Source organism: Python bivittatus, unplaced genomic scaffold (assembly GCF_059951505.1).
Source record: "Python bivittatus isolate LINGU-HERP-01145 unplaced genomic scaffold, Pbiv_v1 ctg000020_np1212, whole genome shotgun sequence".
Taxonomy (NCBI): domain Eukaryota; kingdom Metazoa; phylum Chordata; class Lepidosauria; order Squamata; family Pythonidae; genus Python; species Python bivittatus.
In genome coordinates this window covers 43,650,301-43,794,479 of record NW_028277030.1, presented here as the reverse complement: position 1 = coordinate 43,794,479, position 144,179 = coordinate 43,650,301, and the positions used below count along the sequence as shown (strand labels likewise).

The 144,179-nt window shown below is 38.2% G+C and overlaps 2 protein-coding genes and 1 long non-coding RNA gene across 5 annotated transcripts; 1 reads left to right on the top strand and 2 right to left on the bottom strand.

Annotated features, from left to right (window-relative positions):
* Positions 1-54,189: 54,189 nt before the first annotated feature.
* CD109 (CD109 molecule) lies at positions 54,190-100,177 on the bottom strand. The gene is given in 28 exon segments (XM_088150337.1): positions 54,190-55,564; positions 55,566-55,635; positions 56,243-56,345; positions 58,612-58,674; positions 58,676-58,769; positions 60,910-61,047; positions 69,317-69,384; positions 69,477-69,632; positions 70,554-70,618; positions 70,621-70,648; positions 70,651-70,724; positions 72,355-72,491; positions 72,493-72,518; positions 73,872-73,972; positions 73,975-74,019; positions 74,022-74,093; positions 77,109-77,189; positions 81,783-82,127; positions 82,577-82,798; positions 84,499-84,554; positions 85,642-85,864; positions 90,107-90,239; positions 90,712-90,821; positions 91,406-91,529; positions 94,262-94,319; positions 94,321-94,448; positions 95,691-95,784; positions 99,590-100,177. Coding segments are annotated over 28 exon segments (3,276 nt in total). The 5' UTR covers positions 99,958-100,177; the 3' UTR covers positions 54,190-55,470.
* LOC148217048 (uncharacterized) lies at positions 65,532-68,920 on the bottom strand. Its single transcript, XR_015795639.1, has 4 exons — positions 68,870-68,920; positions 68,635-68,714; positions 66,568-66,812; positions 65,532-65,687 (listed from the first exon to the last, which is right to left on the bottom strand). It is a non-coding gene; the product is annotated as an uncharacterized LOC148217048 (long non-coding RNA).
* Positions 100,178-104,151: 3,974 nt separating the features above from the next.
* SLC17A5 (solute carrier family 17 member 5) lies at positions 104,152-143,844 on the top strand. Of its 3 annotated transcripts, XM_088137764.1 has the most exons (13): positions 104,152-104,343; positions 114,457-114,653; positions 117,997-118,230; positions 119,641-119,728; positions 119,994-120,080; positions 120,700-120,818; positions 121,263-121,421; positions 123,233-123,365; positions 125,433-125,580; positions 127,842-127,932; positions 130,866-133,769; positions 134,448-134,566; positions 143,512-143,844. In XM_088137764.1, exons 1-11 carry the CDS (start codon positions 104,256-104,258, stop codon positions 131,001-131,003), a joined length of 1,482 nt encoding a protein of 493 aa, XP_087993890.1. In that variant the 5' UTR covers positions 104,152-104,255; the 3' UTR covers positions 131,004-133,769; positions 134,448-134,566; positions 143,512-143,844. The 3 variants fall into 3 exon arrangements, with proteins under 3 accessions (XP_087993890.1, XP_007431171.1, XP_007431172.1); XM_007431109.4 differs by having other exon boundaries at positions 134,448-143,844; XM_007431110.4 differs by lacking the exon at positions 104,152-104,343 and adding an exon at positions 110,888-111,218 and having other exon boundaries at positions 134,448-143,844.
* The last annotated feature ends 335 nt before the right edge of the window (positions 143,845-144,179 follow it).

Here is a 144,179-nt window from a genome sequence, read left to right as displayed (position 1 = left end):
GTACAATGAGGAACAGAAATCAAACTGAAAGTCAGATGCAATCACAAGGCATGTAAATCAGTAGAGCTCTGTGTCAAGCCTGTTTCTTATTTTTCCAACCTTATATTCACTGGGCCTGGGGAAAGTATCAAAAGGGTTCCCTCCCAAAATCCAGTGACACCTGGGGGCAGCCCTTCTTCAAGCAACAAAGCCGCCACTGCCTCTAGAATATTGGTACGGGTGCTTCAAAGGCTCTCCCACATTATCGTATATATTTAATGTGCTGAGGAGCACCTCCCCAGGACCAACTACATTTTGCATAGCATGCTTTTGAATGCTTTACGCAGCCCCAATATTCACTCCATCTATTTTCCTCATCAGTTTGCAATGCTTTCTTTAAATCAGCATAACATCTCATGAGCATTTCTTCATATCTGCATCAGTGTCTCCATTTTTCCTAATAAGAACATTTTTCCAAGCCCATTATCCTAAAAGAAAGTGGTTTTGTTTATTAAAGTGATCTGTTTAATATAAATTATTGGAAGAATTTGTTTTTAAATATTAAAATATTTATGCAAGTGACAAAATAAAAATATACTTTCCCTATAAATCAGCATTTTGTTTCTATTTCTCATTCAGGCAACTAGATCATGAAGTTTAAGTAACTGTCACTATTACAGAATAATAGTTTCTTCGGTGCTTATAGGTTTGAGCTATACACATTTTGTACATTCAGTCTGAAACATAAAATAACAAATTTCTCATCCATTCTTAATTGTGGTTCCCTATACTGGTTCAGTTATCTTCCTATTATTCCTGGATGAAGCAATAGATGCATGTTGACAAATTAATTCAGGTCACAGAGGCAATGAGATCCACTTTGTCAGAGTGAAGAGGCTTCCCAGTTCACTGTCAACTGTGGAACAGACTGAACCCATTTGAATTGTCATGAAACAATTCAAATGGGTTCAGTCTGTTCCACATGATTGTTGCAGGAGTTGGCCCTTGTTCTATGCAGTGTTGGCCAGAGACTATGGATGCCTCCTTTTGACCATTTGCCAAAGTGGCAAGACATTGAGAAGAGGCAAGTTGTGACCCTTCCATAGTGACCACTAAAATTTTTGGCTTGGGGAAAGCTCAGCCTAGGCTATGTGAGTTAGGTGTTCACACCAAAGCTGCTCAGCTTGGAAGACTTTTGGAGTGATACAAGGAGAGTCAAGGCTGGCCACCTTCGGCACAAGCCATGGGCAATCTCACTATGTTCACAGAAGCCACCCAGCCTGCAGGTTCTTCAACACATGCTGAGGAAGCATTTGGGTTCCTTTCAGTGTTGTCCTGCAATATTAGGGCTTCAAAGCAGAAAGAGGGGAGGCAATAAAGTCACTTACGTCACTCTTAGAAGCAAGGGGACCATGTTGTTTTGCAATGCAGCTTGCTTTTTTTAAAGCTTCATCAAAGCAAAGTTCCCCTTTGACATTTTGCACAGCTCTATTTCCTGTAAGTGTAAGTAGGAAGGGTAGGTTTAATCATTTCCTACCTCACAATATAAAAGTGTTTCAATTTATTGGACCATAGGACATGAAGACTGGGTAAGTCCTCTGCAGCTGTAAGATTAATCCTACAATATAAATCATAACATATCACACTGCTCTAAATTCTGGCCCTCTGAAATCAAATATAAATTTTATCTTTCACCAATGTGGAAGATAAATGGTCAAATGCTCCCAAGGTGTGGAAAAAGTATGAACATTTATGAATGACATGCTAAAAAAGGCAAAGAAAAAACTCACAATAGCGTTGGTGCTCAGAATCAAAACCAGAAGTATTGAAGAAAAAGCAAAGAAATCCGAAAGTAGGAAACCAGAAGTAGAAAGTAAATAGACTTAGGAGAAGAAACATGAATTGGGAAGAATCAAGGAGAGAGTTGGAGAGGAAAAGAAAAGTTATATGCAAAAAAGTTTTTAAAAAAATCTATGGTGAGTATTGATTTGAAGAATGCAAATCATCTGTGCTCAATTCTGTTATGCGTGTTATGGCCTTTATCTCTCACCTAACTCTCCTAATTATCTAAAGCTGGTCTTCACTTCATGGAGAAAGGAAAAATAAGCAAGGCATGAAGAATATAATTCATACCAATTAAATTAGCTGTAGTAATGTTATTATAAACAGCAGTGCTTATTTTCTATAAAGCAAGGACAGGCTATCTGGTTTTATTTTTAATAAATTTCTCTTTCAAGCATTTTGATATCTTTTAAGATTCTTCATATGCTAAAATAATGGTACAATTGTTCTTGCTAATGTCTGTTTCAAAAGAAAGAAGCAAGACAAATACAGTATTTATTCTTGGGGACACCATTGCAAAGCATAGATCGACTGGTTGGCCAGTTCTCCAATGAAATTAGCATTGCTGTCATAATTTATTTCAAAAGAATGTTGATATTAGTCCATCAAACATAAATCTGACATAAACAATTACATCATTGATCCAAAACCCCATACATTTATATCTGGAAATTTTCCATGGCAAGAGCTTCAGAGATCTAAAAATAACAGCCAAAACGTACAATCATGCAAATATAGATTTAGATTCCTACAGTTATGCTTACTCTTTATTTCAAATAATATCTTCAAGAGTACAAGATTACTGTCAACAGTACTTACAGTATGGAGTGACTGAATGAAAGAAGAAAAGGAGGAAAGAAAGGCCTGCTCCAAAGAGTTAATTATATTTTAACAGAGGAGGACACAAATGAAAGTAAGGAGATACTGTGAAGGTTAAATGAACAAGAGATTAATATGAAGAAAAAAAGTTGCCAGTTATTTGGGTAAATATTGCATATGACTAAGTTATATCTTCACTAATGAAGTCCTAGCTCTCAGTGATTCCCACAAAAGAGATCTTGGCCAAATGATAATGATGACTGAAAATAAGTAAATTGAGGATCTTTATGAAAGTAACTGAATTGAAAATAAAATCATGCTTTTATGAAAGTAACTGTACAAGGTATTCACTGTATACTGTTCTGGTCAACACTTTTGAAAAAGGCATTGTAGTTTTTGAAAAAATATAGGAAAAGTTATCAAAGGGTAGAGCAATTACATTAAGAGGAGATTTATAAACATTTGAAACTCTTCAGCTGAAGACACAGACAAATAAGAGGGGACCGAAATTTTAGAAATACCTAAAATGATGAATGTGCAAAAAGGTGGTAGATGCACAGATGCACATGCACAGAGAGAGAGAGAGAAAAAGAGAGAGAGGGTCATCTGAAGAAGCTGAGAGAATATTTAGAGCACACAAAAAGAGTGTGCAATATGTAGAATATATGGCCTCCAACTTAGCTTTACAGGGGAATTAGGTAAATCAAAACGATGATAGTTAAGCTACCGGTGGCTACTAGTTTAATATTAGCAATTGGAGAACTGAAGTGGGAGCGTGTTATTGCCCCATGTCTCTTTATGAGCATTCCAAAGGCATGTAATTGACCACGCTGGGGAACAGGATATTGGAAAAGACACAATCATCATCATGACACAAAGACACAATCATCACACATCATCAGAAGAGTTTGTCTCATGTTCTCATAGGATTTGAAATGACCAGATTCTGGCAACCTATCAAACAATAATGTTTTCTAATATGCATTCAATCTTAGCATACTAGGATTGCAAACAATGGGGAAAAGACACATTGTGTGGTCCTTTATCCTGTGTGATTTAATTGCTCTATAACAAGATGGTTTCCATTTATATTGTACGCAGAGAAAAAGCAAGGAAAAAAAACTGGTTGCCAGGCCACAAAGATTATTTTGGTAGGACAAAATTACCTCATAATGCTTACACATAATTCTGAAGTTAATTCAAGTGAGACTTTCTTGCTCTTGTTACATTTATGGAATCTTTGCCTCATGAAGATTTGTTATTGTTCTCTGAATCCATTGTCTGATATCAGTCTGTGATGCCTTTTATTCCAAATGGAAATCAAGAAATCTTCCAATCACATTTTTTTAGAATGTTAACACTAAGGATACAAGAATGGTTAATCAAAAGTCCAAGATAAGTGAAAAATGTCCTTTAATATTTTTTCATTTTATGAGAATGTTTGGGATTCTCCCAAAGCACGAAAGCCCAGCATACTTAATTGAAATAGTTTTCCTCACCTAGGATTAAAATGAGGAGCTTCTGGAGATTTAATTAATGAATTAAACCAGGGAGACATGTAAGAGACCAAACTGATGTTCAAAAATAGGGATAATGCTTTCTGTGCAAGAGTTATTTTGAGTTACCTTTTATGATTGAGTTTACTGACTGCACACATTATAAATAACTAGTCCAGCTGCTTAATATCACTGACAACCTCCTGTTGATCCTGTGAGTTTCAGAACCCAAAAGGCTGTAGGCCATGGAATGTCATTTTCTCAAAGTTTAGCAGATTTCCGCTGTGTGCACTGAACTTTCATTATGTTCCCTCTGACCTGTTAAGAGCTCAGTGACTAAGCAAATCAACAGCAGACCATTCAATGATTCTTAAAGTCTTCCACTATCCATTTAAAAGCATTGTAGCTTTACGAGAGGAAAAAAAGGAATAATAACCAAGCGCTGTCCAAGATGTCTCCCAGCTGGGAAAGTACAACATATTGCCAGGCAACGGTTCTTTGGATGAAAGTTCATGGAATGAATTCTATTTTAATTACAGCACAGACATTCAGTGAAACACTCTTTCATTAGATCCTAACTTCAAAACATATTGTACAATTCCTACCCTAAACTTCTGTGGGCACTTCCACACAAGCTCCTGCTTTGCCCTTCATACTTCTGCATTTTACCAAATCTCATAAACATCCTCAGATCTGTCCTCATTGCTGCACTCTATCTAGCAATTAAGCCAACCCATTTTTATTACAGATGGCTGCACAAAAACAAATAATCAGCCAGCTCCTTGTCTGTTCACATTCTTCTCCAACTATGCTTGCTTTTCAAAGGCAGGGAGCAAAAGAACCACTTTGAATCATCCCCCAAGTGGCCACCGTGGGGAGAGATCAGTAAAACTGTCTTCTGAGCAACTGGAAAGAAAGAAGATGGCACCTTAATTTTAGATTAAAGGAAGGGAACCTTTGAGAAGCAGGGAAAACAGATATTCTTACCGATAGAAAACACCCAACCCATAGTTCCAGGGCAAAATAATCTTCACTGTATTTCCTCTGGAGCAACATTTGAGCTGAAAATGAGTCATCTCAGCTTGCAAAGAATCTTGAGATGTGGTAGGACATAGGGGCACAGCCCTGAGCTTGGATCAGCATAACATGCATGTGTAGAAAATGCCCTGATATAGTAGAATTTGCCTACTAATTTGTTATAGCACTATCAGGAATTCCTATCACTTCTTAACTTATGTATTGGTTTTCATATATTGGAAGTCAAACCAAGGATGCATCTTTCTGATCCTCCTCCACTCTTTGGCCCTGATTCATATTTATCACCCTAACAAGGCAACCAATAAATCCAATTCACAATAGATTCCTTCTTCCAAATGAGGCCCCTCATTGTTTGTGTCTATCTAGTTAGGTCAGTCAATATTCCAGTGCAAACGTGTATCCCTATTGGTTGCATGAATGGAAGACTGTTTCTAAGCATGAACGCAGCTTGCTGGATCAGAATGTTTATTCTGTTATGGTGCTTCTCCTTGCTTATGTAAATCTCTTTTTGACTATATTCTCTCTGGCAATTATAGATTCATCTCTCATGGAGAGCTACAGTAATACAGGAAACTACACCTCTTAAATGGTGCACAATCACAGATCAAATAAATGTTATAAGTACAGTAGGACAATTTTATCTTTCAGAAATGTAATATTTACTGCTGCATTTTCTTAATTCACAATCTGAAGAGCTCTTTTTTTAGCCTTACATTCTAACAACTTGATCTCCAATAAACAGGTTACACTGCAGCTTTTCGGAAACTGAAGAATTTATTTTTATATTGATAATTTTCTCTTACTAATACATCAGCTGCTTTTATTGTGTGCTGTAAAATGTGAACACATTCCTCTGAAGCAGCTAGAACTTTTATATATATTTCATTTGCTGTTCAGATCACCATCAGTGCTTAATCTCAATGAACCCTTGGCCAACAAACTGTTTCAAAGTTAGCCTTTAATCATGATTTGGTTGACTTAATTTGGTCTTGCAATAGTAATCGTTAACAGTAAAATCAGTTTTGACCTTGAATCAATGTGTTGCTCTCTTGATCAAACTCTATCCTTTCATAAACCTGTTCTTGGCTGCAGTAAATAATTTTGGTCCTTTGATTATTCCCCCAAGCTAAGAAAACAGCTTGAATTTCCCTTCAAAAACAAAATCAGTGCACAGAATCTATTTATCAAATGTAGATAATACGGAAATGTTAGGGTGTGCTTTTGTAACTTAAAACTACTTTTGATATAGTAACTAGTTATTGACCACTAGGATGACATCAGGGCTACAATTACAAAATGTGTTCTCTGTGTTTTATTATTACATGTTATTACATATACATAAAAAATAAATATAACAAAATGCATGGTAGGGATGTAAAATAAATGTGTCATTAGTACACATTTGCAACCTCTACCAAAGCAATTCTTCCATGGCACAGAAGGCTTCTCTAGCTTTAAAAAAAAATCGAACAAAGTAGCCATTTGTAAAGACGTATCTAAAAAACAATATACATTTCTGAAAATTGTATACTCAAAGGAATTCCTCAGTTTGTTTTCCATCTCTCTTTTTAAGAATGGAGGAATTTGTGGTTAAAACCAAGTACACTGGAGAAATTTGCACAACGGAGAGTTATATTTTTATTTACGACAAGGTTTCTTGGCAATTTTCTCTAAGGAAAGTTGCATACAAGAATTCCGTGTGGATGAGAGCCTGTGGATTTCTTCATACTACCAAATCCAGATAGACAAAATACTACCTTATTAATGCAGAAACTCAAACAGATTATATCTAGACTGACTATCTGCATCCTAGGATATCGACTCCTAAACTTCATCTAAATAATCAAAACTGTAAATATCAATCGCATTGTGATATCAGTGAATGCATACCACTCAAACAGCAGTATAAAACAATATAAATAAACTGATCTGGTGAAATGAGGGGAGAAAATGGAACTTGGCAAAGAAATAATATTGATGCAGGTCCATACAGATCTCCATCCCAGCTCTATTTACAGTTCCTTTCAAGTAGCTATAAAACAGTGTTGTCCAAACTTGGCCACTTTAAGATGAGTGGACTTCATGGCTGGCTGGGGAATTCTGGGAGTTGAAGTCCACTCATCTTAAAGTGGCCAAGTTTGCACAACACTGCTATAAAAGTACAGGGGCAGGACTGGAGCCTCATGTTCACAGAGGTGTTGCCTCTGCGCTACCCCAGCCCACAAATTGGAGAGAAAGGTGTCTATAAAAAGAAGTCTGCTTATGTGAATACTAACCCCCCTCCCCCCCCCCCGCTTCTTCTCCATGCAATTTTGCAGAGAGAATTTATCTAAATAAGGGAAGAAGGAGAAAGTCCTTCACAGAGAATCTACTCCAGTTGGTTCTCACTTGTGATGGCCTTTCTTTTTGTTCTCAGGTGGTCTCATCTCTCAGCATCCTACTCATTTCTCACTTAGAGAATTAGGTTCACTTCAACTGCCACACATGGTCCATTGTTTCCTGTTATGGGGGGGATGTTTTTCCCCCCAAACCAATCCTTCCAGTAGTCTTCACAGTAGCAGATTTTATCAAGATTTTCATTAGAAAGATGGAGCAAGGCTTAATCTTTAGTCCATTCAAATAATGTCATAGAATTTGGTTTCTTTTCATTTCTTCTTTGTCCCTTCTCACAAGAGTCTTCAAAGCTTTAACAAGCTTCTTTTGTAAATCCAATATAAAAAATTATCCAGGTCGCTCTCTTGGTATATTATTTGTATTTCCCTTTTGATTTTTTAAACATTAACCAGTTTCTTTTGTATGTCTGGTGAGACATCCTTTTCCATGTCATTCTCATAGCCTGTCATTTGTAGATCCACTTTCGATGCCATCTCTGTCTTGTCAAATAAAACTTGTTCTTCATCTGGCTTTTTTTCCATAACATCTTTTGGACACAATCTAGCCATAGAAGCAAACATTGCTATTGACATTGTTGATATTAACTTCTGATTCCATTTTTCAAAAGTGTCTTTCAGTATTTTCAGTTATAATATTTTGCATCATTTTATAAGCCCCAGTTAATTAGCTGTTAATCAGGCTTGTGTATTTTTGTCTTTTAACTAAAATCTTTAGTTCCCTCTAGTGTCCAGTTTTTAAAATTACTTATCCTTCTTGTGTCTTGCAAAAAGTCCAAACAAATCTATTTCCCATGGGAAGGATTCTTTATATTTAATTCTAAAATCTTATTCCAAATTTATTGGACCCTTAATCTGTTTATAATTTTCCAAGATCAAAGTCTTATTTAGCTTTTTGCTGTTTATTTCAAATTTTTTAAATTCTTAAAAGCTTATGATTAAAATTTTCTTTTGTTAAGGACTGAAGGCAAACTCAATCCTGCCTGGCATCTTCAGGCAGGTTGATCTGAAGGTCTCTAATAGCTTAAAAGTAGTTAACAAGCAATTTCCAGACATGATTAGAAAAGGAAGTTTGTGAACTTAGTGTCCTTTAAAAGGTGCTGACCATGGTTGCAAGCAAGATAGTTATTCCTGTTGTCTCTCAGTGCTCAAAACCCACCGGTGACTGCTGTCGTGCGGTCTCTGCACATGGAGTAACTGTTCAGAGCACATGTGGGTGATCTTACATCCTCTCCTTGTCCAGAGTGGTTCCAAAGAGCTGGTCTACTCACTGGCTCTTCATTCTTCACCACGGTCATTGCTTTTCATAGAGCTGTCTTCAGTCTACCATTTCTTCCTCCGGAATTCAACACAGCACTTTTCAGACATTTTATCATCTGTCCTATACTACCGTATTTTTCCGTCAATAAGACGCCCCCATGTACAAGACGACCTCCACTTTTCCAACCCAAAATTAAGAAATCAATATTTTAAAGATAGTGCAGAACACATTTTTATTTAGTAATTAGGTAACATTTACTTGATACACTCGGTGGGAGGAGGTCCAAACCGTCTCTCTGCAGCTCTATTTCCATGCTCTTTTGCATAACTGATTACATTCAGTCACGAGTGAAACTGCCGATAGCTTGTCTCTGCAAACAGACTTCCTCTAATTGGTTTGTTCAGTATCAGCTGACTTCAGTTACATAAGGCTCGTGATTGGAGGAAGTCTGTGTGCAGACTCAAGCTATTTCATTTGTGATTGGAGGCTAGCAATAGGAGGAAGCTTCTCTGCAGACACAAAGTATGGGCAGTTTTGCAACCGCGCGGTACTCTCCTCAGCTGACTTCCTTGAATAAGACGCCCTTCAATTTTTAGCGTAAGGATTTTAGAAAAAAGTATCGTCTTATAGTCGGAAAAATACAGTATATATCAAATTCTTTTTGATGTATTTTGCCCAGCAATTGGGGGAAAAAAGTGATGGATTCAGCAATTTTGCACCATTTTCCATAACTGGAATGGGGGGGGGCATATTTACCAGTTTGAGTTCTTCATACAACCACTCTTATATTTCACCGCATCCCCCTTTTCCTCATTGTGGTACATAACTTGTCACAGTACTTACATAATATGAGAAAGCATGACCTGAAACAAATATGTAGTTAATTACAACTAAATGAAAAGAAACTGCTGACAGATCAAGAAGTATGAATTTAAATGTTCCATTAACTGTGGAAAAAAACCCTCTGGTTCCAATGTAGGTCTGGCCACATATCATAATAACCTCCATGTAGGACTTTGTGAAATATCTTCTGCATGGAAAGTATTTCCCATGGATTGATCCAATTGCCGATGCTTTATTTACTCATTTATTTATTTATTGCAAGGAGCACAGGGTAGCCTGATTCTTCTTTCCTCCATTTTATCCTCGGGGGGAAAAAAATGACAACTAGTAACGTAGTTCAGGCTGTGAAATAATGCCTGACCAAGTTCACCCAATTCATCATGGATTATTTAAACCTGAATTTCTTTGGTCCTCATCCAACACTAGCTTCTATGTCTCTCATTGTGTCACAGACAGGCAGTCATAGAAATAGCTGTCTGGACTGTGCAAGCTCTTCCCATCACAGCAGTTTGTACAGCTAGATTGTTTCAAAAGATCCCCCCACACACACTTTTTTTTTTTTGCAATACATATATACCACACTAAACTACGGCCCAGTTGTGATGTAATGTCAAGTTATGGTTTGTTGTTATGAGAATGAACATGCATGATTAGATCTTGGTCTGGGATTCCAGTTTAACTTTCTCTAGTCTTCTGCCCAAAGAAAGAAACTGTAACTGCCTAGGAAAAAAGGGTTGTGCACCCAGGCCTCACCTTGTATGTATGTATCTATTTTGTATGCCTCCCAACTCCCAATTACTCTAGATGGGTCAAAAGCATTTTTTTTAAAGAAAATACAATAAGAAACAAAAATAAGGGAAAAAAGATAGCAAAGGTGACAGAAATTGGACTGGAAGGGAAAAAAGAAACTGACTCACACAATCCAAGGGGCTTATGGATATCCTCTTAGATTCCTATATTCAGTGGCAAGGTTGGAAGACAACAACTGGTGCTCATATGAAATTACTGAACACAGAATGAGACTTGGGTAAAAGAATAGAGGGTGTATTATAAAATATATGTGGTCACCTGATATAGAATGGAGATGTTGACTATCACACTACATATCTATATGTACATTTTGGGGAGTGGGCAGCTATAACAAATCTAGATGATGATGGTAGGAAAAAGCTGAAGTTATTGTTGTCAAATAAGAAAACATGGAGGGCATTAGAGGCAGTGTGGAGGCCTAGACTGAAAAGAGCGAACTTGTTATAAAAATTATCCAGAATTGGTGAGAGCAATGAGGTGGCTTGATTCTAAGTGTCTCAGCTGACACAGAGCTCTTTGAAGGCAATCCCATGCTTATAAGACATACTTCATAACGTACTTAATTTAGAGATCAATGTGGTATAGTAGTTCAGGTGTTGGACCAGCACTAGGATAGCCCATATTCAAGCCCACCCTCAACCAAGGAAGTTCACGGGGTGACTTTGGGCTACTTGCCTTCTCTCAGCCTAATCAATCTCAGGGTTATTGTTGGAGGGGGAGGAAATGGGAGGAGGAAGTGCTGCATACCCTGTATTGAGCTTCAGGACAAAAGGCAGAATATGGATGAAATGAATAAATGGGCATATTTTATTGTCTTGGTTAGGTCTGAACCCATGCTCCACCAGCCTTCCAGCATTGCTGAGTCACACATTATGCTTCTTTCAACAAGATCCTTTGAAGTTCTCCAACAGGTCCCAACCGTTGTCAGCAAATGAAGCAGGGAAGATAGGGCAGTAGCTACTCTGTTGTTTATGACCGAACTTACATTGCATTCCTCAGTTTTGCTTGCAGGTGCAAAGTGCAAGATGCACTGCAGTGTACCTGGGTCTGGCTGCAGAAAAAAGAACTGTGGCAGGGTACTTGGAATAAGTTCCTCATTAGAGCTGTACCACACCAGTTTCTGCCTTGCCTCCCATGACACAGTCTGATATATAGAATATACCTTAAAAGAGCAGTTTGGTGACAAGAAGCAGGAAGCTACTGTACTACATGTTACTGATTAGGGAGCAATGCCAAGAGAAGGCAGATGCCTTCTTGTTCTGCTGGTTGGCTTCCTGGAAACTTCTATTTGTCATGGTAGGAAAACAGATGGTAGACTAGGATATAAGGTAGGAAAAAGAGAGAATATACTGGGCTTAAATGTTACTTTTGTTTTAACCTATTAACCACTCTAGAACATGTTTGTTTGCTTCTTTTAATTTCCAGGGAAGCAGTGAAATAAGAATGAAGAAAAATACATCATTGTTCTGTGGCTTTGATGGCAAACATTCTAATGCCAAATGTAATTGTTATAGAGGACCGTGAAAATAATATTGCTAAAGACAGCATGTTGGAAAGGATCCATCCACAGTCTACACTCGCAGTCTCTTGGGCTGCTATCAGCTGTGGCTTATCCTAGACACTTGGAGTCTTGTCTACAAGTTTATTACAAATGCTGCACAAGGGGAGTAACAAGAGATTATTCTGACATATTCGTTACTGTAAGATGCAAATGAGGCTTGAGACCATCTCTCCAGCAACAGCATCTCACCACTGAGTAAGGCAAGACTTCTCTGTATGTTTTGGCACTGTCCCAGTTTTGCTATTGCTTAAGCAAGGGTTCTTGGAACGTCGCGCTAGGTAGCTGCGCCTGGCTGGCCTTGCCTGGACTTGGAAACTAAGGAGGCCAGGCCTCCTTAGCACTTGGACGAGAGACTGCCAGGGAAGGCCAGAGCTGTAGGCTAGACTGGGAAATAAAATGCAACAGCAAAGTACTGTAGCTTGGAAGAAGGTAATGGCAAGCCCCTTCCATACTGATACCTGGAAAGCTGCAGGGATACAATCTTGTAGTCTCCCGGAGTCTTTACCTTTGTGCTCTTGGGACAGAGCTGGTCTTTTCATTCAACTAAAATAAGAAAAATAATTCTAGGCCCAGCTTCCTGCCCAATTTTATATGGAAAGACTGATAGTATGTGCATCTGTCTAAGTCAGACAAAAATGAACCTTGAAGAAGCTATAGATATTTTTGTGCCAGGACCATCTGTCCTGACTGCTGAAAAGTGAGTCAAGAGTGACACCTCCTGGCTATTGCATACAGAATTTTGGAATGTGTCGCTCTGTCGAACTAACCTGCAGCACAGCAATAATTCATTTCTCTTTTCTCAGCACTGGGCTTGTGATTGCCCTCTTGCTTCGTACTGTTGCCAGTGCTCTGTGAGGCCACCTTTTCCCCTCCACAAACGGTCTTCTACAGTTCTAATGCACACTCTCAAGAGGTTGAATTCCTGTTACTGCAAGGTACACATGGTTGCAAGAAGCCCCCTATTATTTTTATTATTATTATTCAGATTTCAAGTTTGACACATTATAATGATCCCATCTCCTACTTCACAGAGGAGAATCTTCTCTTTGAAGGGCTGCTTAGCCCAGTTCTGGCTTAACAATCAAGAACCAGAGAAGGGAAGGGCCTTCAGTAACTAAGGGCTAGAGTGTAGCTGGATCAGGTGCACAAGTAGCCTGGCCACAGAGAACTATAGATCTGCTTTAATAACGCTTTATCTCTATGTACAGCTATCACTTTAAATTGGTATATGCAAACTTTAGATGAATCTGAACCCTCTCTGGTTCCTCTTTCTTTCTTTCTTTCTTTCTTTCTTTCTTTCTTTCTTTCTTTCTTTCTTTCTTTCTTTCTTTCTTTCTTTCTTTCTTTCCCTCCCTCCCTCCCTCCCTCCCTCCCTCTCTCTTCTCTTCTCTTCTCTTCTCTTCTCTTCTCTTCTCTTCTCTTCTCTTCTCTTCTCTTCTCTTCTCTTCTCTTCTCTTCTCTTCTCTTCTCTTCTTTTTGGCAAAACATCAGAGGCATACCTGGATCCAATAAGCACCTACAGAAGACATAAAGACATTTCAAGTCTTGTGCACCTCCACACAGGGGTAACAGCTCCAGTCTACTTCTAATAAGACAGTCTACTTCTTGATCACTTGAAATGTGTGGTGATTAGTAACCAGAGCCTGACTGTCTTTTTAGTAGGCAAATATGGAGAGTGGGTGAGAAGGAAAAAGTGCTTAATGAAATTACCTTTAAATCATGTCTATAATTCCATTTTCTGTGCCTGCAGTAGACCATTCTCACAAACATTTTCAAGTGCAGTCATGACACCTTTTTCAGAATCAGCTTTGGCTTTCTCCTGCCTCCATCTCCCAAATTCTCAATCGAAGAGCCAAGTCTGTTAAAAATGATTTAGATGGTAGCAGTGCAATCTTGGCTGGAAGTGCAGCCTCTGCACTTATGTCAGCAAAGTCTGATCCCAGAAGACTTCGCTTTCAAAACCTAGCCTGGCTGCCTAAAAGGAAACTTGCCTTCCAGATGTCATAGTAACTTCTTAGGCCAAGTTTCCACAGGGGGGGAAAAATCCGTTTTATTGAAGACCAAACCTCATAGTGTAAGTATACATATATATGATTCTCCTCTGGGCAACAGATTGTGCCACAGCTTATCACTCACTATATATGTTGCTTCTTTGTGCACAGAATATGCAAACAGATCATTCCAGTAAGGATTCATAAAAGAACATTCCTGGCAGTTTTGAGGATATGGAATCCCTTCTGAGAGCTTTCTTGAAATCTTTATGGGCTTGCTGCAAACCAGATAGGAAAAAAAATCTTATGGGCAGATGAGACAGATTTTTTTACAATTAATCTTCAAGTTAGAATAAATTAAAATGCCTTATTTACCTACCAACATTTTTTCCAACAATAAATCAGAAGAGATCAGAAAGTGTCTGCCACGTCCTATCTTCCACTAAGCCCAGAAGTGTTCAGTCTTGGTGGGAAAAGGAATCTAATTTCTCTTAAACTCCAGTTTGACATCCCTTTGCACTTGTGAGGCAGACCCTGATATGTAAAGCAACACTTGATTAAAAGAAAAAAGAAAAGGCAAACATTCCAACAAGCCATTTTTATATGCTCCCTCCTTTCATAGCATCCTGAGTTTCCATTGCTAATGATATCTTGGCAGTAGGTTGTAGCTGACATAGATATATGGTTATTATTACTATTCCTAATAGTACTTTTAGTAGTAGTAGTAGTAGCATCCCACCTAAACTCTCTGCGGTTGGATGAAAGTTGTTCCCCAAAGTCTGCATGCTAACTTTTCCAGCTCCTTGGTTAGGGGGAATAGAGGCACAATGTCTGATGATTGAAAGACCAGATGAACAAATCAGGGGGTAAAAAGGACATTTTCTACCCAAAAGGCAAGGGCTTCCTAGTGACTTATAGCATCTTCTAGAGTCACCTAACCATTTTTTTTTGCCAAAGTAACAGTAATAAGACTTGATCTTTTTTCAACAGCAATTAGTCACTGGTGAAGAAATAGTATTTCAACCCACATTGATTCCCCCCTCCTCTGTGATCAGGCTTTAAATTATCTCCCCTTGTTGTCAAAAAGGGATGCTTTTAATCTGAATGTTTCTCTCTGCTTTTGTGTGTGTGTCTGTGTGTGTGTGGGGGGGTGGTGGTGGAATATAATATAGTATCTGGTCCCTTTGTGAGAGTGTGCCTTCAAGTCAGTGATGACTTCTGGGAACTGCCTGGACTACAGTAGTCTCTCCAGTTTTCTTGGCAAGGTTTTTTGGAAGTGGTTTGCCATTGCCTGCTTCCTAAGGCTGAGAGAGAGTGACTGGCCCAAGGTGACCCAGCTGGCTTCGTGCCTAAGGCAGGACTAGAACTCAGAGTCTCCCAGTTTCTAGCCTGGTGCCTTAACCACTAGGTCAAACTGGCTCTCTAGTACCTGGTCACACATCATGCTAAACTGTCTAGGCTGCCCTCTGGGTTTTTCTTTGCTGATTTCATTTTGATTTTGGTTGGGATGTTGTTACTATTTATGGATGCCTGATTTATATTACTGTGGGCATTTGATGCTATGTATTTTGTTTGTTAGCTGCCAAGAGTCCTAGTAGATAACTTAGTGCGATATGGGAACCAAGACTGCATGTGCAAGGACACTGAAAGGACACTGCCTGTAAGTGAGATTTCCTGCTGACTGCTGGCGGGTGACCTTGGACATTCTCGTCTGAAGTCAGTTCGGTTCTTCACCAAACGAAGTTCCCCATTCTTTGTGTAAGTAAACAAATCTGTTTCTCATGGGTTCCCCCGAAGCTGCTGACAAAACGGTATCATTGCCTCCCTGTTCCTGACTTACAGGCTTCCACCAAACCCAGAGAGCACAAGCCTGTCAGAAGATGCCCACTGTGTCCGTTTTCCTAATAGCTTGTCCCATACAAGTAGCACCCCAGCCATTGCCGGACACACTGAACTAGATGGATAAATACAATCACGAAGCTGTGAAGATAAATGCTTCTCAAGATCATTATGGCATAGCTTAATTTAACTTTCTGTAATGAGACTGAAGAAGGTCAGTCTAAGGTTATTTATGGTAATGGAAAAATGCCTGGCTGGCACTTTTGATGGAAGGTATTGGCAATATTTTTGAAAATCACTAGAAATGCAACATGTATGGTTTTTATAGAAAAGAAGGAGCTATTGGCAACACCTTGAACTGAAGACAACTCAGTGGAAATTTCTCCATTCTGAAAAAAATAATGTAAAAATCTGGTCATTTGATCAGATTCTGTGACAATATACTGGCATCTAGTGGACAAGACAGAGAAACGCGAAGGCAATTCAGGCGTTGCGCTCAGGGTTTTGAGTCCATCCAGAGCAGCAAATAGTTCATGTATTTGGTTTCCTTTTGCAAGTGACTTAAGACTGAAATGTTTATCTCTATAATAACATCTGTTGCATATACATACACTTTTCTACAGGTGAAATACATATTATGGAGAGTCAGAAATACTAGTGAGATTCAAATGGCATATTGAGACCCTCAAAACAGTTTTGTGCCATAAATCTGTTTATTTAGTGATTCATTCATTCCAGCAAGGTCAAACTAGTTAGACTTCTGCTTTGCAATCATATATATGTATTAGTTTTCATGTCTCCCATGTGTATGAGATACAAAATACAGAAATGTATGAAATGATGATCTATTCATTGCCTATTACTTAGCAGTCTCTATTATTTAGACCCAGATTAAAATTTATTTAAAATGTCTGGTTCTGCTTTTAAAGAGGATGCCTTGTTAAAACACTTTATAAAACTTACTGCAGTTTAGGACTATAACATCTGGGCTGCCAAGATCTGGACTACTAGATAGCAGCCAAAGAGTTAGAGTGAAGTCTTCTTCGCTGCCATCTAATGATCATCCAGATCTTTGCAGCCCACATGAGTAGAATGCAGAGTTCACTCCCTTCACTTGGATCATACACACACACACACACACACATTAATTTTATTAAAAATTACAGTTACAACAATAAAAACAAATGCAAACTAAAAAAAATCAAAGAATAAACAGAAAAAATAGAAGGTGCAGGAAAAAAAGAAAAAACAGAAAGAAAAATAGAAAAAAAAGAAAAAAATAAGAATATAGTAAAAAAAAAAAAAAGGAAAGAAATGTATTTAAAAAATGGCTTCCCCCTTCATCACAGCAAGTATAAACAATTTTAGCAACTTATCACCTTCTCTTAAAATACAACAAATGATCTCTTCTTCCCATATCCCATCTCTTATCTATAAACAAATCCTTAAAGCCTTGTTATTTCAGTCCTGATGTCAGCAAAAGCCCATTAAGGATTACCAGAGATAGCAATAAATCTATTTTAACCTTGATCAAGTAAACCAACTTTATATTTCTTCCTAACAATCTTGATCTTTCATCTCTTCAAACAATGTCCTAGAACTTTATTTCTTTTCATTTTTTATTTCTCTCTTCTCACAGAATTCTTCAAAGCTTTAACTAGCCTCTTTTGTAAATCCAATATAGGAAAATTATCCAGGTCATTCTCTTAGTTGGTTATTTGTATATCCCTTTTAATTATTAAGACATCAGCCGGTTTCTTTTGTATGTCCAGTGTAACATCTTTTTCCATGTCATTCTGGTAGCCTGTCATTTTTAAATCCACTTTCAAATCAGTCTCAATCTTGTCAGGTAAAACTTGTTCCTCTTCTATAACATCTTTTAAACACAGTCTATCTATGGAGGCAGACACTCTTAAAATTAACTTCTGGGTCCATTGTTCAAAAATATCCTTCAGTATGTTGGATGTCAAAATATTTTGTTTCATTCTGTATTTGTAAGTCGAGTTTAAGTGTTCTTCTCCTTTAATTGTAACCTTTAGTTCCTTCTAGTTCCCTCTAGTGTCCAATTTTTAAAGTCTTTTTTTTTTTTAAGAATTCAAAACAAAAGCATTTTCCCATAGGAAAGATTCTTTATAATTAATTCCAAAATCTTACTTCACATTTATCTGGACCCTTAGTACATTTGTAACTTTCTAAAATCAAAGTTCTAATCACCCTTATGCTGTCTATTCCAAAAAAAGATTTTTTTTAAGTCCCTAAATTTGTATTTAAAACTTCTTTCACTAAGGATTGAAGGAAACATACCCAGTGCTGTAAAACGTGTTGATCCAAAGGTTCCAAATAACTGAAAAGCAGTTAACAAGCAATTTCCAAAAGTGATTAGAAAAGGAAGTATGTCCTTTCAAAGGTGCTGACTGTGGTTTAAGCAAGATGTCTTTCCCTCATCTCCCAGAGCTCTAAACCTGTCAGAGACCACTGTCTTGAGATCTCCTTACAAGGAGCAACTGTCTGGAGCACTTGTGGGTGATCTCAAGTCCTCTCCTTGTCCAGAGAGGAATTACAAAGAGCCGGTCTATTGCTTTTCATGGAGCCATCTTCAGTCCACTATTTCTCCCCCAGAAGTCACATCCACTTAGATCTCTAAAAGAAATGTGTGGGAAATAGATGTCTCTTCTCTCATTCTAATGCACATGCAAAAGCATTAAAGCATTCTGCTATGTGCAAACTACCATTTGAAGTTGGAACTACAGGGATTATAGGAGTTGTGGAACCACTGGCAACCTAGTTCAGAACAATCATGACTTTCTAGATTCGAATTTGAGGAGTTGCAGTCCTAACATTTCGGGTGTTGAAAAAGTTGGATTAGGGTGATGGTCTATGAAACTTGGAGAGACATAGGAAAAGAAAATGATGAGACAAAGAGCATAAAGAAAACATCCTGATGCAATAACAGCTTTTTATATAAAGCCTTGCCAGATTAACATAAGAAATCAAGCAATATTCAAACTGCAAGTCCTCACATGGTTTAAAATACTTTAATGTTTCATGCAGATATCCTTCAAATATTTCTTATGTCTGCGTCATACATTTTGCTGGTAAAAGTTCTTTGCCGATCCTCACACATATATGGAAATATATTTGCAGGGACATGGTGGGTTTAAAGATAAGATATTAAGAACTTGACTCATATTCTTTGAAATTTCTCCTTTCTGGAAATTCTTTGGCTTCCTCTCCTAGGCATAAGCTAAATGGGATGTTCCACTTGAATCTTCTGGCATTTTTTCTTCAGACTTAAAAACAGGCTTTCCAATATGATGTGCTCCAGGTACCTTGACATCACAGCATCCCAAATTCCCAACTAATTTGGCTGAGATCCCTATCACTGTGTTGGCTGGGAATTCTGGGTGTTGTAAGACCAGAAGGCACCAAGCTGGGAGAAGGTGATTTAAAACCAGTGCAAGGGATAACCCATCTTTCCTTCCTCCTCCTCCTCCTCCTCCTCCTCTTCTTCTTTCCCTTCTTCTGCCCTCCCTCCCTCCCTCCCTCCCTTCCTTCTTATTCCAACTACTACTTAAACTTCAAGTTACCAGTTTTTCAACCAGTTTTCATAATCAGAGCCAACACCAGTGGGAGCATCCTAACACCAGACTTATACCTAGCCTGGACTCACTCCTCATCACCATCATTGCTTTAATAGCAATGCTGCCAATGGTAGTAGAAACACCTTGTCTCCAGCCACCTGCTTGGCTTTCTGAAGTGAACTTGCCTGGTGCCCGGGGTGTTCTTTGGAAGGTTGTTGTGAACACTGGTCAGCTGCCATGTTCTATTTCCTGCAATACAATGTTCAGTGCCTAATGTAGTTACAGTATATAGGGTGCTGTACATCTAATTGTGAGAAATTAAACGTTTCATACATCTGGTGCCCTTAAAGTGGTTTCTAGGCACTATACCTCAATCCTTGTATGTGTTCCTGATTCAGCAGGAAACCTTTGCACACCCCTGATCTGAATCAGGAGCACATAGAGGGATCGAGGTGTAGTACTCACTGTATCAAAACAGAAACATTTTCTGTCCATTTGCTCCCAGTATGCTCTGTGTAATAAACAGTCATTCAGGGACAAAAACAGCAGCTGCCACAGATCTGACTGAGCCTCACAGTTGCTTTTTCTTCAAAGGAGAAGCAGCAAAGTTTTTAATGCACTTTTCAAAAAAGAAAACCACATGATGAGACTTGACAGCAGCAACAGGCAAGTGACATACTTCTCCCTATAGAGCAAAGCAACCTTCATCCTCAAAGCAGAGTTGCAAAGAGAATTCAGAGATGTTTCTGGCCTTCCTCACCCCAACAGTGGATCAGGACAGCCTGTAGATCCAGCCCCTGCCTCCCCCTTCATCACCAAGAGGACTGTCATTACCAGTGGCTGCACCCTTTTGGTAGAGAAAAATGTTAGCTTTGCTCTAACCATTGCAACATCCCACATAGGCAGGTTTTCTATTCTGATAGACTCGCCTACCTTACATCCTCTAGCTGTCCCTATTTCACTTATGTCATTCTTTAAACCCCCCCCCCCATTTTTTAATCTTTTTTGTTGTTGTTCCTACACAGCTCATTCCTAGGCATTTTATTTTTCCCTTTGAGCAGTGATTTAATATCTCTTCATAATTAAAGCCATATTTTCTCTTTGCTCCCCTCTAAGATCTACAGATTCTCATTGCTGGGTGTGACTTAATACATCTGCTGAACAAAGTGTTAGGCCCAGCTGCAACTTCCCTATCTGGACATTGGGAAACATTCACTCTATTTTTTAATGCTAGGCTTCAATCTGGTTTTCAATAATAAAGACAACAGGACTTTGGTAATTTCAGTTCCACATCATGGATAATTTATAAAGTCTGTTCTGCTTTAATGTTTTTCCTGAGAAAATTCTTTCTTGAGAAAAATAAGAAGATAGGAAACTTCCATATAAAACTATATACGGATTGGATATTCCTACATAACCAAAGTCAAGAAGCCAAACTTTATTATTATTATTTTTATTAAGACTAGGATAACAAATCAATAAAGAATATATCAGAGTATACGAATCACAGCCCCCAAAACAGTTTACAGCAAAGATGGAGAATCTGCAGTCCTCCATACATTATTCAACATCCAACATACCTAAGCCACAAAAGGAAGATGGGCTTTTAGTTAAATGACATCTGGATTACCGCAGAGACCCTGCCTCTGGCTTAGACTCTGGTCATCTAAAGATGCTTCAGTGATACTTTCTAATCTCCCAAAGAGGCTACGTGCCAATTTAGATTATATTGCTTATCTGTCATCTCCTGTAATATCTAATTCTTGTTAGATGACCATTAAAGGAATTAATCTAACTTTATCAAAATAGTTCAAGGCAATAGTTCAAGGCAATAAAGCACACTAAATAGATGAAAAATATTGAATGTGCATAGCTACTCAGTGCCTTCTCTCACTGCCTTAGTTCCCCTTTCTATGATAATCTTCCTCATCTCTCCTTGAGTGATCATATATCCTACTGGATGGGCAGCCTTTAGCCTACATGTAGTCCCAACCCCCACTGTTGCTATCTCCAAGCCCTTTGACATTCCAAGCTCCATAAAAATAACAGCAAAGTGTCTCAGTTCTGTCTCTTCAGATTACTACCATGCCTCCTGGGGTCCTGAAAAATCTCCAGCTGCAAAAAGTTTACCTACCCCTGACATTTTAAGCCAATGATCTAAAGATCCCTTGTAAAGATACATGGTAAGACTAGAAAAATGAAAGGCAATAAATGTGGATCTTATTTTTAGTGACTAACCAGACCTGCATGTGACAAAAAAAAAACACACATGCAAAGATATATACAGAGACAAGAGACATTTATTAAAATGGGTTTTTATTTACTATGCTACTCTCTTTCTTCAGAAGGTATCAACTGCCCTAGCTTGCATGTCTTCTCAAAGTCTCCTGCAAAACAAGACATGTCACAGAGAAAAGATCTGGGCAAAAATGTTCTTCAATTACTCCAGCTCCCACTTTTTCTGAAAATCGCCATGATTAGGAAAGATTTCAATACTTCAGGCCACCTCACTGCACATGGCCTTCTACACATGCTTGACTTGTCAGTAGTGGAATGCCTCTGGGGCCAGCAGAGTCAGAAGCATGATGTCTCAAGAGTCATATGATTACACAGTCTGGAATGTTTGACTGCTGCACCTACAAAGCAGAACCTCCTAAATATTTCCACAAATTATTTTTGTCTATTTTCAAATGCCTAATTAGAAACCAGCTGAGAAGAAGCAAGTTAAGTTAAGATGACCTTTTGGCTCCATTTTCTCTGCTGGCAAAGAGAAAGCTTGGATTTTTTACTGTTGGCTTGTTTCAAGCCTTCCATCCAATAGCAGAATGTATTATATTGTTGTGTTAAAAGTTTTACAAGCCGGATGACTAAAACTGTTGCCACATCAGATTATGTAACCCCAACTGGCCAGTTGTCAAAACAGCTTTCAATTATCCTCTTTACCACCCATAAATTAAAGTGGTTAAAGTATGTCTTTCTTTTCTGAAAAGTACTACAAGCTGCAAGCTGAAGTACACTTGCTGGTAAGTTTCACACTTAAGACCACTAACCCAAACTTATCAGGATGAAGGAGAATAAGGAACCACTTTTTAATTTTTTAGTCACATGGTTCAATTGTACTGTACTCATTTTAGGCCACTTGCAATAGTAATCTATTAGAATGGTGGGGCCAATACAAACACTGATGGGTCCCCTTAATTCTGTCTTTCCATCAAGCTCTTTCTCTGTGCCCCCACTCCTTTACTACATGCTGTCCTTTCTCACACAAACACATACAAAGAGCCTCAGTCACTCTTCCATTCATTCTCTTGCTTTCTGCCATTCCTTTCTCTTACCTTCTTCCCACTCAGGATTCACTGGGCATTGGGGAGATTATGCAACTATTTTTTCAATTACTTTCCCCATTTCAGCATTTTCTCTCTCTCCATTTTCTCCTTCATCCGTTCCTCCCATCTCTCTCCATGTCTCTCTTCTTCTCCCCCTCTTCTTCCTCCTTTGGGTTTTCCCAATGTGTGGGATGAAATTTGGCCAAGAGCCACATGGCTGCAAGTTGGCAGCATTGCTTAAGGAGAATTGCCATGTAAATCTTCCCTGCTAATAATAGACAGGAATAGAGAGATACTGATTGAAGTATTAAACAAAGCCCAGAAAACCTGGTTTCAATCCCATTCATCTATGAAATTACCTAAATTACTTATTAAATGGCAGGGAGCAGGGGCATTCTTGGAGTCAGGGGTCAAAATTCACCATGGCAGATGCAATTGCTCATTCGAAACTCAGCCCATTTTTCAATGTATGTGGGGCTTTGATTATGTAATCATGGCCACCGTCTTGAATATTTTACCGTCTGTGGACACTATAGACAAGGTAGGATTTTATTATATGTATTTGCATCCTAAAGCATGTATCATAGCTTTATCAATGGTACTGAAAATGTGATAGGGAAAATCTGCAAGAATCAGTAACATAGCTTTACCTCTTATTTTCCATGCATTTCAACCTGTAGTCTTTTAATGGAAAATTGTTTTCTGAGTGAAAGAAGACAGTTGAAAGTGTTCCTTCATTTGACACACATTGCCTGTCCTTTCTAAAGAAGCGATAAGCAACCTTTTAAAGCCACTGATCATATATGGAAATCTGAAAATTGTTGTTTGTTTCTAACAAAAAGGTTACTGTGGCTGATGCAATAAGTCAAAAGTATCTATCTATCTATCTATTTACTTACTTACTTACTTACTTACTTGAGTATAGGCTAGTAATCTACCATTCTAGCTTGCCTTTTTTCTGAGCAGATGGGCATACTTCCAAGCAAAGCACTGACTGACTGGCCATTTTAATTTTCTTAAAAAGCTTTTTGAGGGCCTTTTTAAGGCCTTTTTTGTTCAATTCCACCTAGCCACAACACAGCATACTCTGGCAGCATCTTCAATCTGCTGCATCTCTCATCCCCAGCTCATGAGTGAGACAGATTTTAATAGTCCTTGGATGTATTGGTATCAAAGTAATATTTTCCCCTTATTTTGACACCTTCCAAGGGTAACCTCAAGGTATATGAAATCTGGTTGGTTTTGTCATGCATAACCTTGGGGAGAAATCAAAGACTAGCAGCGATTGGGCACAAAGATAAGAAAAGCAGGTAGCAATCAGCAAATGTCAGGCTGGAATGGGACGTTGGCTGACTCCAGGATGGCTGGATGGTATTCTAATTCAGCAGTGGAGAAAGCCCCATTACTATTATTGGGCCTCTCTCAGGCCGAAGTCATTGCTGCTAATAAAGATGAAGTTATTAATTGGCATTTTGCTTTGCAGCATGCCAACTTTCCCTTTCTTTTTCATTAAAAGAATATTTTAAAAATATAATCTGATGGAGTAGAAGCTTAGTGGGCCACAAGAAAGGTGTATATGGGCATCTATGAGTTGGTATTCCCATTCTATATTCTGGCTGGAGCAGCACAGACCTTTACTAACATAAGAAAGATCTACTGTTAATCCATAAATAGGGATATTTTCAGCAGTTGAATTCTGCTTGCTGTGCCACTGATACACCAGAACAGACACATTATAACAATAGATTTGCATAAACATTCCCTTAAATGCTGAATTTTTGCATGTTGGGAAGTGTTGCTTTGGTCTGGGCAATTCTATGGGTTTTAATGTGTTTTGAATATGCTTTTCATATATGTATTGGACCTATTGCATTCCAAACAGAGTCTTCTTGGAGTTGGGCAAATTCAGTCAGTCAGTCAGTCAGTCAGTCAGTCAGTCAGTCAAACAATCAATCAAATGTTCAATGAAACGTATCATGTAGTACAAAATCATATTTTAGTAAGTTCATGATAAATGGAGCAAAGAGCTAACAATCCTAGCAAAAGCAGGCTCTCGGGTTTTTGTACTATCACCCGAAGATAAAGTTATCCCGCTTTCAATCTAAGGCAGAATCCATTTCAAAATTTTCACTCAGAAGCCTGGTTCTGAAAGACACCATGTCTCTGAGCTTTTTAAAATGAAGGCCAGCCCTACCATGAGGCAAAATGAGGTGACCACCTCAGGCAGGGGCTGTCTATGGCAAGGTGTGATATTACCACAAAACCTACCTGTACCTCCTCATCTCCACTTTTGGAAACAGATGGAATGGGAGGATGGGTATCGTACTGTCCTTCACCCCAGGACACAATACTTTGGGGGCTTGTCCTGTGAAAATGCTTCACTAGAAGTAGTTTTATTTTATGTTTGTTGGCAATAGAAGTATTATTTGTTTTGATACTGGTATTTTTAGGTATTTGTTCTTGCAGAATTCTTCTGAATCTGTTTTTAGTAAGGAATGTTTTGACCTGCATTCTATACACTATATATGAAAAAGCAGTATGCAAATAAAATGACTAACTAGGAGCTTAGAAAAACCATTAACTCCATTGCTAGAAATGATAAATGAAAGGACCGAGGCAACCATGGTCTCAGCAGATACAGAAGTAGCAACTGTGACAGTTTGGAGGCTAGTGACAACAACAGGAGAGAATTAACAAAACCTTAACTATCCAAAATGGAGGAACGCTTTCTGTCTTGCACAATTTAAGGCAGCTGCGTAGCCCATATTTGTGGATGAATTCTGAAGTCAAAAAAATTTACAAAACTATTTTACTCTTGAGCTTGTTCAGAGCAGAACGCCATAAATTGCTGTGATTCATAGCTATGTGTCTTTTATTTTTAGTTTATTATGCAAGAATTTTCCATTCTTAAAAAAAAAAAAAATCTATGGATGCATTTATTTAACTAACCCCCACCCCACCATCCCCCAGTATATGGAACTTTGCAGAATAAAAAAAGAAAGGTCTTTCTCTACTAAAAGACTGAAAAATCTAAGGATAAAAATAAACAACACATTTATTATAGGAGCTTCATGCTGGTTAGCCTCATTCTGATGGGCCTAGTTGCCATGCTCTTTCCTTTCCTTTCCTTTCCTTTCCTTTCCTTTCCTTTCCTTTCCTTTCCTTTCCTTTCCTTTCCTTTCCTTTCCTTTCCTTTCCTTTCCTTTCCTTTCCTTTCCTTTCCTTTCCTTTCCTTTCCTTTCCTTCCCTTCCCTTCCCTTCCCTTCCCTTCCCTTCCCTTCCCTTCCCTTCCCTTCCCTTCCCCTCCCTTCCCCTCCCAACTTCTGCACATGCCAAAACTTTTCTGATTCACTGTACTTCTTTCCATTAGGCTGTGCTTAGACTCTCCACAGGCTGGAGCAGGGCTGTATCCTAAACAGTGCAGCCTATACCTGTTTAATACCAAAAGAATCTGGAGCTGTGGAAGAGTTTATAGTGCTCTCCATACATGGATACTCTTGCTACTCTTCTGAAGCCAGCCCTACTAAGATTAAAAGGGTTTTCTACAGGGAAGGGGTCCAACATTGGAATGCAATCTCTTCTATGGGTACTTCTGCACTGCCCTTGTTTGTACTCCCGTTTCTCAAAATCATCCTGAAGTCTGTAGTAAGACTTGTGGAGTTAAATAGAAACATACAGTTTCTAACCTTTAGATTTTTCTCAAAGCTACTTTTATTGTCCTAATCAGGCTGTATTTCTCTTTTCTTCTAAATAAAACAGCCTGCCTCTTGTGGGCCTACAAATAATAATAAGCCCCTGCCCATTTATGAAAACAAGAACATAACAGTGGCAATGAACATTAATTAAAAAAAATAGTAACAGCAAATTATGTCATCCTTTGGCAAAATTGAAGAATTTGTGAAATAGGACTGGTAACGTTATATCTAGAGACTAGGCCATGGTCCACCAACTGCTGGCATCTCAGGTGAGAATAAGCCAACCAGCAATCTTTATTAATATGTGTGGGTGTTACAAAGCTTTTAGAGCCAGAGAATAAAAGTTTAGCAGGTTGGACAATTTGTCTGATTATTATATACTCTAGCCAAATATCATCATGGAACATTTGAAATGGTAGAGAAAGTGAATCTCAGTATGATCGCAAAAAGCTGACCGTACATTGCTTTTGGAAATATTCTAGAAGGGATGCTGAAAGTTTTCTTTGTGACGGAGACCATGTGGAAATTGAGTTAGAGGCAGATGCAGATCTTGCCTGAGGCAAAGCTGTAAAGCTGGCTACCGCTATGGAAGCAGCACTGAACAATGGCCAAGCCCTACATTTTCATAATAAAGAGGCTCCAAAGAAAGTCCAGACTTCAAATGAAAACCCCAAAAGAAGTTTAAGAATCTGGAGACATCTGTTGTCTTCATCTATCAACCCAAAACTATCCCATTGTCACCAATGCTGGGAAATGGAATACCTAGCAAGGAATTCCAAAGGAATTTACTGGGCCAACCACCAAAAGAATGAATTCTTATTTCCAGGAGGAGAAGGGAGAAGGAGTAGATGAAAATCTCTGTAAAGAGAGAGGAAATGGAAACTTAGGAAATTGTTGTGACATGTAACAGCCAACCTGTAGACAAGAAAATAGATACGATCCCTTTTGAAGAGTTTATCAATACAAGAAAGAAGACTTGAGTCCAATAGCCATGGAAAGAGCAAGATTCAAAACTTATCCTGAAGAAACGTCCCTTATTAGGATCAGCAATGTATAAAGAACCTAAATACATAAAGAACAGCTGACAAGCTTGATGATGTTAATAGCACAAGGGGAAAGTCCCAAAGTGTATAATCAAAAATGGCTGAAAGAACTTAAGACTATAATGGGTTGGAGGAGTCTGTATGAAAATCAGGACTAAGATCATAAGTGTACAAGAAATTGTACAAGAACTCCTCAAAGCTTACTGCACAGTACATCAGGAGAAGCTGGTTACAATAATAAGAAGGAAAGCGTACATTTCTGTTCAGGAGGACTATCAGCTAAAATAGTTTAAAGCCAGAGAGTTCTCTATGCCCTTCAAGACAAAACTAAAATGGAATTGGAAAGATTGTAACAGGACGGTATTACCTCCCCTGTACATTTTCTAAGGGGGCGAGATCCACTGTCTCTGTGGCTAAGACAGATGGAACCATCTGCTTTTGTGAGGACTGCAAAGTCTCTGTTAATCAAATCTGAAGTTAAGCAACTTCCCATTCCAAGAGATTGGTCTTGCTAAAACTGCTGGACAAGAGGACAATTTTAGTAAGCTGTGTACTGCCGTATTCCATCAGCATCTGACATTTTGAAAAAGCCATGGAAAAACTCTTAGAAACGTAGCCTAAACACAAGCAAAAGTGATCTATAACATCTTGTAAAGCTTGAAACGATGTTTGAAAAAATAAGAAATGTAGGGCTGAGATTGAAAGAAAACTGCACTTGGGATATAAATTTAACAAAGATGTAGTTATTCTGTGGCAAAGTTTTAGTTATTAAAAGAGTACCTGTGCTACAAAATACATTAGAACTTCAGTGCTACCTGGAGATGTTGTATAGTAGGTTCCTGACTAAGTTTTGTATGACTGGTTGTGGTTAAAATTTAAAAGTCAACAGAGACATGACTCCTAGATTTAACAAAATATTTCCCATTTTTAATACTGATTTGAGCTGTCTTTAAAGTCCTTTAACTAAGGAAATTCTGTGAATGATTTTCTTTTCCTGTGTCTGCCTCATGGCAGAGCTAAAAATATCTTTATTTATTAAAAGTATATTTGTTCTATGATGGTTAAAGTAATAGGAATCCTGGTAGAAAAATGTTACAAATTTGTCCACATATTAAATGAGCAGATGCAAAAGAATTAATACAAAGGGCTTTCTTTCCTTTAGCTCATACTTACATCTCAGCCTCTTCACACGTATCACCTGAACCCAGATATCCGAACCTATGGCTTATTGTATACATTACAAGTGGATAAGCCATAGGTTTGTTTAGCTTTAATTAAGCATGTTGCATATCTCTAGTCATTAACTGGAGAAAAGAACAGTGGTTTTGACCTGCCCCTCCTTTTGCAGGTGAGTGCAATCCACATGAATGTCACATAAAGGAGATTTTAGTCTCCATTTAATTTGGTCATCTTAGAATTAAGCCCTGCTGAGTTTATTTGTTAGTTCAAATGGAATAGACTTAGTTCAGAAATATAAGGCCTTCCAGATGATGATGATGATGATGATCTCAGTTTGTGGTACACCTTTACTAATAGTTAACTGCAGAGCATCCTATGTTTTCAGACCAGGGCATGGGACAGAAACCATATTGATAATGCTGGTAGATAACCTACAAGTGCATCAGGACTTGGATTAAGGGAGTATGCCATTCCTGGCCCTTTTAGATCTCTCAATAGCATATGATGCTACCAGCTATGGAATCCTCCTGGACTGTCTATAAAGGTTAGCACTACTGGGCAGTGGTTCTGCTTCTTCCTGAATGGGGTTTTCCAGCCAGTGGGGGAGAAGAGAGGTCAGCTTAGCTGCTGCTTCAGTGTGGAGTGCTGCAGGATTCAATTCTCTCTCCCATACTCTTTAACATTTATGTGAAGCTGTTGGGGGAGGTTCTCTGTTGGATGGGGGTTATAAATCTTCACCCTGAGCCAAGTCTTAACCTGGTATACTGTGGAAACTGTAGGGATCTGAATGGGGAGAATCAAGTTGAAGTGGAATCCCAGCCAAACTAAGTTACTGCTTGTCCAGAAACCATCTGGCTCTCTGACTACTTCAGCAATGACTCTGGGTGGGATATTATTTCCCCTAAAGGAGCAGATTCATGACTTGGGAGTCCTCCTAGACTCATGGCTACTGCAAGATAGGCAGATGAAAGCCATGGTTAGGGTGGTCTATATCAGTTGCAATCCTTCCTTCCAGAAACAGGAGTAGGAGAGCAGAAGACAAAGATTATAGCAGCAACTTAACTGCCAGTGATCACATATGTCAAACTTTACATTAGACCTGGCTCTTTCTGGAGGTATGACACAACTGGCACTAGAGTATTTCTATTGTCACAGAGATGCTATCATCAAAAATGCAACATTTTGACATATTCCATTTGCTAGCTGGAAAGTAAACTATCCAACCCCAATGGGCCTTTTATAATACCAGTATTCCCAGGGCTGAGGGTGGAAATATGGAGTAATTTGAACCAGGGTAGGTTCAGATGTCCCCATGTTATTAAACCAGGAATTCTGTCTCTTCTTTGCCTCTTCTCTGATAATTGCCTCATGGTTTCTGTCTTTGAATGGAAAGCTTAAGTTAAATCCAAACACTGCCTGGCCTCTTCTGTTTTTGAGTAGCACATGCAGTGTTTATTTTAAAAAATGGAAACAAAGAAAAAAAAGGTTAGCTTGGGAGGGTTACATCCTTTTGCTTCTCTACCACTTGCTTCTCTCCCAGTTAGTGTAGCTATCAGACAAAGAAGAGGACAGACAGAAATAGCTGTCTTTATTTAATTAGGGTATTTAAAGGCAATGGAGAAGTTGTTGCAGCTCTTCCCCAGTTGATTTAATTAATATCCATTATTCTTCTTTAATAAGGATTGAATGGGATGTTGAAATGTCGCTTCACAAGTGTATTTCCAAATGTCCTTCACAAATGTATTTCTATAATCTCAATACCATTATACTGACAAGTAATAAACAAAGGAAAACAATTTTAAAATAGCCAAAATGAAAGACTACAACAACACACACTCAGAACACTGCAAACATTTTTAAAATTCTTAACCCAGAACAGATTAAAAGCTGATTAAAACAAAATGTTTTAACATATTCTCATGTCCTTGAAGAGGTTTAACATGAGATGTCCTTTTATCCATAGAATGAAGGTTGTGTTTTCACGTCCAGCTTAGATCCAGATGACTGTACTATGCAGTGAAGGTATCCTTGTGAAGCAGTGAAAATGGAATTGAATTTCTGTGTTTTGGGGGATCAGATCACAAATTTGTCTTCTTATTAACAAATGCTGAATGAATAAGGTATTATTGGCCTCTTGGGGTTGAAATCAGATACCCTGCCTTTTCTTTTCACACTTTCTTATACTGCTAATAATAAAGGGATAATTCAAGGAACATGGCATGATACAGGTCAACCTCCTTCACCCAGCACCCAGGCACCAGTCCATTGGTGTTTACACAGAGACTTGGATACACACATCTGCTTTAAGCAGTGAAAAAAAAAAAAGAAATGCAATAATGAGTTTCCTTTATTGTGCCTAGTTTGGCTTAAGGTGACACTGAATAAGCTCTAGCTCAAAATGGTCCTTGAATATCATCTGATAGGTATGGACATAAGTTCATGTGAAAGTGATTGCAAAGCAAAGTCAACAGCGAAGGCAGTTTTGACAAAAATCCCAGCTTTTCAACTTCACTTTCTCAGCTGTAAGCCAAAAAAGGAAAATTGTGCAGATGAACCACTTGCCTTGCTGATACTTAAGATTCTGCATGTTCTAGCTTATCTTAGAAGAACTAAGCCCCAATGTCCCTGATAGGAAGAACTGTAGAAATAGCTTTACTGCTTAAAGTTACAGCTGTATCACATCGTTTCTTGAATTCAAGGACATGTTGATAAAAAGCTTGGGAGTTAGAAAGATCCAAGTTCTTTAAAAAGTTCACTGACTTTTGACAGTAGGTTTTTTGTCTATATAGGACTAAGCTTGGAATGGAATGTCAAGAGTCATCAGAACCCAAAATAATAACAGATGTAATAAAAGAAAAAATGACTATGTCTAAATTCTTCATGGCATTTTGTTCAGAACTCTGAGGGTGAAAGGCTTTGCAACTTTCCTCTAGAAAATATGTTTCCTCTCTCCCCCTGCCAAATCGTTTGTAGTCAGGATGTTTCTAATATGAAATTTAAATATTTTCCCCATGTCAGGAAGAAGGTGGTACTATTTAGGTTACATTAAAAACAGTTATGGTGGAACATTCTATCCTATGAGCCCTTACCTGCAGCCGGACGTGATACAATCCTGGAACAGGTTGGCACTTGAGTGGGAAGTAGATTTTAGGCCAATAGTCTTCGGTTTAAAGGGGATAGATATTATAAGGGACCTTCTGCTACCCCAACTCTTGTTTTCCAACTGGAAAAGAACTGTGTGCCACAATGTCATTACATTAAACATTTTCTTACATCATGGATTCTTACAAGGAACAATGGAATGGCAACTGCAATCATCTCACGGGACACATGTTATTCACACATCAGAACCAAAGAGAGGGTAGGCAAACACATCACACATCTTTCATAACAATTACTTATGCTCTTCCCATCCAGCACAAAGACCAAAGGTTCATGACATTGTTTCTGGAAACAGTGAAGAAAACTGGAAAATCTTATTCAGGAGAGTTTCTATAGACTTTCTTGTTGCATCCCAAGGCGAAGCTCATGACATCCTCAGTCCTTCGCTAGACAAAGTGTTCATGCAAAAAGAATTCTGAGAATCTGCATTCTGAGAATCTCTTATGCATGCAGCTCAAGAGTTTGTTCCATGCAGCTAATTACACACAGTTGAAGTAAAGCCACATCTGAAGTACATCAGCAATATTTTTTGCTCTTGCAGCTGTTATAAAAATAAATGATAGTAATTTCTTTACTATCATTATTTCTTTCCTCCCAAATCTCCTGCTTTGCCAAAAAATTAAAATTACAAATAAGAATAGGCCATAATATAATTATAGTACTATAAAGTCATTGTGAGAAATATGCTAAGAATTCAGCCGATAAAGTCAAACGGACTCATTCTAATTGGACTCTGGCTTTGCAGCAAGTCCTGTGGAGGTTACAAGGGCTGGGACTTGCTTGGTCACCTGGGGAATGTTGATGTTGTTGGGCCTGAGGAATGGACAGGATTCTTGTGGCTGTTAGCTCAGCTACCTCTGCATTAGATCCATGTCCCTCCTGACTGGTGAACGCTGCCAAAGAGGGGACATGTGGCTAGGTCCAGGTGGTGGTTAATTAATATTATTTTGAACCTCTTTGGGCTTTGCAGAATGAGAAGCAGCATAAGCAGGTTTTGTCTCTTTTATTAATGAAGATGTATCTCAGTGCTGGTATCTCTGTTACATGGCTTCTTGTTGCTGAAGGGTGTGATTATTTTCCAGGAATAGGTATAATTATTGATTATGTCTTGTATCCACATTATAAACCACTGAGGCTTGTCACTCAATCTTCACCCACAATTATCGCAGGTGAATATTTGGGGAAAACTCATAACTTTTGATGAGTACTGTCCTAGGTACTTGCATAGTTCCACAATGGGACATCAATGCCCTACTAAAAAGGAGAGCCACCAACCATATTTCTATTTCATGACTACTTGACTTCATAATTACATTTTTCTTTAAAGTATACCCATAAATGAGTATTTGTATATCTGTATGTGTGTGTGCACACATCAATTGAAAATTACCCTTCATTATTCTGGTGAAAGGCTCTTTTAGTACAGGTAGTCTCCAGGTTAAGAAAGCCCGGGTTACAGGCAACCCATAGAAAAGCAAAATTGTAGCAAAATTCAAGTTAAATACACAATGATTTGAGTTAAATACACAATGTAATTGTATACAGTATTATACAATAATACTGTTCCAGCTTACATACAAATTCGACTTAAGGACAGATCTTGGGAACAGAACTCATTCTTAAACTGGGGACTCCCTGTATTATAGTTATTTTGTCTCTTGTAGACAATGTCTATTATTGCAGTCCAAAATAAAATGATAACTCTTCAGATTTATTTGTTTATTATTTAGTAGAGTTATAGGCTACTCTAATCTGTGCAGACTCAGAGCTGTCCACTTGCCCAAGTCTGACTTACTGATTCATATTCAGTCTGTAATTCGTTGTAATACAATATGTGGTCTGTTAGACACTTCCATTCTGTATTTTCTTTTAATTTCTTCTTTGTGATGTTTTACATTTGTATTTCATGGCTTTTATTTATGGTTTCCAATGTAGTTTAAATAATTTCTTAAGACTCTTCCACTTTCTGGTTCTGTTCACCCAACTATTACCATTTGCTTCCAATTTGTTTACATGAATGCATCAAAATCCTCTTTTTCGGCAGAATTCAATTACCTGACCCAGATAACTTAGGACAACCCTTCCATGTCTCAATGTAAAATGGGAGCCCAGCTGAAGTTCTCTATTGCATATATTTTAATTTGTCCAATCTGATCTACGTGCAAAGTGCCAAGAAATTAATTTTCTATAGTAGTGATCCCTAGGCCTGCAAGCCCAATCATTATCTTCTGATGAACTTCTTTGTTTGTGTAGTCAGGAAACGGCATCCCCATTTTTGAAAAGCAATAGATTTTCATCTGGAATAAAAGTTTCCCAATGACTCTGCCCTCTAGAAATTTACTTGCACAATATCTGTGTTTCCACTGCTGTTGATGCCTTAAGCAGGATGAACCAGGGTTGATAAAGTCAGAATAGCTCCTCTCTTACAGACAGGCTGATTTGCCTCTATCAACCTTGCCTTAGGCTTATTTAGTTGCCAGGAAATCAATATACTTCAAAATCAGGGAATAGGCAGTCAGCTTTCTTTAAAACAAAGAATCTAAAATGAATATAGACTCAGAGGGCTTATTTTTATAACTACATTTTGACACATTTTCCTTGCAATTGGCAGGAATTTATCAGTTAATATACTTGTAACATGATGAGATGTGATCCAGCCAAAGCATTCTGAAGCCCCATATATTTCAGAAACATCAAGTTAAGGACTGAAGTCAGATGTATTTAATTTTAAAAAGAGAGATTTTGATTATGAACTTTCCACGTCTACTATGTGTATTACCATATTTTAAAGAGCAATGATGGTGAGAATAAGCAAATGTTTACTTGATATTTAATCAGACATCCCTGAGAGTTTTATTGCTGCCACAGAGGAATTTCCATTCCTCGCTGGCAGAAGATACACTTTGCAATGATAAAGTAGCATATTCAGTTTCTGCCATCTTCATTTTTCTCAACAGAGGCAAGAAAAGGTTTAGGCTTAGAAGATGGTTTTTGTGTAATCCTAAAAAAAGTTTAGGAACCCCTGCAATATAGCCAATGGCTGGGATTGATGGGACCTGTAGTCCAATATATCTGGTGAGTATCAATCTCTCTTAATGTAATTTTAATGTACACAGCTCCCCTAAAAATCCAAAGACTGAAATGAACACAAATGAACAATGAAAACAATACAGTGAAACCTTGGGAAAGGTGGATTTATTGTAACAATTTACAACTCCTCTGGACTTTCTGCACCTCCCCAAGGGAGGTATGCCTCACAGTTTGGGAAACTCTGCTATATTGGCTCGATAACTTTTCCTACCTCTAGCATCCTACATAAAAGTGAACATTCCAAAGACTGAATGCCATACTTTATCAGTGCAAGGCTTGGAGATGTCTAAGCTAAACAGACCACTGCATTAACTCAGTAAAAGGCACTCCTTTCAGAACCACAGATTTTCCTGACTTTATATTCGTTTAGTGTTAAACATATTTAAAATATATTCATGCACACCCACAGACATGCACAACATATTTTTGTGAACCCTAACCATATACCATTTTTGTTCGTTTTTTTAATCATGTTAATAGATTGCTGCAATTCCAAAAGTCTCTCAGCAATAATTTGGCACCATGAAGGGCTTTATAGGTTAGCACCAATACTTTAAATGGCTGGCAGAGGCCTATTGGTAACCAGATAGGGCCCACAACATTTGTGTAATGTGCTCTCACTGGCAAATGCTGGCTAGAAAAACAGGGCATTGCATTTCCAAGTAATCAGCCCATATAGAATGTGTTTCTGTAGTCTACATGGGTATGAGTCACTGTTCAAGGTCCTCCCACTCCAGGTAAGGCCACAGCTGGCGCACTAGCCAAAACTGGGTGAAGATTCCTCAGATGCAGCCTCACCTACTGTTCTAGCAGGAGTTGTGAGTCCAGGAGCATCCCGCAAGGTACAAACTTCCTCCTTCAGGGATAGTACAACATTGTCAAGAGACATCACTGGGGCAGACAGGGAACCCTGATGAACAAATAATAACTCTATCTTGCTAGAATTAAATTGAAGCCTGTTGTCTGCCATTCAAACCTTCGCAACCTCCAGGCACCAGGACAGGACTTCAGTGGCATCACCACTCTGGGTTGGGATAGCAATGTAAAGCTGGATATCATCAGCATATTGATGATATGGAACCCCAAACCACTGGATAATCTCTCTCCAGGACTTCATGTAAATGTTAAATAAGAGGGGGGAGAGGATTGCTCACAGCAGTATCCCACAAGGGAATAGTATCTGGGCCAACCTCTCCTTCCCCATCACCACCAAATGGAACTGCCTACTATAGAGGAAGTGCAGAACTGCTGAAGCCCCTAATTCCCAACCCCCACAAGTGACTCAGAAGGATACCATGGTCGACGGTATCACTGACAGGTCCAAAAGGACAAGGATGATGTGTTTCCCCCATCCAGGTCCTGGCAGAGGTCATTTACTAATGTGTCCAATGCCATCTCCATTCCATTTCCAAGCCTGACCTATGACTGAAAAGGGTCCAAATAATCTCCTTCCTCTAGGATGCTCCATAGTTGACTCCCATCACCCTCTACAAAGTTACCTAAAAAGGCAAGATTGGAGACTGGTCAATAGTTGTTTAACACTTCTGGATCCAGGGAGGGCCTCTTAAGGAGGGAGTGCACTACAGTTTCCTCCAAGACCAGTATTCCCTCCCACAATAAGGCATTAACAGACTCCCAGATTCAGGAAACTCTCCTCTCCCCTGCCCCCCAGATGCACAAAGGAGCCAAGAGAGGCAGAGATGCCCTCAGGGGCAGAGGGTATCCTAGAGAGCACTTTACCTACTTCGTTGGATTTCACAGGCCAAAGAGCATCCTAGATAACCAGGCATGCCCTGGACCCTCCCCATCTGGAGTCAAGACTTGAATGAATCTATACCAGTGAAGTGTTGTGCTAATGGATCAGGGCTGAGCTCCTGGCTCCTGATGCTGGTTCTTCTTAATCGGGAATTGGCCACCTAAAACACAGCTGCCGGGTGACAATCTGCCATGCAATATCAGAGGAAGAGTAACTATGCTTTGCCTCTCTTGTTGCTATAGAGTAGGCCCAAACCCAGTAATGTATCCAAGTTCAGTCAGATTCACTTCTAGTCTTTTTTAACTGATGTTCTAGGCATCAATTCTGCCATTACATCTTCCATTGGCCCTCAGTACACCATGGAGCCAAAAGAGTGATACTGTTTGGGGACAATTTTGTCCAGTGGGTCTCCTCACATTGCCAGTAGTGAGCCAGGCCCTCAGCAGATTCACCTGCTGGATTGTTGGGAAACTCTCCAAGCACCTGTTAGAAAACAGATTTATTTATTTAATAGAACTTGCAGTAGTAACACAGTGTTGCTACTGGAATCAGTAGCAACAAAGACTTGTAGATCCTCCATAGATACACACATATGTGCAGTAAGCAAGTTCAGCTTATCTACTATGCAAAGATTTTCCAACCTAGTGCCAGGAAATGTATTTACTGCAACTACTGTAATCTCAGCCACATAACCATGTTGTCTGGGGATGATGGGAATTTTAGTCAGACATATCTGTAGGTCTGCACTATGCAAACAGGCCTTTGTCTGAGTGATCAGTCATAAGAAACTGGCCCCACATTTCTTGGATATAATTTTTAAGATAATACTGTGAAAATAGCTAGGATACCTGGGAATTAATATCTCAATTCATCTTATTTTTTTTGCAAATTCCATAAAGAATCCTATCTCTATCCATCTATCCATCTATCCATCTATCCATCTATCCATCCATCCATCCATCCATCCATCTATTTAATCATCATCATCATATTTATTTCGGTCATTGACCAATAAAAATAGATACAATAAAACAGACAACAATATTACCCCTTTCATCAATAACTACTAGCAACCATTTGTGGGCGAAGCTTACACATTATGTAGCAAAATTTTGCAACTTTTAAAGAAATAGATCTGTCTTGATTATTTAACAAATAATGCAAGTAAAAATTATCGGAATGCCCGGGGAATTTAAATAAAAGAGGGGTAGTCAGCTGAAAGCGAATGTCCCTTTAATACTGACAATACAAAAGAACATGGACTGTGGTTTCAATGGCGCCTGTACCACAGGGGCAGTATCGAATATCATTGTTGTTGTTGTTTAGTCGTTAAGTCGTGTCCGACTCTTCGTGACCCCATGAACCATATTGCGCCAGGCCTTCCTGTCCTTCACTGCCTCCCTGAGTTTGCTCAGTTTCATGCTCATTGCTTCAGTGATGCTATCTAACCATCTCATCCTCTGCCGTCCTCTTCTCCTTTTGCCTTCAATCTTTCCCAGCATCAGGGTCTTTTCCAAAGAGTCCTCTCTTCGCATTAGGTGACCAAAGTATCTGAGCTTGAGCTTCATTATCAATCCTTCCAATGAGCAGTCAGGGTTGATTTCCTTTAAGATTGACTGGTTTGACCTCCTAGCAGTCCAGGGAACTCTTAAGAGTCTTCTCCAGCACCACAGTTCAAAGGCATCAATTCTTCGGCGCTCGGCCTTTTTTATGGTCCAGCTCTCACAGCCATACATTACTACTGGAAAAACCATAGCTTTGACTATGCGGATCTTTGTCGGCAAGGTGACGTCTCTGCTTTTTAATATGCTATCTAGGCTTGCCATAGCTAATATCATAAGGGATATCTATCTATCTATCTATCTATCTATCTATCTATCTATCTATCTATCTATCTATCTATGATTTTGAAAGCATACCTGAACTAAAGGAACCCAGTATAAATTAATATCAAATGACATCTGTTTTTAAATATGATTTCTGAAAGAACACATTGTACAATCAAACCTATTTGATTTACTGATACTGTATCTAATCATGCTGGCTGGCTGGCTAGTTTTGGTTTATGTGAAACTGCAGAACATTAATTCCACGTGTGCACATAATGTTATTTTTTTTCCCCCATTTGGATCAGAATTTTTAATTCTTTTAATAGATAAATGTCTGCTCTCTAGCATGGTTTCTTGTAGACTGTCCTCTCACTTCTGGCAAATCATAATGTCCTCAAGTGAACACATTTGAATTACAAAAGTACGAAATATTACCAGTTTGGTGAAATGCATGAGCAGGAACAGCCCTGCTATTATACCAAATGGCACATCTTCTTCAAGGACCAGATCTGAGGTATTCAGGTAGAATTTTTACACTAGAGATGAGGACTCAAAAAAAACAACAACAACACAAACACACACTTTGGCAACAAGGCTATGAAAGGTAAGATCAAAATAAGGCCAGGACAATTCATTATGAAGCAAGCATAGGCTTTCATGCAAGAAGAAGATTTCCAGTGGTGAACCATGGGGAAAGAGATGGGTCACAATTCTTGCTCTATCACAGGACTTCTCTTCTTTCAGAGCTGTTTCCCCATATTGTTTTGACCACCTCAGTCTGAAATAAAACAGAAATCCCAGGGAAATCCTGTTAGGAGGAGCTAATTTCCCTTTCTCCTCTGCAAATACCTTGTTCTGCCTTCATATTAATAATGGCATATTAATGGTTTACTAATAGTAATGGTTTATATAGGTTTGGGAATTCCATATTTGCCTCCTAAAGTTAGCATCCTGATGACAAACAGTCCTGCTGAGTACAGAATTAATTAATGTTCTGATGAATATGTATAATAGTGTAGAATGCTGACTTTCCTGTTCATATTGATTTTAATGTTTCAAGGTTGTTTGATTTGTGTAGTATACAGTGCAAAGATCGACACACAGACATACCCTGCTCTTCTCAGAAGATTGATCTGGCACTGAACATCGAGATATAAATTTTACAAAATCAAATGTAATGTGTGCTTCTCAGTGGACTGTGGCATCTTATGGTGCAGTCTCCATTTTGTTCCAGATCAAGGCCCTTAGGAAGTCTTGGCACAACGGGATGGGTTGCTCACCTAAGAAATTCCATAGCTCTGAAACCTTATAACTAGACCACTTTCTTCAGCATGGAATGCGTGCACAATCTTTGCACTGCTGAAACATTTGGGATCAATTTATTTAGTACATTTAATTAGCATTAATTGTAATTTCTGAGTCATTTTATATGAGGCTCAATAACTCAGTCTGACATGTTTTATTCTGTAAGACTTTAAGAGGAAATGAAAAACATTAAATTATTATTTTGTGGAATTCAGTAATCTGGGATAATATTCCTGGTACAGTTACGTAATACCCCATTAGATTCAAGGAAAAGGGAAGCTTGACATGTGCTCTTTACCACGTTGAAAGTTTGTGGTTTGGGAACAACAGTAACAGCATCAGCAAGAGCAGCAATTTCCATGTGGTTTTCTCCTGGAAATCTGTGGTTCTCACACATTTGGAGGCCTGTATCTATTTTGTGCCTCTTGCCTATTGTGAACTGAAGTGAGCCTGGGTTATGCTGCCGGTGCAAAGCCCTCCCCCAGCTTCCATCAAGTATCTCAAACCAGATGGCAGGATGGAAGGATTCAGAACTGCAGCTGCCAAAGGAATCAAATGTCTGGGTGAAAGAGCCCTTTTAGACATCTGAAACCTCCTTTTCGGGAGAGATATTGGTGAGAATCAGCACTTGGTTTGTGTTTGTATGCGCAAAGGGCAGCATGATGGGCAACCATTCTCCCAATACACACTCCTTTTGGCAACAGGTTAAAACTGCTGCTCTGCTGTGCTTCCTGCTCTCCCAGAGCCATCAGGAAATCACCCTGCCCTAAAGCCTGAAGCTCCTGCAGCACATCCTTACTCTGCACCCAGAACAAGTCTGTGCTGTGCTGCTGTCCATGCACATTTAATGTGCAGCATCCCAAGAACTATGATTGGTGGTTCCAGCCCCACCCAACATCATCCATGTGAAAAGCCCCCTTCTATTGGCATGATAATGCTCTGGGCACTGCATGCCCCACATTTTTTTTCTTTTCCAGTCATACAGTATCATCATCATCATCATCATCATCATCATCATCCCAAAAAATTAGGAGTTGACCAGTGGACTGTTCAGCCTATTAAATGCTAGGTGGTAGCAAAGAGTTAGAGTCTTTGTACCTCTCGGCTGCTCACCATGAATATTTGTGCAGCTACTGGATAAATACTGTTGAGGAGCAGGAGTTTGAAGAAGGGGCCTAACTGTGGGAATCACTGTGGAAACAGTAAAGTAGTCTAAGACAGGGTTTTTCAAACTGGGTTCCATGGAGCCCTAGGTTTTCATCAGATGGGGTTCTGTGAGAAACAAAGGGCAAAAAAGTTCACTCAAACACAGCCAATTTTCTATCACTTGAGCCTGATGATGATGATGATGATGATGATGATGATGATAGACAAGGCAATTAACACTTGGGCAATGCCAGTCATCCGATATACAGCTGGAATAATGGACTGGACTCAAGCTGAATTAAAAGCCCTGGATAGGAAGACCAGAAAAATAATGACAATGAATCATGCCTTTCATCCACACAGCGATCTTGACAGACTCTACTTACCAAGGAGCATGGGTGGGCGTGGAACGTTGCAAGTACACCAGACTGTTGAAGAAGGAAAAAGGGCATTGGAAGAATATCTGAAGGACAGTGAAGAAGATGCACTGAAGCTAGCAGACTATGAAGGCTTACTGAAGAGACCAAACTGGCCTACAAGAAAGACCAAACGAAGAATAAAAAAGAGACATGGCAAAGCAAAGTATTACATGGCCAGTACACACACACACAAAAAAAAACCTAGCAGGCAAATCAGATAACAACAAGACCTGGCAATGGCTAAGAGCAGGAAAGTTGAAGAAGAGACAGAGGGGCTAATTCTGGCTGCACAAGACCAAGCCTTAAGAACAAATGCATACAAAGCCAGAATTGAGAAGACGGCAACAGACAGCAAATGCCGCCTCTGCAAGGAAGCTGAAGAAACAGTGGACCACCTAGTTAGCTGATGCAAAAAGATCACACAGACTGATTACAAACAACAGCATAGCAAAGTAGCAACAATATTTGCAAGAAATGCCATTTACCTGCATTTGTCCGCAAGCAAGAACTGATGGGACCACAAAACAGACTAAGTAATAGAAAATGAAGAAGCTAAAGTGCTCTGGAACGTTAGAATTCAAACAGACAAGCACCTGGCACACAACACCCCAGACTTAACAATTGTTGATAAGAAAGACAAAAAAGTCTGGATAGTGGACATTGCAATACCTGGAGATAGCAAAATAGAAAAGAAAAACTGGAGAAAATCACAAAATTCAAAGACCTGCAAATAGATGTAGAATAACTGTGGCAAAAGAAGGTAAAGATAGTACCAACAGTTACAGGTGCCTTAGGTGCAATCCCAAAACATAAGGAGCACTCCTTAAACACCATCAGCATTGACAAAATCACCATCAGTCAATTGCAAAAGGCAGCTTTACTTGGAACAGCTTCCATCCTGCGATGATACCTTTAACAACATCAAACAACATCTGCCTATCCTAGGTCTTTGGGAAGGACTCAATAGGTGGATAAAAATGCCAAATCCAGTCTAAACATCTGGCTGACTGTGTGACTAACAATAATAATTTATTAAACTTGTATATCGCCCAACTCTCAATGACTTTGGGTGGCTCACAACAATCAAACAAATTAAAATAAAATCAATGAAACATAAAAGATAAAGGTAAAACATGGCAAGCTTGAAGAAGAAAGAGGCTTCCCTCTCCCTCACCAAAGGGCTAGGTGAAGAGCCAGGTCTTCATGGCTCTTCTAAACAACAAGCAGAGGGGGGGCATCCAGACCTCAGGGGACCTTTTTCCAGAGGGCAGGCAATGTTACACAGAAGGTGCATTCTGGGGTCCCAATAGATGATGTTGTTTAATCAAAGGAGCCCAGAGCATGCTGATCTTGCAGAATCGAATTGGGCAGATGCTATGGGAGACAAGTGATCCTCAAGTAACCAGCCCCTATGTCATGTAGGGCTTTATAGATTACAATCAGCACCTTGAATCACACCCAGAAGCAAACTGGCAATCAGTGTAGCTCACAAAGCAGGTCAGATCAGAGGTTCCAGGATTTATTTTTTTTAACTAACAAATTCTGCAGCCTGAAAAAGTTTGAAAACCCCACCCTAAGAAAAGTTACATGAGGAAAGGAAGTGAGGAGTTAGGACTGTTGGAGCAGCAGCCACCGTGAAGAAAATTCCCTGCCAGATGGCCCTAGAAGTTCAAGTCCTTTCAATTGTGGCCTTAAGCCACAGATAGGCTAGTCAATTTCAGGGCATTATACTCTCTAGATCTGGCTGATCAACCCTATAAAAAAAGTGGCTGTGGAACCCAGGGTTCTAGACTGTCTCACAGAGAAAAAATATTGAAGATTGGGAGAACAGGTCAAAGACTGGATGGAAGCAGATGGTCCCACAGGGAACCAGCAAAACCAACTGGAGCCACATGCTGCCAATACAGAATGTGGGATTTCATGTGCATTAACATGCCCTACTTTGCCCACATGCAACACCTGGAGGCAGGATAAGAAGGAAAACACTACTTCCAGAGTGAATCTTCCAAAGCTGTGCTTTGGCTACCTCTGCAGCAGGTGGACAATGAGATGCAGATGTTAGCAATGTGGACTTTGTCCCCTAGAAATAGTTAGTGGGGTGTCTTCTTGCTATGGATTTGCTGTCTGTCTATTCCCTTTTATCCCCTTGTGGGCTATGAGGTGCCAAAGAGTTATTGTCCCTGGATTTGAACCTCTAGTAGGAAGAAAACTAGAGCAGATTTTGAACACATGTAGGGAGCAGTAAGAGGGAACCCATCCATTCTATGATGTCAAGACGTTGTGCCTGGATAAGTTATAAAGGACTTTATATGATTTTATTCTGATATTTTAATTGTGGATCGTGAGAACAAGGAAGGATTTTTCTTGCTTGCAGTTTTGTGGATAGATTTTCTTTACTGTCAAATAGCCAAAAGCACTACAGAGATTTCTGACTGGTCATCTTGGACTTATTTTCACATACCTATTTTATCTGGATAATTCATTTGATGAGTTTTATCCACACTTAGTCTTACTTCATAAAATATAGTTTTCCAGCACCTCAGTCACTCTTTTACTGGAGTCAAAGTCAGAACTGTTATTTCAGCGCTATTTTCCTCACATCAGTATAGATGGTTTTGATTTCTTGAACCTTATTATTAGGTTTAAAGAATAATTCTTGGACCTGAATTGTGTCCATTTACCAGCAAGACAGACACTGCTGAAGAACTGATTTTCCCTTACTGCTACACACCCTGTGCATTTTTTCAATTTGTTATGGAGAGCTGAAAATGCAGAAATGGAAGAAAACAAAGGAAAATCCTGCTGCATTGGCAGAATTCCTTTACCACTACATGTACTCTGAACTTTTACAAACCAAAAAATCAGTGATGCTTTATTTGAAAATAAATCCAAATATTAACCAAGAATTCCATGCTGAATTTGGGGGTGTTGGTGCAGAAGAAAAAATCAGAGAGGGACAATACAAACTAGAGGACCTTTAACAGCTAGTGTTTATTTTTTTAAAAATGGGGGACTTATCAATGGCTTGTTTATTCTTCCTAGCAAGCTTGGATAGGGACTTTAATGCAACCTAGTGCTACTTACATTGATTGACTGATTAATTGATTGATTGATTATGCGCCATCAAGTCAATGTTGACTCAGTGACCACATAGATAGATTTTCTCCATGACGATATGTCCCTAACCTGGTCTTTCAAGTCTTCCAACAGTGCACCCATCGCCACTGTAACTGAGTCCATCCACCTTGCTCCTGGTCATCCTCTTCTTCTCTTTCCTTCCACCTTTCACAGCATCAGAGCCTTCTCTAGAGAGCTAGGTCTTTGTATAATGTGTCAAATAATAATCAGGAGAGTATAAAGAGAGAACCATTTCACGAAATTTTTCTCCTCAAATGACTTGCCATGTTATGCATTTTTTATCAAATCACTATTTCCTTTCAGTTATTTTCTCATTGGGACACCAGAAATGAAATGCACATGTGCCTATTATCTGTCCCTTGTTCTTCTAAAGTATTTTCAATAGTTCTACTGGCTTAAGTGCCTAAGTCCTACCTTTGAGATTAAAAGGAGTTTTGTTTTGATGCTGTGGACTCTGTGGGGTTCTACTGCTAGTGTACGTATGTGGGAAATGTCTTGTCAAGTGAGTGTTGCATCGGGAGATCTGAGTCCTATCTACGCTTGTATTCTACATCATATTTATGTAATATTGTACAGATATTAAACTGGTAAGAACTAATTTCATGCTGCACAACAATATCCTTCCTGAATCCCTTTTCCATCACAATCTACTCTGCATTTGGTGCCAGGAAAATCATATCAGAAAGCAGAAAAATTATTTGTGACTAGCCCCCACACAGTAAAAAATTAAAGTTTTGGAAACCCACCTAGATGAAATGCTTGAGCAAAGTTTCACAGCCAATTGGGCAGGGGTGCTAACTGGCTCCCCCTGCAGCTAGCTTCTACGTTATTAAATCAGAGAATTCCTGCAGCATCCATTTCAGTTGTGATCATAATATAAATCATAGCTGATTTGTCTGCCTAATGAGGCTTTGAGGCATGTATGTGTGCACCTTCAAGTCAATGTTGACTCCTGGTGACTGCCTGGACAAGTGCTTGCAGTTTTCTTAGCAAGATTTCAGAAGTGGTTTGCCATTGCTTCTTTCCTAGGGTTGAGAGAGTGACTGGCCCAAAGTCCCCCAACTGGCAGGACTAGAACTCACAGCCTCCCAGTTTCTAGCCTGCTGCCTTTAACCACTACACCAAACTGGCTCTTCTTGAGGGATGAGGGAATGACTTTTCAACTAATCCATAAAATTGCTAACCACACAGGTGAGTGACATAGCAGATAAAATAGGGCAAGTTGCAAACCCTTAGAAGTTGGCATGGAACTGAATTCAAACTGCAGTACCCAGTTTCTATTCTATGAGTCACTTTAGGTGTAAAATTGTATTTGCTTTTTGTTCCATGGTTCTCCCAGAACAATTCCAAAGCCACCTTTTTAAAAATAATCTACTAATGATGCCTCTGTTCCAGGGCTGCCAATCCACGTAGATGTAGTTGTATGCTGTGGTACTCAGCAGGCCACACCTATATTTTTCCTTCCATATCCCAGCCTCCCTTCTACAGCTGTTGTAGCAGAGGATTTTACTACTGCATTCACTGACAGCAAAAATGCGAAGCTTTTCAAGGAATGTTAAAGAAAACGAATCACTGGGAATATAAAAAAGCATTATTTTTTGACAGCATGGTAGCAGTAGAACTTCTCTTCCTGGTTGCTGCCCAGTGTTTCCTCAGTTCATTTTACCTTTTCCAGAATGTTTCAGAAATGACCCTATGCTAACACATGATGACAGTCCGGAGGGACCTTCTAGGACAGGGAGAATGGCAGGTGATGAACATCCAGAGGTGCTTGGGGGGCCACTGCCACTACCTCCATAGTAGTAAATAATCACACCCCTATCCACATTAAACCTTTCTTTAAAAACAATAATTACCCACTTTCTGTGTTCCTTCTCAGTGGATTGGAAAGTGTGCTTTGCAGAGAACATAAGGGTGCACGTGGCTGAGAGTCTCCACTGCCAACTGCCATTGCTGTTCATAAACTTACCCTACACTGACTCTCCACATTGGAGGCCAGCACTGCCAGAAGTGTGTTGCAGAAGTAAGGGAATGAAAGAATCAATAACCAGGGGAAGAGCAATTCTAATTGTGCGTATGTTCCCTTTCCCCGCCTCTCCCCCCTATAGCCTTGCCTACAGTGCAGTGTTTCTCAGCCGTGGCAACTTTAAGATGGGTGGACTTCAGCTCCAGAATTTCCCAGCCAGCAAAGTGAATCCTTTTCAAAGTTGCCATTATTCAGTCTTCAAATTATCAAAATGGAGTAATGAAACTCTGAAATGTTTTTACAGAAATTCTTTGAATTCATTTACCCTCAGTTTGATTGAGGATGAACTATATACTGCTTCATTAATTTTAGTGGGAATTACATATGAGAGTTTTCCAACAGGAGTGTTCTAAAAAGAGGTCATTTCATCTAACAAAGAAACTGGCTTAGTATAATGTATTCTGATTACTTACATGGTATATCAGTAACTAAGTCACATGCTTATAAAAGTAAGTGGTTGATGAATTGGCTCAATGCCTTCTTGATAAAAGAAGATTAAGTGGTTTATATTTGCTCTTCTCTGATCTTCTGTGAAGGACACCTATTGTCCATGAACTTGATCATGATTTCTTGAAAGTTTGTTTGTTTATTGGTGTCTTAATCAGAGCTCCGTGTTTATTCTGCAAGGAAAAATCCCAAGAACATGCATGTCTTGGCAATGAATGAGATTAGTTAAAATTTGTTGAAAGAAGCACTTTTAAAAAGCAGAGAAGCGACAACACCATTGCTCTTTCAGAGTCCCTGCCTATAACACTATTCTTGTGGTGCTGTGTGATGTTGCATTTGGCCTAGCTGCTGTGCATAAAATCAGTACAGGCACGTATTTGTCCCTAAAAGACATGTTTCCATTTTTAGAGTGCTCTGAAATGGCAACTGGTACAAATCAAGCCACATTCTTGCATTCAGTGCTTAACTCTGAATTACATCAGCCATAATAAAATCTAGCCATCGCTATTTCCACAATGCACACACTTGGCCATGGGCAAGGAACCCTGCATTCCTTATCTCCAGGGACATTGGACTCCACATTGTGCCCAGCTTGATACCTTTGAACAGAAAAAGAGATTCCTGGGATGTATCTGCATTCCAATGTGGGTGACACATGTTTTGCAGCCAGACCTGATCCACACATGGAGTCTATTCTGCAACGTGTCACGTCAACACACTTAAAACAGCAGATTGTCGTAGCAGAATCTACAAATGTCAAGAATGTTAGATATTCAATAGAATCAGAATGAACATGACTTTGATCCAAAGACTTCCCAAACCTCACTGTTTAACTTTTACCTCCAATCTGCAAAGCACTTGCTCTGACATAACGCCAAGCAAACCTGTTTCTTATTTTCCATTGGAACTTCTTTGAGTCTCTTAGGATGCAGAACTTGAGTGATATATATCCATGCTACAGTGCTAAATTCACATCTTTAAGACAGCGGATAATACAATGATGAAACTTGCGTTCTTGGATTTGGACTAAGCATTTCAAATATATAAAATCCCACAGAGACATGAAATGCATTTACCCAAAGTTATGCCCCACATACCTGAACTTTCATTTGTGCAGTTGTGCTGAGCACAGTTCACCAGAGATTAATTTTGTTGGTTGCTATTTGTCTTCAAAACAATAAACATGATTGACCTGGCTTGGTAATTTATAATCCAAATGTGAACTGAATCATGCCTAGGAGAACTCAGTACCAGCTTTCTGAATTCCACTAGTGATATTGTTGACTACAAATGTACTATCAATGGAAGAGTTTCTTTTGTTATATCACCTATATCACACATGATACGTTGCATATTATGAATGGCAGAGACATGTGCCCTTTTTTCAGAGTGAAAGTCACCCTTGGTTTTTGAGTGGTGAGACTAGAACAAAAATTGAATTAACTATATTTTTAATTTCAATGTGTTTTAAATTTAGTTAATTAAATATAGCTCATAAGATCACTTCCCTTATATGTAATAGTTTTCTAATTGTGTCTCATTTTTCATTACAACTTGGTGGCGACTTTTGGAACAGCTCAGAAGGCCACCCCAATGGCAGCTCAAACCCCTGTGATCTACTGTTTAAGAGGAGTGAAGTGATCCCGCATTATGCACCAATAATCTAAACACCCCTATGGCTGCTTGGCCCTGATTGCCAGGTGGAACTTTTGGAATGGGAAATGCTATTCTCTCAGATGATCAGCACAAAGTGCCAGGAAGCAGAAGCTAGAAAAGGAACAGCCAAAGCTGAGATGTTGAGATCTGAGATCTGGATATATCCCATCTTCATCCTCCTCCTCCTTGAGCCTTGATGATCAGCTATTGTTGCCTTTTTAAGATGTTAATTATGGATTAAGCCATTTTCTGAAGAATTTGCGTCTGAACACAGTTGTGTTTTTCTGTTCCCTGTGTGTTTTTGAGATGCACCACTTTATCAAGGAAAATATTTCACTTGATTCTAATAGCACCTAAGCAAGTAGTCCAGACCACCTCATTCATAACTTCCTTAACTGAATTAGAATTGAAGTTGTTCTGATTAGTTTCTTAAAAATTTTAAAAGCAAATAAATCTTTTTCCTTGGTAGTGACATGTCTCAAATGCACTGAGTACAGTCCAGTAGATATTTTTATTTTACTAGTGCTTCCACCACTTTTCAACCTTTCTTTTTGTATTTTCATGTTCCCTCCTTATATATTCTTTTGTCATTGTCTTCTTCATCTCTTAAACTACAAGCCTATGGAGTAAATAAGGAGTCTTCTTTACAGCTTCTAGAACATTTTAGAGAGGACAATGCTGCAGAAATAAATCGGGATGCCATTGAACATCTCCAAAATCATTGGCATAGGCTCAGAAAAGAACTTCAGGGGCTCAACAAATGGCCTCAGAAGAGAATGCTCTGAGCCCTGAAATTCTGATATTGCTCAGATCAAAATCCAAATGAGAAAGAAATCCCCAGCTTCGCCATCTGCCTTTGCAGATCTACAAATGTCATTCCCAACAACCCACAGCCATCTCCTGGGCTTTCTTCCCTTCTTTACTCTGCAACAACACAGAAGCCAAAGTGGAGCTTCAACACCCTCTCCTCAAATGTTCTTTCTTCAGAACTCTTTCAATAAAAAATGCTAGCATTTGAGCAGTGTGTGGGTCTTATATTTAACTTTTAAACTGGTGGGTTTTGCCAAATAATGGTGGTTTGTCAAGAGGCAGAACATGTTGTTTTCTTCTTTTGGGGGGATCCAAAAAAGAAGCATAAATACCGTCCCCCCCGAATTACTTGGTCGAATTATTTGGGGAGGGGGGAATTATATATCCTTTGGTTTTTCCCTCTGCTCTGTAAGTGGGGGAGAACCTGGGTCCTTGTTCCATTAGGAGACAACATAGTCCTCCAGTGCATTAACTGATATCAGTTGACATATGTTTACAATTTGCATAAAAAATATTACTGAATTATTAAATATCCTGCAATGGCTGTGGGGGAGAATACTTTTAGAAAACAGAGTATGGCATTTTTCCTTGCCTGGGGATTTCTTTTTGCTTTTATGTGGCCAATTCACATATAACCATCAAGTATTTTAAAGAGTGACCAAACCCATATGGCAATGTGAGTGAATAGTATAGTATGGTGCTAGTTTTTTGTAATGCAAAACAATCTCAAGGTCTTACTTTCGTCTGGAAAGTTAAATAATTAAAAGAGGAAATCTTTCATATGTTTCAAATATTGACGGTCATCTAGTGGTAGAAAAAGGCTAGTGCACTTAGTGTGGTAATCGCTATCATTTTACATATCATCATGTAAGATAGTTGTGCGTATAGTCAACAACTTGCTCATGTATTCTATCCTTCATTCCTGACTCCTCTGTTTTGGATCCCCTGCAACCATGACTTCTTCTTTCTGTCCTCTCAGCTTATGGTTGAAGCATCATTTCTGAATTTCTCCTAAATGCCAAGGATCCAAGATCCAGCCCTCTGCATGCCGTAGATTCCTTGTACAGCTGAACAGGTACTCCTCACTTAATGATGGTAATTGGGACCGGAATTTCCATCACTAAGCAACACAGTCATAAAGTGCAATGTCACGTGACCATGCCGCTTTGTGATGGAAATTCCAGCACTTCCAGTTGCCGTCATTAAGTGAATCACTACAGGTTGTTAAGCAAGGAAGTCACATGGTTGTCATTTGCAACCTCCTGCTGGCTTTCCCATTAACTTTGCTTGTAGGAAGCCAACAAAGAAGGTCATGAATGGCGGTCACATGACTGCGAGACACTGTGACCACCATTAAGAACGAGGACTGGTCGTAACTACCACTCCTTCAGTGCCATCATAAATTTGAACGATCGCTGAATGAGTGGTAATTAAGTGAGGACCACCTATATGTTCTGTAGGCACATTTTTGTTGGCAACCATTACGTTGAGCCAGGTGATGCTTGTGACTCTGGTTGAAACTGTGGCAGCAGGCAAAGAAAGGGAGCAAAATGGGATAATGTGTGTCCCTCCCAAGAATATCTTAAGCAAATTTCTCCTCCCCCTTATTACAGGATGGTCAGAGTCAGAGACACGAGAGAATTTCCAATAGTGGTAAATAGGCCAATGCCAGCGTGGTTTTGATTTATTTGCATTGATGTTTAGCCTGCTTTTCATTAACAGTAATCCTGTAGCTGTATTAACAGTGTTCTCTGGGGTTCTGATAATATACTGTTTCCTGGATAGACTGAGAGGTTGTGGAAGAAAAAGGGAAGAAATACATTTAAAAACTGAATTTCTATGAAGGTAGGATTAGATGGCAGTGACAGGAGCCTGAGAATTCCATCTTCCCTGAATCCCTTGAGCTTTATTTTTCCATTTCTGCTTTTCATAGTCTCCTCAATTAAGTCCCTGTTCCCCTTCTCTCTCTTCACAGATCTGCTCCCCGCCTGATTGTTTCCCTTCCTCCTCCTTCCTTCCCTCAAATTTGGTGAATTAGAGTCCCAGAAACCATACAGTGTTATTCAAGTCTTTCTCTTTGAAATCTGATTACACCATACCCCATGTAACAGACAATCCTATTTCCTAGGACCTGAGGTGCCCAAATTTCTGGATGGCAACTGAATGTACAAGGGGGAAATGCATTTGATTAAACTTCAGGCTATTTTAAAGTGAGGTATTCCAGGCAGGTTTCAACCTGGCATCCTTGTAAAAGTCAGAAGAGTTCTGGTTTTCTGTTTTTGCAGTTTACTAAGCAACTAAGGGGACGCGGTGGCGCAGCGGCTTAATGACGCTGAAAGTTGCCGGCCAGAAATGGTCGACGCTTCAGCGGTTCGAGTCCAGTCTTCACATTAACAGGGTGAGCTCCTGTTTCCTCCCCAGTTCCTGTCAACCCAACAGTTCGAAAACTCACGTGAATAGATAAATGGGTACTCTCACTCTGGTGGGAGGAAAAATGCTGGCGGCGCCTTGCAAAAAGGAGTCGGGAGCAGTTGCCGGTAAGCGTGAAAAACAGTGCACGCCCAAAAAGGGCGCAAAGCAATGGAAACCCCGCCTCCTGCGCTCTCCAGCTGGGCTCTGCTCTAGGAAGGAGGCACTGGCAAACCACTTCCGAAACACCTTGCCTTGAAAATTGCAAAGGACTTGTCCAAAGCAGTCACTGCAGAGTTGGTAACGACTGAGCGCAGATAAAAAAAAAAAAAAGCAACCACACACACCTGCCCTCACTATGAGATTTTGCAATAGTTTGGAAAAACTGAACGACTGTCCATTTAAGATAGAATGCGCCTCGCTCTGGCCCGGCTGCCATGAATGAACAGCCTCGCTCTGGCCCAGCTGCCGCTCGGAAGCAATCGCCCAGTGTCTGCTCTGGAAGCTGCAGGGCTGGAGCGCCACGTGGCTTGGGGACCAGCCATTTTCCCATTCATAGGAACTTCTGTTGAGATAATAGATGTTATTGGCAGCCTTATCAAGGAATCTCATCCTATTCTTTTTAGTCATTTTCTGATCAGTTTCACAATCCCATTTTTAAAAAACAACCTGTCTAGATTGATTTTTCCTGCCTCTATAAAGTGCAAGCAGTAAACTCGTCTCCTAGCCTCTGGGCTCAAGCAAGCCATTATTTTTTCTCTCTCTCTCTTCCTTCACATACACAGACACAGAGAGACCCTACCTAGATGCTCTACACTATAACCGCAGCTGCAGCTGTTGGGAAATGTGCCTGGCTGCAAAACTAGAGTGTCATGTCACGATCATTGCCTTCAACAGAAATTTATGTTCAAGCAAAGAGGGTCAGGAACTTCTTCCCATATACCAACAGCTCAGTATTTTGGGAAACTGCCAAACATACACGCTACAGGAAACGTAAGAAAAGGAACATGCAATTTACTTTTCCCCACTCAGCACAGATTGGGGTTGAGGGGATTTTTGGTACTCCAATGGCTGCAAAACTGGGGGTAGAACACTGACTTTATAGCAAACTTTGAATTATTTCATTCAGCTGGAAGAAGCATAGATTGGCTCATGCTTTATCTGCATCTCCTCAGCATTTTAACATCAGCAGGATGGCTATGATTGCACCACCAATCTTCCTCAAGTACTTTGGAGAATGATGCTGTAAGGAAGCCCCTCAGCCTCAGACCACACCATCCTCACAAGCAGGATGTCCCAGAGCCAGGAAGTAGCAGAGGCTCCAAGGTCGACTGCTTGAGACCTGCAGGCATGAGGATGTGACCCATGGGAAAAGAAAGGAAGGCCCACCTATGCACTGTGTTAAGAAATTTGCCAGCAATACCTTGAGAGTTGGCTGACTAAACCAAGATAGGGACCCCCCAACCCAACTCTCAATCATTGCTATTGCTCCATTCTTGAGCTTAGCCCACAACCTTCTCTACATGCCTGCGCTCAACTCCTGCTGTGCTCACCTTCATCAGCGCTCCCCCATTGCTAGCAGCTTCACCTGCCTACTTCATATTCTGTCCATGCCTTCATTTGTCCCTTTTTCAGCTTTCCTAACCCAAGCTTGGCCTGAAATACCACTATACCAGCAATATATAAAATTGCTGAAGACTTGGAGCATATTCAAGCATGTTAAGCATTCCTGATAAGAGTATTATAGAACTACTTCTAGCACCAAGTTTTTTGATGAGCAGTTTTTATTTAATGTTTTTACAGAAGTTTTAGCTGGAAGAGAGGACTCTTTGGAAAAGACCCTGATGCTGGGAAAGATGGAAGGCAAAAGGAGAAGGGGACAGCAGAGGATGAGATGGTTAGACAGCATCCCCGAAGCAATGAACATGAAATTGAACAAACTCCGGGAGGCAGTGAAGGACAGGAAGGCCTGGCGTGATATGGTTCATGGGGTCACGAAGAGTCAGACACGGCTTAATGACTGAACAACAACAAACTGTAAGCCACCTATGCTCGTATAAGTAGACAGCATAAAAAGGCTGGCAAATAAATAAACAAATCTGATATTAAAATGTTGGAATAAGTGGGACTTTCTTTTGAATAAACACACAGAGGGATGACCAAAAAGAAACACTGTGTTTATTTCCGTATGGATCAGCCCTATGGATATATTTACTAAAGTGTATGAAGTGCTTTTTTCTTGATCTGGTAAGAATGCAAAGAGATGCAAACTTTAAATTTTCACCAAGAAATATATGGTTTAATAGGGAATGACAACATAAGTAAATACCCCTGTCCCCACATATATGTACAAAATACTGAAATCCTAAACATGTATTTCCTTTCAGCCACAACACACATTTCTTTATTCAATGTTAGGCAGGTGTATACATATGTGAACACAGAAATTTGTGTTTCCAAGTGCGTGTGTATGTAATCTTTACCCCATGCACTCTTTCCCCAAGGCTATTCAATATAACATTCAAACTAGAGTGTACAATGCCAAGAAAAATAGGCAGATAGATAGGCCAAACCCCCTAACAATTTATTTTACACACTTAAGACTTATGTAAACCTGTCCCTGACCACATCATTATTTTAATCCAGTGCTTCATTTGCAGGAATTCCTATCCAAGTGAATTTGATTGTTGCAATATATAGCTGATAAATTAAAATGGAATCATTACACTGAATGTTAATCTAGTCCAAAGTACTTATTAGTTAAACTGCTTTGAAGGTGAGACTCAATCCTTTGCCAGTACAGTCAATAACACTTGTGAATTAAATGTTAGCCTAAAATGTACCATGAACTAAATTGGATGTAAAGCTTAAATAATACATTATGTAACTACTAAAACTAAAAATATGCTTTAAAAATACTCATAAATTTACTATAAAAATAAAGAAACTGCATAAAATATATACACTCTGGTTCAGTTTTTTCCTCTATATCAGTTTGGCCTCATACATTCAGATATGTTTTAATTTTAAAAATGGTTAAAGTTTTGGACAAGACAATTTAATTAGTTTTAATTTAATATTATCTAATTCAGAGTAAATTTTAGAATCTGGATCCTCCATTAATTCACAGGACAAAATAGTTTAGGCTGCAATCTTATATGCACTTACTAGAAGTAAGGCCCTTTCAGGCTTATTTCTAGGCACATATATAAGATTTTGCAGCAAGTCCTTAAACATTTAATAGGTAAAGAACAGTGTTTCTCAATCTTGGCAACTTTAAGCTGTGTGGGTTGCTGCTTGGGGAATTCTGGGAGTTGAAGTCCACACATCTTAAAGTTGCCAAGGGTGAGAAACACTGGTATAGAAAATATCAGTGAGAATAAAAATGGTACAGACTTGAAGCTTTCCATTCTGGGAAACTCACCCTTCCTGATAGTTATATAGTTACTTTGAGATGCAAGTTCTTGCACAGAGTCTAGGCCCATAAGTCAATTTTCACAGGGTCCAAATCTCTCCTTGTGCAGGAACGTACAATCAATGGTACTCTTAAAAGTGCAGTAAGAGTCCGTCACCCAGTTATTAAATCAGACAATTATATAGCAAGCTGACAGTACTAGCAGTACTAATAGTTCAAAAGACAGAGAACTGGTGAATCAGATGGCACCTGATTTACAAAGCATTGTCTTCACAGAAGGTACAAGATAAACTCTGCATCACCAGGGAGTTGTAGCTTTTCACTGTTCCCCCCCCTATTGCGAACAATTGAGAAGAAATCTTTGGTGTTGTTAAAGCCCATCATATTCAAACAAACTGTAATTTGATGGTATTGATATGCTGCTGAAACAATATCAGAAACAAAGCTATCATATAACTTCAGTCTCAGAAATCCCACTGTACTCTGCAGAGATTTTGTATGATGCCCTGATTTCAATTTTCTATCTGGAACAGAATGAATAAAAGTCCTTTTTTTACTATTTAACTGTGAATCCAAACTATTGTCGAATTTGTTGAAATGAGGAATGGATTAAGTAATGAAATCATTCTTCGTTGAAGAAGAATTATATCCTGAAATATAAGGATTGATCTTACAAAGAGTATAAATCAAATGGACTTCATGTTCCACTGAACACTGCCCTCTCTCTCACCACCACTACCCCTTTCTCAAGAATTTGCATTAATGGAATTAACATTATTTAAGTTCCTGTGGTTTCCATTCATGCCGATGTCTCATTTACAATCCTTACTGTAACTTTAATTAAATGTGGTCCTTCCTTAACAAACAACAGTTCATTCTTCACTTTCCAACCTAAACTGCATACTTCAGCACTGAATACATAAAAAATGATTGACACATACTGGGTTCATAATAATCCATCACGGTCACAGAAGCATCCTGGGTATTTGCCACCTTGAAGTCTCTCACAGCTGGAATATCTATACAAACCTGTGGTTTGTTTAGCTAAAAAATAAAAGATAAAGCCTTCAGAGAAGTCTGTATGCTTCCATAGTGAATACATATGGAAAACTAGAGGTTTAATTAATAGTTTAACTTATTTAAAAAAACAGAAACTTCATATGCATCCATCTTTAACTGCATTACCCAAAACAGTAGATATAGGTGTATATTCAAAAAAGACCATCCTTTCTGGCAATGTTATCTATAGTTCACCAATAAGAGTAGACATAATGTATTGCACTAGTGGAGTAGAATCACAAACAGGAACTGATTCACACACACAAAGACAAAAGTAAAAAAAGTCTAGTACAGAATCATACATACCAAAATTCATTCTTATCGACCTACTTGTTTTGAAAGTAAATACAGGTAGACTTTGCTTAACAACTGCCTCGGACAGCGACTATTCAAAGTTACAACGGTGATGAAAAAGTAACTTTGCGACCAATGCCCGCATTTATGACCTTCGCAGTGTCTCTCTCTCTGTCACATGCTCACCATTACAGTCAGTTACTACGCATTGTCCTGTGCCTGACCCTTTTTTTTGCCCCCCTTCACAGAGCAGAAAGATTGCTTAAATATGCTATCTCTTCCTAAGCTGCTTTTCTCTGCAGCACAGTGATACCCCAAAAGGTGCTAACTGCAAGTTAACAACTCAGTTCTGGGACCTTAATTATCTGGCTTGCGGCTGTTGCCTGTAACTGACAAGACTTTAATCAGTTTCACACCTTTGGCTTTTGTTTGCCTCCTAAGTAGCTCAGAGCTCTGAGCCATGAGCTGCTAGGCAAACAGCCAACACCAACGCATTCCTTTCAGTGTGTATCCCCCACTGTGTGCCTGCTTACTCTCTTATAATCCCTTCCTCTCTAATGAATGCAAATACAAACATTAATTCTCTTCTTGCTAATAATCCTAGTGCCCAGCAACCAAGTTGCCAGTCCCAATTGTGGTCACTAAACAAGGACTACCTGTACAGTTACACTACTACACTTACCAACCACAAGTGGGACCGACAACTCCATCACTAAGTGCTATGTCATGTGACCACGATTTGTGACTTCCCTCCAGCTTCCCCACTGACTTGCCAGAAGCAGGCTGTGAAAGTTACAAATGGCAATCATGTGACCGTGATTGCACACTGGTTGCCAAACACCTGAATCATGATCACATGACCATAGGGATGCTGTGACAGCCACAAGTTTGAGGACCAGTCGTCTCGTTTTTCAACAACATCATAACTTTGAATGGTCACTGAACAAGTAGTCAGTAAGCAAGGACCACCTGTACCATGTGAATTTGCTTTTAGGCATCAATCTTTTACACATCTCCTGAATAAACACACAGATGCTTGCACTACTAGTGTGCTTAATCTTGGCACAGCATGGCTCCCAAACAGAAAAAAACAAATAGAGCAAGCTCGCTATGACAATTTTTCAGAACATATTGCAACACCCCACTTTGCCACATTTTAGGGCAATATTGCCCTGTATTATCAGTTGCAGGAAGGACTGTTTACATGTTTTGCATTTCTGGAAATAAATATTAAAAAACATTTGGATACAAAATGGCTAGATTCTAAAATATTCTGATTAAGTCCTGTTAATAAGAGTAACTTTACATGATTGTAAAAGTGGCAAATACTGGTAGGGTTCCCATATTATGGGAATATGCTGGGTTAAATTGTGGGATGTAATTATTCTGATGTCATTATGGGTGAAATCACTTTTCTAAATAAGCAAGATTGCCATATATTGTGTTTGAATGCAAAAAAACAAGTAGTAAACTTATGTGTGTGCATTTTTAATCAAGCAATTATTTTGGTAATTTAAGTTTCTTATACCATTCCTTAGCTTCACCCATTCAGACAGCTTCAATATAAAAAGAATAGAGTAATTCTTTTCTGTTTCTCCTTTCCTCAACTATGAAGACAGAAAGTTTAGAAGTACAGGCTTTCTATCAGAGCTTGTAACTTAATAATTTTTATTTGGCCTTTTGGATCTTAAACATCTGTCTCTACATATTCTTACAGGGCTTGGTCAAACTTACACAAGTATACTTCATTAAACATGGTCTCTCCTAAATGAACTGGAGGATTCCAATTAAGTTACCTCAAAATTTTGTCTACAGTGTTGACAAAATGTAATGTTTATTTTAAATAATAATTTTTTAAAAACTTTTCACAAATATACAACATCTCAATGTTAGTAGTTTTTGAATCAAAGCTTCAGCTCATCATCTTTCTGACCAGTATGTCCTTGTTTTAACTTACAGAGTCCAAATATAAATGGATTTTGCCTTCATCTTTTTCCACCTTTTTAACTGGGCCATCTAAATGACACAAAACCGGGTGACAGAGAGAAACCACTCAGTAATCCAAACTCCATGACAGCCATGCCACTTCTTAAAGATGAGCCAGTACCCAGATATCTAACAAACAAAAAAGAATGATTTACATAGAAATAACTGTGCATGCACACATACATACACAAGCATGCAATGTTACTAATTCTTAGTACAGTAAAACCTTGGATTGCGAATAACTTGATCTCCGAGTGTTCCGCAAGACGAACAAACATTTCTAATAAATTTAAACTTGATAAACGAGCGATGTCTTGCAATACGAGTAGAACGTGACACCGAATGTCACATGATCACAACTGAGCCAATGGTTCTTCTCTCTCTCACTGCGGGATTGTGGGTGATCATCTCCCATGCTAGTGATAGTGAAAGTCATCCTACACAATAACCCTCCTCTCTCTTGTCTCCCTCACACCAGCCACGAAGGTTTTCAAAGGTAAGTGCAGGTTAATTTGTTTTATTTTTCTTTATATTTTGTATTTTCTTTATTATTTTGTATTACATTACAGTATTGTAATCATTTTTATATGAATATTTTTGGGTCGTGGAACGAATCATCTGAGTTTCCATTATTTCTTATGGGGAAATTCGCTTTGATATACAAGTGCTTTGGATTACAAGCATGTTTCTTGAACGAATTATATTCGCAAACCAAGGTTTTACTGTATACAATACTGCGTAAAGTACAGTCCTTGAAAAAGCCTCTCCATTCACACTGGAGGCATATAAAACTATAGAAGAGCACAAACACTTACACACCCCAATATTATCTATAGTGTTTCTGTATATCCCTCTCCCACCCATTTTAAAGGAGCCAGATATCTAAACCAAGAACCTTGATTTCCAACTGTAACATTATGACAGGAACTATTGATAGGACAAGCTAAGTGAAAGCTTCAAACAGCAATGACAAAAGTTCTTCAAGGGGATGTCAGAAGACATCCATTTGGCATGAACAAGAAATTTCTGTCATAATTTTTTAATAGAACACCTCTCAGATTTGTGCTCTGAATGCTGGGGAACTGAGTAAAACAATGTTTCTTGTTATATCGGGGAAATTTACAAAAAGACTCCCTTCTCCAAGCAAGGCTCTTGGGCCTGTAAGTATGATTGACTAAACACAGATCATATCTGGACAGGAATTCAGTACACCCTAAGAGCAGGACAGTCATGCAGGATCAGAGCGAAGGCCACTCTCGCCCAGCATCTTTCCCCAGCCCCACACATTTGGGAAGATCCAAGGACAAGTCAGCAGCCGCACCTTCCTTCTCCTTTTCTTCAGTGACTGGCAATGAGATGTACTTCAATTGATAATATATAGCTAAAGGGACTAGTAGCCCCTGATGGCCTTATCCTCCCTTAATTTGTTTCAGTCCACTTTAAGGCAATCCAAATGGGCAGCCAACATTATGTCACGTGGCGGTGATGTCCAAAGTTTAGCAATGCATGATACGAAGTACTGTTGTTTGACGTTGGCTTGTGAGACTAAAAGAAATAAAACCACCTGTGGGGCAAATCACCAGCCCTCAAAGCTGCTATGGAAAGCAAATAACCAAAACTGGTTTTAATTATGTCTTTGTTGTAATTGTAGAAGGAAAAAAAAGTTCTCTCTGGACAGTACTTGCAGGTATAATCATTTTTTGCCAAGCCAATATGAAAAAGGGAAGCCAACAAAGTGACTGGCCTGCATTGTGTTCAGGAGAATGCCAAAGTTTTACTGAAGGACAAATATATTTATTTATTCTTTATTCTGCAAATTTATATGGCTGTCCATCTTAATCAAATAATTCTGTGCAGCTAGGAAAGGCATAAAAACAAAAGTATGCCTATAAAACAGTGAAAGATGCTGGGTAAAAATATGGAACTCCTCATTCAGTGCAAGACAAAACACACAAACTGGGCTCTACTAACTTTTGGCCCCTAAAACCTGAGGGAAGAGCCTACTTTTTAAGGCCTTCTGAACTGTCTCCTTAGATTTAACTGGACTTTAACTTCGGTAGGATTTTTTGTTTGTTTCATTCATTCATTCACTCATTCATTCTTTCAGAAAACCTGGCAAAATATAATGGAGTGCCATGCACAAACTTTGATTCCTCTGAAATATATTATAGTGATATATCTGTTAAAGAGAGTAAGATTCAGCAAAAAAGTCATTTTAAAAATTGTAAATAAAAGAGAACTGATGGTTTAATACAGTATATTTACTTACCTGGTACACACATTTAAAGTTAAACTATTTATGTCTTTGTCATCCTTTACATACACATCTAAGTCAAAAGCTTCTTGATTTTGTGCAGATCTATGCCTTTTGCTCGTATGTGAATTTTTCATATTGTATATAACATTGTGTTATAAAGATGTAAAAACAAAAAAAATGGTGATATTCAGTGAAGAAAACACAATCATTTGTAGAGAAGGGTAATAACAGAGCTACTTCATAGTTTATCAAATTAAATTCATATATACAATAATGTAATACACATTAAAAAAAATGTGGCACAGTGTACCATTTTCTGAAATAAAACCTCCAGTTTCAAAGCCTCAAAACAAGCCAATCAAAAGCCCCACAAAATAACAAGTCAAACATGCTTTCTTCTTACTGGAACTGCTGTGAACTTGGTCAAATCAAGCTGGAAACAAATCAAAAATTTGTCATCACCCAAATGCTGTTGTTGCGGTATTTCCCAAGAAAAGCAAAATGGTAAGAATATACTGGCAATTCAGGGACATCTGGATCAACATACAGGATAGCCTCTTAAACAACTATTTTACTGGAAGGAATTTTAGGTTCAATTTTTCATTCCTTCTTAGCCTTGAACAAAGAGAAATCCATGAAGAAAGGAGAGCCTACAAAGGAATGACCAAATATGCTTTCAGCTGGTTGTGGCATCAGTTCAATTTTCCTACCCAGCCTGCTTCGAATAGGGCAAAGCAAGATATGCTGTCATAGGCAGAAAGAATTTTAAAAAGTACTTTGATATTTTAAACACATTTTAAAAACATACTTTGATATGACAGTTTAGACAGGGGGGATGGAAATGGATGCAACATATAACCACATATTTACTAGCTGACACCCTTATGATGACTGGCATCCTGGCTTATACTTACACCTGCCAATATGTAGTTTCGGTAAAATGCAAAACATCATTCAAGACATCTGGAAACTCTGGTACAATTCATATACATTTGCCGATTCCTTTGGAAAACCAGACATCTTTCCTTAAGAGTTCACTTCTGTTCTGGAATTAATGATTTCTCTGCTGTGCATCCTCTGCTTCTATGATTGTTTGTGAATATGATTATGGGAGTTTCCCACATCTGGGTCAATGACTCAACTAAACTGACATTTATGTCATTTTGTGATATTATTTTTTTCTTTAAAAAAAAGCATTTCAAGTTTTGCTGCCTAACTCCAAAACTAGAATGGTAATGCAACTACAATTTTCTAAATGGCAAAGTCTCTCACTTATTTATTTTGTACACATTTAGTTAAAGAATAACTGCTGCACGTTTTGCATCAGTTTTTGTATTGGTTTTAGGTTGTGATTAAGCACCTTTGGGGAGATGCAAACAGCTATCTGCAAGGAAGAATAGGGACAAAAAAATCCAAAGCCAGGAATAGGAAGACTCGTAGCTGGCTATAGCAACTATCTGGAAATTATTACTTCTGCCAAAGTAAAATTGTTTATATACAAAAATAGTAATAATATGGTATATTCACTGTTTTCTTATTCTGAATATGAAGACATCTACATGAGAGCCAGTTTGGTGTAGTGGTTAAAGGCAAACCACTTCTAAAAATCTTGCCAAGAAAACTGCATAGACCTGTCTATGTAGCTGCAAGAATCAAGAATGATGTAAAATCACTATTTTAAAAAATCTGCATAATAGTAAATATGCATTCACACTTGCAGAAAGTCTAGCTTTGTACCATGCAGAGCTTATGTCCTCTACTGTTAATTTAATGATTCACTAAAACATGCCATTTGACCAAGGGTGCCTAAATTTATGCATATGTACATATATTTTGCATGTTGTGATTTTATACATTTTTATTTCTGCAGTAAAATTCCTCCATCTTCATAGTCAGATAAAATATTGCAAACTGGAGGCTGGATCTGAGAGGCACGAGCAAGCTTTGTTTCTGTATATCAGGTGAGTGTTCTCCTTAGCAGATGTCATGTTCAAGTACATTGGCAAAAAAACCTTGCTGTTTTAAAACTCATCTTTCTCGTCTACCTACAATTCTTGTTTAATTCACATACAGATAGCAAAATTTCACCTAAGGAAATATGAAGTAGTTCTGTCTTCATGAAAGATGCTTGAAACAGAATGTTTAACACGTATGTTTAACATACATCATATTAAACCACAATATATGTTGATTTTGGCTTAGTGTGGTATATGAACCTAGCTATTCTAGTTGGAAAACTATGGTTATGGCTAAGCCATATATGTAAATGTAGTCACTGTGGCTTAGATAACAAACCAAGGTTAAAATAAACTTTGGCTTACCATGATGCATAAACTTGGCCTTAGTATTGCCAGTTCTTGATTGCAAAGAATCTCCAATACTTTTCCAAGATAAATGGCAGGGAGATGTTATCCTTCACATTTATGAAACTGCAAGACATTCTACACTTCTGGAACTACTTTGCTTCAACAATCATTGAAAACAAGGAGTTTCCTTCTGAAAGCATTATTAAAATCCTTTTAGCAGCAACCTTCACAATATTCCAGCTTAAAAAAAATCAAGAATTTGGAAAACTGCCTGTCAGTCCAGGAATCTTTGGTCTCCCATGTTTATCCTTATGGTGGGATCTTAAACAGATGTCTGGATGAAGGTATATGGTTAAAGGGTTATTTTCAGCAAGAAATTTTTGGCAGCATTTTCTTTGGCTGCTGAATTAGGCTTTGAGGAAGAAAAGAGAACATTAATGAGCTTGCTTTAAAAATATGAACTTCAGCAGGTGTGAAAATGGATGGGAAGATTCACACCATCCTAAGCTGGCCTTTTTCTGTTAAGGAGCTCCAGATATATCTTGTTTAAACTTGGGGTGTGTGTGTGTGTGTGTGTGTGTGTGTGTGTGCATGCGCGCCTTCAAGTCAGTGTTGACTTCTGGCAACTGTCTGGACTAGTCCCTGCAGTTTTCTTGGCAAGGCTTTTTCACAAGTGGTTTGCCATTGCCTCCTTCCTAGGGCTGAGAGAGAGTGACTGGCCCAAGGTCACCCAGCTGGCTTTGTGCCTAAGGTGCGACTAGAACTCATAGTCTCCCAGTTTCTAGCCTGGTGCCTTAAGTGTGGTTAAAACCCTAATGCCAAAATAAAAACTAATTTGAATGTATTCAATTGCTTCAGGAATGTGTATGCACTAAACACACACACACGCAGAGCTGGCCATTATTGCCTCATAATGCCAAATGTTTTCACTTTATTGACATATGTAGAATTGAAAAATCAGGGTTGTTCACTAGACTGGAAATTGAAAAACATCCCTGAAGAAGGAAATAGGAAGTCTCCTTGCTGACAAGAAAATTACATGGATGTAATCACAAAGACTCAACCAGACACAAGAGCTTCTTTATCTTTTTAAAGAATGGAATAAATGCTGCTTTCCTTACATCTAAGAGAACAGTCTATATGTTTATCATACAGAAAGCATAATTCTGTTTTATCCAAGATAAATAAAGGTTCAGATAGGCTGAGCATCCATTTGAATTTTTGGATGTAATTAAAAGAACCTTAGAAGTCTACTAACCAATTTATGAACCAAAACAATACAAAACAATGGAAAGTTTAGAGGGAAAATATATAAGATTCTTTGAAAAATCAGTGTTGTGGAAAAATGTACCAGAATTGGCATTCCCCTTGGAAGTGAGTGGTCATTAGACTTTGCTATATTATATAATACACTATCCAGAATGGATTCAAAAAGTGAAATGGAGTTCTCAAATGACATGATTCATTCTTACCAGATGTTTAACAAGCTTCCCTCTCCCCTATTTTTTTTGCCCAATCCTACATGGGCATAAATCAGGAAGTCTACTGAGCTTCTAGTGAACAGCTAGACATGGCTGAAGGGCTGCTTTTGACGTGATGGATTACAACTAATACAACAATGGTATTAATGCCATTGCTAACTTTAAGTGAAGGGACAAGTGTTCCTCTTTGCATATGATGTAATGATAGTAAATCATATTATTGATTTGATTCATCTACTATACATTCCAAATGTGATAATTCTTTACAGGCTGCTTACATGCAATGCATAGCAGATGATAAGTCGTACAATATTGCTATTGTTAGCAGCAATTATTGCATTCTGTATTTGTCCAATGGGCTATTTAAATGCACTCACACACATATACACATGCATAAGTGCATGTGTGTATGTATGTATATAGTTCTTTTTTAAATGGAAATCTCACATAACATTTGCTTAAAGTTGTTTTTTACTGTACATTGTGGCATATTAATCTATTAATATACATTTGGCATATTAATATTACTCCTAATGTTAGATTATTTTACTAGAAAAGGGTAGCTTGGTTGGTTGGTTGGTCTTACTGTAAATCACAATCATAAATCATATTATTATTTTATCTGTCTACTTTTCTTAGGACAATTCAATCTGGATAACAAACTACAATAATTCTTAAACAATGGAGCATTAATAAAAGAACAAGAACAGGGCACAGTTTAGCACTCTCCAGCCTAGAAGTAATGTCTTGGGAAGCTTTAGAAAGAGTTGCCTTCAGCTTGCACAAGTTCTTTGTACCGAACAACCGTGCCATAAATGAGAGAATATGGGCAGAGAAGTGCCTTGATCAGAGCTATAGTAGAGTTTAGAGTACTCCATCTGCAGGTGGAGACAAACTGTTCTGTCACTCCAGGTGCAAGGGACCATGAGCCGTGGCTGTACAGAAATGGCTCTTTGGATAAGGGTTAGAAGTCCTCTTGAGTTTGGCTCATCTACCTACTGAGCTAAAGAGAAAAAAATGATTACTTGAAAAATAATCACTGCCCTTGGTTTGAATCTTGTACTAAGTTTCTAGGAAAGCCCACTGCCCTCACAGCTCCAGAATGAAAGGGAATGAGCAGTCTTCAAGAATGAAAGGTAATCTATTGTCTCCCCATTTGCTTATTCAGCTGAACTACGTACAGTGGTACCTCGGGTTACTAACGCCTCTGTTAATGAACTGTTCGGGTTACGACCAGCTCCGGCCGCAAAAATTTACCTTGGTTTGCAAACTCCGCCTCGGGGTATGAACAGGATACGCGGCCATTTTCCCTCCCGTGACACGGTCTGCAACCATTTTTCCGCCCCTGACACGTGGTCCGTGGCCATTTTCCGCCCGATACATGGTTCACGGCCATTTTCCCGCCCGACACGTGGTCCGTGGCCATTTTCCACCCCTGACATGTGGTCCGTGGCCATTTTTCCGCCCCTGACACGTGGTCCGCGGCCATTTTTCCGCCCCTGACACGTGGTCCGCGGCCATTTTTCACCCCTGACACGTGGTCTGCAGCCATTTTTCCGACCCTGACACGTGGTCCGCGGCAATTTTTACGCCCCTGACACGTGGTCCGCGGCTATTTTCCGCCCCTGACACGTGGTCGTAGGGAGGGGGACTCTCCCTCCAAGCAATAGCCGCCTCCCTGTCCTCCACACCAGAACGGATTAACAGTAATTACACTGAACCTTGTGGGGAAATTTCCTTCGGGTTGCGACCAATTCGGGGTGCGACCAGAGTCACGGAACGAATTAAATTCATAACCCGAGGTACCACTGTATAAGCTGTCCTTTCTCCTCATGACCCTGGATGTCATTAAAAGACATAACAAGTAAAAATATGAGAACTACCTCAAAAACATTTAAAGCCTAGAAGATCATAGGCTGAATGCACCCAGGGCTGCACTCTCAAAAGGTGATTTCCTCTGCTGATAAGGCTTTAAATTCCATCATGAACACCCTGAATTGGGCCTGAAAGCAACTTGCAACAGTGAAGATGTTTCAGCCAGGAGTTACATGGGACCTCCAGGAGACACCTCTCACTACCTTTGATGCTACTTTTCTGGGGTAGCTGCAATTTTCATCTTCAAGGGCTGCTGCTGAAAAAAAAACACATGGCAATAAACCAGCCTTGAGGTTATCACTGCATGAATCTTAGAATTCTTGGTTTATCAGCCAAAGCTGCTGTGGCTATCCAGCATTAATGCTGAATCTAGAAGACTACAAAATTGATCCTTAAGTGGGGAACTTTTTCTAAAACAAGCATTATTTCCCAAATCCTGATGTCCATCCCCCAGCGTTATTAACTGCCGTGTCTTATTTTATTCCTTCACATCTAAATCCAGTATCATCTGGAGACATTCAGAGGCCCTAGAAACTTCAGACCTTAAGTCTGCAAGAAAGGAAAAATACAGCTAAGTATCAACAGAATATTGGTGGCTTCTGGCTAAACCTGAGAATGACACTTCCCTGCGGTTTCATATTGGAATTAAACAGAATTTTCCAGTCTTTAACAATACACTGGCATTGCTGATACTAGCATCAAAGCTATCTTTTAATGCTATTTAAAAATAAATATATTAATAATATCATCCTATAGACAGTTGATTAGGTAAAACACCCACTTTTTCCAGATGGTAATAACAAGCACAGGATTAGTGTTAGTTTTCAAATCTATGTATGTTTATGCCTGTGCATTTGGCATCTAAAATTTATTTATATTTAAATTCAAAAGAGAGTGCTTTAAATTATTAATAACTAGATAGCACATCAGTTTTGTTTTTTTAAAAAATAAGCTTGTAATATTTTTGCATGTGTAGACAACTTCTAGCAGTTTGACTCCTGTTAAAAACAATTCCAGCTGAGTCCACCACTGTCAGATATGATGGATGAGCAAATTATTGCATGCTGTGATATTTTCAAATGTTGGCCTTCATTAGTGGAACTGAAGTTATTTTCAAATGTATATGATTTTTTTTGATAAAAAGAAATATGATTTATGAAAATGCATATTCCAGAATAATGGCATTTCATAACAAGCCCAGCCCTCTCTGAAATTTTGTAAAATAATACATAGCTTATTCTTCAAATTCTGTTTGTGGTCTATTATAGCTCTTACATTGTTAATGTCACGTATTCTACTGTTTATTTGTACTGAATTCTAATCAGCATGGAATTTGGCTCATGCAATCCAATCGTTCTACAAGGATTAAAGATAAAAAAGATGTAAAACAGGCTTGGGGTTTCTATGCTAAATTGGATTCTGTGTCCTTAGCATCCCTTTGATCCACAGAGAACACCATTTCCTTTGACAGCAGTCCAAATATGGAGGCAGGTCCCACATGCACAGATGCTTTTGTAAGTTGTTTCACTCCCCTTCTCATCTCCCCCTGGGCTACCAGACAGCATATGGTTTGCTATGTTGGGTCGTCTGTCAGAACTGGACAAAATAGGCCATATGCTACTGGCTGACCACAGAGTGAAGAGTATGCATTTTGCCAGGGTTAAAATGGAAAGAAGTTTAACCATCACTGAAAAATCTAAGCAACAACTGTTCTGTCAGGTTGCAGAGCAGAGGGAGGAAAGAGAAGCAGGAGACCTTCTCTGGAAAATCAAGTGACTATTTTTAAACATAGTGGATTGGGCACAAGGGCTGAAGAAAGAGAGAAAGAAATTGCTCCAAGTAAGGAATTGCATGGAAAATAGCACTACCGCATTCCACACTACTAACAAGGAGCCAATGCTTATTATATTTCAAATATTTATATTTCAAATTTAGTCACTGCCCATCTCACTCAAAGAGTGACTCTGGGCAGTTTACAATAAAATAAGAATAAATGCTGATTAAAATACAATAAAACAATGCACATAAATAAATAATGTCTTCCAAGACACTGATGGTAAATAAAGGTTATTTACCTATTATTTTGAATTGTGGACTGGCAGCATTTTGTAAAGGACAACACTCCAATACTGATAGTAGCGATGGTCAGGATTTTCTGGAAGCCATCATAGATCCAAAATGAAATTAACAACATGTCTGTCAGCAGAGTTCACTGTTGTGCAGGCTGTCCTGCAACTCAGAATAAAACTATTCACATCAAAAAGTCTTGCTGCTGATTTAAAAGATCCACTCTGTACACAGAATACTAACCTTAAGGTGACATTTAACAGGATCCTGAAGCTATTACAATTACCCTTTAAGAAAACACCAGGAGCTGAACAGGAAAGGAGAAAACAAAATCCCTTTAGGTGAGACATTCACTCACAGTAATTAGAATCAAAACCATACTTTCCAATATGATAGGTACAGTATGTTAAGAATATTACATAATTGCTACAACAGAATAGCCGTCTTAATATGATATTAGTAAGCAGAGCATTTTAAAAAAGACCCAACATAAGAATAACATATGGAGAGAAGATCTAAAGTAATTAAGTCATAAATACAGCTCTGATTTTATTCTAGCTCTAGTTTGTGGTTTATTAATATAACATTGACTCCACCCTTGATAATCCAAATATTATCCAACCAAATGGAGCACCTAATTCAGTTCAAGATCCTTAAAGAAATAAAAGTGACAAAAATGAATATACTCTTACCTGAAAAATAGCAAAACCTTGGCCATTTGCAGAAATTGTAACTCTAACAGGCTGTGTAGCTGGAAACTAAAAGAAATGGCAGGTTTTAGTATGGTGAGAAAAGCATACCAAACTGAATGAATTGCCTGAAACTCATACTGCTTTTTTTACTACAGTACCTCTTTGGTCTTGAGAACAAAACAGTTTTCACAATCAATTTGGAAAACGGTTGGACTTTCTTCCAAGGATCCATTCCCTGTTACATCTATTTCTGTCACAGAATCAGCTGTGAGTGTTGCAAAGGTACTCAACACCAGCAGAGATAGTGTAATGTCCTACCCAGAGAAGAAAGAACAATTCTTGTTAATATGAATGTGGACGAAGTAAGTAGGTCAGCCAAGTTAGCAGGCAGTACCCAGTGAAGCTTGGCTGATCTCAGAAAGCAAGTAGTGGACCTGGCTAGTACTTGGATGAGGAGACGTAATCTGGAAATCCTAGAGCAGTGGGCTAGATTGGGAATTTTTTAAAAAATGGTCTCCTATGCATATTCAGTCCAAATACTCATTTAAGTATTGTGTGTTATTAATAGAAAGGGCAAAGTCAGCAAATAGTCATTTATAGCAGCAACTATAGTTTCATTTTGCAAGGCATACATTTATTCATTCAGTAACTGTTACAGAAGTAAGACAAACTGGCCTGGTTCATATACAGCATTGAGACATAATTTGATTTGCTTTTGGCTTAACATGATGCATGAGCTCAGCCATTGTGGCTTATCGTTATATCAGAACCAGGCCACTATGGCTTGTTCAATAAAGCACATTTATAAAAAGCTTATCTCAGCAATGTGCATGAACCCATAACATCACCTTGGTGTAAAGATATGAACTTAGGTCTTCCCAGCCCAAATTCACCTTTCTGTCTATTTTTAAGTAGGGCTGATGCATCAAATGCAACCATGCCTTTGGCCCATTTAGAAAAGTAACTGAATCTTTGGCATGCACACAGAGTAGAAGGTTCTTGCTGGCTTCCTTAGAGAATCAAAATCTTATCATTCTTAGAAACATTTATATATACATTTCTGGCAATCCAGAAGGCCCTGACTGAGGAGCTCATCAATCAAACTTCACACAGTGCTTTGCAGATTCCTAGTTGGAAGTTTTAAATGAAAATAATACATTCCTGGAGTCACATAAAAGTTTAACGATTAATTCTAAAAATGCCTGATAATTAGTTTTCTTGAGATAATTTCTAACCTGTGTAGAATAACCTCCCAGGTGGTTTCTTTGCTTGCTTAGCCATTTCATAATTGGAATCCCTTTTGTTGAATAAAATGAGACAAGAGAGCATATAACCTACAACTTCAATATCTGCAGAATGTGGCTGCCAGGAACTGGAGAGTCCAGAAGATGGTGATGTCCAGAATCCTAGTTCTTCTGGAAAAGAAAAAGAAACAAAACTCATAAGAAAAGGATACAACTTTTGTAATGTAGGAAAGATTTAGTCTTCTGAAGTTTATATACTGACAGTTATTTTTTTCAGCAGATTGAAGTCAATTACTTCTTAATCCTATAGTTTCTCATATTTAAAGATAACTATCCCCCCCCCAATCAATTTCACATTTATCGGATTAATAAACTAGGATTTGTTCTGCTACATATATGGCTTTTCTGTACTGCAACTTTCAGCTGTTTGTCTCCCATACATCAACTGACTAGAAATGAAACTGGCTAAAGAAAACCCTTTCTGATTTACAACCCCTACCTGTACTTTGACCATAGTGATGACTAGATGTTCCATTCAGTGTATAACATAGCTCCCAACTGGTAAATTTTCCTGCTTCTCTTCCATTCCCATCCATGCCAGGAAAGCAAGTACCAATTGTCTTCCCTTCAATCTTTTAAGTTGCATTTAATGGTTTCATTTGGGCTAGAAGGAAAAACTTGGCAAAACTCTTGTCAATTTCACCCAGTTAAAAAACAAAGAAAAAAATGGCCAGCATTTCACAGACCATCTGCTGAACTTTAAAAAAAACAGCTACAATGGAGGAATGGTTGCTGAAGATGATAGAATTTGCTGAGATGGCCAAATTGACCTGTCTGACTAGAGAAAAGACAGTATCTATGTTTATTGCTGACTGGAAACCCCTTATGGATTTTTTGTGTAAACAGAAAAAAATGAACTTATGAGTTATGGTTTTGACGATTAGATAGGATAGATTATAGAAAGAAGGGAGTCACGATATAACTTTAGAGAAAGAGGTAAATCTACAATTGTACTTCTAACTTCTGTAAAGAAGATCAGAAGCCACTTCTTTCTTTTTTCAGACTTTTCAATCTTTTCTATTTTTCTTCTACCTTATTTCTTTTTTTTTTGCACTTCAGCTTTCTCTTTTATTTCTTCCTTTTACTTTTTTCCTTCCTACTCTATTTTAGTTTCTATTAACTTTTCCTCATTTTTAAAACTTTCAATAAAATTATAATAAAAACAACAACACAACTACAGGTTCCCATCACTTGAGCTAGAAGGGGAAACTTGGCAGAACACTTGTACATCAAGAAGAACACACAAATTATAAAATCTTACTGCTGGAAAGGCCATTTAGGCCATCAGATCTAACTGTCTGCTTAGTGCAGAAATTCAGATTAACTTCCGTCTTACTAAATTTTAAAAAGTGGCGAATTGAACAACTAGTTGTGGGATTGCTACAGATGATAGGCCCTATGAATGTAATCTACATTTTCTTTATAGCAGCACAAAGAGCACAAATCAGGTAATAGTTCACATTCAATTATTAATTGCTACCTGTATATTTTTTAATGTAAATAGAATCTGTAACATTATGGAACTGAATTGAATTCAATACTGGAAGGTTCCTTGCAATTGTATTATAACAATAAGCATTTTAAACATGACTAAAAGACCTTTAATATCATAAATAACTTTTAACTAGATCACATCAACCTATTTTGTGTTTCTTTTCTTTTATTACACTGGCATATCTTGCCACAAGGGTAACTGGAATGTCAGATTACTCACCCAGGCGTAAAGACTAACTTACACTACCTTTTCGTTCTGATCTCTCATTCAGTTTGTCGAGATCTCCCTTTGCTGCTGTACTCTCAGCAAGCGATAACGCATAAGTCACAAGAGCCAGTGTATGATTATCCGATATGTTACATAATTGAAAAGTCCAGTGTTCTTTTTTTAAATTTATCATTCTGGAGAAAGAAAAATAGCATCTTAAGAAATACTTTACTGTAAATTACAATAATTAGTAGCAGTCTTTATGGTGAACTGTTAAATTGCAAATTTATATCCAAGATAAAAACATAATGCTAAAATGTGGGATGTGCAAGCAAGCTGGAATTGAGCAAGAATGCACTAACACTAAGTCTCTAAATATGCTTGAGATGAGTGGCCTCTTGAAACCTCAAAAGACAGAAGACAGTTAGCAAGGAAAGGTAGTATCAGTTTGTACAAGCCATATACAGCACATCTCAACACCATGAGACTAGTAATTCTCAAAATTCCATGTTTGGAAGAAAAAAGTATTTGCTGCCTGCCTTAATTTTGAGCCTAACAGAAATATAAATTACTGATGATGATGATGATGATGATGATAACTGCAACCCATATGGAGTTTGTATGTGTCTTTACATTATAATCCCATGAAAACTGATTTGCACTACAGAATGAAAATGCCTCAATAACGTTCCCATGTTCAAACAGTTCCAGTAACTATTAGGAGGCACACAACTATTGACTTAGAATCAGATGATGCTGGAAGGCTTTGAACTAACATTGTTCCTGTTAGAATGAGCATAGCAGCACTATGACTTCTACGTATTGTGGGCTTCTCCCTATTTTTATCTTGGGCCAAGCCAAGTTGTTTAATTCCACACAAAGGAAACAATTATTTCAGAAATGTAAATGTGAATATATGTCATTGTTGTGTCATGCAGGCATAACTATCAGCACTCAAGTGCTCTTTCATTACAAAACCTTTTGAAAAGATCTTTACCTACTAGGAGTGTGACTCTTTAGGAAACAAGAATCAATTCATGCTGCAAAAGACTTTCCTGCCCTAGCCCACTTCATAAAAGAAAAGAATCTCCCTGAATACAAAAGCTACCCACTCCTGCACAGCTATTAATTAAGGTATTAATCCCTCCACTAATCAAGCAGAATGTCATTCTGCAGAGATAAAACCTCAACTGAGAAGAGCAAGACACTATACACTAGCATAAGAGGTCCCAGGTTCAATTCCTGGCACTTTCAAGTAGAACTGGAAATAGCTCCCAACTAAATCTGTGAGCTTCTGGCAATCAATATAAATCAACCTTCCTCTACTGTCCAGATGTTTTATTATACCCCAACTCCCATAAAACTAATTCAACACACCTGGAGGAAATCAGATTGGGAAAAAAGGATTGGTTGCCTGACTGAGAACACTGCAGCTTCAAATGCATTCTTTGGCATTATACTGATTTAAAGTACTAGCCCGTATTGTAAACAGCTTCACTGTACTTTTTTTTCAAGTATATTAATATTAACATCACTATCATTATTACCTTACTGAATTGATACTCTAATAGAGCAGTCAAAATGTACGCTGTATGCGAAAGAGAACAGCTAGTGCCTCCTTGCAGTTCAGTACGTAGAGCTCTTCCTCAAATTCCCCACTGAATTTCAGACAGCTGAGAATCCAAGCAGCTGTCTCTCCAGGATATACAGATCAGTATCAATGTATGGCTGCGCTTGAATGAAACTTCTTAATACAAAAACTGATAACCCAGAATGAAATTATAATGAAAGCATACTGCTAAGCACTTTCACTCAATCTAATTCTTTCTCATAAATGCAAAGTTGCTAGTCAATTTAAACTAAGGGATATGCAGACAAGGATCTCCAGGACAGACTCTTCTCTCAGTCCCATCATCATTAGTGGTACATTTGATGGGAACTTGGGAGAGACTTCTCAGCAACCGCCGTCAAGCTCTGAAACTCCCTGTTGTTTTTCTGGCAGGCAAAAAATTTACATTACTCACATTGAGTTTCATTTGCTTCTGGAAACATGGGGTACATCCAATAAATAATAAATAGAAAACTAAGAAGAAATCCTCTGGTTGCAAACGCAGCAGCGTACTTAGCATCAAAATGGCAGGGAAGGAAGAGAGAAAAGCTGTAAGTCTCTAATAAAGCTGCTCTGTATTTGCACCAGGATTACCATAATCGTACAGCATAGTAACCTGGCCTTCTAACTTCACCATCTCTACTCAGTCACTCATGCCCTGGTCACCTCCCATATGGATTACTGTAATCTGCTCTACTTGATGCTGACCTTAAAGAGTATTCGGAAGCTTCAGTTGGAGTGGGCAATTATATGTGCACCTAGATCTGTGCATGTTACATCTCTGCTCCGTGAGCTGCATTCGTTACCAATTTGCTTCCAGGTTCAATTCCAGGTGCTGACGACAACCTATAAGGCCCTACATGGCATGGGGCTGGGTTATTTGAGCGACTGTCTCTCTCCAGTGACATCTACCCATCCCATCAGGTCCAGCAGAAGAGGCTTGTTGCAGGTTCTGTCCTCTAGAGAGTTTCATCTGGTGGGTCCCAGGAGGATGACCTTCTCTGTTGCTGCACCCGCCCTACAGAACATCATTTCCCCCAAGGTCAGGCTGGTCCCAAACTTGCTAGCCTTCTGGAAGGGCCTGAAGTCCTAGCTTTGCCATCTGGCCTGAGGATCAGGGAGTGGTGTAGAGCCCATAAAATGGCTGTACTGTTCTTAAATGACTGTGTTCTCCCAGAGACTGTACTATACGGCTTGTAATTGTTTAATTGTTTTTAATGTTTGTATTGTTTGTATGGCTGTTTTATTTTTTTATTTTTTTGGTGCTGTTTATATTTTAATTGTAAGCCACCCAGAGTCACGAATGTGAGATGGGTGATTATATAAATTGAATGAATGAATGAATCTTGTCCACACTTTGCAAAGTGAATCCATTTCAGTGATTTTGCCAGGCAGGGCCAGTAGCATCTGTGGCGGGGGGAAGGGCTCAAAATCATCAAAATCTCAGATACAGCATTGCAACGCAAGCCCCACTCCTTCCATAGGTGTCACAATGTCATTCATCATTCTAAAGGGGCAAGGTTAGCATTGTGATGCTCCATCCTCCATCTTGCTAGTTTTACACACACATCGCGCATGACGCTGGGCAGGGCACTGGGTGGTTCATGTACCTAGTAATAATCAGCAGCGGCAATTGATGCTGCTGACTCTCATCTTCTCCCTACAGATCACCAGGATAAAAGGGAGAAAAAAAGCCTCTTAAGCTAACTTAGCTTCAGATATGATCATAGAGGTAAAATCCTTTGGGTACATGAATACTATTCCCTGGCCTCACTGTAGTAATTTGTGAATAAATATAAAAGTGAAGGAAGATACATCAATATACAGTTTTCCTAACCACTGCTACTACTAGGGCATAGCTCAAAATACATTTGAGATTTTTTAACATAAAAAACATATGGTCCTATTCTGTTTTCCATACAGTTGCATCTTGAACAACTTTCTGCTCAGCTTTGAGAGGGCAGGAGGGATTGAGAGAGGGGGGAGAGAAAGAAAGCTCAGTACAACTCAAACTTACTCCTCCACTGCAGCTGGTTCTTTTTGATGTTTCCTAGCCAAGAAAGGAATGACAAGGTGGATCCAGGAAGAGGTGAATACTTTGTTGCATGATGGAATGATCCTGCCAGCTTTAAAAGAGGCAGTAATGTACCCTTTCCTGAAAAAAACCTTCCCTGGATTACAGCATGCAAACTTCTGTACAATCACAAATACCTTTGGAGCAAAATGTTGCAGAGGGCACTGGTCATGTAGTGCAGATGTCCTTGGAAGAAAACATCTTGATTTTTTTCTGTAGGTTCAGGCATATTTGGGGACTTAATCAGCCTTGATCATCCTGATGGATGGCTTCCTACAAAACAGAGACAGACAACTCTGTAATCCTGAGGGATCTTTCAGAGGTGTTTAATCGGGTTTTCTGATTTGTCCCTGGACAAGGGGAATTGGGGGAACAGTTCTGTAGTGGTTTTACTCCTAGCAGGCACCATCTCAGAGAGTAGTATTGGATAGCTATGACTTGGCATCTTTTGACTTGACACAAGTCAGTGTCTTTGCTCTTTAACATCCATATAAGGCCACTGGGTGATCATCAGATGTTTGAGGGTGGCATATGCTGACGACACTCAGTTTAATGTCTCTATAGCTTCTAAACCAAGCAAGGTTTCTGCATGTCTTGAACTGATGCTTGGAGACAGGGATGGATTGGATGAGACCCATAAATTGAGATGATTTATACATCATCTCACATCATATCTAATATTTGTCTTTTTTTCCTGTTCGTCCTTCCTGAGACTTGGAATCTAGAAAATCAGTTAGCAGTGGTCTTCACTTTCCCTAGATTTATGCTTATAGAAAGAGTATAAATTGCAAAATCCAGGAATCAAAAAAGTTTAAGGCTAGTGGCTTTTTTTTTTTTTTAACTGATTGGTTGCACAACAAAAAGGAAATTAGAAAAAAAAAATCGTAGCAGCTTGCTAGTGGAATGAAAGATCCAGAAAGCTAATGGTCTCTCCTTCACTTGGTGTGTTCATACAGATCCTAGACATACATCTATCAAGGATGCTTTAATTTGGAAGAAGTAGGGCTCAGTGGCCTAAATGGCCCATTTTATGATGTGGATTTGAGTTGTAATAAAAAAACTATGAAAACTACATACTGTGTGACAATATAAGTACTTACCACATACTCCCAGAGGGATCACTCTTGCGAAAAGCACTGAAAGAGCCATCAGGTCTTTTATAGAGAAGCTTTCTTTGATAATCTGAACAAATGAAATCTGAGAACAGTATTGAACAAACCAAGCAGTCTGCAACGGCAGGAGATGCAGTTTCAGGGAAGGCTCTGAAAGCCTTATCACCCACTGCAAGCTAATAGCCTGATCTGCTAAAAGACAAGATCCACAAGGACTGAATTTACTCAAGCAATGTTTATAGGTTTCCATTATCAAGTGTAAATAACATAATATAGAGATAGGCAACTTCTGAGGGGCTGAAGGCTGAAATTCAGCTTCCCAATCTTCTGAAGGATAAAAGAAAGATATCCAATGACAACGTAACATCACTGGAAAGGGCATTTAAGAGATTAAGGATGGGAATGGGAACAGGGAGGCAAAAACCTAGTATTTCTCCTATTAACTCCACACCAGAACCTGAAAAATAATATGAAATAATGCTACCCAAAAGTGATCATTTTGCCAAGGAATATCAGCAGTACCATTTCAGGATTTGGGGGGCTGCAAATAAGGTCCTGGTGGATTGCATGCAGCCCATGGGTTGTCTACAGTGGGGCAAAAAAGTATTTAGTCAGCCACCAGTTGTGCAAGTTCTCCCACTTAAAAAGATGAGAGAGGCCTGTAATTTTCATCATAGGTATACCTCAACTATGAGAGACAAAATGGGGAAAAAAATCCAGAAAATCACATTGTCTGATTTTTAAAGAATTTATTTGCAAATCATGGTGGAAAATAAGTATTTGGTCAATATCAAAAGTTCATCTCAATACTTTGTTTTATATCCTTTGTTGGCAATGACAGAGGTCAAATGTTTTCTGTAAGTCTTCACAAGGTTTTCACACACTGTTGCTGGTATTTTGGCCCATTCCTCCATGCAGATCTCCTCTAGAGCAGTGATGTTTTGGGGCTGTCGCTGGGCAACATGGACTTTCAACTCCCTCCAAAGGTTTTCCATGGGGTTGAGATCTGGAGACTGGCTAGGCCACTCCAGGACCTTGAAATGCTTCTTACGAAGCCACTCCTTCGTTGTCCGGGCGATGTGTTTGGGATCATTGTCATGCTGAAAGACCCAGCCACATTTCATCTTCAATGCCCTTGCTGATGGAAGGAAGTGTTCACTCAAAATCTCACGATACATGGCCCCATTCATTCTTTCCTTTACACGGATCAGTCGTCCTGGTCCCTCTGCAGAAAAACAGCCCCAAAGCATGATGTTTCCACCCCCATGCTTCACAGTAGGTATGGTGTTCTTTGGATGCAACTCAGCATTCTCTCTCCTCCAAACATGACGAGTTGAGTTTAGACCAAAACGTTCTACTTTGGTTTCATCTGACCATATGACATCCTCCCAATCCTCTTCTGGATCATCCAAATGGTCTCTAGCAAACTTCAGACGGGCCCGGACATGTACTGGCTTAAGCAGGGGGACACGTCTAGCACTGCAGGATTTGAGTCCCTGGCGGCGTAGTGTGTTACTGATGGTAGCCTTTGTTACTTTGGTCCCAGCTCTCTGCAGGTCATTCACTAGGTCCCCCCATGTGGTTCTGGGATTTTTGCTCACCGTTCTTGTGATCATTTTGACCCCACAGGGTGAGATCTTACATGGAGCCCCAGATTGAGGGAGATTATCAGTGGTCTTGTATGTCTTCCATTTTCTAATTATTACTCCCACAGTTGATTTCTTCACACCAAGCTGCTTGCCTATTGCAGATTCAGTCTTCCCAGCCTGGTGCAGGTCTACAATTTTGTTTCTGGTGTCCTTCGACAGCTCTTTGATCTTGGCCATAGTGGAGTTTGGAGTCTGACTGTTTGAGGTTGTGGACAGGTGTCTTTTATACTGATAAAAGGTCAAAGTGGAGGACAGAGGAGCCTCTTAAAGAAGTAGTTACAGGTCTGTGAGAGCCAGACATCTTGCTTGTTTGTAGGTGACCAAATACTTATTTTCCACCATGATTTGCAAATAAATTCTTTAAAAATCAGACGTGATTTTCTGGATTTTTTTCCCCATTTTGTCTCTCATAGTTGAGGTATACCTATGATGAAAATTACAGGCCTCTCTCATCTTTTTAAGTGGGAGAACTTGCACAATTGGTGGCTGACTAAATACTTTTTTGCCCCACTGTATCCCAGAAGTAATAGGAGAATGAATAGGCCCGTGATGAAACATACAGGCAAGTTTGTAAAAAAAACTGGTGAGCATGAGGAGGGACTTTCTAATTAACCAATTGCACCTTATAGGGCAAAGTCCTTTATCTTAGCAAAACAATTGTTTCCATTTTATAAAAGGCAAAGTATAATAGATTTATCCCAAAATCTCCTGCCAGTACAACCTTATATATCCATATCTCCCGTAAACTGCCTACTTCAGTGAGATCCTTGTAAACAATATCCCATATATATTTGAGTTAGCTCTGCTCTTGAAAGTGAAAATGATATCCAGAACAGAAAAAAACTAGGATATAGTTAAGGAAGGAGAACTGCGCAAATAAAAAAAGCATTTGGTATCTGTAATAAACAGAGGGAGCAGGAGAAAAACAAGGAGAGCTAAAAACAGAAACTTCAATGTTGGGCTAGAAAGCTAGGATTATTCATGCATCAAAGTTACATTGATATCATGTTATATTCAAAAATATGGTAACATGAAAAGCAAAGTAGGCAAAGGAATACACACCCCACATGCTTTCAATGCATTCAATTTTTCTTGCTCTCTTTTGCTATGTAAAATCTGAAAAAATTACTATTAAAAGTATCTGGTGTTTTTAGCCTAGGAAAAAATAATTAACTCATACCGCAAATGGACCGGCAATATTTTTCAAAATATAGACTATGTAAAAATAGTAGTAAAAAAAACCACACATGGAAAGTATTGAGTAATTCCCCAAACACCCAGACTGTTAAAATCAAAGGGTAGTGTGATTCAATAATAAATTTGGAGTTGCTTCATGTGTTATAGGTCACCTATTACATGATAGGACACTTCAAAAAGAAGAAAAATAATCAGATCCATTGGAGGCAGATTAAGAATTCAGAATAAAATATCAGAGGGAGATGTCTGGGACATTTTACAATGTATGTGTGTGTGTGTGCCTTCAAATCAGCTTTTGACTCCTGGTGACTGCCTGGACTAGTCCCTGCAGTTTTCTTGGTAAGGTTTTCCCTTGCCTCCTTTCTAGGGCTAAGAGTGACTGGCCCAAGGTCACTAGCTGGCTTTGTGCCTAAGGCGGGACTAGAACTCATAGCCTCCCAGTTTCTAGCCTGATGCCTTAACCACTACATCAAACTGGCTCTCATTATTGTCTCTGTCTCTAATTAGACAGAAGGAAATTTGGGTTTGCCTTTATACATGCACCTAGCAAGAAACTTTTGCCAACTGCCATCTCCTGATAAGTGATTTCATTTACATAATATTTATGTTGGTTACATTCATATTTTAGGGCTTTAAAAAGTGCAGATCTAACAAACATAATGGCACTTAACCACCTGAAAGAAATATTAATCAGCTGACTGAGTCTGCAATACTAAGCACACCATCTAGACAGAGAGTACCACTGAACATAATTGGAGCTTACTTCTAAGATTTCACTTTACAGTAAACTATTTCTCAACCTTTCAAGTCTAAAATGTAGACTATTAGAGGCTTTTATAAAGAGTTCTACAATACAAAGCTGAGAATAGCAAACAATTATCAGGCAAAACCTTCTCAAGAATACAGATATATATTATAAAGTTTGAGTTATGTTGGTTGGCTACTATTGTATTCATATAATTCACAATTAAGTACCAGCCTTAAAATGAGAAAACATGAAACAATTAAATACTACTGCCAATAATAACAACTATTACTATTACTACCCAACAATGCAAAGATGAATGCTTCCATTTTTAAAGGTAAAGACAGTTCTTGTTTTGTCTAGAAAAGGATTCAAAGAACATTGATTTAAACCCCCAAACCAAGCAGTATTTAAGTGAAACAATAATTACTGAATTTCAATTTAGCATACCATCATGACTCATTTAAAATAGCTTTAATAAAAGTAATGTTTAGAGAACTTTAAAAAATCATGGCAATGTAAATCAATCTACAGGGAGTGACAGACTGCTTGCAGACTTCAAAGAAGTTCTTAAAAACAGATGTTCATTATTTTTGAAACTAACTGTGCAACTTTAGGGTAGCCAAAGTTCAGATGTCAGGCCAAATATAACCCATGGAGTTAAACCAAGCAAACAAAACTGTTCCTGTAGTTGGTAGCTTTTGTTCCATCTTTGTGGGAGACTGATCTGGGATGTAAGTCCAAATTTAGTTACAATGTGACACTACCAAATTTAAACTAAAACTTAAAATGGGCCAGTTGTATTCAAAAGGCAGCTATGTAGTGCAGGGACAAGTCTGAAAGGCATATGAACTGTAACTTCATAACAGTACAGAAATGGCACAACCATATAGAACTGTACACTAGTCCAGCTTCCTAAGGTGAATAACTTTTTAGTTTCTTATCTTTATGCTACAATATAGTGTCACAACTTCTGTCATACAAAGCCTCCTTCAAGAATGAACAGTTGGTGTAAATGCTTTCAAAGAAATGCACACTGAATTGTATGTTCATCACCCAAACATATTCCTACCTTCTCTCATATATGACACAACTTTTGTTTTAAATTTGGTTTGCAGGTTGCCTGTTTTATTCAAATAATCCTGAATATAAATATTAGGTGCAAAGTTAATCATGTTTTGCTCCCCACAATCATAAAGCATGTTGGCCAGTGACTCCAAACCATTGACAGAGGGACTAAGCTTGTCACCTGAAAGATGAAATTTGCACGTCAGTGATAGAAGGGGCAACACCAACAACAAGTAAACATGTAAACAAAGACCAAAGGAAAACAATTAAAATGTTCTTGTTTTTAGACTCAAAATCAACGCAAGCATCACCATAAGAAAGTATTTGAAATCCCCAATCCAACTAGTCTCTTAATGTGTAGACTTCAGTTTTCAGAATATCCAACCTTGTTTCATAAGCTTGAAAGATTTCATCAGAATTGAATCTTATTATGATATATAAATGTGGCTTTGTCCTGTCATTCCATGTTCTGTGTCAGGAACTGGCAACGGAGATATCAACTGTGCCTGCCATCCCCTCAGATGGCAAAATAGAACCCCTGCCTTACTTAATAAACCCTAAAGGAAATTTATCTAAAAACAGTGAAGCTGGTGTATTAGGCCTTATTTCAAACAATGCCCCCACTAACGCAGTTAATGGGGTACTGAAACTCCAACCTCATCTTCTTCAATACAAGAAGCAAGATTTTCTGGCTTCTTTTTAAATGATGCATAAGTGCTTTAAACAATAATCAAACGGGATTTGGGTAAAGCTTCTCATCTGCCCAGATAAAGATTTTTGAAATATGGCTGCTTTAAATTACCTTCACTAATAATCTCTGGAGAAGAGCATCAGAAGCAATGTGTGATACTGCTATCATTCCAGTGGGAATTTCTCCAATCTGCTTTGGCTTAATTGGAAAGAAGATTGTCTTCCCATCTTCACTTGGTATCCAAACAGATTGTTGATTTCCAATGGCATTTATATCATTAGAGATAATAAGAATTTCAAAGATATCACTTGTGTCAAGAGTAACTGTAACTTACAAAACAGAAGTGGCTAGTTAATCATTTTTTGTGCTACTAGCAGCAACAGTTAACACAACAGCATTAAGTATTACAGAAAAAAACACAATAACGTGCCTGCTGGGGGCATGGGAAGGTTCCCACACTTGGAGGATTTTCTTTCTCTATCCTGATTCCTTCCCCCACAAAGGAAGATAATAAAATAAACAAGTGCCTGGATTTGCACTCTTTTTATTTTCCTCTTGTCAAGTTTTGTACAAACAGCTTCTATACTGTGTCTAGTGCAATAGCTGGCAAGATTGCACTATTGTCAAAATGATCAGCTGCAGTATTCCACAAGCTATCTAAATTAAACCTAATTTAATTAAAAACCTAAAAACCTAATCTTTTTCAGCCAGCCAGAATATAGAAAATATAGGCTGATGAGTATTGGCCTCTTAAGGACTTATAACCATGCTAAGAACCAGGAAATAGCTGAACGAAAAACTATTTCACCAATCAACTGAAAGCTGATATTTTAAAAAAAGTCTGTCTGTCTGTCTGCCTGCCTGCCTGCCTCCCTATCTACCTACCTACATACATAATACAGCACCTGCGAAGATGTATATTTTGCTGTGTGATTCACAGCCAGGCAAACACTACTGTATCTAGAACAATGACAGACCAGCATTAATCTTTCCCCAGGAGAAATCAACTGTAAGGACTCTTACTTTCTGAAACTTACACCACAGCTGAGGAGTCTCTCATATTGCTTATAACTTTGGCCAACTTTGTATGATCATATAACCAGGGACAAAGTCTTTATTCTTCAAAGTGCCTGTCACACTGTAGAATGCCTAGCTTTTTAAAAATTGGCCATCTCATATGTTTTTATAAAGTACAATCCCATCTTCCTCCCATCCCAAACATTGTCTGATTCTTTTTCTATGTATTTTTAAGTGTAAAAATCTATACAAACATTTGCTCCCAAAGAAGACATTTGAACCAGTGAACTAATCCACTCATCCCCTGTTAAGATTTGGTTTGGAGGGAAAATAGCACGTAAGAAGCAGCAAACACAGAGAGAGGGTAGGCGATCATAAGAAAACTATGACAGTGAAGAAATTCAGAGATAAGGGGGCAGTCTGAGGGAACTGAGATCACAATCAGAGCCCTAAGATCAGATTTTTAGAGATCAATGAAGTTTTTCTGCAGTGAGCTGGGTGAAGGTCTTGAGGAAACAACAGAGGGAAACCTCAAGTAACATAATAGGCATAATATGCCTGCACAATTATTTCCATGAGGAAGCAAAGTTACTCTAGAAGAAACCTGCATGAATCCAATATTCATCAGGTTTGTATAGCTAGAAAACAGGAAAGGTTAGAAAAAAATGGTTGGAGGCCTTAATGTGTTGAAAAACTCCACTGAAGGATAGATATAGAAAGACACCTGCATTTTAAATAAAGATTCCATTCTACTCTTTCTTTTCCTCTCTTTCAACATTATATGAAAATAAGCATACATAAATTTAATCCAACTTTGTGTTTTATTTCAAATAAAGTTATCCTTAGCTGAATATTCAATCTGCCTTTGATTATGTCATCTGCACTCCTATGTCCACTAAAGGATAACAACTAGTCACCTTTCCCAAGGAAAGATTATGGCAGGGAGTAATTAGATTTTAAAAGAAAAAAGGGAGGGCCTGCTGTATTCATTTCTTGATTTGTCTTTACTTACAATTGCCATAGTCCTCATGCTCTGAAAGGTTGGCATCAGTCAATATCCAGACTTTGCTATTCTGAATACAGTACATAAAAAGATTTTTCAGTTTAAGTTTATGCAACATATCAGTATATTTTATTATTGTTTAATATATTCTAGAGCACGTAGAAAAAACCTATACACATACATCTATTTACATGTGCATGTATGTATGTGAAAGAGAGAAAGACATTTTCATATTCCATCAGGAACCAAAACACATCGGGAAACATGAAAATTAACATCTACACATGAAACTGTACCTGGAAGATGCTGAAAGCATTTCCAGCTTCCCATAAGATGATTTTGTATCATATTAACTTATCTCATGGTATATGTATTTTTAAAAAGGAGAAATAAATCAAGGAACAGTTAACCAGTTCTTTTTTAAAAGTACATATTGTCAAGGAACAGTTAATCAGTGATGAAATAATAATAAAATATATTAGTATCTATGTTAGTGTGTACTAGATGAAATAAATCCGAACAATGATAATTACTGCATAATATTTTAATATGCCAATGCAGAAGGCACATGAAAGAATCTTCACAACAAAGTTAATTCATTATGACCTTTCTCTGAAGAGTGTTGCTTGATGGAAAACCCAGTAATTGAGTTGCTGCACAAGGGAGTAATTTACTAATAAAATTTTGGACTAGGGCAGTAAAGAATGCCACCAAAGATTGAACTATAATTGGCCATCAACTTTATCAATAATCAGCATACAGTCTCTTGGAAATGTCTAGACACATTTTATTTCTTTTTCATCACTGATTAAGACTCTGTGGATGATTTTTAAATGCATGTGAACTCATTACATTTGTTTTTATTTTTCATTATTTCTTTTGCTATGAATATTCTAGTTTAACAAAAATGTAGAATTACACATCCTTATACATTCTTTAATTGTGCATGTTTATCAGAAAATGAAATAAATAAATGCAAATATGTTTGATATAGAAAGCACCAAGAATTACTCTGATTATCAGAGAGTGAAGTTTATTGTAAATAACCTAGACCATTAACATTAATGCATAATATTAATTGTTCTGTGGTTTCAATGTCTTGTTTTGACATGTTAAGGAAACTAGTCACAATAAAATATAGCCCTTCTAAACTAATGCACCCTTGCCAAAAATAATAAAAAACTTACAGCATCCTCTGTGATATCATTTCTTTTTCCCAGCAAATTTGTACTTTTGTCAACAACTAAAAGTCCAATTGTGGTTTGGGGTTCTTTCACCTTGATTATGAGGGAGATATCCTCAGCAGGCCCAGCTTTATTTTTACTCCAATGCATATTAATACTATATATACTTTCTAAGAGAAAGATCTGTTGAACTCAGTGGTTCTACTTCTGAGTGGAAGATCATACATCTTTTTTTTTCCTGGTAAATTGAGCTATAAATTAAGGGGAAAGATTCGAGTTGAGGCCAGGGTGCTAGAGAAAGTATTATATTATTTATCTGTGTACTATTCTCCCTGAAACCTTTCCCTTAAATGTATTATTTTTCTTGTCAGCTTCTGAATATTTGCTCTTGTGGTGGATAAATAGTAGTTCAGAATGGTAACCTGGATTGTGAAAGGACTACTGAGGAATGGGAAGGATTAACAAAATAGGCCATTTCCAATTGCACGACTCCACATGAATCCCTCCTGCATTTACTATTTAAAAAACAAGAGGTTCTCCAATCATAGATTTTTTGATGCCATACCTACTATAGTTTGAACAAGACAGAGTCAGAGGCCATCTTGGAATATAGCATAAGATGAAACATAGGACAGGACATCTGAAGAAAGAGAACAGGTAACAAGGCAGCAGACAAGGAATGTTAGGGACTGGAGGTCACAAGTTGAAACTAGGAAAAGAAAAGGGGAAGGATGGACCAAAGACACGAGAAGGGAATTGGCTCCAGCAGTCAATTGTTCACTTGGTACTTTATGGCAACAAGCATCTTGCACTTCACTTTGGTTGCACTTAATGTAATTTTAAACAATAGTATTACAAGAATAAGCTCAGAGTAGCTTCAGGGTCTTGTGTATCTCTTTTCCTCTCCTGATAGAACCAGTTCAGAAGCCTCTATTTCTATTTTAGAGATAGAAGTATGGCAAGTAATTTATGTTACTTATGGCAAGTAAAAACAAGCCACTTTCTTAAAATATAGATTCAAGTTGGCTTGTTAGCATTACCTGTACTTAAGATTAACTACACCTTGTCTTGTTTCACATAGAGCAAGCAGTAATTAATCAACAGTGGGTTCTTCAGTTTTTTGTTTTCCAATCCTCTATATGAAAGTTTTTTGGACACATGAAACATTTCATCGTTTCAGTTTTTTCCCTTGCCTTTTACTACGCTGTACCATAAGCAGATATTGATGGCCCAGAAACCCAAATAACAACTTCAAGAGAAACTTTTAAAATACAAAGTAACTAACTAATGAAGATTTTTGAAGTAATTCTAAAAATCCAAAGAAAAAGAAATAGTTAATAAAATTAGTAAGAAATCCCCTCCCACCCAGTGTAGAGGGGAACTGAACAGTGAGCCTCCAGTAGACCGAAAGGAATTAACAGTGAAGATGATTATATGATTTGAAATGAAACTGGAATGAACAGTCTACATATATGCATAGGAATAATAGTGATATGTCTACGAGTGAAGTTGAAACAAATGTTGTAAATGTTAATGCCCAAGAAAAGGGAAATCATAAATGCTGTGAGAATGTTGGAAAATGGAAAGCTTGCAAAAACAGTGCAACAGGAGAAATGTTAAAATATGGATGTAGTCTGCTTATATTATGGTTGTGTGAGTGTGCCTGATGACTGGAAGAATACTGTGAGAAAGGCAGCAACAGTGAATACAAAAACTACAGGGAGAGCCATTTGTGAAATAGGCCTAGGAAAGTGTTTGGCAGAATTCTGACTGAAAGGTGATAAGAGGTGACAGCAAGCAACATTTGAGAAGGGCAGTATGGCTTTATGCCAGGCAACGGAGGTACAGTCAGGATGTTTATCCTCCTGCTGTTTAATTATGGGTAAATAGATAAGGAATGCTTGTAGCAACATTGAAGGTGTGTTAATTGAAGTTGTAAATATCCAGGTATTTTTTGATGCAGACAATGCTGCGCTATTGGCTAAGGAGCTGCATGGCTTGCTGCAAAATGTTAATTAGACTGTATTACACCATAAAGAGAATCTATCTACAAATTAATGTATTAAAGACTAAGGTAATTGTGTTTGACAGGAAAAAGAATTAGATAACTGCAAGTTATACATAAATGGTATAAAACCAGAACAAGTAGATAAGTGTATTTTGCTAGAATATAAAGATGAGAAAGTGGATACATAAATTTCAAGTTGTGCAAATTCTGGTAGAAAGAAATTTGTGGTCTGCTATGAAGAATGAACGTTTTCCAAAGAAGTGAAAGTTGTTGTTCATGAAAGCATGCTTCTGTCTCTATAGACACAGAGTTGTGTACGGTAGGAGAAATAGAACTAATATGAATTCAGTGGGAATGGGCTGAGTAAGAAGTGTGTGTGTGTGTGTGTGGCAAAAAAAAGAGTCAATAATGAATGAACAGTGAAGGAATGTGAATTGAATACAACAATGATTGGCAGGAGAAAAGAAGTACATTGAGATGATCTGGTTATATACAAACAATGAATGAGGATCAAACCTCAGAACCAATAAATGAAGAAAGAAGGAGTGAGTCAAAAGGGAGGCAAAGACCAATAAAGTCGTAGTTGGATGGAGTTGCTGAGGTCCACAAAATGTCAGAAAAGTCTAGCCCAAAAGGAAACAATGTATGAAGCAATGCATGGACATGGTGGAAGCAAGGATGGTTTGCTAGGATAGAAAGTATGAAGGGCTCCAAGGAATGGTGGTGGTATAAACTAGATTTGGCTGTATTTCTTTCTCTTTTTTTAACCTTATGCCTTAATCAATCAACTAACTAACTGTACAGGGCTTGCAGGCCATTCCAATCCCAATGGACTTCAGTTTACCACTTTTTACTTATTTTTTGCAATCTGCAAAACATTGCTTATCCCAAAAGGGAATGGAGTGATTGGTATATGCCAGCATGTATATAGAAAGCATGTTTTAACTATGGAGAAGTGAAAATGTGTCTCTCAAAATGAAAAATTGCTCTTTACTGAGAGGCCTTTCTTTAAACCCATACAAAATGGAAATTTAAAGAGGCACAAGGAGCTTGGATAATGACTCAAACTGTGGTTGAAACCTTAAGCACGCCTACTTAAAAACAGGTTTTGAGGCATACAGGGGAGCTGAATTTGGTAAATCATTTCATCACATTTTAGGCCATATTTATGCAGAAATACTGAAAATTCAAATAGGTTCACAAACTATTAAGCACCACCGTATAGGTTACTCCTTCTGGGCTAGAAAAAAAATTGACAACAGTTGAACGGCTACAAAGATACAGGAAACACCATGTCTTTGCTGCCATCTAGTGGTTCTCTGGATATCATGGTCCTAACTATGAATGAGTAGATCTCAGTCCATTCAAACTACCAGCTTTAAAAAGGTTCTTCATGGTTTGGTAGAGGAGTATCTGAAGGGTTGTATCTTACCATCTCTCCTTATCAATGTTTTAAATTCACTGGTTAAAGGTCTTTTTGAATTTGCTGTAACTTACAAGCCTTTTCAGCCCTGGAATATGCCTTCTCCCAAGCGCCTATCTTCGTATACGTTTCATGACTAGCAGAGATATTTTTATTGCCTCAGATATTTTGGGCCATATTACTCTGTGGTTTAGCATTAATTTTTACTTTTTTTCCTTGTGGCTATATTTATTGTTTTTGTAGTAATTCTATAGGTCAACAGTGGGATAGAAATTGCAAGAATAGTACTAAAAAGATAATAATATTGCTATTATTTTATTATTTTGTTTGATTTTAAAGATATTTTATAGCCATATTTGCTACTTTATGTAACCTTAATTTTAATAAAATATAATTTTAATTTGTGTGATTTCACTTTCAACATTGTTATTGTTAGAAAGCAACAAATATAGTAAGATGTTATGAACTGCAACATGCACAATTTATATGTTAACACCTCCCTTTTCTTTCCTTTTTCCTTTTTGTTTTTCAAAATAAACATATAAGGTATAATTCCCGAAGGAAATGTAACTCTACAGATTGGAAACTCTAGCAAGGAGAGTACATCTATTTGTTCAGGCATTGATTTAATTATTTAATATGTCAGGAGTTTATGCTAGCTTTTCATAACAGGTTCTTCTTTAGAAGAAAAACTTTTTTTTAATAAAAGAATAACTTTCAATATTTTCCTAATCTAACCACCCACATCCTATGCTTTTCCACTGCTGCATCCCTGTAAGTCTATCTCTGCAGCACTGATATAACACTATGATCTATAACACAGCTGATTTGTAAAATTCCCCCTCTCAATTTATTATGAAAAGAAGGCTTGTACATTTACCAGATTTTTAAAGGTCAGTTGAACAGGAATATGTAGAACACTATTTATTATTTCCCCATTATCATGCACATAGAAGACAGTCTGAATAACCCCATTTTCTGGAACAGGATAACTTAGCTTACAAACTCTGTTATTTTTCTCTAATTCATTTTCATCATCATATATGTGATAAACAGTATTTGGCTGTTTGACTAATGTCACGATTATTCTTTTGTTCATCAGATGTTGGTGATTATCAGTTCTTCTTACTTTCAGCTGAAGATAAATCAAACTTTAGAAACAAAATTGTTTAAAACAACAATAACCTTTATATAGAAATGGCAATACTGCCTTTGGCAGCAGAGAACAAGAATACCTGGTGACTTCAACATTGCTGTAACTCCCCACCTTGAGTTGTAGAAAATAAAGGCAGGATATAAATCCAATAAATACCAAAATAAAGAAATAAACTCAGAGATGGGCACACCAAATAAAAATACTAAATACTGTGATCACAGTCTACATATAGACCTCAGATGAATGTTTCAGACAGGAACGAACATTTCTGGCTTGTTTTGTTTTGGTGTGGAATTGGAGATTTTAAGAAATAAAATGGCTTCCTTAAGCCTTGCAGCTGAACCCTTTAGCTCTTAAACATTTTTAGAACATTATTCTGTCTTTCTGATGCATGTTTCATTCAGTCCATTTCTGGAATGAAACCGATAAAGCAAATAGTAACATTACTCACCATAGCAACAAAGTTCAGCGAAAGCTTCAGGAATCTTGGATACTCAAGAAAGTCTACTGCATAATTATGCAGCTGTGGAAATACTGTAGTACTTGCATTTCGGAAGATCCCTGTTGTAACATTTAATTATAAGATTTAATTGTTCCTAATTGAAGCAAGAGAGCTCACACTTATTATGCCAAGTGACAACACTCTGTAATTAGGTTCATACAACATGCTAAGATAAAAAACAAATCACTTTATGTCTTAGTATAATATATGATCCTAAGTTTTATGTTTTGTACATCGTAGTTTATGGTTCAGCACAGTGGTAGACAATATGTCCTTTTCTTTTCTTTTTTTTTGGTTTCCAGAGCCTTTAAGATTACTTTGCTGAAATTTAGCTGCAAATTGCCAATTTTAGGTTATAAATTTTCACTGTTACTGTGTAATTAAGCTTCTGCAAATCCTATCAACCCCCCCACACCAACAAACAAAAAAGGCCCCTCCAATGACAGCAACAAGCTGTGGTGCCTACATTAGAAGCACCATGCTTCTAAATATCAGTTGCTAAGAAAGAGGAGTGTGATACTGTAACTGTACTATTTTACTTGTAGGATTCTGGTTGCCCACTGTGAAAAGATACTGCTGGATTAAGTAGGCCTTTGAATTGATCTCTTCCAATGTTCTATAAAAGCCACATTAAACAACATACCTGTAAGTGATTCTGTAATAACAGCTATAATTTCTCTAGGTGCTGGGTGCAACATATCCTCATCTCTGAAAGTTACATCTTTTATCTCTGGGTTCTCCAGTGTGAAGTTCAAAGAACCATTAATCTGAGATCAGGAAAAATACATTGATTAATTCTATGTTATCTTTTAAGCAAAATAGCCAGTAATAATATTAGGACACAATGTTTTTGTTACTGCATTTTACTGTGAAGTCAAAGCAATATTAGTAAAACATTATGTCAACATCTGAACCTGAGTTGAGTAAGTTTTAGGTTGAAATTCATTCTAAGCACTATTAGTCTGTTTTGGACAATTTAAGGAGTTGCCCTGCAGCAATCACAGAATCTTCTTTATTTATTATAAAGATCATAGGTTTCCCAAAGCTATAAATGTTATTAGATCAGATTCTCACACTAGCCAGAACATCTAGGGGATCTGTTCTTCTTGGCCATATATCATTGTTACATTGTATTTTTGATGCTTTTTCCATAGACAAATTTATATGAACTGGGGTTAGCATTTTCCATCTATAAGATGTCCCCATGTATGAGACGACCCCCACTTTTCCAACCCAAAATTAAGAAATCAATATTTAAAAGATAAAGCAGAACACATTTTTATTTAGTAATTAGGTAACATTTATCTGATACACTCAGTGGAAGGAGGTCCAAACTGTCTCTCTGCAGCTCTATTTCCATGCTCTTTTGCATAACTGATTACATTCAATCACGAGTGAAACTGCCAATAGCTTGTCTCTGCAAACAGACTTCCTCCAATTGGTTTGTTCAGCATCAGCTGGCATCAGTTACATAAGGCTCGTGATTGGAGGAAGCCTGTTTGCAGAGACAAAGTATGGGCAGTTTCACTCGTGATTGGAGGCTCGTGACTGGAGGAAGCCTGTTTGCAGAGACAAGCTATTTCACTCGTGATTGGAGGCTAGTGATTGGAGGAAGCCTGTTTGCAGAGACAAAGTATGGGCAGTTTCGCAACCGTGCGGTTCTCTCCTCGACTTACTTCCTTGCATAAGACACCCTTCAATTTTTAGTGTAACGATTTTAGAAAAAAGTATTGTCTTATAGACAGAAAAATACGGTATCTACACTACAATTTATGTAACCGCTATTCCTCCTCCCCAGAACTATAATCTGAGGGGAAGAAGAAATAGAACCAGAGATCTGTTAGCACTGTATTCCTCTCTCTTAGCTTAGCTACAGTTCACAAGATTCTTGAGGAAAGAATAGCCACGACAGCTGAAGTGTTATAAAGCTGATATAAAATTAAAATTAAGGGATTGTTTTGAGTGATGAATTGAACTTGGAAGAAAACACTTCAGTTTGTGAAAGCATGATATCTGGCTGTAGTTAATCCCTCGATTTACTGCAGACTTCACTCCTTTTTTTAGGGTATCTCCTCCAACCCTCATTTTCAGAGTGCTCAAGTGGGTACAGAACCTTCTAGATTGGTGATTCTCAACCTTTTTGAAGCTGCCGCCCCCCTAAGGAGCAGAAAATTTTTCAACGCCACCCTTTGTGAAAATCCTGTAATTTAGGGTATGGGGAGTGGGGGGGAGTTACTGAATTATAAAAGGCAAAAATTTTAAGTAATTTAATTCGAACAAATCCAAACTTCAAGTATGTGGAACTGTATTGACAACACTTCTTTTTATTAACCGACATCGTTGGCGGCTGCAAAATATGATGAGGGAAAGATAACTATTTCTCAAAGTTAATAATTCACGACCACGATAAAGAACTAATAAGCGCACTTACCTAGCCGACTGGCCAAATAAACAACGAAAGTAAATCGAAACTGAGGGGAAAAAACAGAAATGAAGCGAACGAAAAGCAACTCAAGAAACACAGGTCAAATCAAACATTCATATTGAAAGGACGCTCAACGCACGCAATGCGATTAATCGCGCGGGAAGACAGCTGACGCACGCGCTGTGCTGGTTGGGATCGGAGAAGAATCATAGTGTCGAGTTCTTCAAGGTCAGCCTACCTAGAATACAAATTTATCTCGCCATTCTTAGAAGTGCGTGAGGGCAGCCATCGCGTAAGTTCGTTTTATTGCTGGTACAAATGGTGTAAACCGGATAATCGATTAATAAATTTTGGGGGGAGTTTTAAAATTAAGTTCGAATGCCAAAACATGCTCATCGCCCCTCTACCGCCCAAAACATGCCCACTGCCCCCCTACCGCCCAAAACAAGTTCACCGCCCCTCAGCATCCTCCCACCGCCCCCCGGCGGTGGTATCACCCCCGTTGAGAACCAATGTTCTAGATATTGAACTGGCTTGCATAACCCATGGCTGTTATGGGTAGGCACTTGTTTCAACAAGTCAAAGCCAAGGTTACAATTTAAATCTTATAAATAAGGTTTCTAAAAAGTACAAAAAGTACTTATAAATAAGATTTCTAAAAAGTACAAAAAGATTTAATATAAAATATCATACTTCTAAAACAGATAAAGAAAAGAAAGTTCCTTTACATAAGCTTCTTTCTAAAATGCCTGCCAATAAGATATCAGGCATGGTCTCCAAATCATCCTGACTCCAACACTCTGAAATGCCACTGCATCTAGATATATATCGGTGTTGAGACAAAAAAGCAAGAAATAGTAAAAAGTACAAAAAGCTTTTTAAACTTAATTTTGTTCTGATAAGGGCTCAAAATAATGGTATGAGGGAGAGGAAGAAGCTATTCCAGATCAGAAAATAGCAAGGAAAATAGAAAGATCACAGAAGAAATCACTAGAAAATTTTGAGGGTGACCCAGGATGCACAATTTTCCTGAAATATTCATAAGTATATTGTTAGGAACTGAATATGACTCACCTCCAATATTTTAGTTATCTTTGTGTTCTGTGCTCGAAACAATGAGAAGAAATCAATAGACCTTTCCTTTCATTGGTTTTCCGTATGTATACCTGAAATGAATACCCCAACTACCCCAAAAAAGTATCAATTGGAAATCTTTCGTTTCAAAAGACAGACTGAAAGGATATAATAACCTTGCAGGTACCTATTTGTACCTGGACAGTTAATTTTGGAAACAATGGTTTCCTTTTTCCTCACCTTTTTCCTTTTGAACATCTCTTCAACAACATCCAGCCACAACTTTTTCTTCCCCTCCCTTTCAATCCATGCAGTCTTTTTCTATATATTTGTTTTGCAATTTGATTATCATTTTTTCTTTCCATATGACCAAACAGCTTCATTTTTTAAGTATGCCATTCTCATAGCAGTCAACTTTTATTTTTCTCCTGTCATACCCAATTCTCACATCTATATAAGTGTACATCTGTTTTTACTTATTTTGACAAACATTAATTCCTCCCAACAGACTATATACTACCCTACTAACTTTCTGCCAACGTTTGAACAACTTAAATGACGCACAACTGGATATACTAGCTCTAGTTTTTCACCACTGATGGTTAACTTGCAATCATTCAATCTATTTTCCTGTCAAACATCACTCCCTTGGCCTTTGCTACATTAATTTTCAGATCCATTCTCCTGGTTGTATTGCCCATACTATCTAACATTCACAGCAAATCTTTTGAGTTCTCAGCCAACAACCCAGCACTCTTTCTATACAGAAATACACATATATTCACATCCCAAGCCAACACACCTCTAATGTCACCACAAACATTTCTTACATTTATCCACAAACACATTAAACAATCAAGGAAACATTGCACATCCTTGTCTTATTCCCTGCTCAGTGCAGAACCATTCACAACTTATTCCCTGCTCAGTGCAGAACCATTGTCTTATTCCCTGCTCAGTGCAGAACCATAAAGGAATGGTTTACTTCATTAAAGGAATGAAGTAAACCATTCCTTTACTTCATACATGCTTTACTTCCACCAGTATTTATGCAAAACATTCCATAGTTCAAGCCTATTTTTGTGTTCTTACAGTCAGAATTCTGCCAGACACCTTCCCAGGCACACTTAACAAACTAATTCCTCTGCAGCATTTGTTCTCACTCTTGCTGTCTTTCCTCTGATCCCTGATTCCTGCATAGGGGAACAATAATAGCATTCTTCCAAAAGTCAGGCAATCTGCATTCAGTTAAACAAACTGTACAGTCACCCATAAACCAATCAGATCCACATTTTAACATTACTCTAGTTATGCTATCTACACCTGCAGCCTTACCATTTTTCAACATTTTTACAGCATTTATGACTTCCTTTTCTTGGGTACATGTTTATAGCATTCCCTTCCCTTCCAATCTTTGACATATCATTACCATTCCTGTACAGATCTCTAGAGTTCTCCCTCTAGCAACTTTCTGTTTCAGCCAAATCACTTCATCACTGTTATTTATAATTCCATTGACTCTGCTGGAAGCTCAATGTTTATGTAAACAGATTTATGGAAAAATCTTTAAATGTTAAAGATGTTAATGTAATGTTAAACTATATACCAAAGCTTTGGAATCTGACTGTTCAGCAGAAATTATGGTTGTATCAAGCATGAGGGGGGGCTAAAAAAAATCATATTGAGAAATTGGAAATATATTATTCCTGATGCCAAGGAATGATTGTCAGGAATGTGTGATCTATCTGCTTTGGAAAAGGCAATCTTTTCTACTAATAAAAGGATGCATTATTATGTGTTATTGTGGCAGAGATTTTGTGCTATTTCACAATAATATTTTCTACTGATCATATTATAGTAGTGTATTCATTAGTAAACCAGTAACTACTGATTAGTATAAAATATAAGATAGATTTTTTTTCTTTTTCTTTTCTTCCTTAGTTTGTATTTTTAGTTTGTTTGGGGGTATCTCTTTTCTATTTTTTTAAAGTTTTTTTAGTTTAAATATTGTTTTGTTAATTGGGTATGTTTTAAATTTTAAGAAAAATAAAGAAATAAAAAATGTTTATCCCTTTTCACCTATTCCCCAAACAATTTTTGTTACCATCAAAAAACTCTACAATTTCTCTTTTTTAACCTTAAATGTTCCTTGCTTTGACTATATTTTTTTTCAGATATCTTCTTCTCTGTATACACGTTATAATTTCCATCCTCATTTGTTGCAGTATTTATTCTCCGATGTGCCTTTTTTTCATCCACAGCCTCTTTCACTTCTCTATTCCACCAAGCATCTTTTTTGTACTATTAACATCACTCCACACACTTCTGTGGTCTCTGTAACATAATTCACTTTTCACTTCTGTCACTGTTCAATCACAACTGTCACTCACTCAACTTTTAACCAGGAGACTGTTGGAAAGCATCAGCTTTAATTATTTGTATTTATCTAAAGCATTTATATGGCCACCCAACTCAAACAGTGTGACTCTGGGTGGCATAAAAGAACATTAAAAAATGTTGGGGTTTTATTAAATATGTTCATGTGTAGAAAATACTTTACCATCAGAAAATGTGCTACAGTGGGCCTGATATGCATTGTACAGCAAGCCATAATACAGCTGTTTGGTTTCAGTGAGTTGTGGTTAAACAAACCATAGCTTAGCAACTAGCAAAGTAAGAAATGAGAATTTGGTAACAAATGAAAATTTTCTTCAGAAATAAAGTCCTCCAAGACAGTAGCATAGAGGGTCCATAACAAATCATGAAACTCATTGTGATATAATGAGAAAGTGAAAGCATTTGTGAAAATTAACATTTGTCACAGGAACTTTTATCTGCAAGGAGAAGGCAACTTTTTTGATTATCTAATATAGTTGGAGAAGTTTTCTAATTGAATGTTTTCTACTGAAGCATACTTTGTTGCCATGAACCTATTTTAGCAGTCATATATTGCACTAAATTCTCCATTCTGAATATATACAGTAGTTTAGCATATACTTTTTTTTTTAAGGATCCTTAGCAAAATTTGATTCAGCAATGGTTGACACAGAATGAAAGACTGGGCAAGATTGCTAAACAGTTCAAATTATCCAAATATCCTCTCTTGGGTGATTGGTCTGTAGAAGTTCAAATAAATGTGAGTATAAACGAGATGTGTTTGTCATTAAGGTAGAGGTGGGCAATGTTTTGGTGGCCAACAGCTTTTTAAAAATTTAATTTAATGAGGACCAAAGGCTGCAAAGTGGGTGGAGCTATATCACATAGTTAGATTAAGCTTCAAGGGGCACAGAAAGGTTGATTCAGAACAGACTGCCTGCTTCTGATTTAAGATGTCATGGTACACTTTTCACATTTTTGTAATCTGAATAATTCATTCTATAGAAAATTAAAGGAGTTTGGTTCTTGGTTGCTGAAACTGAGATTATCATGAAACAAGAGTATACTATCACTTTTGGAAAAATATATCTCAGTGTGTGTTTATCCTTAATTTGCCAAGAAAATTTTGAACAAGGCCTTACCTTAGATGCAGTAAACAAAGAAATTCAACATGCTTTTCATAGACTTTTATGTTTTCTTGTGTCTCCATAGAATCAAGAATCAATCAAGAATTTAGTATAGTGGAATATGGTAAGTGATAACTATATGTTGATGATATTCAGTTATACATCTCTACCCATGGTGGGTTAAGCAATGCTGCGACTGCCCTCTCTAAGTTTCTGGAAGCTGTTGAGATCTGGATGGGGAGCGAGAGATTGAAACTGAACCCTTGAAAGACGGAGTGGCTTTAGATTCAGTGCTCCCTGGTTCTGGGAGAATTATCAACTTTGGTCGTGGATGGGGTGCCACTGCCCCATACGGACCCAGTGCGCAATCTGGGGGTTCTTCTGGACTCACAACTCCTGCTCAAGGAGCAGATGGCAGCTGTGGCTAGGAGGGCCTTTGCACAACTGCGAATTGTGCGTCAGTTGCACCCATTCCTGGACCAGTGTGCCCTTCTCACAGTCACCCGTGCCCTAGTCACCTCCTGCTTGGACTATTGTAATGCGCTCTACGTGGGGATGCCCTTGAAGAGTATTCAGAAGCTTCAGTTGGTTCAAAATGCAGCGGCCTACATAGTTCTGTGCAAGTCCAGATTTGCACATGTGTCACCTTTTTTGCGGGAGCTGCATTGGTTGCTGATTTGCTTCCGGATCCAATTCAAGGTGCTGGTTATCACCTTTAAAGCCCTACATGACTTGGGGCTTGGTTAGTTGCAGGACTGCCTTTCCCCAGTTACATCTACCTGGCCCACCAGAGCAAGGCTGGGTTTGTTGCAGGTCCCATTGCTGGGGGAAGTACATCTGATGGGACCACAAAGAAGGGCCTTTTCCATGATGGCCCCTTCCCTGTGGAATGTTATTACCTCTGAGATTGGCCCCACCTTGATGTTGTTCTGGAAGGCCCTGAAGATGTGGTTTTGCCAGCAGGCCTGGAGACCCCAAGCTGAAAAGGAGCGGATCAAATGGTTGTGTTGATTTTGTTTTTGGCCGCCATGGGGGGTGGGAGTTGATGGGTTTTTTATATAGGGGATTTTACTTTGTAAGCCACATGGAATCACTGTGTGTGAGTTGGGCGGCCATATAAATTTGTTAAATAAAATTTACTGTCAGTTGTTATTAAAATGCATAATATTAGAATTTGCTATTGCTACCTATATTAACTAGACTCAATCCTGAGGGTACAAGGGCAACCCATCAAAAATTACATCTTTCTCTCATCAGTTATGTCGTTTTTAAGTCTTAAAATAATTTCTTGGGGGACAGGGTTGAGCAAAATGAAAGTAGAGAGGAAGATTATACTGTAAGTAGAAAAACTACTTGTTTGTATCCTTCACACAGTTCTGGAGAAGCCACACTGAAGCCTATACATGGGACACCATTTATCCCTAGGAAGTTATTAAAACATAAGCAAAGGAGCCCTGATATGTCTCTGAGATATACTGAAATAAAGGTATAGAAGCACAAGGAGGTTTTTCTCCAATAATGAGAAGATTTTGGAGAATCTCCATAACGATCTTTCCCCAAGCTTCTGGCACCACATCCATTCATGCCTGCGATCACCTGCATCCAGAAAATTAAGCAGTTGTTCGGGCAATTTTGAGCGTAGCGCCTAATATTCTGCACTCTTTTGCTCCAGACTACGAACTCCTGAGAGATGCAAGCTGAGGCCTCCCGTGGAGGACGCAATTCTCAAGGAAGATGCTCTTCTCCGCTTTCCTTCCCTTCTCCCTTCCCGCCATAATTCTCCTTCTCAACCCCTTCTCCCCCCATTTTTTTTTTTCTTCCCTACCCAGCGGCAACAAGCGATGAAACTATCACGAAGCCCCGAATGAGGGGGAGGATGGGGAACAGCCAAGAGCTCCTCCGGGTAGCGGGAGCGACTTCCAGTAAGAAGTCTTCTTCTTCTTCTTCTTCCAGTAAGAAGTCGACTTCTTCGTCCTGGGGAACGGGGCAGCCGCGTTGGAGAGAACGGTGCTCCGCTCCACTCGCAGCGTCACCCTGCTTTTCCGCGCTAAGCCGCGAGGAGCCGCCCGCTAGTTCGGGAGGTGGAAGCAGCTCCTGCTGTCGAAACTGGGTAGCGTCTTCTGCAAAGGCACGGCTCTCCTCCGCCCCGCCTCTTCCACTCGCGGCTCCCGCCGAAACGGGGACGGCCTTCATGCCTACAAGCCTTTTCCACCCTCCAGGTGGAGGAGCCGGGGCGAGGGCGAGGGGGAGGGGAAGCCGGAGGAAGGTATTTTCCCACACGTAGGGCCAGCGGTGTTTTATTAGGTAGCTTTCTAGTCCACGAAATAGTGCGCGGGCTCTCACTCCGGAGGTCTGGTAGCTGAAAGAAAGGCAAGTTTTTAAGAGATCCAGCGCAAGCCAGCAGTTTACGGGGGAAAGGAGCTGGGCTGCTGGAAGAAGTGAGTCAGCATTGGAAATACAGACTCCAGCAGAGGGATGTTCCCGCTTAGCTGGTTTACAACAGGCCTCGCTGAAGTTGGTAACTAGTCCTCAGTTTATTTGGAATATGGATCTAAGTGAATGCACTTTGGGACCTAAAGCTAAAAGCCTAGGCCTAGCTCCTTGCCAGAAAGTTTGAGGGAGACAATTTCCCAATCAGAAGATTAAAAAAATAGCTCCAGTTCTTTATGTTTTGTTACCGTTGTTGTTATGTGTCACAGTTTACAATACTCTTCACGCCCTGCATAAAAAATGTAGTTTTGTGCTGGATGCCAGTCAAGGATGGCACTGTCTTGAAAATGGAGGGAATATGATTGAAGGTGGGTGAGAGCTTCCTGTGGAATGGATAGCACCGTACAAGACTTGGTTTTACTAACCAAGTGTGGCAATGTGCTGCTTATATGAAAAGTCATTATGGAAGATTTTCTGGACAAGTAGGCTTATTATTTCAGATGGCCCACAACCTATTTTTGCACTGCAACAATCAGTTTCTAACTGATTTGCCTTCTGGAAAATCACTTAGTAATAAGGCTCTTTTGATGAAGAGAAATGATTGTTTATTTTGTGGAAGCAAGTTATCCTAGGTTTACCTTGCAGGAACATATAAATAATGTTTTATATATTATAAAATATATTTTGAACTTCTGCATCTGAGCAGCACTTTAAATTTTATGTAATGTTTCGCAAAGAGGCAAAAGGGTGAAAGTGTTCTAAACTATACTGCTATGATCATTTCAGACATCCCAATTCCAACATACAGTATACATTTTTTGCCTAGCTATTTAAAAAAAATGTATTAGCCTAGCTATTTTTTTTTTAAAGAGCAAAGAATAAAAGCATGCATTTAGCATCAAACTCCATGGTCCTTATTGGGACCCTTCTGCTGTAGGTAACCAAATGTTATCCTTAAGAGTGGGGTCTTAAGGGCCTTCTGAAACCCCAGGAGAGAGGGTGCTATTCTAGAGGAATGCTATTACAGGGAGCAGGGGCAGCAACAGAGAAGGCATACTTCCTTGGTCCCACAAGATGACAGTGTTTAATTGAGGGGACCTGGAGCCTACTCACTCTGCCCAAATATACTGGGAGGGCAAAAACTAGGCGGTCCCTCAGATAACCAGGCCCCATGCCTTGAAAGGCTTTATAGGTGACAAACAGCACCTTGAATTGCACCCAGAAGCTGACCAGCAACTAATGCAACTCACATAGCAGCAATGAGAAGTGCCCATTATGGCACTTCCATGTAGAGCGTGTTCCAATTGTGAGGTGACCAGGGCATGAGTGACCATCTGAATGGCCTCCTGTTCAAGGAAAGAGTGCAGCTGATAGACAAGATGAACCCATGCAAAGACCCTCCTGGTCACAGCTGTCACCTGTTTCTCAAGCAGTAGTTGTGAGTCCAGGAGGACCCCAGAGTTGCACACCAATTCAAATAGGGAAGTGCAACCCCATTTAAGAACAAAAGAGAAAGTGTCCCCAATCCAGAGGATCCCAACAGCCACAGCCACTCAGTCTTGTTAGGATTGAGCTAAACTCTGTTTGTTCCCTTCCAGACCCGAACAGCCTCCAGCCACTGGGTTAGTACATTGACAGCTTCACCTACTCAGCCCAGGATTGAGATGTAGAGCCATCTGTCATCAATATACTGGTCTTGACAGATCTTGATATTTTTCCTGAAGTCAAGAGAATGAGGGCCAAAATTAATTCTGGAGCAAATACATTTCACACTTTGAGATCAACATAGGAAAGCATTTGGGATCAACACAGGAAAAATCTTACAGAAGAATTTTTCTGGGCAATAAAGCCTCTCTACAGTTTAATTACTAGGCAGGGTTATATTGGTAGAGGTTTTTAGAGCTCATTAAAAATTAAGCCTTATGTCACAAAGTTAGTGATAGGGTACCTCTATCAGTAGTCTTTCAATATTCTTAGAATTACACCTCCAGCAACAAAATAAACCTGACTTATGGTGAGGAATACTAAATATTGTAGTTTAGATAGCATCTGTTGGGCCACCAATTCCCATTCCTTCACTAAGGATTTTAAAAATGACAAACAGCACCTTGCATTGCACCTGAAATATTGTTTCTGATTTCTATTACATATGCATCCATAATAATTTTAGGGGAATCTGTGTATAAACAAAGTAGATTAACTAAACATTTAGACTGTCTACAAATGATAATTTTATAGTATTTCAGGTTTTCAAACATCACATCACTATTAATCACCCCACCATATGTCAGATATTCTTCTGCCTCTTTTTACATTCTTTAGAAATAATGTTTTTTCACTTCATACGTATCTGCAGCTATTTAACTAACTTTGCTTAAAGTATATAAAAACAATCACTGCAATTAAATTAGAGTGGGACAATTACACAGTTGGAAGGGGTTTAACTCCATATTTCATCACAATTCCTCCATGTAATATTTATCATTCCTTGCTTTTCTACTTCAGTAAAAAAAAGGGGGATTGTCTGAAGGCACCCAGTAAATAACATAACTGGGAGGATTTGAACTTATCTTTCTACTCCAACACTCTGTCACACTATCCTGCCTAGTATATAATTACAAATATTCCAAGTGTTCTTCTGTCTGGAAAGATAAGGCTTTTGTGCACTCCAACAGAACAGGACATTTTATAATATTTACCAGTACAGTAATTAATTTGTATTTTGGCCATACTGCAGCTCTGCAAAAGACAATGGAAAAGGATATGAAAAGTCTTCCTCTACTTAGCTGCCTTGACACTTTATCTCAGAATGATATCCTCCCCTATTTTTAACAGTTTAAATACCCTGCCCTATTCTCAGCATTTTGGTGGAGGGTCAGGACCTGACACTGCGGTCATCCTTTTGCAACCCTTCTATATTTCCTTACTGCTTCTTTTTTACTGCTCCTTGTTTGTTCCTGACCAGCTCAGCAACTGGAGGAAAACAAGCCAGTACAAGGATAGCAATTTAGTTATCTCTTTTCTAAACAAAAAGTAATGTAAAAATGAGGTTTGTGGAAAGGTATGCATTTGCTATTTATTTTAGAAGGCTACTTTCATTATCATCTAGTCTAGAATAAGTTTTTTTAATTATTATTATTATTATGGTTTCTGTACTGTATGTCTTTAGTTAGTATATCTATCTGTAGTCTGTGTAAGAAATAGGATAGCCTATGGATAGGATAGATGGCTGTCTATAGGATATCCTATTTCTTACACAGACTTTAAAGTACCACCTAGGCTGCTGAGCACCTTTATACATGTAAATTTGCTTTTGGACTACACAGAAATCCAATAAGATAGAGTATAGCCAAGTCCATCACAGGATCTTCTATTTTGCAAATAAGCCATCTTTTTTCAATAAATACTTTATTTCTAGTTTTCTTCCCCAGTGCTTGACATAAAGATAGTTGTACCTGGATTGAAAGAAGTTCAACTGAGTCCAAAAATAACAACACACAAAAAAGGGGGCCCTCACTGATAAAATTGGAAAGACCCATTTCCTGGAAAAATTGTTGAGCTGTAATTCATAGATCACTACCAGAGCAAAAGTTTACCAATGCCTTCTGGCGTTTTCACGGATTTCCTAGGCTGGGCTCTCCTGAACCTAACCCTGAGCAGCCAGGGGCACCTAGGTGCCGCCACCTGCTGGCATTACAGGGCAATTCTCCATCTCTGACCCTTTTCCCATCACTTCTCCCCCTGCCCCTTGAAAGTTCACGCGATCACAAATTCGTTAGCGCTGCAGGTATGGACAGACTTCGCGGTTTCCACGGCCGGAGGCGGGATCCGCAGTCCCCCGCCTTTGCTTGTATCAACCGGAAGACGAATTCCAGTACCAAAGATGGCCGACTACAGGAAGCGGGGAAAGAAGAAAAGCCGGCTGAGGCGGCTGAATCCTGAGAGGAGTCGTATTTCCGCCCGCTGGCGGTCACATGCCTGCTCCGGTGGCTTTGCTTTTCTAGCCCGGGAGACGCGGCGGGGTGTCTCGCGGCGTTCTTTGGATTCCGGAGAAAGGCGACATGCAGACTCCGGAGCCAGAAGAGGCAGAAGACGAGGAGGACCGTACTCCGCTTTTACTCACCGACTCCCAATCTATCGCCAGAGCAGGTAAGGATCACTACCGAAGGGGTCTCTCGCGCTCCCCTTGCTCCTGCGGTTCTCTTTTCGCCTCTGACTTCGCGGTGTTCTAATCGGGGCGCCGCCGTCTTCGGTATTCCGGAGAACTTGTAGGTGCCTCTGATAACAGTGGGACATTTGGCTGCCTAGCCACTAACAAAACAACTCTAACCTCGGCTTAATCCTCAAAGAATAAACCCCGCTGGATTCAGCGGTGCTTACTCCTGAGTCATTCTGGGAAGATGGTTGCTGCCAGAGCCAGAGGCACCGAGTGTGGTGGACGAACGGATTCATTGAGGCACCTCGCCTTCATCAAGCCGACCAGGAAGGGTTGTCAGCTGGCAGATAAGCCTGTAAAACGCTTCCATGCAATGGTAAAGGGAAGTGTGAGATGTAAAAGCTCTGGGAAATTTTAGCAAAAAAGGCTGACTTCCACCTTCACCTACTGGGAATGGTCACCGGTCGTTAATTATGTAAGAAAAGAAAATAGTATAGATTGTATTGCTTGCAGGTCAAGATGCTTTGAGCCATGAAATATTTTCCCTCCCACTTAATACATGAATAGAAGAAGCTGCCTTACATCATACTATTAGTCTCTCTAGGTTGTTATTGTCTACTTACTTCCAGACACACCATCTCTGCCATTATTCCCCTTGCAATGTAAACAATAAAGAGATCTGGAATGATTTCCCACATGGGAAGGGGAGTATTTTGTAAGAATTCAAGACATAACTTCTGTGGGTGGGGAATGTCCAATTTACCTTAACACAGATATTGCAAGACCATGTTTATGGTGGCCTAAGCCAGTTTACAATAATTAGAGAGTGCATATATGTACATTATATATACAGTACATATACATACAGTATGTATGTACTATAGAGAGAGTGTATATGTGTACAGTATATATACAGTATATATACATACAGTACATATAGAGAATAACTCAAGTTACTTAAGATTACAGTGTACATAGAATCTAGGATAAAATATGGTTTTACTCTATTTGTTGTCTTGTAATTTAACTTACTTTGGATTTCCAAGCCTGGTATATTTTGAGCCCTCTCTTCTGCCTATAGAGATGAGAAGGTAGGCCAGCCATCTGTAGCTGCTCTACTGTTCCATCTCTGGTTGTTGTCATTTCAAGCACTAACCCAGAGTTGTACAGAAAAATAAAAAGTAAACAGAATGGGGAGGCTAAGCCTTTTCCTACTCCATCTGCAGTGGTGCACACCAGGGAAAAAAGTAACTGACAAACACCAATATAAACAGATCTGACTGGTGCTGGATCGTCAAATAAATCAGTATCAAACTAGGTTAGGTATGTCATGCAAATTCATTCTAATATTTGTGGATAATGTTTCAACACCCCATTTACATTATTTTAATTACTAGTGCTAAAATAATTTGTGGCTGTAATTAAAACATCCACACCCCACATTCATTTAGAAGACAAATTGGTAAGATTGTTCTCAGTCACGTTCTCTAGTTTCTAAGGCCCAAAGACACTGTTGAAAAAGGAATTATGTTTGAGGCTTTTTAACATCTCTAGCTTCCTTTAAAAAAAAATCTAAAAAATTTAGACAGGGTAGAAAGTCTAATTTCCTGGCTTCACATTGGGGAAAAAAAATTCAGTCACTGCAATTTTAATTGAAGCATAACTATTTACTATTAAACAGGTAAATAAATGGTGCTTATGGTAGAAGTAATAGTGAACGTGTGCTAAACTACGATAGAGTTATAAAAGACACAAACATTTCAGACTATTTTTCTATTTGAAACTAGAAATACGTTTACAAGATAGCAAAGGTTAAAATCCTTTATTTCACAAATAAAGATATTAATTTCATACTCATTAAAGCAACTTCCACTGAGTTAACAAAAACAGTATTTGAATTCAAAGGTGCATGCAAGTGGTAACAATTTAATAATACCTTCATCTTATGTAAATTGGTAACTCATTTAGGAACTTTAATTGATTTTTTAGGAACTCCTAACAGACCTTGAACTTCAAAAGCAGCAATAACATCAGAACCAAACAACCCAAATAACAAATGCTTAAATTCAATAAACTGTTATTCAGTGTGAAGAAATGAAAGTAGGAAGACCTTCTAAAATGTAAATCTTGACTTCTGTAGAAGATGGCATCGTAGCTGGATAATCATTACATTTTCTAGTACCACCTACATTAGTTAATTTTCTTATAATAGCTTAACTGCCCCTGTAACTGCTACTATTAAAATAATAAACATGATTATCTGTTTTGGCACTTAGATAGGGCCTGTTCTTAATTTGTCTGGGATAGCAACCAAGAAAGTTTTACTATGGTCATTAAAATGAAAATTTCAGTAACTGTTGAGAAAAATGGGATAACTCATCCTTTTTCAGTCTAGAAGTTATTAAAGGTAAGATATTAGCACCAAGTTGCACATGATTGAGAATAGAATACAGTTAGAAGACTGTAGAAAGTCTGTGGAAATATTTGTAATTACTAATTTTACTAAAGACTGATAAGTTCCTTCAGGAGAAATAATTTCTTAGATCACTCTTGCTGGGAAACTAAGGTATGACTGGAATTCCAAAACATGATGAGAAAGGCCTGACAATTCTCTTCATGGAAGTTTTAATACATGACAGTATTGGCGTTGCCAGAAAATGATCTGTCTAGTATGAGAGAATTCGCTGTATTTCAAGTTTTCCTTTCTGTATAATTAATAAGTGAAATTCATCAGATTAGACATGAAGTAATAACATTTTATAACTGGCCCAATCCATTTGAATGATTGAGTGATAGAATGGGGAAATAACAATTCTCATGTTTCCTCCCCCCACCCCCATATTATACAAAGGAAATCCAACAACAAGAAAATAGGTTTAATGCAGCAAGAATTATTGCTTTACAGAATTATCTTCAATATTTCATCAGGTTTCCAGCCAGAACATGTTTTGAAATTATTGCACTGAAGTCAATAATTTCATCATTGTTTGGAGCTGAAAAACATATTTCCTCCATGTTTGCTGAAGTTCTTTTGCAGGAAGATTAATAAATATCCATGCTTAGCTAATGTGCTTAACTTGCATTCTAAGAATTAGCTTGTTTTTCTCTGTAATTGTGAATTAAATATTTGCTAGTTATATCTGAATATTCCTGGATATAAGAAAAGACTACAAATTGTAATCTGTTTTGCAGTTATGTTCTGCCTTGTTTTCTTCCCTCCCTTGCCCTTTTTTAATTCAATGTTTGGCTAAAATGAATAAATAATAAATAATAAAATAATTTTAATAATAATTTTAAAAAGACTATCGGGATTGACAAAATCACCATCAGTCAATTGCAAAAGACAGCTTTACTGGGAACAGCTTACATCCTGTGACAATACCTTTAACACCATCAAACACCAACATCTGCCTATCCCAGGTCCTTGGGAAGGATTCAATAGATGGATAAAAATGCCAAATCCAGTCTAAACATCTGGCTGATTGTGCAACCAACAATAATAAAAAATAATAAAAAAATAAAATTTTGGGCCAGTCTCTCTCAGCTAAACTCACTTCACAAGGTGGTGTTTGTGGGGAAAATAGGAGGAGAAAGGAGTATTAGGTATGTTCGCCATTTGAATTATTTATAAAAAATAAAAAAATTTAAAAAATTTTAAAAATCCATATATTTCAGTAGGTTAATCTTTTTTCTGTTTTTAATTTCTGAGTTTATTTTTACTTTTTTGGCCTAGAATTTCTATATTGCCATTTGTGTATGCTAAATATAGGAATGGCATATTCCTTTTTCCTTGCTCTCTGTTTCTGGTTTTATATTGAATGGCAAGTTGTTCAAGTTAGTCAAATTGAAAAAGATGAGCTGAAATTGCTTGTTTGCAGGAGATACATATTCCACCTAAAATCTGTTTTGAAAGCATAAAAGTTTTTGAGTTCATATTATAAGTTCTATATCATTCAGGGCTTGGATGGGATATGTAAAGAATGAATAATTATTTAACTTTCTCTTTTAAAGATGTAATTTTAACAGATTGTAGCTTTTTATAAGAAACATCTCATCTAGGTCAAGCTCAACTCCTGATAACTTCATGAATATGTCTATGCATTTTCTTGGCAACAGTAGAGAAACATAGTATGACCTCAAATAAAGGCTTTTGAAGTATTCCATACTAAAGATAGTGATATGATGGACCATTTACAAGATGTACTAAATTATTGTAAAATAGGGACATTCACAGGAGCATGGTCTGAAAATTTATAGTATCTTTATCACATACTTTGACTTTAGATGTAAAGCAGTGAGATAATACTCAGAAAATAATCTAAACAAATGCAGCATCCGTATACAGAAGAAAGCAGAATTTATTTATGATGGAAAGATGAATGGAAACCAAATGTCCATTAAATTAAATTTGTACATATAATCTTGCAAAGTATTAGAAATCTGAGAATATAATTGGGGAGGGAGAGTTTTGATGTACATAGTACTTCTTCCCTTCACTAATTTTACCTCTGGATCAACTTTGTGAAGTGCACTGGAGTATCTCTCAGACAAGTCACCCAAAAAGCTGTGGCTAACTGTAGAACTGAATCTCCTGTGTCCACAGCTCTAGTCGAAAAACTTACCAAATAATTAGGCAGCAAATTAGCCCAAATTGCTTACTTTGCTTTTGTGCAATTATAGGCCATTATACCACATGGCAAGCTTCTTTCAAAACTAAGAGGAATTCCAAAAGTTCTTTGTGATGTGGCTTGGATGGGCTGTCACCTGGTCAAAGAAAAAGGTTTAAAATAAGGGGGTAATGCCTTAACTGGGCCTCTTGGGTATTTGGATTTCAGACTATATGTTTTTTATGTGATATAATTAAACATAGCAATACAAGGTAAAGAGTGCCTATCACAGAAAACTCTGATAGTTTAAAATGAAAAGTCACAGTTCAGTGATTGAGAGCTTTAGCTTCTAATTATATTTTCTTTTAAAAATAAAAAGTACAGTATCTAAATATTTTGCACTTACAAGTAGTCCTCGCTTAACAATGCTAATTGGGATTGAAAATTCTGTTATCAAGCTACACGGTCACAAGTCAGAAAACCACATGACTCTGCTGCTTAGCAACAACAGTCCCAGTTGCCAGTGTTAAATGAGGACTGCACGACTTGTGACTTCCTGCCGGCTTCCCCATTGACTTTACTTGTGGGAAGCCAGCAGAGAAGGTCACAAATCATGATCATGTGATCACAGGACACTGTGGCAGCTATAAGTACAAGGACCAGTTGTAACTAGCACTTGTTCAGCACCATCATAAGTTTGAATGGTCACTGAATGAGTGCTCGTTAAAATAGGACCACCTGTTATCAGAAAATAATGAGTTTCATCTCACATAAGGTTTTTTTTTTTAATTTAAAGTAATTCTACTCAATAGATTTTTGAAAGACACTGACCCTTGTTGATTTTAAATGCAAATTAGCCCGCAAATTGTATCAAGGATTTCTAACTAACTACTGGCGAAGTTCAGTGTTTTGTGAATAGCTAAATTGGCAACTAGGCAGATTCTTCTGGTTTGTACACATCCTTCATTCCAATCTGTGAAGTTCTACCAGCTGTAACAGATGATTTAGGATTAGCTGCTATTATTCAGCTAATGGGAGGATACAATTGTGTACTGTTGGAAGAATGACAGGATAAATATCTGATTATACAAAATGTAAACATAACTTAAAATTCCCTTTACCTGGCTTGTCTAGTTACCTTGGTACACTGCTAGCATTGCAGTGGGGTTGCAGTGTTTGTCATAATCTGCTTGCTTTATTTTTGAGCTTGTAAGACATCTGGTTTGTTGCTATTGGACATTGAATTCTGGACTTTCATCTGCCCACATAAGGTAGTTCTTATTTCAGGCTGCTGTTTCAGTGTCTTCTATTTAGCCCTCCAACCACAGTTAACTGTGAGCTAAACCCAGCTCATCATTAAAACGTAGTCTAGTGGGTCACCATAAATGATTATGTCATATTTATACGAGATAAGTTGTAAGAAAAGCCATTAAATTATTAGTGCATTTTCAAAAAAAAAATTGAAATATGTGCCCGTCCCCTTTTCACACTGCTCTTTTATTTCACAGTATTTACAGCAAAAATTATACTAATAGTACTTTATGTGTGTGTGGATTTGTACCAGCAAAATAAGCCCAAGGTACTTCTCTTCCAATGCCTGTGCACCTCATGTAAAATGTAATTGATTAAAGACCTGCACACAGTAGAAAATAAGTGCATGTGGTCAACATATCATGTTGCTAAATTGTAAATCAATAGCAGCTAAGAAAAGTAGATTGATTCAGAGCAAATGTTTAGTACAAAACTAAATGTATATTTCTGTGTGTGTGTCTATGTGTGTGCACGTGCATGTGTGAATAGGAAACAATGGAGATAGATGATGGGAAGAATGGAAAAATGTTTGTGTTTAAATCTGAAAGAACGGAAGTTGCTGAAAAAATGCAGCTGTTCAACAGGATCTTTCACACGCAGCAGAGAAGTAGAACTGGGAGGGACAAGTGTAATTGGTGAAAACAGCAGTGGATTCAGGTAGCGTCACTGATGAACAGCAGCATATTAGTGCCAATAGCAAGGGTTACGTACTATTAACGTTTATACAGGGACAGCAAGATCTTCACAGAATATGCCAAGTCTAGTTTAGACTGTGTTTGCTTGAAAAAATAGAGACAGCAGCTTCCTCAAAGTAAAAAAGCTGCAGGAAGTTCCTGTTCAGATCTCTGGAATATTTCATTTAATCAGCACAACAGTAACTAGGAAATGATACAATATGGATGTGAAAACGAGATTAGTTACAAAAACAGACGCTTCGGGGGATGTTAAAGGTAAGAAATTAATTTTGAAGGATTACTTATATAAGTGGTGCAAGGCAAAATCTTTTCCAGAATGGAAAAAGGCATTTTCCTTTCTTATTTTTAACTTTTCTTATTTTTTTCAAGAAAAAAAAGTATTTCCTTTGTTTTATGTATATTCAAAACAAGATGGTGGTGAATGTGGTAGATTTGTATATCAGGACTGTAAGTACTGTGTTAAGACATACATGGCTTAACAAAAAGGGAGACTGTTTTTCATGTTCATTTTGAATTGTAGTATGTATGATTTTGTTCCTTACTTCCTGTTTATTCCAGTTGGACCTGTCGTTGAATAATTGTGCTAGAATTACAATAGGCTTTATAATATACCAGCTTGCAGTTTTGTAAAAAGTAATAATATACAAGAATATAAAATTCATAACACTTATTATTTGATCCTACTATTTATTAGACTTTATGTATTGTTGACTACCAAGGCTTCACACCTAATCAAATTTATGTTCTATTCATTTAGTTTTGCTTTGCCTAAAAGTATTAGGGAGGCTACTGCTAATGCCATGTAATAAATCTTTTAAAGTTCTTTTTTTTAATAATTTTTATTAAGAATTTTAAACAGAAGATAAAAACTAACAAGAACTAATATAAAGGAAAAAGGAAAAAGAAAAAGAACAGAGAAAAAGCCAAAAGTGCAAAAAGAAAGAATAGAAAGAAATAGAAGTAGCTTCCGATTTTCTTTACAACAATTATAAGTACAATACAAAATTGCCTCTTACTCTATGGTTGCAAAAACAAATTATCTTTTTTCTATTATCTGTTTTTTCTAATCATCCCACAGGTCAAAGTTCATTTTTTTCTGTTTCACACAAAACATCTATAAGGGGTTTCCAGTCAGCAATTAATGTAGATCTGGTCGTTTCTCTAATCAAGGAGGTCAATTGGGCCATCTATGCTAATTCCATCATCTTCACCAACCATTCCTCCATTGTGGGCAATGCTGAATCTTTCCATTTTTGTGCACATAATAATTTCGCTGCGGTTATCATATATAAAAACAAAGTTCCATGACTTTTTTCTAGCTGTTTGTCCATCGATCCCAAGAGCAAAGACTCCAGTTTCAATTGTATATTAATCTTTAAGATCCTCTGCATTAGTGTATATATTTATATCCGAATTTTTCTGGCTTTTTTACACATCCACCAAAGATGATAAAATGTCCCTTATATTGTTCACATTTCCAACATAAATTTGAGGTATCTTTATACATTCTAGACAGTTTCTTTGGTGACATATACCAACAATACATCATTTTATAAAAGTTCTCTTTAAGGTTATAGCATAATGTAAATTTCAGTCCTTTCAACCACATGTTTTTCCATTGTTCCGTTTGTATATTGTAACTATATTATCATACATTTTAGCCCATTTTATCCTACATTTTTTCACTTGTTCTTCTGTTTCATATTTCAATAAAAGTTTATACATTTAGCAATTATATGTTCATCATTTGTACATAATTCTATTTCAAATTCAGTCTTACAGTTTTCAAAGCCATGCATTCTTTTATCTACTTTAAACTTTTCTAATAATTGTATATAAGAAAATCATTGACAAGTATATCTCTCTGCCCCCAGTTCTTCTCTTGATTTTATTTTACATTTCCTCTGAAACAATTATTGTATCACATGGCTAGTTAATTATATATGTTTGCTTATCATTTCTCATCTGTAATACTCTTCTTGTGCCACAAAGGCATTTTCAGGCATAACCTGGATTTGCATCTATTCCATATTCTTAATATGGTACATCTGACACAATGACTTTTCAAATCTACATTAACCTTAGTTTTATCATACCACAAATATCCATGCCACCCAAATCTCAGATAACCCTCACTCCAAATGAATCTTTTAAAATTCAAAGCTCTTTATTCCCTATAAAATGAAACCTGCATCTATAGGATCTTAACCTGTTTGGGTAGTTGATCAGATCAATCACTTAGTTAATGTTCAAGCATTTAGTTATTTATAAAGGTAAATTCATTTTTTAAGGCTAGAATTATTAGAGAAGGAGCAATTGCTACTGTATATGGATAATCTTTACTCCTAAAAAAGCTCAGGTAGTGAATGGGTAGCAAGTGATATCGTGGTTCCATGAGTTGGGGTGGGGAGCTGCAGGAAGGAAGGTCACTCCTGCTGGAATTTCTAGAATAAATTCTGCCAAGAAATTGTTACTGAAGGGAGTACGCTCAGCTTGGATCTCCTGAAGAAGCCCTGCAAAGGAGTTTGCTGTTTTGATAATGTTTTAATCTTTGTAAGCCACCCAGAGTCACTTGTGTGAGATGGGCACCTATATAAATCAATCAAACAAATAAAATGTTTATGCTAGCTGCAGCTTTTATGCTCCTGAGTTTTGAAGAGACAGCTGTGATGAATTCAACTCAACTTACAGATTCCATTTGTTCTTAGTGCTCTTCGTGTTCTTAGTGTTGCAAGAATTCTGCAGTCATCACAAACTGCACCACCCTTTCTTCTCAGCAGTCATCATTATGACTAATTACATCAGGTCAGCTGAGAGGGATCAAGCAGAGAAATTTCCACTCTTCAGCTTTGATTCTATGAACTGCAGAATGTGATATCTGGGGAGATAGGAGCCCACCAATCTTCATTGGTCTTTACTAGCTCTGCTGGAATTAAATATTCACCAGGAACTTTCCCTTACTTTAACTGATCTATTAGCTGCTTAGTCTTGCTGATCTGATACCAGAGCCCAGGCTTGTAGGTGGTCATCTGCTAGTGGTGAGCTTGCTATCTATTTTGGAGGCCTCAGTTTTGACCAAGGAAAACTGCAGACAAAAACATACTTAAATTAGTGTTCTGGAGGTGAGATGCAAACAGATGTAGAACTATTGTATCCAAAAGCCCTTCATTTATCAAAGTGAATCCAGCAGCAGCTCTCCTACCCTCTTTTGTGCCCATGTGGAGCTACCAAAATAATTTATCTGTATTGATTAAGGCTGTTTATTTTATTGTGAATCTCAGTTATTGACTCCCATGTACAGTCTTACCTAATCCAATACTATGGCTCTTTGCTCTAGGTAAATGGAGTGGAGAACACTTGGATTATGTCTTACTCCTTGACTAGCCCTAATGGTGTTAGCCCATGTATTTGGTTAAATGTTACAGCTGAGCAGGACTGTAAGTATTTGGGAGGAAGTAGTATTAACAATTATATGTTTTTCTTTTTCTTTTAGTGCCGATATGGTGTTCAGCTCGCCTCAGTTTAGCAATATGGGCCTTCTTTGGATTCTTTCTCTTGTATGCACTTCGTGTGAATTTAAGCGTTGCTTTAGTGGACATGATAGAATCAAATACAAGCATGAGCAAGAATATCACCTCAAATGTGTGCCCCGAGCATTCTTCCACTCCAGTAGCTCCTCGTAACCCTACGGTAATTTTAACAGGTTTATTTTTGAAAATGTAAGCTATATCTAATTGTTAAGAATTAGATCTGTACTGGAAAACTGGGATGACAATAGGTTTGTCCAAGTTTTTATTGACTAGAGCAGTGTTTCTCAACATTGGCAATTTGAAGATGTGTGGACTTCAACTCCCGGAATTCCCCAGCCAGCATGGCTGGCTGGGAAATTCTGGAAGTCCACACATCTTCAAGTTGCCAACGTTGAGAAACATTGGACTAGAATATTTGTTTTCCTCTTTCAGAAAGAACGTCTGTGGAAATGATAAAAACCAAAGCCTATCATATGTTGGTTCTTCAACCTTCAAAAAGATGTGTTCTAGAGTGAATAGGCTAGGAAAAGAGGCCCTGCTATTTCTTTAAACTAATGTACACATTTCTAACTGAACATATTTGGGCTGTAATCCTGTACATATTATCAGGAATAAACTGTTTGAACACAGAGGAACTCAAGTCAGATAAATGTATATAGGATTGCATTGTGTATAAAGTTTTTGATTTGAATAAGGCCCTTTATGAAATATATAAGTATATACATAGATACATACACCTCATGCTATTCCCTCTCAGGGTAAGTATTATTATGCTGGGCACAGAAACAGAGTAAAAAAATAGTAATCCAAAGAAAGGCATGAGATAAGAAAAACAAAAGGGAACACAGTAAAGCTAGTTTATACCAACATCATTCACTATATCACACCATTCCTTTCTATCCTTGCAACCATCTTTGCTTTCATCATGTCCATACATTGCCTTTTGTTCTTTAACTTTTCACCTCTTTTTAATGCTCTCATCAATTCCAACCATTATTTTCTGAGTCTTCTCCCTCCTCTCAGCCACTCCCTCTTCTTTTTTATGCTTGTTCTGTGATTTGATTCTCATTCATTCTCTCTGTAAAGACCAGACCACCTCAACATACTTCTTTCATACTGGTCACTCATGTTTGTATTCAGTCCAGATGCATTCAGCTCCCATACATGCTTGATCTCATCTCTTCTTGTTTTGCCACATATGCTGAAGTACCTATTCCCACCTCATTCAACTTCTATCTTTCTCCTGACATGCCCAGCTCTCACTTCCATATAACATAGTGGACAGGAGTACAGTCTTTCAGACATTTTCACTTTGTCTGCTAAACACCCTCAGAATGGATTATATGTTACCCATTGCCTTTCTACCAGCATTTTCACATCTTAAAAATTTCCCATCTTTATTGAACATTCTACCAAGGTACACAAAATATAAAAACAATCCGTTATAAAAACAGATTTAGGGTGATTTAATGGGTGGGTGGGGGAGCAGTGTTAAAAGATTTTATTAAAAAATGCCATCACATCACTATATACTACAAAGACAAATTTGTTCCACAAGATAGATGACAGTGCAAAACCCTTTGTGTTGTCACCAAACAGTAGGCTGAAGCACAAAAAGCAGGATCTTCCCTGAAGATCATAAGTCCATGGGAGGGTAATGCGATTAAAAATATTCTTCAAGATTTTTTAAAAATTGCATGAGCTGGAAAGTTGACGTTGACAACAAATCCAAAAAGAGAAAGAGTGCTAATCACTTTTCATCCTACCACCATACAGCATTAGGAGCATTTGAAAGAATGCATTCCTGTCTGTCTGTCTGTCTGTCTGTCTGTCTGTCTGTCTGTCTGTCTATCTATCTATCTATCTATCTATCTATCTATCTATCTATCTACAGTGGTACCTCTAGTTACGAACTTAATCCGTTCCGTGACTCTGGTCGCAACTCGAGTTGGTCGCAAGTCAAGGTAAATTTTCCCATAAAGTTCAATATAAATATGGTTAATCCGTTCCGCCCTCCGAATTTGGTTGCACCACGAGGCAAATTTCCCCCATAAGGTTCAGTGTAAATATATACGGTTAAACAGTTCTGAAACATATGCACCTCTTCCAGCACTTGTGTCCTCTTCCTCGTTAAGATCGTTACTCCTTTTGCCACAGCAGCTCCTCTGATGGCATCTTTATTCTTCAAAATAGTCGAGATGGTCAACTTCACCATCTTGTACTCCAAGGCCAGATCAGTCACATGAATACCACGATCGTGCTTTTCTATAATGTCCTTCTTAAGTTCGATCGTCACTTTTTTCTTCAAAGCCTTATTCTTGCCAAGCCTGCTCTGCATTTTCTTTGGAGCCATGCTGACAAGCACATCAAAAACCTTCCAAATGCCACAAAACACACCACAAGCCTCACCGAATGTCTCCTTGCTACTGCGATCTCGCCCACAGGAAGCCGCGACCGCGTGGCAGCAGGGAAAATGGCCGCGGATCCGGTTCGTAACTCGAGGCGGAGTTCGCAAGTCGAGGTAAATTTTTGGGGCCGGAGCTGGTCGTATCTCGAAAAATTCGTAAGGAGGGGCGTTCGTAACTCGAGGTACCACTGTATTTTATATGGCCGCCCATCTCAACATAGTGACTCTGGGCAGCTAACAATACATGAAATGTAAAGTAACTTAGTATAAATAAACAATGATACAATGTAATCAAGATGCTTAATAAACCATCTCTTATCTCAGCATAATACATATCAGATTCCACTAATATCCTGGCCCTAGTGCCTGAAGGAAAAGCCAGATCTTGAAGGAGGTGCTGCTTATTGAAATGTAGAAGTACAAGTAAAAAAATCCTGCATGCAGAACCATAGCTCAATATAAAGAGTAAATGCCTTTTTTTGCAAAAGATCTCACATTTAATGTCTGGCATCTTCTGATATGGCATAGAAAAATTCCTGCCTGAAACCTTGGGAGAGCAGGACAGAGTAAGACATATCAGTGGTCAAATTTGGTATAAGACACTTCTCTCTCTCTCTCTCTCTCTTTTTTTTGCATGGAATAGCACTCTTTGGACTGTTAACAAAGATGTGTAATGTCTTGTATCTCAAGCGTGGTAACTTATCAATTGAATACATTGATAAAAAGAAACAATAAAAGGATCCCAAAGCAATGTATATATGATTTAAATTGTTAAAAAAAATTATTGCACTTCTCTTTGACATGCTGTAAGAATTAAATTAGCAAACAGAGTAAAAAAATAATTGATGTCTGGAAATTAATGTTGTTTTTGTAGTGGGTATACAGTATAGGAAGCTCTTTTCATGCAGCTCATAATAATGAGCAAGAGAACACTGTTACAGAAAATGGAATTTGTTAACTAGTCTGTAGCTGGGAACAAATGCCATAAAGGATCAGGTACCATTAATGAATGGGAGAACACAATGCTTTGTTTTTTTTCTTTATGATATGAAAAATATTGACCAGACCTGCTTGCCTCTTCCTCCTCTCTTTTTAGGGAAAAAAATATGCTTGGGATGCTGATATGCAAGGCTGGATCCTTGGGTCCTTCTTCTATGGCTACATCTTTACCCAAGTTCCTGGTGGATATCTCGCACGCCAGTTTGGGGGAAAGCTGCTGCTGGGATTTGGCATCTTGGGTACTGCTGTTTTCACCTTGTTCACACCATTAGCAGCAGATTTAGGAGCTGGATTCCTCATAGCAGTCCGAGTTTTGGAAGGCCTGGGTGAGGTAATCTCTTCTTTTTCCTTTAACATTGACAAAACAGTAGGGAACAAGAGGGGCAACACCAACTCACTAGCTATCCAAACACGCTTCATAGTTTGCTGACATGAGCAGCTCCTGGTTCATCAGTCTGTTAGTCTAGTCGCAGAACTTGAACTTGGATATGGGACTTGAGCATTCCTTCCTTTCTCTCAGTTCTTCTAGGTTTCAGATGAAAATGATGTGTTTTCTGTGAGTGCAACTGTATTGTTCATAAGGACAAGTGTATCGTATGGAGTGTAAAGCACCATCTTTGTGAAAAAATTTACATACAAAGGGCAGTGTGGTATTGTGTACCCAAGTAATCCAACCCCTTCAAGTCCTGCTGCCTCATATTGACAGAGGGTGTTCCTGGGAGGGATGAGCAAAGAATGCCAAGAGCATAAACTTCCAGCAGGGTAAAGGCACGAAGGTCATCCCAGCTAAAGCAAGCAGGCACCTATATCAGGTAACAGTGATATAAGAAGATGTCGAAGGCAAAAAGTCACTTTAGTGACAGTGGCAAAGAGATCATACTGCCAGGAGAAGCCAGTGGTAAACCACTCCTGTATATTACCAAGAAACCACATGGAGATAGGCAATATAAAATTATTCTGGAGAAGGTTTGTCTCTATGGTCATTGTTGTCACCAACTTGATAGCATATCACCAGTCAGGAAGTCCAAATCCTCAGTGGAATTCTGCCTCTAGTACCATTTTCTTTTTTGGCAAATTTCAGCACCACCCATACCTTGCAGGATTTGATGGTCAAGAGTTGACCAGAATAAAATATTGTTTAGTGTTCTTGGGAGGCACCCAAAGTGACAGCCATTATAGAATAGACTCTACCCATAATACTCACCACCCTAGTGAAGAACCAAAGACTAGCTTCTTAGAAGCTGATCATAAAATGAATTGTCCCAATCCATTTAGGTCTTTGCATTGTTCCTTACTGTTTTTACTTTAAAATCTGCATTACTTTTGTTAGGTTTCTAGTTTAATTGAAGAATGAGTTTTTGTTTTGTTTTGTTTTTAAAAAAAACTTTCACTGCCTGATTTTATTGCATCTTGCCTCCTTACACATCAGTATTTACAGTCTAGATTGAAGAAATATTTTGGCGGCTATTACTTAGCAAAAAAATAGGTGTTCAGTATAATTGCCCACAAAACATTGTCATCTGAAGAACTAGGGTGGGCAGGATATTAGTTCTGCTTAATTGGTTTTCAGCTATGTGCACTTGCTGAAAAAATTAGCTTCATACTAATATAACCAGTACTTTCCCAGGATTTATTGAAGAGAAACATTTCATTGTAATAAAACATGATATTTAACAAATGAATGTTCATTTTATTTTTGACATATATGTTACAGTATATTATAAGCAAATATATTTTCCAGGGTGTCACATTTCCAGCCATGCATGCTATGTGGTCCAATTGGGCTCCTCCATTAGAACGCAGTAAACTTCTTAGTATATCATATGCAGGTAAGATTTCATAAACGTTCTTAGATTTGACCATGATTGACTATAGGGCGACCCTAAGAACATATTGCAGGACTATGAATTTCCTCCCTTCATTTATACTGTATTTTTCCTTCTACCCATAGCCATGGCTCATTGTAAGACAGGCATTGCCCCTAACCAAGGTGATCCTTAGCTCGGTTGTTATTTTAGCCACACTAGATAAATAATTTCTGTTTACTAAGGTACATACTGTCAGCATTTTTTAAAAAAAATCTTTGATTTGTAGGTGCACAGCTAGGAACAGTTGTGTCACTTCCCTTGTCTGGTTTAATATGCTTTTATATGGATTGGAGTTATGTATTCTACATATTTGGTAAGTACTGTCACTGTAAGCATAATTCTCTGGTTAAGCTTTTTGTATTTAATTCTAGAATAGTGCAACTAATTAAACTACTATGGTTGCATGGATGCTTTATCTTTTCAAACTTCTGGAGCTTTTGATTTCATGATTTTTTTCTGTCAGGGAGATGCATGCATGCAAATTGTCAAGAAATGTGATGATTCCAAGCAGTGATGGGGTGTGGGCTTGTATTTTCTTAAATAGCCCAGTCTTTATGTAATAATCCCATTTTCTAGACATCTCCCTTACTTTTTTTTTTTTTTTTTTGCTTCTCCCCTCCCAGCTGCCGTCATTTTGTATTTAACACTTTTAGCCATACTGGAGCCAACTGATCTAAAAGTTAATATGTTAAGTAATATCTGTTATGTGCTAAGAATTGATTTTGATATAATTGGGACACATTGATATGTAAACATCACACATAAAAGCAATACTGTAGGTTGAAATGCCTTGTAATCTTTCAGGGGTTTTTTTCTTGCATAGATTACTACAAGGCTCTTGTATTCGCATGCAGATCATTTCTAGTTAGTCTAGGCATAGACTTTTTTCTGCCTTCAACTTAAACAAAAGCACTTTTTTCTTTCACTTTAAGGTACTCTAGGTGTGTTGTGGTTCCTCTTCTGGATATGGATGGTTAGTGACACGCCTGAAACTCACAAGACAATTTCCCCTACAGAAAAAGAATACATTCTCTCTTCCCTTTCACAGCAGGTATGAACCATGAGCAAATATTTGGTTATTATCCAGGTTAATCACAATATATAAATATACACTGTATACTTAAAGGGAAAAGTAACCCTTAAATATGTTTTTAATTTTGCTAATTTTTTACCAGTTAAAACACAAAAATGCCTAAGGGTTCTATGCATCTTCAAAAAGCCATTCTTCAGACCTATACTTTTCATCTTAAGTAAACACAGCCTAACAAACTATAGCGAAATGATGGTAGCAATTCTCCAATGAAAGAGATTTAGACTCAATAAGGAACCTGATCATGCAGCCTATTCTTTATCTTCCATCTATGAGTCAAAGACTTAACATTATGTCTGAATTAATCCTTCATAATGCTGAAGAACAACAGGCTCTTTAAAAAATCAAATACCTTGAGATCTAAAGGTTTTGAATGTCAGTATGAATTTATTTCCTTCTCTTTAGCTATCTAGCCAAAAATCTGTGCCTTGGGAAGCCATGTTGACATCTCTTCCACTGTGGGCCATTGTTGTAGCACACTTTTCTTATAATTGGACATTCTACACTCTCCTTACTCTGCTGCCTACATACATGAAGGAGATTTTGAGATTTGATATGCAGGAGGTAAGCCATCATATGCATTCCTATTTTACCAAGATTAACTTTAATCCCAAAGTAATAGAACCATGAGCCTAGTTTTAAGGAAGCATTATAACTAATAATTGGACTGAAGTAATTCAGTTAGTATCTAGGCTGAATGAGAATTTGATCCCCAATCTTTAGCCAATGTCTAACATGTCTGTCCATCTTTGTTTTTGGACAGAAGTTGAGGGTTTTGTTAGAACAAAATATTAAATAATCTTCCTGGGATATGGGTATAGTTAAATTAGTTTTTCTGTGTACTCCTGGAGAATTCATACTAGTTAATAAATCAGAGGTTTGGGGCCAATAATTTTACTACAATTACAGTGCAGTTTTTAAAATATCTGGTTACTTTTTTAAGCAACTTTTTGTGTGCCTTTTATGTTATAGAAGTAAGTGGGGCTGTTTTTGATTTTTGAGTTAAAGCTTCCAGATTATACATGTGCAATTAAGAAATGGTCTGTAAGATGAAACATCTTTGAAAGCACCCATTTCCATCCCTGCTATCTTGTTTAGTCATTCTTTTCAAAGAGAGAAGATTGAAACAAAGGAGAAGCTATACTAATGTAAATTGGGAAGAATCTTCAGACAGTAAAATTGGTATTTTTGTTCCTCCTCCTGAAACATTTTATTCCTGCTCTCCTCAGACCCATGCAAGTGGTGAAAGAATCTTTGAGTAACTAGAAAGAGGGCGTTGTGAAAACTTTCTAATTAGATTTGAGGCTTAAGACCTGTAGGACAAGGTGTCTGCTGATGAACGTGTGTTCCCCTTCAGATTATGTATGAGTAGACATTCTGGATTCTGTTGCTGGGTCTATTCACAAGCAATCATGTTTTCTGGGTAGACTATTCCAAAAGGAACAATAATGGAGAAAGGTGTTGGCTTCCCATGTACTGCCTGGTACATGCTTGTATTTCTTCAGAAGGTTATGTATTTAGTAAGTACAAGGGAGGAATCTTAGAAAAATGAATGAGCAATTTAAATGCTCTCTTCAGTTATATTATCATGTAATCCATGCTTGGAATCTTGCTTTCTTTTATTCTTTTTACATAGTCTATATGGTGGGGGGGAGTTGATCCTTTTTTTACTGCAGTGCCTTAAATCCAAAAGAGGCTGTTGAACCGATTTTTGCCTCTCCTCGGTAAAATGAGCTAAACCAGATGAGGCGGTGGCAATATCCACTCTAATCCAGAATCATGGAAAAAGGTTTCTTCTCTTAAAATTATAGTGTGCCTCCAATTAAACAGGTGCTACATCCTGGGCACATACTTAAGACTCATTACTTCACTTGTCTTTCCATTGTGTTTAAAAAAAAAATGTGTCACTTCATTTTTCTAAAGAAATTTCATTATCAAAGGCTTCAGGCAATTTCAGTAATTGTCTGGAAGCTCTGTATCCATAATATGTACACACAAAAGCTCTCCTTTTATAGTGGAGGAGGCCAGAATGCAACCCAGGGAGAGGCTATATTTTTCTTATCTTGCCAAACATCTGTTTGATGGCTGGAAGGAATGAGGTAACCTGAAGACGCATCAATATCAAAAAAGAGTCACAAGTTGTATGTAAATTACCTGTTGCCTGCCCTGCATTATATTAATATATTATTTGTTTCTGTTCATGCTTATCTTAAACCTATGATCATATACATAGATATATTTATGATTATATCTAACAATATGATACATTGCTCATGCTTATCTTATATCATAAACCGTATCTACGATCAGACAAAGGTTTGTTCAAACAATTTAAGTAACAGAACCAACCCCAATCCATTTTTTTTCCTCTACAGAATGGATTTTTATCTGCACTTCCTTATTTTGGCTGCTGGATTTGTATAATTGTATCTGGTCAGTTTGCTGATTATTTACGGGAAAAGCAAAATAGGTCAACGGTCTGTGTTCGCAAAACGTTTACAGCAATAGGTAAGAAAAGCATTGTTTTTAATATAGCCTATAGTTCACTGAGAATACTGACAGAAAGTGAATTGGTTTGGTATTTTAAGTAGTTGAGCATTAATACAACCCCACCCTTTAATTTTTTGAATTTAATAATTAAAAATATATATTCATTACCAAACTAAATCCATGGCATTTCTTATACAAGGTGAGCTTTTCCAGTTACAGTAGAGTTGTTGCTCAGAAAGGACCGGGATCCTTCCTGGATAGACCCAGCATATCTTGCATATGTGTGAAGTCAGAGCCTACAAGGACCATATGAATCTTGTACAACCATGATTCCTAAAATAAGAAGATTGTCCTACTGGGCATGAATCTATTAACAATAACAAAGGTCACCCTGAAATTTTTAGGAACGCTTTTTAGAGGGGAAAGCATTATAACTTTGCTCAGAATGTTGTTCCTTGTTCCTACTGGTGATAGGATGATAGGAGGTTGCTTATGCTAAGTCAGACTTTGGTCCACCTGGCACAATGTCATGTACAAAGTAGATTCTGTAGTACTGGCTAGATACAGCTCTCCCAAAGTTCAGACAAGCATCTTCTCCAGGGCTACATAGAGATACCAGTATGCTTTCTGATACTTACGCTTGCTTATTTAAGTACAAGTATCACGCTCTGGCTTTCCTCTCATTCCTTTGCCTTTGATAATATAATATCTTGAAACAAACTGAAAAAACATTGCATAAATTAATTTTGAGATAATTTGATAAAAAAATGGGTATCATCTTTTTATTGATAAATCTTCAGTTCCGTTCTTTCCCACATTAGCCTTTGCTGCCTTACTTAAAATAAGTAGCTTTGAACACAACAAAAACTATTAATAACTTTGTCTGTTCTGTTGTTTTTTTTAATGATCCAATTGATTTTTAAAACAGGTATCTTGGCTTTAATAAAGCTGCACCAACAGCTGGGATGCTGTGATAAAAGTTCAGAGGCGTGACACCCCCGCCTGAATTTTATAGTTTGTTTTGTCCACTAGGTGGCAATAGAATGCAGGATATTTTCTAATTTGATTTTTAGTTTTTTATCATAGCAAAATAGTAATAACCATCCCATCTCAAAATGTCACAAGGGGCACACAAATTAATACAGCTCTCAGATTGCTTTTAATGATCGCATTAAAAAACAGTTGCTGATTTCTTTAGATGCAGTCATATGCACAAATATTTAGGAATAAGTGCAGTTCCAACAAAGTCTAGCAGGAATTTTGGTGCACATTTTATAATATGGGATAGTACAAAGCACAGCTGTAATGGAGGCAAGCCAGGAAAAAAAGTTTCATAATGTTACTCCAGCAAACACTATCATTTTGCAATAATTTGAATCTCGCAGTAACCACATTATGCTCCTGCCATTTAACATACTGAACCATCCTTGAAATGCTTCTGTATTGTGGATGCATAAGGTATATAAGCTACCTTGTATTCAGATCATTGATCAGACTGTTGAATTAGACTGACAGTGATATTCCAGGATTTCAGGAGGATGTATATCCTATTCCTGCTACTGGGAATTTATGGAAAAATCAGGGATTGAACCTTTCTATGCAGTGCATATGTTCTGCGATCATCAAATTACAAATACCTTCATCTGTGTGTGCCCACTATTCTACCTGCTTTTTTCTAATATCCTACTGTCTTTGATTGCTTCCAAATGTCTACATGATACTAATCCCCTGTGTCTCCAACAAACATACTGCCTTTCTTGTGCCGATTTTATAAGGCTTGTAGTGGATTCTTTGAACTTGGGTAGATCAGAGGAGAATATACCTGCTCCATCCTGTAAATTCCAAGGAACATGTATGACTGTTCTTGTTCCCTATGGCAGAGCCTGAGCTACTATTTTAGACAATGTTATATCTTTATTTAGGGATGGAGGATGAAATCACACTTCAGTGATGCTCTGTGGTAGGTCAAGAGCTGAAAGCTATAACCACTTGTATAAAATAAACAAAATTCAAAACTACACTAAAATATCATGAAAAGAATAAACAGGAAGTCTTTTTACAGTTACTATTTTTGTTTTAATTAAGGAATGGTTGGACCTGCAGTATTCCTCATAGCAGCTGGATTTATAGGTTGCAATTATGAAGTGGCAGTTGTATTTTTAACCATATCAACAACACTTGGAGGGTTTTCTACATCTGGTTACAGTATCAACCACCTGGATATTGCACCATCGTAAGTTTTTTTTCAGGCTTACTAGCTGTTGATTAAGCTTTCCTGAGACAGATAATCTCATTATACTATGGGTAGTATAAGGCAGAGAATTCAATGAAGTAAGAATGCTTTTAAAAGGACAGTTGTAGGCAACCATGTCATTCCCTTCGTAAAAGGTTCTCAAAAGTTGTTCTTGAATTTTTATTTTCTGTTGTCATCAAAATCAGCACATACAGCTACCAGAGGACAACTATGGGTTCTTCCAGGTAGACAGTTCTTAGTTATAAAAGAAAAAAAAATGTTCATCCTTAATATTTTTGTTGCTTTTCCATTAAGAAAAAAGATAAATGTAGAAGATTGTGGAAGGGTGACAAATAGAAGATAACAACATCTGAACTCTTTTAAAATAATGTTGTGTTTAAAGTAGAGAGATTATTCAGTGCATGTGACAGAAGCTAGTTTCTCTACAAATGTACCCAGTGTTCCTCCCATTTTAGGCATGCTGGGCCATGTTAACCATGGTTTCTCCCAGCTGGAAGGAGAGAACCCAAAAAGCTTGTCAAAACCAAACTTAGAAAGCAAATCTTGGGCTCCCTTTCTGGTATCCTCAGTCAGAAGAAGCTATCTTACTAAATTCTGAAGGCATGATTGCTGGATAATTTGCGGTTGGTTCCCTTGGTATTGGGCAAAGGAAACCACCACCAGGCATGTTCATGTAGAAGACGGATTTTGGTGTAGCCATGTCATACAAATCTACCATTGAGAACTCCATTCGGAAGCATTCTTTGTTGCTGAAGTGAACAAAAGGAATACAGAGAAGCAGGTTGGGGAAAAAAGTTACCCTGTTATGAACAGAAAGTATGCAGTCCTCAACATAGTTCCTATAACCTTCTCACTGTAGTAGCCACCAGATGTTATTCCTTTGCCTTATCACTACTGCCATCTGGAGCTGGTGGACAAACAGACAGCTGTTATTCCTCCTTGCCATTTGTCATAGTTCTCATCATGGTAGCATCTTCCAGTATCATCAAATGCTCCTCTGATCCATTTGGTTTTGTGTGTGTGCGTGTTTTGTTGTTTGGGTTCCCTCACTATACATACATGGGATCATGTGCCACTCAGTTCCCTAGAACTTGGAACCAGCTGGACATGTTTGGGTTTATTTTTCACTTTCTGGAGTTTTTCTAGAATATTAGATACAATAAATTAGCTATTCTTCTACGGTCATTGCAAATATAACCTCAAGCAATAGCCACATCAAAACTTAATGTTTAAATTCTTACTTGTTAATCCATTGCAGCAAAAACAGCACAGATTCCCATGGCATCTTTAAGAAATGTGTTATGTCATAAGCTTTCCTAGATACAGCCTATTTCTTCTAATACATGCAACTGATTGGCTGTTTTTAAATTATAATTTAGACTTTTCCCATTTTGTTCTAATTATTGTAATGCTAATTACTAGCTATACTTATAAAATTAAATGTTATATTATTTGTCTCATAGATCCCACAGCTTAAATATATCCAGTGAAGGGAAACCTATATTCTGAGAGAGGGAATATAAGAATTGATTGTGCAAGATTGTAGAAGGCACCAGCTGCATCCTGTGATACCAATTCACAGTAAACCTATACCTACTAACAGCCTCTATGTTTCATATATTTCCCAGAAATACAATTTTGTGTGTGTGGTGTGAAAAAAGAGTACGCGGTGATTCTCTTGTAATCACATAGTTGTTGAAAAGGGTCCACTGTAGACATCATATAACTAAGCATTTTCTTAATGGGAGGAGGATCTTATTTTTCCTGGAAAAAAAAATGCTGCACTGAACTGTTTTGGGTAGAGGCTTTGTGTTCGACATCTGTATGATACGTACCATATTACGTATATATGTATTTATTAAACAGCAATACTGTCAGAAGGTGTAGTTTGTCTTAGGCTGTCAAGTGTGTGCTGAAATGAAGTTGGAGGGAGACCATTTAATTTGCAGTGGGAATCTCTGTGCTAATGCCTGAGAAGCTTGGGCACAAGAGAAGCTTTTCTAATCCCTTGCAGACAAGTGGATGAATCATGTGTGAAATTCTTTCTGGTGTCTCTTGTTTCAATCTGTCAAGAGGGCTCTGGATGCCAAAGTGCTTGGGCTGCTGTTGAGAAAATTCTTTCCTCCCTTATGGAAGGACACATATCATTTAATCTGGCTCTAAAGGGGCAGGAAAAGAATTGTAAAATTCAGGGCTAGAGAATTCCAAGTACTAACCATTGTTTTCCCCTATGAACATAGCTATGCCGGCATCCTCCTTGGAATCACAAATTCATTTGGTACTATTCCAGGAATGGTGGGACCACTTGTTGCTAAGGGTCTGACTCATAGTGTAAGTCACGCTTATTTTATTTTTTGAGATTAAATAGTTTGTTTTGTGCATTGTTCTTAGTTGGATAATAACTGTATTCTCTTGGCTGGTCTCAAAAAACTAAGCAGAATAGGATCTGGTTTATACTTGGATAGGAGATCACCACAAAATCCCAAGACTGTAGACCAGACTGGGAAGTTGGAAAAACTTCCCAGAAAAATGCAATGTTAAATTGCATTTTGTTACTTAAGAAAATCACATGAATCTGTCTAGATATTGTCCAGAAGATAAGATTGACTTGAGAGTTTCTTAAATTAGATATTCATTAATAAGTAAATTCAACCAAGGATTTGTTTTCTCTTAATATTTATTGATAGAACCCTGTAAAAATATGTCCTTTAGCAAAGAATACATTTTTTGTTCTGAGACTCACTGAAATAATACAATTTATCTTATTTTAAAATAATTCTTCTCACAAAACAATGCAAAATAGCTCCCAAAATCAGCCAACCAGTTCAAGGAAATGTAAAATAAAATTTGGGTAGACTGTAGTCTGGAGACAGCATAGCACAAGAAAGGAAACATGGATTCCGAATATTAACTAAAGAGCATATAGGCCAGACCTCTGAAGAATCTTTCCATACATTCACATGTTTTGTCATTCAAAAAAGGCTATTTAATATAGTTAGAAGTTTTCAACTTTGAGTAAGCAACTTCAGAAAGTTCTTCAGACTTTTTTTTTCTTAATATAATTCTGGAGGAACATCCTGAGGTTATATTTCAATGAGTATTAAGCATCTTTAGAAACCAGGATTAAAATTCTCACTAACTCTTGACTGTAGCTTATGTATACAGTGTGAACCACATACTGTATATATTATAATTATATCTGTTTTGTCCTATTTAGTAGTAGTCAGTTTGATAAAATATGTCAAATTCCATATTTGTCTGTTTTGCACAAATGAATCTATCACTTTCAAATATCACTTTTCCAGTTCTCCAAAATAATACTTTAAATCAGAAATAGTGCTACATTTCAATATGAGCTCACTCAAGTCTTAACTAAATTCTTATTTTCCATTTCCACACATTGTTGTGGTATCTAAATCAGTAAACTGAGGTTACTTAAACTCAATGCTTGTTTGCTGAACAAGATTAGGAATGTGGTATCTATACTTTTTTCTAAGAAATGATTGAAACTTCACATTCTTCTTTTCTTCTGACTTCTTGCCATTTAATTATATCCTTTTCTTCTGACTTCTTGCCATTTAATAGAATCTACCTAAGTCAGACAGTAGCCATAAGCCAACATGGAATTAAAACTAATTGTTAATTAGTCCTAGCTCTCTTTGTCCATGTGCTCAGAAAGTTCTAATTTACATAGAGTATAGTGCAACCACTGTGAGTGCTTTAGTGTGTTAACAGAGATCATGCAGTAGGTGGAAGTAAATTTCCTGGTAGAACTGGCTGAAACTGTCTTCTGCGTACTGGTGAAATAGCATTGCATTTTTATTTAACGATGAGAATTAAAACATCTTAGCTGTGTCAATATTCACATGCTTCTTTATACATTTTACTGTGACAGTTATAAATTATTGGAAACTTGCAAGCAAAGCATTGAAGAGTTAGCCCAAAATATATTTAAAAATTCAATTTCACCTTACTGAGCTTCTTGGACACGTGTTTGCCCTTCTTTCTGTCCTTGAATTCCTATGTTCTCTCTTCGGTTCCCTGCTAAAAGTAAACTGTTCTCCTGTTTGTAAGTTGTAATTTTTCCTGACCTTACTTTCACCAAGTTCCTTTCTTTCTTTAGTCACCATCTGTAGGATCTTCTTGCTTCTTCTCTGCTGTATTCACCACTAGTCCATATTTAGGTTCACCATTTTTCTGTGCTTTACTCAGCCTCTTCATTTCTAGGATTCCTTTCCAACCTACACAGACAGTTCTAATCTCTGCCAGACTGACGAGTACACTTCCTTCGTGGAAGGTGGGCACCCTTTGTCTTTTAGATTAGGATTTTTTAAAACATTTCACAGTTGAAATTATGGTCACAGTATCATGGTAGAAGCAGGAAGCCCCAGGTTTCATTGGCATCTGCAGTGGAGGCAGGGTGGGGAGATCTGACACAAATTGCAGTATGATACCAAACCTGCAGTTTATTTAACAGCAACAGACTGTAGGCCACAAGTATGTAAGAGTGGAGTTTGTGTCGTGGTATCACTGTGAGTCTGTGGTCATTTTGATACAATCTCAGATTGCTTCAGATGCCTGTATCAAAGTTTGAATCTTCATTCAGTTATGCGGTTCAGTGGGTAATCTTAAAACAAGTACTTTATTCCTCTTTAATCAACTCTCAGGGTTGGTGGAAAAAAACAAGAGGGAAGAAAACAATGTATGCTGCTTAGAGCCCTTCAGAGGGAAGTTTTTTATTTTTATTTATTTATTTAATTTGTCCCCGCCCATCTCCCCACAATGGGGGACTCTGGGCGGCTTACAACATACTAAAAAACATGACATACAGTTAAAAGTTATAAAACCAAACATTAAAAAATAAAAAAGCTAAGAAATCCAAGAGGCCGCTGGGGCCACAGCATACCACTAAGGAGCCAGCCAACCCCAAGTTAAGAGTATAAATAACTTTATTTAGATATAATGATCTGGCACAAATATCAAATGTTAGTGAACTTAGTTGTAATAATCTTTAATGTATGAATCTCCTCCCCCTTATTAAGAAAGTTGAAAATCGCTGAGCTGTTAACTGGGTTAATTACATCTGATATTGAGAAAGAAGAATGAATAACAATTTTAATCAGATTAATAATGAAAAGAAAAAAAAACAAGAAAAGAGATGCAAGAGGATACTGAATGAATATCTTAATGGAAAGCATTTTTCTCACTCTTGAGCATGATTCTGCTATACTGATTTATCCTTGTTTGCATTCCTCTTTTGCCAGAACACTATAGGAGAGTGGCAGATCGTGTTTTATATTGCTGGTGCCATTAACTTATTTGGAGCCATTTTCTTTGCACTGTTCAGCAGTGGAGAAATACAACCCTGGGCACTCAATGGTTACCACATGCATAGGAACTAAAGGAACACTGGAGAGTATCACAAAGCATTACAGTCATGTCATTTGGAATGCCTTTCGTGGGGATCTCTATAGAGCGAACTGAATTCCTTCCCTGAAGTTGTAAAGACACTTTACATTTTAATATGCTGATTTTTGTAGTAAAATGGGATCCAATCCAACAGATCTACACTTTCATTTAGTAGATATCTGAAGATGTGGCACATTTTAATCAATGTATCTACTTTTTAAATGTTTATTTATGAAATCAATGGAATATGAGTGATTGTTAAAATGGCAGTAAGTAGTAAATGAATGATAATGTAGAAAGAAGTGCAGAATATTTTTTCTGTTACCTTAAGAGTGAAGTTTGTTAGACTTGTTACTATTTTACCTGTACTACTTTTCTTGTCCTATTAATTTGAATAAGCAAATGGAAATTAAATTATATGTTCTCTAAAAAATGTATGTGGGTCCCCATAAATTTGTTTTGAAGTTTCCACAAATCAAGGTAGCATACCCCGATGATTCAAGAGAATAAGCCCAAATCTGTAGCTGCTTTCTGTCAGACAAGAACAATTTGAAAGCATGACATCTCACTTTCATCTCTTTCTTACCATCCCAATACTGGGATTGAAAAACAACCCCCTTTATCCATATAAATTAATAAAATTAAAGATGATCATAGAAGCATACTAATAACTGGAGTAGCAAGTGGCAAAGCATGTTTAATTGGCTATTAGTTCATCTTCATTCATAATCATTCAGGCTCTCTTCAGGGATTGGATGTGCCCCTGTATCGTCAGAAACTTTTAGCCTACTGTTAGTACCTCACTTGTACCAATCTACATTGCAATAAGGCCTATGTCAAGTTATTTTGATTATGATATCCAGAATATCTGCATAGCGTGCGTTGCATCACACCTTTTTCATAGAATCATTTCTCCCAAACTGCCTCTTTGACAGTGCATTAAACTAGGAGGGGGCTTTCCTGCACATATCTCTAAGAGACCTAGAAGTGTCAGGAACATCTAACCCCTTACTTTGAAGAAAAAAAATATATTAGGCAATGGTAGATAACTTAGGCCAGTGTTTCTCAACTTTGTCAACTTTAAGATGTGTGGACTTAAATTCTCAGAATTCCCAGAATTCTGGGAGTTGAAGTCCACACATCTTAAAACTGACAAGGTTAAGAAACACTGAGTTAGACTGTATATAAAATATGGTGGAAATAAGCTCATCAAATTTAGCAATGAGTTAGGGTTAGGGTTAGTATAATTGTATAATGAAAATTAAAACTGGAATAATACCCAAAACAATGGTTAGTTGTACAGGCTTCCTTCATGTCACATTGGGAGTTGAAATGACCTAGTGGACTATAAAGCTTGAAATTCAAGTGTCATGGTAAGTAAAATATTTTTAATGGTGGATAAAGATCTTGTGAAGCTTTCCAGAACTAAAGTAAACCTGAGAGAAGATACACATTGCTAGATACTGGTCTTTCCACAGCAAAATGTCACTGATAGCTTTGTTGTACATGATTTCAGTGGAACCCAGCTGATTTCATTGCTAAGAAATGGCAGTTACTTCTCTTCTACCTTACCATAGATTTGAAAATTAATTGAAATATTCTAGTGGCGTTTGTTCTGTTCTATTGTTTTAGAATAATAAGCAGTATTGGCTGTGAGGTTAGTGTTTTTTGCTGAGTTACTTAATTCAAATCTAATATGAACGCTGCAACTATTAATAATAATGAGGTGGGGATTTTCTCACTTTTAAGATTCTCACTTTTAAGATTAAGAACTTTTGAAATCTTTATAGTACAGCATACTTACACCTCTTTAGCTCACTCAGCCTTCCCTCATCTCATGCCTCCTGATAACTTGGACTTTAGTTGTCCTAATTCTTTGTAGCATAGCCTTGGGAGATGATGAAGCTGGTGGCCATCTCCTGGAAGGCACCATCAGGGAAGACTGATCTTGCCTCTACAAGTCAGCTGAGGGTGTTTCATGAGCAAGAAATGGTCTACTACCCACACTTTTTGATTTCCTTCTTTTGTAAGGAACAGACCGTTTTTAAAGACTTGGAAAGAGAAACAGCGTAGAATAAGCTTCTCAACAATGCCAATTTGTGCCTGCTCAAGAAATAAGCCATGGAGGAATTTCAGCATGCATGGAGTACAGCTATGATAGGGCATCATTCAAATGCATCACCTTTCACCCATCACTATCATCTGCAGCTAATGTGATGCTATTCATGTGATTGGTTCTGTTGAGTTTTTCTGCAAATTGGGTGTAACTTTACTTTCTGTTCTTTGATTACATATTCCCCCATTTGAGAATGTTACTTGGTCCAACAGTGTAGAATCTTTTTGTTATGTTAATCTGTTTACCCAACCTTTTTAGTCTGAAATTGAGCTGTTATGATCATGCTTCAGCAAGTTTTATTTATAAATAAATATTTAGAGGCTTGCCTTCCAAAGCTAGCTACAATAGCAAACTCAAACAACAATACTATGAAAAAAAATGAAACCATAACCATAGCAGTGTGGGGAATTCCTCAGACCCTAGCAATTAAAACAGCCAGACAGCATTAAAATAAAAATGTCCAATAAAACTGACTAAAGAAATGGCTAAATGGAACAAATATGTCTTCAGGCCTTCCCCTAAAGCTTGTTTGTTTTAAGCCTGACAGATCCCAGATGGCAACAGATTATAGAGGCATGGAGCCATTGGAGAAGTTTCCTTGTATTCCTTTTGAAGGGCCTCCAGTTTTGATCTAAAAGGGCAGGCAAGTTGATAGCAATGAATATTCATACTTGTGTGCTCTTCCTGGAAGTATGTATAGGTAGTCCACATTTAGCAGCCACAATTGGAACCAGCAACTTGGTCGAAGCACTTGCTAAGTGAAACTGCAACTGTGCTTGTGATCTTACTTCGGCTTTCCTTTGCTTTACAGACCTGCCAAGGTTGTAAATGCAATGATTGGTCACAAAGTTACTTTTTCACCACCGTCGTAACTTCAAACAGTCACTAAACAAGGACTACCTGTATGTATTTCACAGAAAGGAAAGTTACATTGTTGCTAAGAACTATATACACTTTTTTGTGAGACAGATTTTTTTTCTTCTTTTTCAAGAAAAGTCAGGGTATGCAACTTTTCCTGTAGAGGGTCTACAGCTGTAAGTTCAGTTGCACCCAGAAGACTAACTGGTGGCCTTGGGGCTGATTCACGCTTAAACCACAGTGCATTAAGTGCTTTGTCCCTAATGTACCATACAAGCAAGTTACTTTGTTTAGCACAGTTCTGTTCCTGGCAGAGGGAGGAAACAAAGAGAGGGATTTAAAAGGAATCACTACACAAAGCTAAACTCGTGGGCTGCCTCTGGAACAATCCAGAGAGCTGCATCTGGATTGCTTGCCACATGGGGCCCTTCCCCCATCCTCGAATGAATGTTCTATCTTACAGGAAAGAGTTGTGGAATCCTGATGGTTCCAAAAGATTAACCAGCAAGGTGAAAAATGACAACATAAAATAATTCGACTACAAAAAGCAAGGAAGAAAATACAAAGAAAGCTTGGGAAAAGGTGAGCATCAAATCAAGCATAAAATGATGTCAGTTACAATTTGAGTTTGCAGCATAGTTTCTGTCTAGTATTTATCAATCACATCTGTAACAATAAAGAATTAATTACCAAGCCACGGTAAACAACAGATGGACACCATGTTATGATAGCCAAAGGGAAGTAGAATAAGGCTCCCATTTGTGCACAAATATTAAAAGTACAGAAGCTTGCTCAGGCTTTCCATCTTGTCCAAGTCTTCATAGCCATACTTACGTATCTAGTAACGAAGTATGCATGGCAATTCCGCTGAAGTCCTTTTTCTTAAGCATTCTTATAATACACAGCAATATGAGTGTCATAAAACTACAAATGGGAACCATAATCACACTTTGGAACTGAAATTTATAAAACATTTATACGGCCACTCAGCCTAGGCCATGTGACTCAGGGTGTTGTACAAGGAAAGAAAAAATGCCAAAACCAACAAAACCAGCTAGAGAACAAATAGCAAACGCAGCTGAAATGAGCTATACCTCCTAAAAATGGGGACTCTATTCATCCTGGCCAAAAGGCCTGGGGGAAGAGCCAGGTCTTAACCGCCTTCCTAAAGGCCTGCAGAGCAGGAGCCACCCGTGAGTCGAGGGGGAGGTGTCAGGTTTAGCCCAAAGAACTCCAAGAGACAATGCAAAATCAGTTCAGTATTTATTAGCTACAACCTCTAGACAGAAAATCTCCCCAGACTGAAACCTAGCTCCCAAGCCAGCCAGCCACAACACCGTGAATTCCTCAGGGAGGTGCCAGCCTCATCCTCTTGAACTTCCCACGCTCCTCCGGTGAACTAAGAACACGCTTATCTCCCTGAGCCTGGCCTTCATAAATCCATTCCATCACAGGAGGTTGTTCCAAAGGGCAGGAGCTGCTACTGAGGAGGTGTGCCTCCTGCATCCCATAATGTGACACTGCTTCAAGGAAGGGACCCGGAGTCTGCCCTCCGCATGTGGAACAAGCAGATCGCCTTGGGAGCAGGCAGTCCCCCAAATAACCTATCCTATGTCATATAGGGCTTTATAGGTGACAAATTTAATAAATAAATTTGATAAATGCATTTAGAATTGCACTCAGAAGCCTGTGAGGAGCCAGTGCAGTTTGCAGAGTAGAGGTGTCCCATGGGCATAAAGAGAGAGGTAACTATCTGCACTGATGCATTCTGGGCCAATTACACCTTCTGGATGCTCTTCAAGGGTAGCCCCATGTATAGTACATTACAATTCTTCATTTACTGAAGACCTACAGGAGATGAAGCAGCAGCAGAAACAATACCCAGGGAAGCTTTGTAGTGGGGAGCAGCTGGCCCTTTAAATCAAAAGGATTTTTTTGTATTTAAACTGTGTGTTGTGTGTGTGGAAACTTTTTTGGGGGGGTACCTTTAATAAAGCTGATTTTTGCTTCAATCCTGGAATTGACCACTTGCCTTCTATCACCCGTCTCACTTTGGCTGAGCTACTGACTCCCAAACTTTTTCTTTGGTCTCCCTTTCTGTATTAACCAGACATTCCCCTTCAGTCCTCTCCTGGTTCCCCAGAGAGCTGGTGTGGAAGGGAGAAACCAGCTTCTAGTGAAGGGGTGATGGCAACAAGGATACCTAATTTGCCAGTCGCTGTTCACTCCTAGTTGTGGGTGACCTCTGAACCAAAGTATCTCAGAGGAGGGGCTGGTTCAATCCTGAAGCACCTTTCCCTTATTACAAGGTTTTTGAGACAATGTTGGGGGACCATCCATAGAGCACCTAAAGGAAATTATTTGGGCCCTCTTCAGTCAGAGTCCAGATTTGGGCATGGCATGGCATGGCATGGCATTGGTTGCACTAGTGGATGACTTTTGGACCTGGATGGTGGGAGTGCATTTGTACTGGTCCTTCTAGACCTTTCAGTAGCCTTCAATACCATCAACCTTGGTATCCTTCTGAACCATCTGTGGGAATTGGAGGTACAATTTTGCAGTGATTTTGCTCCTTCCGCAGTGTATGCTTCCAATCAGCAGTGGTGGGGGAACAGAGGTTGGCTTCATGGCTGCTGCCTTCCGAGGTGCCACAGGGGTCAGTCCTTTCCCCACTACTATTTAGCATCTACATGAAGTGACCAGGAGAGGTCATCTGAAGGTCCATGTTTCAGTACCATCAGTATGTTGATGATACCCAGCTTTACATCACTACCTCAGGGTGAGCTGGTGATGCTGTTGAAGTCTTGTCCTGGTTCCTGGGAGCTGTGAGGGTATGGATGGGTGAGAACAGGCTAAAATTTAATTCCAGCAGGATGATTACATTTTTAATTCTGATTGTTTAATGTCATCCATTTTGGGGTAGGTCAACGAATCTACTGTATATGTTATATGCTGTTTTATAGGTTCAGTCTGTTGTATGTTATCCAGAGTCTTCAGATTGTGGTGGGTTATAAAAATTGAAAAATAAATAAATAAGAGGAGAAACCAAAAGTATTACTAATACATTTTCAGCATATTTTCCTTAGTTAATGTATTGCTTTCATTTGTAAAGCACTCAACCAACATTTCAAGATATCTTAGTATTTTTTCTTTAGCATCCTTTAATTTTCAAAAATAATACATCATATCTTAGCACTTCTTTGAAGACAACATTTAAACTATATATTCCTTCCAGTAGACATTCCTTGTCACAAACTATCAGTGGTTTTATTTGTTTCCAGTGCTATTGATGTGTATTTATTTACTTATTGAAACATTTGTATACCACCTACTTCACATGACTCAAGGTAGATTACAAGAATATAATAAAATATAAAACTAAAGTGAAAAGTTTTAAAATAATAATAATTATGAGGGCAGTCCAGCCACTATTGAAGCACAAATGCCCTGTGAAATAAATACAGCTTCAGTACATCCTTGAAGACCAGGAAGTTAGGACCCTCATGCTTCAGGAGGCAAGGTATTCCAAATGGGGCAACCATAGAGGAGCATCATCAAGCCCTAAATTCCTTTACTTCATGTGGTGGAACCTTCAGCATCTCTTCCCTAGGAGGAACACAAAGGATGGGTTGAAACATGCTGGGAAATGTGGCCCTGCAAATACCTGGAATACAAGCCATTTGAGGCTTTGAAAGTATCTTGAACTGGGGTCCAAAAGCAAACTGGTAACCATTACAGTGACCATAATATTGAATTTTGGACCAATTTTAGCTTTAGAATTGTCTTCAAAGTAGAGAATATTGTGGTAGTCTTAACAGGGAGGTAATGAGAGTGTACATATATCATTGTCATCAAGGCCTCCTGGTCCAAAAAGACCTACAATTCACACACTAGTCAAAGTTCAGCAAAGATCTTCCTGGCCACAGCTTCCAGCTGTAGCTCAGCAGAAAATGTGAGTGTCCTGAACGACAGTAAAATTATGAATATGTGGAGATCCTTGATTTTACCATTGGTTCCACATGAGAGGATAAACCTCCACTTGTCTGTATCTCTGTCCAGATTTAAATGCTGAGTTGAACTGGACTACCTCTGGAACAGTCATAAAACTCCGGATTGGGCCTCCAAATCAGATCAAATAATCTCTACAGAGCACTGCTACCTATTAATTAAGTATAGATTCTTATATTGTCAAACCTGCACTATTCACATATAAGAGGGGGAAAAATCAGTTGATTTGCAGAAGCTTCAAGCTCTGAAGAAGTTTAATTCAAAACAAAGCAAAACAATTATATGAAAACTGAACGTGCCCTTGAGTCATGGGCTACTGACAATTCAGGCAAAGTACTGTACAGTGGTGGAAAGCCAGAAGTGGTGAAATGGAATGGAGTACTGGAACTTGTTACTACAGTTCATCCCAATAGCATGGAAAGAATAATGTTACAATGGAATGCATATGAATGTTAAGTTTAAGGCATGGGGATCAGAAGAAGGATAGAAAAGCAAAATCCTGCCCAATCCTGCCTTCCTCTCATTCCTCTGAAATAAGGCAAGACCACATGTTCTACCTAGTACAATCTACCAAGAAAAATGTATTGAGTTAAAAAGCTAATCATGCAGTCTGGCAGCTTGTTCTAACGTTTGCCAAAGATGATTGGTATTATTGAGCCTTTTTCCATTAACTTGAACTTGTGGAACCAGTCTTATGACAGCAGCAGGAGAGTGTGATTATCCCTTTCATGAAGTGTAGCAACGGCTATGCCAGAGAATAAAGATAGGTTAGGAAGGCTTAGAGGACAGGACTCTAAACATGTAAGAAATATAAGTCTAGGCTCGTTCTAAATTCTGTTTACAAGCATTGTGCTCTTCTCTTCTTCATACTTATTTTTTGCTTCTCAATAATCAAATGTTAAATTTTTTTACCCAAACCGAATGACTAATGTTACAAATTCCAAGTCAGACCTGTAATAAATTTCATTACAGCTCCTTTGATCTTTCTTTGAAAGTTAAGCTTTCCTGGCAGCCGTTGCTGCTTTGTTTCATAATATTTTGTGCAGATTCAATACATTCGTTCTCAGATGCAATTGAGGATCTTTCCGCATTGCGCTGTTAGCACAATGCCCCACCGGTACCCAATCATGCTGCAAATACGTAGCGTATTTCTGATTCCCCAAGAATAGAAAAAAGAGTCTTACCATGGATTCCCCCCACCGCAATGTTTCACATTTTTAAAAAGTTGACACCACCTTGTAATATGTAATGTACAGGAGTCAAAGAAGACCAAGTTGAGCTCAGGTACTGGTGGTGCATCCGTGAGGTTTTCTTGACAGCTGTAGAGGAGCACAGAGATGACTTTGGAGAAGATACATGGCAACAATAAAACATGAGCTTAGCCCAGAAAAACAAGAAAGTATGAGAAATAAACTTAAGATTTTTCTGCCTTGACTCTCTCTGGTATAAGAGGAAGGGAAGACAAAATGCTGTTGGGCTTTCAAGATTCTGATTTTAGCCTAATATCAATAGTTCTAGTATTCCTTGTAGTATCAGTTTCCCCACCTGGCCTACCTCGAAGGGCTGACATGGTTTGTTGCTGCCTTCTTCAAGGATTTTTTTTCCTCCATCCAACAACCCTGCTTAGTTTCCAGACTCACCGAAGGTCAGCTGTGTGCTCCCAGTCAGGCTGCTGTCAGTAATGTGGAAATGATTAAACATATGGAAAGTAAATATTAATTATTTAATTAAATCAGTGTAATAAAACTGAAACAAAATTATTTTATAAAGCAAGACTCATGTATTTTGAATTGAAGTGGTTCCAGTTTAATTGTTTCCCAGAAATCTGTCCCAAAATAATAAAAGGGTATATTAACTGGCTATTTCGCATTATATGGAACAGAGACAAGGACCCTGTGGCTCTGTAGATGTAGCTGGACTAATATGCCACCATATAACCCGTTGTGATGTTGACTAGGGTGGATTACAGTTCAAAAACATTGAGATGGCCACAGATTCCCACCACATAGCAGATTAATAAAAAAAATGGAAGAATCAACATTCCCAAGAACTCCTAGGAGAGTTCTCAGATGTAAGGTTCTCCTGCAGCCAAAGGAGTGGGAAAACGCAAGCATCATTGAAGGCACGCAGTACTGCCTTGGAGCCACAGAAGGATAAAATTGCTGAAAATGCTCGGATATACAGTAGGTTAGACAGATGGCTGAGTGGGCAGCAAATAAGTTTGTAGCATATAAAAATAAGAAGAAAGTACAGTCTAGATTTAGGCTTTATATTAGTTGGAATACTATATCACACGGTATTGATTATCCACTGCATATTGTGAGGTTCATTTTATGGAATTACTTTTCTGAGAAATGTATCACAGATAACATTGATCAAAGATATATCACAGTACAAATCGGGCATTTCTATTTAAGTGAAAGTTACAAACTATTAGCTACCTACTGTCTTATATTTATGAGCACTGTTATTTTTAATAATGGTAAGTTCAAAACTGTAATCCCAATATGGGTTATACAAAATCAATAAAACAAGGATGGCATAAAAGATCAACTACTCCAGCTAGTCCAAGACAGATCCCCACCCAGTCTGTCAAAGGCAGAACCCCTAAGAGAAACAGAACCAGCAGTCCTCAGCTTAATTTCTTGAAGAAGGCACAAAGGTGGGAAATGGGGAAAAGCCACAGGGAAGGAGGGATAGATTGAGGAATGATGAGCCCTCTGCTAGTGATTTGTTCATATCTCTGGCGAGAGCAAACAAGACATTCTGGTGGTAGGTGGAAGAAGAGAGAATGACTAAGTAAGTAGCAGTGGAGAAGAGAGAGCAGAAGAAAGGGAGATGAGGTGGGGAGGGAGAGAAAGAGAAAAAGTGACCAAAAGTGAACCTTCTACAGCCTAGATTTTGGATTCCAACTCCCATCAGTCCCAGCCAGAATAACCAATGATCAGGGATGGCAAGCAATGTCCAAAACTCTCCACAGCATCTGCACGCATCAGGCTACTTTTTTACATATGTACACTTTTCAACTCCTGAACAGTGTTAATGATTGTCCTGAATAAATTGAAGTTTTTTATTCCATCCACTAAGTGGCATCTGGCTAAAGAAAATGCTAAGAGGCAATAGAACATGCTCATGCCATGAGCCTCTTGAGCGTGTTTTACATAAGATCACAGTGACCCATTCAGGCCAAATCTGATTGAATACTGAGTCCATTTAGAAGCATGAGAGCTAGCAGTTAAAGATAGCAAAAATACTTCCTTCTAACCAATAAAATACCACCAACAAAGCTATTTCAGGTTACTGGTTTGTTACTTCCAAAAAGAGATAAGATTTTTTCTTCACCATCATAACTAATTTTCATTATCATCATAATCTCTAACTTGTTTGTTTTGGTGTTACTTTTAGTGATAGACTCAGCATTGTGGAGAGAAGCCTTCATCCATCCTGGAGTGTAGATAACTACGTACAGTTTAGGGAAGCTTAGGGGCATAGAGAATCACTGCATGTTTTGATGGAAACAACAGCTTAGAACACTACAGGATTACTTTCATTTTAGCTTCTGCCACAACATCCCCTTGAGTCCTCAGTAAAGCATGGAGCCCACTGGTATATATGGATGGCTATTGGTATAGATGGGAGAGGCTACTGCAGAGCAATTCTCTTCAATCCACTTGTTGATTCCAGGCATCCCAGAGACCAAAAAGAATGGGAGAACAACAAGCCACTTTGTTGGGGAAATCCCTGAGCACCTGCTGGAAACACAGCATATTCACTAGGCACCTGACGTGAACTATCTTAATCAAGTTCAGATCAGTAGCAGCAGCTAATCATACTCTGATCAGAAAGTGATCTGAACATGACGAAAAACCTGATGTTAATGTCCTTCGGTTCACATCTTTTAATGGTAGCCATGAATTCCTGAGCTACTCCAATTCACATCCAGAGTACCAGCCTGAGGAAATCCAACACCAGTTCTGCTACAGATCCAGACGCTCAATTAGATAGGGTATTGTACAGTTGGGTGAGCAATGCACCTGCACCCTGGAGCCCAGCCTCAGGTAAAGACACTTGCATCCAGCTGCCTATGGCACAGGATAGCTGGTAACAGCTAAGTTCTCACAAACAATCATTGCCATCCCTTCCCCCAACCTTGAGTTGTGGCTGATACAGCACATACAATCCTGGTAGACATATCTCAGGTAGGGAACACCTCCCATCAAGGTTTCAGTGATACATGCTAAGTCTGCTTTCTCTTCCACAATGAAGTCATAGAAGATGTGGTCTTATTGCCTGCATTAATAACCAACAATCTTAGGCTGATAAAGATATTTTACCTCTGCTTGGAAAGATCATATGCCATTTAGAGCTCATGGAAGTGCAGAATAAAGATCCTTTAAAGAAAGAAAAAACAAGCTTTTTCTCAATGTATATTTTGCACCCATTATGTGATAATAATAGGTAGTTTTACAATCTTTCTATTTACCAATATTATCTGTCTTCTTTCCAGCATTTCTTCTCCTGGCAGAGGCTATGTGCCTCTAAGAGTTGCACAACCAGCAGAAATTCAGCTGGTAAATCCTGTCTCAGCTAGGAGATGTCGTCATAGGGGAAAAAAACCTGATAATGTTATATGCATGTTCAACAACTGTTAAAAGTACAATATGCCTCACTGCAGATGTAGGTGTCAATATCACAGTGGAGAATATGAAACAATTATATTATGGAATTTCTATTGCTGACATGGCAGTGTAGCAGAATATGACACTTTTGCATATTGTACTAGTTGGTGTAAATTCTCAGAAATTTTATCACAAAAAAAACATGAGCCAAGAGAACCCAAGTCTGCCATAACAATGTTTCAGAGGAGGCTGATAAAACAAAGTGAAATTCTATCTATCTATCTATCTATCTATCTATCTATCTATCTATCTATCTATCTATCTATCTATCTATCTATCTATCTATCATCTGAATACAGACACCATGATATTTCCAAGCACCATCCATTGAGTAAAACTGCATAGGATTACAACCTTAAATCTTTCAAAGAGCAGATAAGATGTTATGCCTGTATCAAAGTGCATATAAGGAAGGACAGGCACTGAATTCAACATTCTTCAGTATAAATCAGTCTCCTCTGAACAGCAAAGGGATCTGTGGGGAGTGCAGGGAGACTGCCACAAGGGCACGAGAGCATAGTGGGCCCATCTTGCTGCTCCTAGATTAGAAGATAAAATTTAGATTTGAAGAAGTAATTTTGTGCACAAACACTGGGAGTTGGGGGGGGGGGGATCTGGCATGTTTCCAACCATCCTAACTCACTCCCAGTCCCACAAAGAGATTTGTAACAGTAACTAAGCAACTAAACACAAACATCATCCAAATATACTATTTTCTGTATCTTATTTTGTTTCAGATTACTGACTCTTTTCAGTATTATGCCATTTTTATTCCAGGGTTCACTAATGGTCTATCTAGGATTAGAGGAGGTAACTTTTGGTCTTTTTTTTTTTTTTGAGGGAAAATATAGTAACAGCAATTACTGGCATTCCAAGAAGAAATAAATGGAACTTTTTATCCCCCCGGGACAGACTAAGGAGGAGGAAAAGGAGATTTGAGGCCAGACTCCACAGAGCCTCCATAGGAACTGCCAGCGTTTAGCCTTGAGTCCCTCTCTCTCAGCCCTAGGAAGGAGACAAGGGCAAACCACTTCTGAAAGACTTTGCCAAGAAAACTGCAGGGACTGATCCAGGGAGGCGCCGGGAGTCAAGACTGACTCAAAGGCAAGGCAAGGCAAGGCAAGGCAAGGCAAGGAAAGGAAAGGAAAGGAAAGGAAAGGAAAGGAAAGGAAAGGAAAGGAAAGGAAAGGAAAGGAAAGGAAAGGAAAGGAAAGGAAAAAAGAAAGAAAAGAAAAGAAAAAAGGAGACCAGCTCACTATGCTATCATTGTCAACTAATCCTGATAAAACAGGTATTATGTTATGTAGTTTGTCTTTTTGCATATATGACAGATACAGATACAGAGACACAGATACAGATATATTAAAACACATTTTTCAATTTTTGAGTTTAGTTATTGCCATGTGGCATCCATAGAGGAGGTAAAAAAAAAAAAGCACAATTGAAACCCTGCCATTTTTTACATGCATCACATACACAAGACACATAAAAAGCTTTGGTCATGCAGT

What these genes read in the sequence shown, in the direction of transcription:
- SLC17A5 (XM_088137764.1), top strand. Translation starts at nt 104,256, where the DNA reads ATGCAGACTCCGGAGCCAGAAGAGGCAGAAGACGAGGAGGACCGTACT. An exon ending in TCTTAGTATATCATATGCAG is followed by an intron (nt 119,729 to 119,993) that starts GTAAGATTTCAT and finishes TTTGATTTGTAG; the next exon opens with GTGCACAGCTAGGAACAGTT. An exon ending in TCTCTTCCCTTTCACAGCAG is followed by an intron (nt 120,819 to 121,262) that starts GTATGAACCATG and finishes CCTTCTCTTTAG; the next exon opens with CTATCTAGCCAAAAATCTGT.